The sequence below is a fragment of the Arvicanthis niloticus genome, chromosome 7 (assembly GCF_011762505.2).
Source record: "Arvicanthis niloticus isolate mArvNil1 chromosome 7, mArvNil1.pat.X, whole genome shotgun sequence".
Lineage (NCBI taxonomy): Eukaryota > Metazoa > Chordata > Mammalia > Rodentia > Muridae > Arvicanthis > Arvicanthis niloticus.
In genome coordinates this window covers 47,925,406-48,069,584 of record NC_047664.1, presented here as the reverse complement: position 1 = coordinate 48,069,584, position 144,179 = coordinate 47,925,406, and the positions used below count along the sequence as shown (strand labels likewise).

The 144,179-nt window shown below is 41.6% G+C and overlaps 2 protein-coding genes and 2 pseudogenes across 2 annotated transcripts; 2 read left to right on the top strand and 2 right to left on the bottom strand.

The window, feature by feature from the left end:
* Positions 1 to 4,671: 4,671 nt before the first annotated feature.
* On the bottom strand, positions 4,672 to 5,601 carry LOC117712393 (zinc finger CCHC domain-containing protein 9 pseudogene; annotated as a pseudogene).
* Positions 5,602 to 18,675: 13,074 nt separating this feature from the next.
* On the top strand, positions 18,676 to 25,117 carry LOC117712392 (ubiquitin-ribosomal protein eL40 fusion protein-like; annotated as a pseudogene).
* Positions 25,118 to 56,556: 31,439 nt separating this feature from the next.
* LOC143442924 (uncharacterized) lies at positions 56,557 to 92,645 on the bottom strand. The gene is made up of 2 exons (XM_076937705.1): positions 92,088 to 92,645; positions 56,557 to 57,690 (listed from the first exon to the last, which is right to left on the bottom strand). Exon 1 carries the CDS (start codon positions 92,643 to 92,645, stop codon positions 92,109 to 92,111), a length of 537 nt encoding a protein of 178 aa, XP_076793820.1. The 3' UTR covers positions 56,557 to 57,690; positions 92,088 to 92,108.
* Tapt1 (transmembrane anterior posterior transformation 1) lies at positions 92,608 to 143,251 on the top strand. The gene is made up of 14 exons (XM_034508740.2): positions 92,608 to 92,833; positions 100,924 to 101,054; positions 114,477 to 114,595; positions 123,820 to 123,982; positions 124,883 to 125,018; positions 125,762 to 125,859; positions 126,192 to 126,261; positions 129,626 to 129,706; positions 131,822 to 131,931; positions 133,221 to 133,280; positions 133,619 to 133,687; positions 135,540 to 135,616; positions 139,177 to 139,337; positions 141,198 to 143,251. The coding sequence occupies exons 1-14, from the start codon at positions 92,644 to 92,646 to the stop codon at positions 141,425 to 141,427; spliced, it is 1,695 nt and encodes a 564-aa protein (XP_034364631.1). The 5' UTR covers positions 92,608 to 92,643; the 3' UTR covers positions 141,428 to 143,251.
* Positions 143,252 to 144,179: the final 928 nt, after the last annotated feature.

Here is a 144,179-nt window from a genome sequence, read left to right as displayed (position 1 = left end):
TAGATGGTCCCTGAGCCCTGCATACCAACTGCTTGCCAACAGCTCAAAGGCAGCAGCGTGAGCTGCCTGCACACCATAATCTGCCTTTCTCCTGAGTCCCAAGCCTTCCCACATGGCTTGAGCCAGGAAGACTTATGTCAGATTAACAAGAAGCAAAGACCATCACATCACCCCAGTCAACTCTCATGTTTCTAAAGTCTGCGTGATTAAGACATTAAGTCCTACCAATATCATATCCAAGTATGAGTGAGTACAGGTTAATTCTGCATGGCAAAAACACGATTCACTTTTGGTGGAGAGATGGCTCAGCGATTAAGAATCACCAGTTGCTCTTCCGGTGCACCCCATTTGATTCCAGCACCTGTGTTGTGGCTCGCAACCATCTGGAACCTAGTTCTAGGGGATCAGATGCCCTCTTCTGGCCTCCACAGGCACTGCACCAGATTGTGTGCAGACATCAGTGCAGGCAAAACACCCATGCACTCAAAACAAAAATAAAGGTTTAAGACGTTTTTAAGTATTCACTTCGTACATACAGAAGCAAGCATCCTTTAGGTTTGTGAGCCCTGGCAGTGACTAAGACACCGATAGGGAGATGGGGAGTAAATATGTGAGTCAATCAGGAAGGCAAGGCAACTCAGGCACATGATGTAGAAAGGCCTCTCTGGGGAGGTAGCTTTTAAACTACAGACTTGAAGATGAACCAGAATTTTAAAGCATAGGGTGCGACAATACAAGAGAAAGGACTGTGAGGGCAAATCCTTCACATGAATGGATTCAATGAAGTGGCCAAAGGATGAAGAAGAGTTTCTATTTCATTGTAAGAAATGTCACCGATGTCAAGCCAACCTATCATCTTGTGCAGACGTGAAGACTGAGGCAAAGGTAAGTTGAAGGCATTTTGCCAGCCCACCTGGCTTTACCGACATGATTGAAGATGGTCTCCATAAACATAAATTAACCAGTTTACAGTCACCATGGCATCATTTATAAGCTTCCATGTGTCCAACGTGAAACTTCCATAGATGTTTAAAATCTATACAATGAATTCAAGAAGGAAGTTGAGCAAATGATTCATTTAGAGGGTTAAAGGTTACAGAAAAAAAGCACTCAAATACACATTAAACCTCTTCCTTTGGAGAAGTACCAAGGAAGTCAAAGATCTTAACATCATAAAAACAATCCTAAAAAAAAAAAAAAATTAAGTTCCATTTTTAAAAATCCCAAATGACTGGTAGAAAGTGAAATGATACATAATATATATGATGGGTGTAGAATGACTGGTTGATTGAACTTTATCAAAGGCAGGCTGGATTTTAAGAGGGGCTGCATATTTACATAATTAAAAACTATGTGGAAGGCTACTCCAATGCCCAGCACAATCAGGGTGACCAGCTGGTGTGGTCCATTAACAAAAAGTACAAGACTCCCTGGCAGCTGGAGAGAGGCCAGCTGTGGCAGGACCTTACTGTTTCCAGTCGGTAGATTTTTCCATCCGCATGCACTCAAGGCTCAGGCACACTGACCATTGCTCCTCTACTTTGGAACTTGCTTTCCTGGACTCTCCGATCTTCCTGTGTCTTTTCTCTACCCAACCTAATCAATTCCCTCCTCAGAGCCCCAGGCTCACACTGAGAGTGGTCAAAGCCAAGCCCTACTGTCAGAGGCAGTGGCATGATGCCTAAGGTCACCCAGAGCGTTTGGAGCATCTTTTTTAAGAAAAACAAGACATATTTGGGGGATATTTTTATTCTAATCCTCCATGAAATATCTTGAATGTATTGTTCTGTTAGAAGGCATTCTCTCCTCTCCTTGTACAGTGGGAGCTATAAAGAAGGAAATCTGAGAAGGGAATGACAAGCAACCCCAGTGTGCCCTGTGCCCATCCCACCCTCTGAGGGGGCAACAGAAAGTTGCACCATGAGGCCTTTATTCTTCAGCTCCATCCATTGCTGCAACTTCCGTTTCGCTCCGAGATTTTCTTTCAGCCTGTGGATCTGATGGAGGCATAATGCTCAGGATTCAGCTGCCATGGATCAACTCGTTACCGGGCCTTGGGAGAAATGAGATTGTGCCAGAATTCAAGATGGCTAACCTCAGGCAATTCTCAGAAATTGGTACCCCCATTTTGTATGGAACCAGCCTTTTACTCCACATAGGACAAGTTCAACAATGAGAGAGAGACAGAGAGAGAAACAGAGATGCTGTAGTCAGAAATTGTAGAGTCTGTTTTAAGCCACATCCTACCTACCCTTTAGGAATAAAATTTCTCATTTTTTAGATTCTTAATTATTCCAGTTCTGCCCTTGTCATTTCAATGGTGGCCTTGCGCTCTAAAGCTGTGACCTTGAAAGGAAACCATTTGCCTAGTAAATGTGCTGCCAGCATGAAGATTGTTCATTGCAGAGTAGCTGACTGGAGCCTAGTTCAAAAGCAGTCTTTCCCTTTCTTCTGAGAGGCCTAATCCTCAGGCCTTTCCCAGTGACAAAAATCAGACTCTTAACAGTAATTATGAGTGGGTGCTTGCATAAAATCTGAAAGTTCATGTGAGCAGTTCTATTGTGGGATTATTCCACTGATCCTCGGGGAGAGGAGAAGCTGTGCGCATCGCACAGGCTATTCAGAGAGCAAACTAGACAGAAGATGCCTCCAAGGTTGTTTCTTCTACCTGAACACACCACTGCAGGCTGTGACAGGTACATACATGCTCCGGAACCCACTGCTTTGGATGTGGAGAAAAAAGTCGGCATTCATTTTGCATCTGTAAAGTCAGCCTCCTAGGCCAACCTCAATACACTCTCAAGGGTTCCAGAGTCAAGCTGGAATAGAGAAGTGCTGGCTGCAGTGCCCCTGGTGGGCTGTCAGGTAGAAGCACTTGCTTCATTCTGAGCAGCAGTTAAAGAGGAAAGAAAGGAAGAAAAAAAGGAAGAAAGAAAGGAAAGAAGGAAGGAAGGAGAAAGGAAGGAAGGGAGAGAAAGAAAGAGAGAGAGAGAGAAGGAAGGAAGGAAGGAAGGAGAGAGAGAGAGAGAAGGAAGGAAGGAAAGAGAGAGAGAGAGAGAGAAGGAAGGAAGGAAAGAGAGAAGGAAGGAAGGAGAGAGAGAGAGAGAGAGAGAAAAGGAAGGAAGGAAGGAAGGAAGGAAGGAAGGAAGGAAAGAAAGAAAGAAAGAAAGAAAGAAAGAAAGAAAGAAAGAAAGATCTTAAAACTTGCATGGGGCACCTCATCAAGTCATTAGGGCTGCTGATGCTAGAATGAGCCAGGCCCCAGTGGCATGATGGAGTTGTTGCTAAAGATGGCTAAGAAGCATATGCACAGCCAACATGGAAGTGGGAAGAGTCCCTTGTAAGGGCAGACGGAGTGCATGCTGGTTTGCCACACTCGAGGAGTTTGAGAAACGGGCTGCAGGAGAGGATGGAGATACAGAGCTCATCTCTCTGGAGTCTCTGACGTCTTCGGAACTTCCCCTGTGCGCCATGACTGTTCCAAATGCTTTCACTTTATTAACTCACCAGTGTTAACTCACTGGAGCTGGTGTGCAGCCCCACAGTGAAGAAACTGATGTTCTTATCCCAGCCTTACAGATGAGGAGGATGAGGGACAGAAGATCCCTGGCAAGTGTGAGGGAAAGAAACCTTGGCTGCCCATCACCACTACCCACCTTCTTAAATTCTGCAGCACGCTGCCTCAGAACATCGTTCTCAGGAGGGTAGATGTCTTTCCTGTGGTTCCTCTCCATGCCTTCTTTACCAGGATCTATTCACTGATAAATCAGACTCTTCAGCTACCCATTGGTTAACTTGAACACCCCCCTTCCTTTCTCTACCTAGACAATGAGAGCCCCAGCTGTGGTTTTTGCTGATGATAGGCCTTGAGGTCATTTTCTTTTTCAAATGTCCCTCCCACCATACTCTCTGTATCCACCGTCATAGGATACTCAAGGCTGACAAAAGAAGTTGATACCAGCAAACACTCGCTTGATAACAGTGCGTTTGCAATGGGTACAATCAAACCAGCAGGGAAAGCAAACATACAGAATGCATAGCTTTTGCTCCTTCGAATTTTATAAGTAATTCTAGACACAGTCTGAAAACAAAGACACTATTACCAAGTTAATAGCCGCTACTTGCACAGTGTTATGTGCCAGCATCCCTCTTTTTAACAGCTGATACAATTTTATTCAATACTAAAAAATGACAAATTTTATGACAGCATATAAATAAATTTTTATTACAATAAATTGATACTCTGAATTAAGAGCATATAACAAAATATTTATTCACAAGATGAAAGGCACATGCTTTGTTTAGGGGTCAATTTTGATTCTTAATTTACATTTGTAGCAATGACTGCTGCAATCAGGTATAGAGGCACTTAGTTATTTCTAAGTTCCATCTGTGACAATATGCTCTTAGGCACATTGCCTGTAATCCCAGTTCTCTGGACACTGAAGCAGGGTTATTAGTTTGAATCCAACCTGGGCTACACAGAATCTGTTTCAAATTCAGACAGACACACGGGCACAGAGAGACAAGCAGACAGACAGAGAACACACACACACACACACACACACATCTAGAGAGTATAATTAATCATCCTGTATTCCTTGATAGACAGATTGTAGGCAACCTGCCCCCATCAAGGTCAGAGTGGTGTCTATAATACAGGCTTGCCTCCACAGGTGCCCCGCTTTAATCTCTAAAGGCTTACATTGGAAAGTAACCTTGAGGTGGTAATTAACAACTGTACCAATTCTTATCAAAGACTAACAACTTTCGGTACTTTGGTTTTAGGTTTCTGCAGTTTGGGCACATTCAGAACATCTTCATAGTCTGCACTCATTCTCTTTGCCCAGCAACCGACTGTGATGATCCAATCTGAGTTCTGATTTTCAGGGCAATCTTTCTTAAAACATACCACGGAGCCACAGAGTTTACAGCCAGCACCATCAACATAGATTCCTTTGGTATTATTGGGGCAGGATCTGAACAGGTGTCCCATTTCTCCACAGATAAAACATTTTTCCAAAGGAAATTCACCAAGCATAGGGTCTACATTAGTTCTGCACTTTGTCGTCTTGTGCTCCATGGACCCGCAGCGGTAACAAATGCGGGTGCCCATGTCCTGACTCTCTAGTACAGCTGGGCAGTCAGCAATCCCGTGGCCAGGTTATCGACAACGGAAACATATCATTGCACTCTTCTTTGCCTCCTGTCTCTCTAGCCGCCGTCCTTCCCGTCGACTGTCCTTCTTTAAGGTCACTGCAGTGTCTTCCTTGCTTCCCAGCTGTCAGCTGCTATCAGCTCTCCATTGTGAAGCACCTGTGAGCTCTGTTTCAGGTACTCCATGAATCCATTCACATCTTCATTCAAGTACTCTTTTCTCTTTTTGTTCTTTTTGTGTTTTGCTTGAGGTGCATCATTTCTAAGGACAGCCCACTGCTTTGACATTGCTTATGATTTAAAAGGTTTTGGTTTGCTCTCTTCTCAGACCCCTTCTTCATGTTCTCCCATGATGCTGCTGACAAGGATCTCTTACTATTTGAAGTAGTAACTCTAGCCCACCTGCTCATGGTTGGGTCAGAGGTACTTTACTAATCCCATCTAAATCCGCCAGAACAGCTGAGACAATGAGGCTGCCAGGCTCCCTCTGAAACTCTGTCCTCATGGTAACAAATTTAATCTTCATGGAAAATCCCATGTTAGTGCCTCATTTTATCCCTATTTTAGAAAGGAGAAAAACAGGGCACAAAGAACTTAAGGTTCACTGCCTGAACTAGTAAGCCAACGTATGTAGTGTGAGGAAAGAAACCTTCACCAAAATGTCTGGAAGAGGCTCAAGGAAGCATAGTAATCCAATAGTCAACACAGGAGTGGGAAGCAAATGATCAGATAGAACCAAAGACAGCTACTGGATTTCCAGGTAGCTTATTGGTTAAAAGATGGGAGAAGAGCTGGAGATATGTCTCATTAAGAGCTCTTCCTGCATTTCCAGGACCCTCGTAGAGTTCCCAGCACCCATGTGGGGTAGCTTACAACCAAACACCTGTAACTCCTACTCCAGGAAATCTAAAGCCCTGTCTGGTCTCTGCAATGCACATGCACACATGAATGCATGCACACATGCACGCACATGCACACACACCCCATACACACATCCATACAAACATGCATATATGCACATACATATACATTGCATACACAGAGGCTATATACAAACACAGCATACACAGACATACATACACATTTGAAAAAAACACTGGAAAAATACCTCCACGTTAAAAACATTTGTTTATTCGTGCTGAGGAGCTGAGTTCAAATCCAAGCATCCTTAGGAAGACTGAAAATCACCTGTAATTCCATTTCCAGGGACCTAAAACCCTCTTCTGGTCTATGCAGGAAGAAGGCACATGCGTGGTGCACATACTTGCATGCAGGCAAACATTTGTATACATAAATTGAAAAATTAATAATAAATCTTTTAAAGATGGAAGGATCTCACCTGTGTCCATTTGTTCCACCTGATCCTTTTATTTGTAAAGCCTTCTGGTGCTCTTCTATGGTGTCTCAGCCGTGAAAGCCTTTTCTTCTTGGCACTTGTCCCCATTCTGACACTGTTTCTGTGGATTTCTGCCTGTTGCATAAGGTTCTTGATCCCCAGCCATCTTCTGCCCTGTGCTGGACTTCTTATGGGCAAAGACAGAATAATGAAGAGCAGAGGGCACTACACTACTTACTTAGCATCACTTCGTGAGTCCTGTGAAAGCCTTGTCTTAGTTTCCTCTCTCTCCCTCACCCTCTCCCTCTCCCTCTTTCCTCTCTGTATGTCTGTCTCTCTGTCTTTGTGTGTGTGTGTGTGTGTGTGTGTGTGTGTGTGTGTGTGTGTGGAGCCCACACATGTGGAGGCACTTATGATTGATTCACTTGTGAACACATTCATGCAGAAACCAGAGAATGTCTCATATGTCACTCCTCAGAAGCACCATTCACCTTGTGTTTTGAAGCAGGGTTTCCCACTGGGCTATAACTCCCCTCAGCAGCTAGACTGACTAACTAGCCAGAAGCTCAGGGACTTCCTCTTTCTTCCTCCCAAGTACTGGGATTACAAGTGTCCACCACCTTCACCTACTTTTCTCCAGTGGATTTTGGAGACTAAAGGTAGGTTTGAAAAGAAGCCCTTTACCAAGTTGTTTCCCCAGCCTCCTGAATTACTTTTAACCTAATATTCTTGATATCTTGTTATAAGGGAATTAAAGAGTTAGTTACAGAATTTTATAGAGATGATACAAAAATCACCCATATGCCTCAAATCTAATTTCCCTGTTATTAATATCTTACATAGATATAGGTATGGTATTTTGTCATAATTAACAAACCAATGTTGATGTGCCATTATCAATTGGATGTTATAAATTTATTCCATCTTCCTTAATCTTTAGCAATATCCTATTTTCTATGCCATGAATCTAGCTAGAATCTGACACAGCATCTGGGCTTCTTGTTTCCCTAGATTCCCCTTGGTTGCGATGTTTCAGACTTTCTTATTATAAACCCAACACTTTTGAGGAATGCTGATGAGATATTCAAAAAATGCCCTTCAGTTAAGATTTGCTGACTCGCAGAATGAAGCTTCATGGAGGAAAGAAGAATAATTTGCATTGCATCATATCAAGGCCACATGCCATTCACATGAAGGTGTCTTTTGATGTTGACTTCTACATGCCTTACTTCCTCTGTTGCTGTGATCAATACTGTGACAAAAGTAATGAGGAGGAGCATGCTTGCTTGAGCTCACAGCCTGGGGACACAGTCCATTGCAGCAGGGAAGTCACAGCAGCCAGAGCTTGCAGTGGCTGGTCATACTGTGTCTGCAGTGAGGAAGCCTGGAGAGATGCACTCTGGTGCTCAGAGAACTCTCCACTCCACTCAGTCCTCACCTTCAGCCTATGGAATGGGGCCATGCACAGTTAAAGATTAACCTAATCTAAATAATCCCCCAGAGGCTTGTTTCCTAAATGACTATAGTGGCTCACAACCACTTGTAACTTTAATTCTACAGGATCTGATAACTCCAGGTTTCTAGAGCACCTAAATGTACATACACACACACACACACACACACACACACTTAAAAATAATAAAACTAAATCTCATTCAAACGCCATAAATACCTCAAGTAAAGCTTAGAATCTATCTGAAGACCTTAGGAAAGCAAAATCAACCCAAGTCCAGAAAACAACGACAAATAACAAAGATAAAGGCATAAATTAAAGAAATAGAGATTAAAAGAAAGGAGCAAAGAGTTGGTTCTTTGAAATAATAAATAAGATTAACAAACAGTGAGGCAAACTAAATTTTTAAAAAGGATCCAAAGTAACAAAATTAGGGATTAAAATGTTACTATGAATTTTAATAAGTTACAGAGAATCATTTAGGAGTTCTTTGAAAACTTACATTTTAAAAAACTGAGAAATCTAAAAGAAATTGATAAGTTCCTAAACATGTATAACCTAAAAGAGTTAAATGTGAAATATATAAATAACTTAACAGAAACATAACAATCAATAAAATTCAATTAATAACAGTAACAAATCTTCCAACTTAAAAAAAAAAAAAAAAACAGGGCTGGATAGATCTACTGATGAATTATATGAAACCCTTAAGATGAGCTAACAATATCCCCATTCTATAAAACCAGCAAATTCTTTTACACCAAAACCAGAGAAGGACCCAACAAAGAAAGAAAAATATAGACCAATTTCCTTAATAAACATAGACAAAAAAAAAAAAAAAGTTCTCAATAAAATTCTTGCCAACCCAACTACAGAACACCTAAACCAACCAACTTAGTTTCATTCCAATGATACAAGGCTGGCTCAACACATGTAAATCAGCCAGTGCAAATCAGCCCATAAGTCAGAAATGAGACATGGGTGCCCAGTCTCTGCACTCCCACCCAATATTGTACTCAAATTCTTAGCTACAGCAATAAGACAAGAAAAAGAAAAAAAGGAGGGGACACACATAAGAAAGGAAAAATTCAAATTAATACTATTTGCTGATGATATATGACCCTATGCTTCAAAAACACAAAATACCTAGAAATAAGCCTGACCAAGGAAATGAGAAATCGCCTTCCTGTATGGGCCCTAGCACTGAGCAGACCCTGGGCAGCAGATCTTCTCCCAATCTCACAGAACTCAAAAGAAGCAGGCCTCCCAGGAGCTCTAACCCAGGTAGTATCTCAGGTAAGGAGACAGCAATACCCACCCCAAACAGGGACTAACTGGGACCCACTAGGACCCAGGAAGTCACTCCTGGCCTGGAGCACTGGTTCCTTCCTGTCTGCCCCTGAGCACTGAGCAGATCTTGGGCCCCACCTCTAACACCAGTAGTAACACCCACCACACACAGTTCTAATACAACCAAGATAATAGGAAAGACAGGCTCCAGTCAGAGACAGGGCAGGTAGCACTAAGGAGATCCAGATAGCAAAAGGCAAGTGCAAGAACATAAGCGTCAGCAGCCCAGGGTACTTGGCATCATTAGAACCTAGTTCTCCCACACAAGAAAGTCCTGAATTCCTCATATCACTAGGAAAGCAAGATTCAGATTTAAAATCACTTCTAATGATGATGATAGAGGACTTTAAGAAGGACATAAATAACACTCTCAAAGAATTTGAGGAGAACACAGATAAACAGGTAGAAACCCTTAAAAAGGAAACACAAAAATCCCTTAAAGAATTACAAGAAAACACAACCAAACAGGTGAAGGAATTGAACAAACCCATCCAGGACATAAAAATGGAAGTAGAAACAATAAAGAAATCACAAAGGGAGACTAGGAAAGAAATCAGGAGTCAGAATACAAGAGATAATAGAGAGAATCTCAGGTGCAGAAGATACCATAGAAAATATTGACACAACTGTCAAAGAATAAGCAAAATGCAAAAAGTTCTTAACACAATATATCCAGGAAATCCAAGACACAATGAGAAGACCAAACCTAAGGATAATGGGTATAGATGAGAGTGAAGATTCCCAACTTAAAGGGCAAATAAATATCTTCAACAAAATTATAGAAGAAAGCTTCCATAATCTAAAGAACGAGATACCCATAAACATAAAGAAGCCTATAGAACGCCAAATAGACTAGACCAGAAAAGAAATACCTCCCATCACATAATAATCAAAACACCAAGTGCACAAAACAAAGAAAGAAAATTAAATGCAGTAAGGGAAAAGGGCCAAGTAACATATAAAGACAAACTTATCAGAATTATACCAAACTTCTCACCAGATACTATAAAAGCTAGAAGATGCTGGACAGATGTCATACAGACACTAAGAGATCACAAATGCCAACCCAGGCTACTATACCCAACAAAACCCTCAATTACCATAGACGGAGAAACCAAGATATTCCACGACAAAACCAAATTTACACAGTATCTTTCCACAAACCCAGCATTACCAAGGATAATAGCAGGAAAGCTCCAATACAAGGAGGGAAATTATACCCCAGAAAGAGCAAGAAAGTAATCCTCTTCCAACAAATCCAAAAGAAGATAGCCACACAAAGATAGTAATAATTTAAAAAAAAAAAAAAAAAAAAAAAAAAAAAAAAAACCTCTAATAACAAAAATAACAAGAAGCAACAATCACTGTTCCTTAACATCTCTTAACATCAATGGACTCAATTCCCCAATTAAAAGACATAGGCTAACAGACTGAATACATAAACAGGACCCAGCATTTTGCTGCATACAGGAAACCCACCTCAGTGACAAAGACAGACTAGACTCTACCTTAGAGTCAAAGGCTGGAAAACAATTTTTCAAGCAAATGGTCCTAAGAAACAAGCTGGAGTAGCTATTCTAAAATCTCCAGCCCAAGAACACAAAGGGAGGGACTCATGGCTCCACCTGTATAGGTAGTTGAGGGTGGCCTTGTCAGGCATCAGTGGAAATGGACTGCCTTGGTGCCTTAAAGTTTGGATTCCCCAGTGTTGGGGAATTTTGAGAGCAGGGAGGTGGGAATGGGAGGATGGTGGGAGCACACCCTCATAGAAACTCCCAGAATTATATGGAATAGACATGACAGAGGCAGGCTACCAGAACACTAGATTGTATATTGCAGAATACACAGCCTTGATGTATCTACTCATCAAGCAAGCTGAGCAGACCTGCTCGAACCTCTGATGTCCTGGAATTCCAGCTGGATGCAGTGAAGACATCAGAGGCTTGTCAATTTACTCTTCCCCCTGCCCCTCTTCTAATATCTCAATGCCCATAATAGCTTGAAGAAGTTAGTGAAGAGTTGGCACCCCTATTCCCTGGGCTTGGGGACTGAGGTGGTTAATATTGGGCTGTCTTTCTAGGGAAAAGTAGTGTTTTTGTTGGAATAGGAAGGATTAGCTAGGATTTATTGCATATCCATAACCTATTGGTAGAAATATGTATAACTGTTATTAAGATGAAGTTATAATTTCTTAAATGGTACAAAATTTACTTTGATTTTGAACTTCAGGTTTTCATTGGTACGAGCTTCTTATTGATATAAAAGTGAGATTAATATTGTTACTCTCATAGGCATTGTGCCTATATAACACATTTAGGAATACAAGGCTTAGACTCAGTCCTTCTTTAACTTTTTAAACTGATTTGAGATGGTTAGGCTATGAGTTAAGGGCCTATAGCAAATTCATGGTTCTGAGTTTATTGTTAGGGTGTTTTCTATATTTTATTTAGAAATAACTGACAGGAGTTAACAGACAACAGTCCAGATTGCCTTACATGGATAGTTGGTTTTCAAAACAGCAGAAGTCCACAGAATTGATGATACAAACATTTCTGTATTCATGTCCAGTTTGATTAGAGACCTGTCTGCTCCTGACAGCTTCCTGTCTTGGATTCTAAAAAGAAATTGAGCATCTTTGGAGTTACTCCAGTTGTGGTTAGACAGCCACTAGGCAAGAATTGCCTCTTTTTATCTACAGACAAATTACTGTCCAGAAAAGGACACACTTGCAGAAGAGTCAACTGATTATATCTGCCAAGACAGAGTAATCAGCCCTTAATAAGTCTGCATCACTAGGTCTGTCAGATGATCCTGGGCCAGAAGGTTGAAAATCAGATGCTCCAACATTTTGTAGTATAGGGACTGTCCAGGTGTTCAGTGGTCTCTATAAATTGGCTAAGTTTTAGAAGCTATGCTTTGTGCTTTCCATAATTTCAGTTAACTCATTCATTCTGGATTTCTGACAGGGTTGAAGACTTATAGTCTCATAGCCAATCCTGGCTATTTACTTTGAGAGAAAAGATTTGAGTGGATGGTTTTCAGCTGATGTTCATTCTAAAGCCAAGAAAAAAGCTAGGTTCAGAACTAAGTCTTTTAGTTAGGAGAGATGACAGAGGTTCTGGTTGGTCAACAAAATGATGGACTGGGTATTAGGTCTATCTTGTACCTTATTGATACAAACTGGTATAGTTATGCTCTAATTGTATTTTGAGAGAAAAGTTTTATTTTAACAGGAAGGGTGATATGTAGGAGGAGCTAAGGTAGGAGGAGTAAAGAGAGGAAGAGGAGGAGTAAGGAGAGGAGGAGGAGAAGGAGAGGAGGAGCTAGGTGATGAGAGAAGGGGGGAACATGGAGGTGGATGTTCGAGTGTCTCTGCCAGTCAAACATAGTTGATATATCTAGGTTGGGTATTGGGTTACACCTCTGATTGTACGGGCATCTTGTTATTGAGCATTAACCAAACTTATAAAGCCTTTGGTTAACTTTAATAAAAAGCTTTATAAAAGCAAAAAGGAGAAGGGGGGATGGAATAGGGGTTTTCTAGGGAGGGGAAATGGGGAAAGGGGATGGCATCTGAAATGTAAATAAAATATCCAATAAAAAATAAATTTAAAAAAAAGGAAATGAGAAACCACTTAAATATGAACTTGAGATGCTAAGAGAAGAAACTGAAGAAGACAGTAGACAATCCAAAGACTTCACAAGTCATCGGTTGACCAAATGACTCAGATCTCACCCAAAGTATCTACAGAGTCAATGTGATCCTCATAAAACCCCACTGTCACTGCTCTCAACCCCCTTTCCCTGTTCTCTCCACCCCTACATAGTTCTAATGCAAGGAGTCTGCTGTGATCCTCATAGTTCTACTCTTGTAGGTTAGGTGTATTTTGTTTTATTTTAGTTGGTAGAAAATAGTACTTATTGGTGGTTACCATCTGGTATTCCCATGCTAGTATGTCTTCTAGGATTCATCTCTACATCTTGCTTTTCTGAGTCTGAGAATGGTATATATACTTAGGTATAATCTCTGGGATCCTTGCTACTTGGTAGTCTCTGAGTTTTGGAGCTCTAATTTGATGTCTGTATTAATTTGGGGAAGTTTTGGGCCCTCACTATTTAAATATTGTTTTCTAGTACATCTCTTCTCTTTCCCTTTGTGTTTTTCCAGCACATGAACTCATGCCTTCATTGCCCCTCAGCCTTTTGTAGCTGAAGATGCTGAAGCCTCCCTGCCTTCGGTGCCTTCTTTGCTTGTTAACTCTGAGCCACTGTGTTAGACTGTGGTCCTTATTGGTGTGTTGGCAAAGTAGTATCAATGGGAGAGGGTATTCTCTTATGCTCCAAGGAACACTAGGCTTTTTAGCACGTATCTGGTCTCTTGGGGCTGTGATGCCATACATGCTGTTTTGGGGTTTTGTTTTGGTTTGGTTTTGGTTTTGGTTTTGGTTTGTTTGGGGGGTTTTTTCTTTGTCTTTTCAGTGGTTTAAACCACCCCCCATCCCTGCATCCCTCCCTTAGTGCAACATCTCCAATCTAATTCTTGAAACTGTGACTCTACCCTGGTTTAGACTGCCTCTAGGGCCAGCCATAATATTCTTTCTGGCCTGTAGAACTTCTAGGTACATAGTTCTTTTTTTGTGTGTTATACTTCTCCCTGAAAATGCCTTCTTCTTGCTGACCTATTAATACTCAGCAGAAGAATTTCTTCTTTGAGGAAAGTGCCATCCATCCTTCAGGATTACTGCAGGTTCCACTCTATGTACACACTCCCAGAACTTCAGGATTACTGCAGGCTCCCTCTCTATGTGCACACTTATAGTTCACCAGGATTACTGCAGGCTCTCCTCTATGTGCACACTCACTGATCTTCAGGGTTACTGCACTCCCGTCTCTCTGTACTCACGGATCTGTTTCCTGTGTCATCTCACACCCTCTCAAATTTTTGGTTTGTTTCCATGTGTTTCTTCTCTACTAAACTGTAATCTTGGATAAATTGGAAATATCTCTCCCCTATAGCATTGGGCCATAGTCCTTGAAACCTATTCTTATACATAGTAGATGCAGATAAACACTGAACAAAAGCATGAACACTCCCAGTATGATGGAAACCATCTAAGGCACAGCCGGCCACCTCACACTAAGGCTACTTATTATGGCATTTTAGCAAAAGCTGCTATAGTCCAAAGAAATGAATTCTCTGGTTATAAATTTTTTTAAAGCTCACATGCAATTGTGCCTCTATTTTATGGTATAAAACCCTCAAAATGAGGAAATGTCTGTGAGATCCATGTTTAAGGCCCTTTCATTCCCTCGCCATTATTTCTGTGCGTGGTGACCTTTAAATTTAGCCTGAGTATAAGTGAGGTTGTCAGAACATCGGGTTACATTATGCAGTTCAACTATTTGTACCTTGTAAAGACAATGTATATTCCAACAGGGAGCACACAGTGGAGGAGGTGCCCTGGTGATGTTCTGGAACCATCAGAGCGAAGAGGAATCCAGAAGTCGGTCAGTGCTTAGGAAGATTCTGCCTTCTTGGAAAGCAGCTTGCTGAAAACAGGTTTTCATTTATTCTCCCAGAAGATAAGACAACTTGTGACTGCTGTGTGGCCTTGCTGCCCTGGCATCTTGGAGAGAAACTTGCCTTTGAAGGAGACATGAGGGAGTTGGCGGGGGCGGGGTGGGGGGAAGACTGAGTTGGCCTGCAGGGCTGGTTTTTCCTTTAGAGGAGAGTGTGTTGGGCTATATGCTGGGTGGGGCCCGTGAAGCATTGAGGAAGCTTTGATTACTGAACTGAATCTAAGTTTCAGAGGCTTCCCAAGCTGGTGCTAGCACTAAAGGACCTTTCGTAGGCATGGGGCATCTCCCAACTTCTTTCGTAGCTATTTTATTAGCTGCCCTCGCCTTCTCACTGATAAATAGCCCAGACATGACGGCTGAATCCTGTAGCCAATTTCTTCGAGGCAGTTTCAGAGGCTGAGCAGGAAGGGCAAGAAGCACAGGGAGGAGGGGAGGAGGACCCAACCTTTGTGCCTTGAAAAAGACTTTATTTTGTGCTGGAGTTCCAAGGAACATGCTATGAGCTGATATCTAAGAAAAAAGAAGAGAAAGAAATCGTTCAGGTACATTGAAACTGGATTGGTCCTTGGAAAACTGCAGCAAAGCACTAGATAAAGATGCCCTCCTAGAACGAGCCAGCTCAAGGTCAAATGCCAACCGTAATAATGACCTGCCCACGTTTACAAATCCTGAAGCTCATGGCAGGAAGGTCATCAAATGAGAGACACACATACTGTTGGGCATGTGACTAAGTTCCAGACACTATTAGGTGGAGTCATCTGCAACTGCCATTTTACCCAAAATGCTTCTATCTGAGATTAACTCTGTTGATTCACTATATATATGTACATGTACATGTATATGTATATATGCATACATATACACATATACATACACACACACATATATGTATATATATATATATATATATATATATATATATATATATATATGTATCTTCCAAGCACTGCTGTTTTCTGTTTTGTTCTTGGTAGGGATTTCTATTCAGCAGGCCCCAGTGACCTGCCTCCTTACCTTAGACAGTGGTCCACTTGCTTCAAAGAGGTGAGGGTTAACCTTGATCTTCAATGTGATTGTGTTGAGAAGCACAGTAGAAAACATCTCTGCTGCTGATAAGGAGTGGAGTAGGATAAGGCCATTTCCAAAGATGATTAACCAAGGAAGGAGTAGCGTCCCTGAACGTAGATAGCACCATCCACTCGGCTGAAGGCCTAAGTGGAATTAAAGAGAAAGAAGGGCTGGGCTCAGTGATAAAATACCTGCCCCGCATGCATGAGACCTTGGGTTTGATCCCCAACATAGACAAAAAGGATAAGGTAGATGAAGCCCCCTGACATCTTTCTGTTTTATCTTTCTCTGCCTCTCCCTGCACCATCTCCCCTTTCTCTCCCCTTTCTCTGACCACCATGGTCTGAACAGCTCTGCTTCTCCACACTCTTCCACCATGATTCTCTGTACCATCACAGCCCAAATCCAATGGAGCCAGATCCCCATGGAGTGAACGCTCTAAAACTTTGAGACAAAAATCTTTTCTCCTTTTAAATTGTTCTCTTAAGTATTGGTTACATCAATACAATAATAGTGATGATATTCATGATATTAAAAAAAATCTAACAAGCTGTGGCTCTAAGGAGAGCCAAATGAAGAAATGAAACAGTGTCTGGCATATAGTGTCCTAAAGTACAACCAACAAAGATGGTCTGTCTGCTCTGCCTCAAGCACGGTTCCAGATTTCCTTCATCTGAGGAACTTCCTCTTCCCTAGGCAAAACTTATGGATGAGTATTTGAATCTTTTTAGGGCTGGCAATAAAATTCTAAAATAACACTCTAATTTTCTCCTCAGATAATTTTATCTTCCCTGACAAGGATTATGAGCCAAGGGTACCCATTTTTCCTGGCTGTATGGACCCAAGGTGGGTCTATAAGAATCTCCAACATTTCCCAAGGCACATTATGCTTTGCTCTGGTACTGCAGCTATGCTGTGCTCTTCAATTGTTTTCCCAACAAAGACAATGGACATTTGTTGGGATCAGGAAAATAATTTATCAGATTGTTATCGGTTCCATTAAAAATTAACTTTTGTTGTTGCAACCAAAGACTCAACAGTATTAAAAGAAGGTACTGTAACTCACTTTTATGAAATAACTAGGCTGGCCAACATTTACTGACTGTCTAGAGTTTGGCTGTGTGGTAATGTTGGCGGTGGGTTCTTGACCTCGTCTTGCAGATAAGGCCTTATTCTGTAGCCTTCAACATTTCTGAACGGCTGCTCTTCACCTCTGGCTCCACTCTTCCAAATCCAATTCTCCTGTCTCATCTATAGCTCGATTGCAGACACCCTGCTGCAGCCTCCCTCCCCGCTGCCCTCCCACCCCATCTTCAGTAGATCACACAGACTTTTCCCTCCAAACTGCCTCCCACCTATTGCTTTATCCCAACCCCCTGACTCTAGCAGGTATTCCCTGGGAACCTGCAGGCCACTCATGCCAGGGAAGCAGGTAGGCTAACTACTTATCTTCACCACCACCCCCTCCTCTCCAAATCCAATTCCTCAGTCTCACTCCATCTCTACATCAAATCTCCTGCTGCAGCTCCTCCCATTCCTCTCCACTCCGATATCCAGTGGATCATGAAAATCTTCTCCACTAACTTTTTTCTCTACTGGTCCTGTTATCCCAGCCCCCAACACCAGCAGGCATTGTCTGGGATCCTCCCTGACAAGTTTAACAGAGACGCAAGTAGGTCATCAAATCAGGCCGGCAGGCTTAAGTTCTTCACTCTCCCTCCTCCCCTCCACATCCAGTTCCCCAGATTCATCCCCAGCTCTGTAGCAGACCACCTGGTGTGGCATCTCCTCACTCAGTTGCCCTTATTCCCAAGGAACCAAAGGGAACCTGATAGAATGTCTTGCTTTCCTCCCTCCTGTGGACCCCCTCAGGCATCACCCCAGCCTGTTCCCTTCTGTAAGGGTCCACTCCCAATACCTAGAAACACATTTTACCCAGAACACCAAAAGAGATTGACCTTGGAATTTCATACCAGGCAATAAATACACAGACAACACACTCTCCTAGGAACCAGAGGACAACAGAAACCAAAGATCAAAACAACAAAACAAGACGAGCTCAGCTCCTAGAGTTACAATGTTTCCAAATCCAGATGCCTAGATGCTGTGGGGTGGTGGACTGTGAGAAGCAGCTGGGTGCTTGGTCGAGCATAAGCCTGGAACCCCAGACCCTTATTGGACTGCAGGAGTTTGGCTCTGCTCCAGGGCCCTGGTTCTTTTCATTTAGCTTCAGCCCTCCACAGCCCCTCCCACAGAGAGGTCAATCACTAGGAATAGGCCTCAGGCCCTAGAGAGATTTACATGCTAAAGAGATGCCTTGACGGCCAGAGGGCGGAGCCAATTAAACATTCTTCCCCAGCCTCTCCCCCTCTCTCTCCTTCTTTAACTCAGGTCTGCCCTGAGTTTCACAGGGGTGCACATCCAAATTCAACCATCATCCATCATTTCAACAAAGCCGTTTTAGAAGCCCACAGACTTTCTCACGTCATTGGGGCCGTGCTGTGAGGAACCATAGAGAAGGCCTTCAATGCACCACTGTAGCCACAGCCACCATGCCTAACTTCCAGCCTGAAGAAACTTTCAGTGTTCCCAGCCACAATACCCGCAAGATGCCACAGTAAAAACATAATTGATAAGAGCCAGGACAATGTCTCCAATAAAACCCAGCAACCCTGAGTATTGCAGCATAGCTGAAGTACAAGACAAAGACTTTTGAAGAGCCTTTATGGGCATGATAGAGGTTCTTAAAAAGGAAATGGATAAATCTGGTAAAGAAATCTATGAAAACACAACAATGGAAGCAACTGAAAGAGACTAATAGAGAGGATACAAACACAGAATTTATTCTTCTACTGCACCTAAGAAACACACCTAAACATCAAGTCAAGAATTGACATCACCTCAGGGTAAAAGGGTAGAAAAAGTATTCCAAGCAAATGGATCAAAGAAGCAAGTCCGTATAGACATTTTAAAATCTGACAAAACATACTTTAAACAAAAATTAATCAAGATAGGAAAGTATACTACATATTCATCAAAAGCAAAAGGACACTGAAATTCTTTAATTTATTTTTTATTGAATATTTTATTTATATTTCAGATGCCATCCCCTTTCCCCATTTCCCCTCCCTAAAAAAAAAACCCTATTCCATATCCTTTTTGCTTTTATATAATTTTTAATGTTAATCAAAGGCTTTGTAAGTTTGGTCATGCTCAATAACAAGATGCCCATACAACCAGAAGTGTAACCCAATACCCAACCTAGATACATCAACTATGTTTGATTGGTGGAGACACTCGAACATCTGCCTTCATGTTTCTCTCTCTCTCTCTTTCTCTCTCTCTTTCTCTCTCTCGCTTTCTTTCTCATCACCTAGCTACTCCTCTCCTCTTCCTCTCCTTACTCCTCCTCTTCCTCTCCTTCTCTCACCTTAGCTCCTCCTACATATCACTCTTCCTGTTAAAATAAAACTTTTCTCTCAAAATACAATTAGAGCATAACTACACCAATTTGTATCAGTAAGATACAAGATAGACCTAATACCCAGTCCATCATTTTGTTGACCAGCCAGAACCTCTATCATCTCTCCTAACTAAAAGACTTAGTTCTGAACCTGGCTTTTTTCTTGGCTTTAGAATGAACATCAACTGAAAACCATCCACTCAAATCTTTTCTCTCAAAGCAAATAGCCAGAATTGGCTATGGGACTATAAGTTTTCAACCCTGTCAGAAATCCAGAATGACTGAGTTAACTGAAATTATGGAAAGCACAAAGCATAGCTTCTAAAACTTAGCCAATTAATAGAGACTGCTGAACACCTGGACAGTCCCTATACTACAAAGTGTTGGAGTATCTGATCTTCAGCCTTCTGGCCCAGGATCATCTGACAGACCTATTGATGCAGAATTATTATGGGCTGATTACTCTGTCTTGGCATATATAATCAGTTGACTATTCCACAAGTGTGTCCTTTTCTGGACAGTAATTTGTCTGTAGATGAAAAGAGGCAATTCTTGCCTAGTGGCTGTCTAACCACAACTGGAGTAACTCCAAAGATGCTCAATTTCTTTTTAGAATCCAAGACAGGAAGCTGTCAGGAGCAGACAGGTCTCTAATCAAACTGGACATGAATACAGAAATGTTTGTATCATCAATTCTGTGGACTTCTGCTGTTTTGAAAACCAACTATCCATGTAAGGCAATCTGGACTGTTGTCTGTTAACTCCTCTCAGCTATTTCTAAATAAAATATAGAAAATACCCTAACAATAAACTCAGAACCATGAATTTGCTATAGGCCCTTAACTCATAGCCTAACCATCTCAAATCAGTTTAAAAAGTTAAAGAAGGACTGGGTTTAAGCCTTGTATTCCTAAATGTGTTATATAGGCACAATGCCTATGAGAGTAACAATATTAATCTCACTTTTATATCAATAAGAAGCTCGTACCAATGAAAACCTGAAGTTTGAAATCAAAGTAAATTTTGTATCATTTAAGAAATTATAATTCCATCTTAATAACAATTACACATGTTTCTACCAATAGGTTGTGGATATGCAATATATTCTAGCTAATCCTTCCTGTTCCAACAAAAACACTACTTTTCCTTAGAAAGACAGCCCAATATTAACCACCTCAGTCCCCAAGCCCAGGGAATAGGGGTGCTGACTCTTCATTAACTTCTTCAAGCTATTATGGGCATTGAGATATTAGAAGAGGGGCAGGGGAAGAGTAAATTAACAAGCCTCTGACACTGTGTCTTCACTGCATCCAGCTGAAATTCCAAGACATCAGAGGTTTGAGCAGGTCTGCTCAGCTTGCTTGATGAGTAGATACACTAAAGGCTGTGTATTCTGCAATATACAATTCTCAAAACAAATTTTAATATGAAGATAATTTTTTGTTTGAATTCTGAAATCTAGTCTTCTGGTGGCCTGCCTCTGTCATGTCTAATCCATATAATTCTGGGAGTTTCTATGAGGGTGTGCTCTCATCATCCTCCCATTCCTGCTTCCCTGCTCTCAAATTCCCCAACACTAGGGAATCCAAACTTTCAGGCACCAAGGCTGTCCATTTCCACTGATACCTGACAAGGCCACCCTCAATTGCCTATACAGGTGGAGCCATGAGTCCCTCCCTTTGTTTTCTTGTGCTGCAGATTTTAGAATAGCTACTCCAGCTTGTTTCTTAGGACCATTTGCTTGAAAATTGTTTTTCCAGCCTTTTAGTCTAAGGTAGAATGCTGTGGCCCAAGCTGCCCCACTGTTGGGCACCAGAAATGTTGAGAACTGCACTATCAATGTTGGAACCGGCACAGCCAAAAGCCTTGGGGGCTAAACTGTTAGAGCCCACACTACCCCAAGCTGCTCCAGTCTGCAGGTCAGGGTTCAGCAAGAGAGAGAGTGAGGAAGGACTGGAGGAATTGAGACCAGACAGAGTGTGATTCAATCCGGTTTATTCTTCAGGCTCTCTTCCTAGTCCAAGTCCCAAGTCTTGAGTTCCTAGTCCCTAGTGCCTCCAAGTTCCAAGTTTCTCTTCTTGAGTCTCATGTGCCTACTCCAAGTGCCTAATACTTAATAATAATTTCTTCTGTCTGCCCCTAGCCTTTTGTATGTCTCACTTCTAAGCCACGCCTTTAAGTCACACCTTTAAGTCATGCCCTTAGGTCTTGTCTCTAAATCTGATCTTTAAGTCACGCCCTTAAGTCACACACCTTTAAGTCTCACACACCCAAGGGAAGATCTAAAGGGTATCTAAAACCAGATGTTATCAGAGTGTGCTCAGCTGTTGTAGGCTATTGTAATCAAGTCTCTTGTCACGGTATATGGCTCAAGATGGCTTCAAGGATGATAGCCGCCTTCTGTTGGCTCCCCACAGTAGACTCTGTCTTTGTCACTGAGGTGGGTTTCCTGTATGCAGCAAAATGCTGGGTCCTGTTTATGTATCCAGTCTGTTAGCCTATGTCTTTTAATTGGGGAATTGAGTCCATTGATGTTAAGAGATATTAAGGAATAGTGATTGTTGCTTCCTGTTATTTTTGTTATTAGAGGTTTTTTTATTATCTTTGTGTGGCTATCTTCTTTTGGATTTGTTGGAAGAGGATTACTTTCTTGCTCTTTCTGGGGTATAATTTCCCTCCTTGTATTGGAGTTTCCCGCTATTATCCTTTGTAATGCTGGGTTTGTGGAAAGATACTGTGTAAATTTGGTTTTGTCCTGGAATATCTTGATTTCTCCATCTATGGTAATTGAGAGTTTTGTTGGGTATAGTAGCCTGGGTTGGCATTTGTGTTCTCTTGAGGTCTATATGACATCTGTTCAGCATCTTCTAGCTTTTATAGTATCTAGTGAGAAGTCTGGTATAATTCTGATAGGTCTGCCTTTATATGTTACTTGGCTTTTTTCCCTTACTGCATTTACTTTTCTTTCTTTGTTTTGTGCACTTGGTGTTTTGATTATTATGTGATGGGAGGTATTTCTTTTCTGGTCTACTCTATTTGTTGTTCTATAGGCTTCTTGTATGTTTATGGGCATCTTTATCTTTAGATTAGGGAAGTTTTCTTCTATAATTTTGTTGAAGATATTTATTGGCCCTTTATGTTGGGAATCTTCACTCTCATCTATACCTATTATCCTTAGGTTTGGTCTTCTCATTGTGTCCTGGATTTCCTGGATATTTTGTGTTAAGAACTTTTTGCATTTTGCATATTCTTTGGCAGTTATGTCAATATTTTCTATGGTATCTTCTGCACCTGAGATTCTCTCTTCTATCTCTTGTATTCTGATAGTGATGCTTGTGTCTATGACTCCTGATTTCTTTCCTAGGTTTTCTATCTTGAGGGTAGTCTCCCTTTGTGATTTCTTTATTGTTTCTACTTCCATTTTTATGTCCTGGATGGGTTTGTTCAATTCCTTCACCTGTTTGGTTGTGTTCTCTTGTAATTTTTTAAGGGATTTTTGTGTTTCCTTTTTAAGGGCTTCTACCTGTTTATCTGTGTTCTCTTCAAATTCTTTGAGAGTGTTATTTATGTCCTTCTTAAAGTCCTCTATCATCATCATTAGAAGTGATTTTAAATCTGAGTCTTGCTTTCCTAGTGATATGAGGAATTCAGGACTTTCTTGTGTGGGAGAACTAGGTTCTAATGATGCCAAGTACCCTGGGCTGCTGACGCTTATGTTCTTGCACTTGCCTTTTGCTATCTGGATCTCCTTAGTGCTACCTGCCCTGTCTCTGACTGGAGCCTGTCTTTCCTATTATCTTGGTTGTATCAGAACTGTGTGGGGTGGGTGTTACTACTGGGGTTAGAGCTTGGTCCCAAGATCTGCTCAGTGCTCAGGGGCAGACAGGAAGGAACCAGTGCTCCAGGCCAAGAGTGACTTCCTGGGTCCTAGTGGGTCCCAGTTACTCCCTGTTTGGGGCAGGTATTGCTGTCTCCTTACCTAAGTTACTGCTCGGGTTAGAGCTCCTTGGAGGCCTGTTTCCTCTGGGTTCTGTGAAATTGGGGGCAGAGCTGCTCAGTGCTCAGATCCAGACCAAAAAGTTGACACTGAAATTCTTAACATTTATTTGTCAAACACAAGATCATCAAAGTTCTTTCTAAACCACTACTTTAGCTTAAATCACATTTTGACCCTTACACACTGATATACCCTTGTCTTGGTTAGAGTTTTACTGTTGTGAACAGACACCATGACCAAGACAACTCTTAGAAGGACAACATTTATTTGGGGCTTGCTTACAGGTTGGAGGTTTAGTTCATTTTCATCCAGGCAGGAGCATGGCAGAGTCTAGGCAGACATGGAGCTGGAAAAGCTGAGAGTTCCACCTCTTGTTTCAAAAGCATCTAGCAGGAGACTGACTTCCAGGCAGTTGGGATGACGGTTTCAAAGCCCACGCCCACAATGACACACTTATTCCAACAAGGTTACACTTCTTAATAGTGCCAGTCCCTGAGCTGAGCATAAACAAACCATCACAACCCTACTCGAAACAATAGATGGGCCATCAAGACAAAGACTAAACAGAAAAGAGTTGACATCATAAACCAAAAGACCTAACAGATATTTATGGAAAACTGCATGAAAACCCCAAAGAATATACTTTTTTCTAAGCACTTCATGGAATTTTCTCCAAAGTAAACCACAGTTTTGGACACAAGCAAGTCTCAACAGATACAAAATAAATGAACTAGCATACAGAATCCTAGTTTATTATCTGAGGATAAATCTGGATATCAACAATAGTAGAAAGCTTGCAAATTCATAGAATTCACTGTTGAATGAAAACTGAGTCAAATCAGAAATAAAGAAAAAAAAATAAAGACTTTTAAGAATTGAATGAAAATGAATACAACATATACCTCAACTTACTGGATACAATGAAGGCTTTTCTAAGAGGGAAGTTCATAGCACTAGATGTCTACAGAAAAAAAAAAGTTAAGTGATCTCATATTAATACCCTAACAGCACATCTGAAATCTCTAGAACAAAAAAAAAAAAAAAAAAAAAAAAAAAAAAAAAAAAAAAAAAAACCACCCAAAAGGAGCAGATAGCAATGAATAATCAAGTTCAGGGCTGAAATCAATAAAATATGAACAAAAATATTACAATCAACAAAGCAAAGTGTTGGTTCTTTGAGACAATTAGTAAAATTGACAAACCCTCCCTTATACAAAACATCCAAAGTAACAAAATCAGAAATCAAAAAGGGGGACATAACAACAGACACTGAACAAATCCAAGGACTCTTAAGGACATACTTTAAAAGCTATTCTCTCTTCAACAAGGTAGCCAAGTGGCAGATGCTAACAGGCAGACCTTTGTGAAGACCCTGACTGGCAAGGCCATCACTCTTGAGACCAAGCCCAATGACACCATCAAGAATGTGATGGCCACCATCCAAGACAAAGAAGGCATCCCAACTTCCCAGCACCATCTGATATTCCCTGGCAAGAAGCTGGTGAATGGCCACAACCTGTCTAACTACAACATCCAGCAACACCTGGTTCTGGGCCTGCGTGGTAGAGCCATCCCTTTTCAACTTGCCCAGAAGTATAGCTGTGGCAAGATGATCTGTCACAAGTGCTAGGCATGTTTACATCCCCTGCAGTCACCTGCTGCAAGAAGTATGGACACACCACCAACCTGTACCCCAATAAGAAGGTCAAATAAAGCTGGAGCTATATTTGGCCCATGACCAGGGAACAAGTAAAGTTCCCTTGCATTGACTGGAAAGAAACAAAAACTAACCAACAAACTAACAACAACAAAAAACCTGTACAGTACCAAATTGGAAAATCTAAAAAAAACAAAATGGATAATTTTCTCTATAAATTTTCTCTATATGTACCATTTACCAAAGTTAAATCAAGACCAGATATACAGTTTAAATGGAACTATAACCCCTAGTGAAATAGAAGTAGTCATTAAAATCTCCCAATTAAAAATGCCCAGGGCCAGATGGTATTAGCACAGAATTCTACTAGACTTTCAAAGAATTGATGCTAATACACCATAAATTATTCCACAAAATAAAAATACAAGGAACACTACCCAATTTGTTTTACAAGGCCACAGTTGTTACCCTGATACTCAAACCACATAAAGACCTAACAAAGAAAGACAATTATAGGCCAATTTCCCTTACAAGCATAGATGTAAAAATTCTCAATAAAATACATGCAAACTAAATTCAAGAACACATCAAAAAAGATAGTTCATCATGATCAAGTAGGCTTCATCCCAGAGACGCAGGCATAGTTTAACAGATGTAAACTGATAAATGTAATCCACCATATAAACAAACTGAAACACACAAAAAAATACATGATCATCTCATTAAATACAGAAAAGGCCTTTGACAAAATCCAACATCCCTTCATGATAAAAGTATTGGAGAGAGTAGGGATACAAAAGACATACCTCAACATAATAAGGTAGTTTATAGCAGCAGAAGGAGATCAAGTGGATACAAATTGGAAGGGAATAAGTCAAAGTATCTTTGCAGGTAATATAATAGTACACAAAAGTGAGCCTAAAATTTCTACCCGGAAACTCCTACAGCTGATAAACACTTTCAGCAAAGTAGCTGTATAAAAAAATAGAACTCACAATGCCAAATGCACTGGGAAAGAAAACAGGGAAACAACGCCTTTCACAATAACCTCACACAATATAAAATATCCTGGGATAACTCTAACCAAGCAGGTGAGAGACTTAGACAACAAAATGTTCAAGTCTTTGAAGAAGGTATCAGAAAATAGAAAGATCTTTCATAATCATGGATGGATAGAATTAATATAGTAAAAATGGACATACTACCAAAATTAATCTACAGACCGCAGACCTCTACTCTCCTGCCACCTCTCTGTCCACCTTTATCAGACCTGCAAATCAGGAAACATACAGACCTGTGGATCCCAAAACTGACAGATCTGCTGATCCAGAACCATACAGTCAAGAAAACCCATCAGAGACTTGCCATACTAGGTCCATCAAGGTTAACCCCCTCCAGATACCTACTACAACAAGAACATCCAGAGACCAAAACCATCCAGATGGCTAAAGATCCTCAGAAGAACACAATCAACAAAAGCCAGGGCAACATGACAGATACCCCCACTACACTAAGCCCTGGATATCCTAACAAACTGAAACACAAGAAAATAACATTAACTCCAATCTTATAAAGATGATAAAGGCAATAAAGAAGAAATTAATAAATCCCTTAAAGAAATACAGGAAAATAAAATCAAACATATAGAGGTCTTTAAAGAGCAACCAAATAAGTCCCTTGAAGACATACAGGAAAATACAATTAAACAGGTAAAGGGAATAAATAGAACTATGTTAGACCTGAAAGTGAAAATAGAAGCAACAAAGAAAACACAAACTGAGGAAATCCTGGAGATGAAAATCCTAGGTAAGAGAACAGAAACAACAGATGCAAGCATCACCAACAGATTACAGGAGATGGAAGAGACAATCTCAGGCATAGAAGATACAATAGAAGAAATAGACATATCAGTCAAAAAAATTAAATCTAGAAAATTCCTGACACAAAACATCCAGGAAATCTGGGACACCATGAAGACCTAACCGAAGAATAATAAGAATAGAAGAAAGTAAAGAGTTCCAGCTCCAAGGCTCAAAAAATATTCTCAACAAAATCATAGAAAAAAAACTTTCCCAAGCTAAAGAAAGAGATGCTTATAAATATACAAGAAGCTTATAGAACATCAATTAAACTGGACCGGAAAAGAAAATTCTCTCACCATATAATAATCAAAACACAAAAATCAAAACACAATGAAAGAATATTAAAAGCCACAAAGTAAAAAGGCCAGGTAATCTACAATGGTAGACCTATCAGAACTAAATCCGACTTCTCAACAGAGACTCTAAAATCTAGAAAGGCCTAGAAAGATATCTTACAACCTCTAAAAAAAAAAAAAAAAAAAAAAATCACAGATGTTAACCTAGACTACTATACTCAGCAAAACTTTCAATCACCATAAATGGAAAAAAACAATGTATTTCAAGACAAATTCAAATTAAACAATATCTATTCACAAATCCAGCCCTACAAAAAATAGTAGAAGGAAAACACCAAGCCAAGGAAAAAAAACTACATCCAAGAAAACACAAGAAATAAGTAACTCTGTACCAGCAAAAACAAGGAAAGCATACACAAACACACACACACACAAACACACACACACCACCAACAACAACAACAAACAACAAAATAGGAATTAACAATCACTGATCATTAATATCTCTCAACATCAATGAACTCACTTCTCCAATAAAAAGACACAGGCCAACAGAATGGATGTGAAAACAGGATTCATCATTCTGTTGAATACAAGAAACATTCTTCAGCAATAATGATAGATGTTACCTCAGAGTAAAGGGCTAGAAAAAAGTTTTCCAAGCAAACAGACTCAAGGAACAAGCTGGAGTAGCCATCTCATATCTAACGAAATATACGTTCAGCCAAAATTAATCAAAAGTAACAGGGAAGGACACTTCATACTCATCAAAGGAAAAATCTACCAAGATGATATCTTAGTTCTAAACATCTGTGCCCCAAACAGAAAGGGCACCCACATTTGTAAAAGAAACATTGCTAAAGTTTAAATCACACATTGAACACCACATTAATAGTGGGAGACTTCAACACCCCACTCTCACCAATTGACAGGTCACCAAGACAAAAACTAAACAGAGAAATAATAAAGTTAAAAGACATTGTAAATCAAATGGATCTAACAGACATCTGTAGAGTATTTAACCCAAGCACAAAAGAATATACCTTCTTTTCAGTACCTCATGGATCCTTCTCTAAAACTGACCATATAGTCAGTCATTCACAAAGCAAGCCTCAACAGATACAAGAAAATTGAAATAATGCCTTGTGTCTTACCAGACAACTATGGATTAAAGCTGAACTTCAACAACAACAGAAACACTTGAAACCCTACACACTCTTGAAGCCTGTTTGCTTTCTTTTTTGTTTGTTTCATAATTTTAATTACATTTTGCAATAGGATATAGATAGCAGTTGGACAAGTAAGCACACTCTCGCAATATGTCTGCAGCCTGATTTGCCTGTTTGCTTGCTTGCTTGCTTGCTTGCTTGCTTGCTTGCCTGCTTCCTTTTTTTGTGGAGCATGTTTTAAATCCATGTATATTTGCAGTTTTCTTTATTGTGTGTCTTTGCTGGTTTTGATAGTAGAACGTGTCTTAGTTACTTTTCTATTGCTGTGAAGAGACACCATGACGATGGCAACTTATAAAAAGAGGTGGCTAATTGAAGGCTTGCTTACACTTTCAGAGGTTGAAGCCATGACCATCATTGCAGTGAGAAAGGCAGCAGACAGGCAGGTGTGGTGCTGGAGCAGCAGCTGAGAGCTCCTGTCTGATTAGAATAGCCTGTCTGACATGTGGGCTTTTGAAATTTCAGATCCCACTCCTAGAGACACACCTCCTCCAACAAGGCCGCATCTCCTAAACTTTCCCAAAACAGTTTTACCAACTAGGGACCAAGCATACAAATACCTGAGCCTGCAGAGGCCATTCTCATTTAAACCACCACAGAGTAATACTGACTTCATAGAAGGGGTTTTCTGTGTTCTTTTGAGTTGTCTAAGAAGAATTGGCTGTAGATCTTTGAATGTCTGTTAGAATTCTGTTTTGAATTCATTTGGCTCTGGACTTTAAAAAAAAAAATTTACACTGGGAGAATTTTTATTATAATTTCAATCTCATTTGTTATGGGTCTATTTAGGTTGTTTAATTCTTCTTGGTTTAATTTTGATAGCTTGTGTAAATCTAGAAATTCAACCATTTCTTTTAGGTTTTCCAGCTTAATGGAGTACGGTTTTTTTGGTTTTTTTTTTTTTTATTATTATTATTCCCTTATACGGGAGACAGATCTAGATAGGAAAGGAGGTGGGGAGGACCTGGGAGGAATGGGGGAGGGGAAACTGCAATCAGGATATATTATATGAGAAAAAAATCAATTTTGTTTTGTTGTTGTTGTTTTTCTTTTTTGGCTTTGAAGCAGGGTTTCTCTGTGTAGCCCTGGCTGTCCTGGGACTCACTCTGTAGACTAAGATGGTCTCATACTTCTAAGATGATCTCCTACCTCTGCCTCCCAAGTACTGGAATTAAGGATGCCCGCCAGCACTACCACGCCTAGATTTAAAACAATCTATTTTTAATAAAAGGGTGGGGGAAAGAGAAGAGCTGTAAAGGACGTAATCAAATTCATAACAGCCTTGTGAATATCTCCCTGTAACTCCTGCCTGAGTGCTGCCACTTTACAACAAAAGCAGCTAGCTCTTTCCCCACAGGGAGGAGTGAAGGAATAACCTTTCAGTTTCCCAGCTCAGCCTCACACACATGATCACTATGCCTCTGAGGTCAGCAGCCTGAGATTCTGCTACTCTTTTCTAGTGTGTGTTTTCAGAAGACACATGATAGAGGAAAACAAGAAGGAGGAGGAAAGGGGGAGGTAGAGGGAGGGGTAGCCTCCTGTCTGCTACACCAGGAATCAGCTTTCTGTTTCTCCTCCACATTGCTACCTGACCTGTCTACTCCCTGGGGAGGTTTGTTTGGTTTTTGGGTTTTTGGTTTTTGGTTGTTTGTTTGTTTTTTTTATTCACATTCCCAGACCTGCTGCTTTCCCTCTTGCTTCTGTGCCATTTGAAAGGCAGCTTGCACAGACCTAGTCTCTGTTAATTTAATAACTGGTTCGAATCATCCTTTGCCTCAGAGTTATTTTCTGAGCACATTGGTCTTCAGCCTGGCGTTCATCAGCCATTTCTCATTTAGGAAGAAGAGAAAGGATGCTCACCGTCCCCACGATAAAGGTACCCACATAGGCAATTAAAGCTGAAAGCAAAGTTTTATAATATGTTTTAAAGTTAAAGAATTTTTTTGCTCAAGAAAACTAAGCATCTATAGAAAAAGTTAGGACGTTGATAAATGATGGTTTCTAGACATGGATTATTGTTCAAAACAAAAGGATGTTAGTTTAAAAGCCGTGAATCCATTCATTTTTCATTTTAGTGATTTCAATGAGTCTTCTGTGACGGCTCTTTCTTGTATTATAGGTATTTTGAATATATGCACGGCATGGGAAGCCTCTCCTGGGTGACAGTCAAGCACTCTAAGAGCCTGTGTAGCCTTGACCATTCAGCAGATGACCTTGGGCAGGCCACTGTGCTTAACTGTTGTTCTGTTGAAAGGAAGCAAACCGCCACGTGCTGCCGAAATCTGTGCCAAATCTAATATACCATAAAATTACATTTGCGTGTTACAGACTAAAAGATGAGTGCATCTTGCATTTGTCTTTGTTTGAAAAGAGCTAAATATCCTTGAGCGTTCATTGTATTTATTTCTGTGTCTGTTTTGCTTGTAGATAGAAGGGATGATACATCTGGACTGGATCTGAGGTTGAGATGCTGATGTTATGAGACTTCACCCTGTTGTCTAAGGTTTTAATGGAATTTAAAAAAAAAAAAAAAAAAAAAAAGTCAATACATTCTGAGATGGAGACAACACTTTGGCCATGTTCTTGCACTATAAAAATGATGAGGTTTCCAATGAATATGTCATCTTCTGAGGTATCCAGGGATGAAACCCAGAACCAGCCACAACAAGGGACCTTAAGGCTTCAAGCCTATCCTGCCCCAGCCAGATAGCCAGCCCCATTAGAGTGTGATCACTACCGTAAGTTTTCAAGAGTCAGGATTTTATAGTGAAGGTAAGTAACTGCTCCAGAATGGAAGGAGGGGGTAATACTGGTTCCCAGAAACTGTTCTCATCTCAGTTACTGCTTTCCCTCCAGGGGAGGGAGAATGCCTGGACCCGGATCAGTGGAATGTATTTAGGAATTTCATGATGGAGAAGTACAGAAACCTATCATTTTTGGGTCAGTAAAAGTTTGGGTTTCCTATTAAAATAATGCTTCAATGAACAGTGGTAACCAATACACGTTCAAAGCTCCCTAGCACCTGGTGTTATGAATGCCTTGCCCACAATGGAATACCTGTAAACAACACACACACACACACAGGGATACACACATACCAGAGACCTCCTTGTAAAGCAAACACCTGGCACACCCTATATCATCTATATATTAGATAAACATAAAGTGTTACAAAAGGCAAAGGAATGTAGTGACGAGATTGTTAGCATAGCCTCTATTTCTTTTTTCATTAGAATGAAAAATAAGATCTGTTTCCCTGCTCCACTGTTCACCCCTAAATTGGACATATATCTTTTCGAGTGAGGTAGCTCAGCTGTGAGTCCTGGCAGCTCTTGTACAGTGTACTCAACAAGTAAAGCATATGCTACCAAGTAGTAGACTGGGATCTTTGAGAGAAAGTGGAAAAGTATCTCTTCCAGTCTTAGCAATCCTGGAGCCTCAGACACCAAAGGCTTAGGGGTTAGAATGACAGACAGAGGCTTATTGCTCCAACTCCTGAGAACGAGAGGCTATAAAAACCTTGGACATGCACCTCTAGGTGCACAATGTGGCAGTTTATTGTCAGGGCCTTGGTTGCCAGAGGCTCAGTACCTGGAACTATTGTAAATCTTCAACTCTTCTGACTCCAACCCCCATCCCCACCCAAGACAGGGTTTCTATGTGTAGCCCTGGCTGTCCTGGAACTTGCTTTGTAGACCAGGCTTGTCTCGAACTCAGAGATCTGCCTTCCTATTCCAGCCTCCACCTCTGCTTTCACCACTTCTGCCTCTCTGCCTCTCTGCCTCTCTGCCTCTCTGCCTCTCTGCCTCTCTGCCTCTCTGCCTCTCTGCCTCTCTGCCTCTCTGCCTCTCTGCCTCTCTGCCTCTCTGCCTCTCTGCCTCTCTGCCTCTCTGCCTCTCTGCCTCTCTGCCTCTCTGCCTCTCTGCCTCTCTGCCTCTCTGCCTCTCTGCCTCTCTGCCTCTCTGCCTCTCTGCCTCTCTGCCGCCTGCCTCCTGCCTTTGAGTACTGGAATTACAGATCTGCATCCTTCCACTCTTACAAGGAGCTAGTACCTGCGTCAATCGGTGCCAGCTAATATCACAGCTTCCAAGCCCTGCGTGTTATAATCCTTACCCTTTAAACAGTGAATACAGCTACATGCTACAGCTCCAGATCCTTAGGTGTTGGGACTTTTGACCCTTATGTCTTCAGATCTCTGGAGCTCTTCCAGCAACTGGGTACTGCAGTCCCTGGCTTTGGGTCACATCCTTGTCAGATGACACTGATTCTAGACATTCTGGGTGCGTCTTGCCTCCAACAATAAATCAAACATAACCATCTCTATTACTCTAAGTCTTTAAACTCTCAGCTGAGACGTTTTCAATATCTGCACTTCATGTGACCTCAATGGTTGCATTAGGTTTTGAGTTCAAAGCAATGATTATTACTTGCTTACTGCAATGAATGCACCTCACCCCTGTGTCCCAATGTTCCCTCTCTGCGGGTGGTATATAATAAGAGCCACACCTGCGCACGCAGAGAGTTCCTGGTGCCACTGGAGAGGATCCCCCAAAATATGAATCTGGGGCCTTAAATCCATGTTGCTTCTTCTGCTCAACCCTTCAAGTCAGGGAGGGAAATCTAACCTGCTATAGGTGCCCGAATTTGCTTTGGGATGAAACAAGAAGGGTTCTAGATTCTTGTCCTTTGGTGTGCAAATGAATATCTCCTTTCTTAAGACAAACTGGAGTTAATAACCCAGAGCTCTATCCTTGCCTCTGTAACATAGTTGCAGCGACCCAGTGAGGCCTCCTGACTTTAAACCTCCCTTTAGCACTTGTCTAGTCGTGCAAGCTGATTTTTGCTCTGAAAGCCTTAACCATGCAGAAACATAAAAATATTGTTATTTCATGCCTCTGCCTCACACTCCCCTCTAGGTGAAGACAAGAATGGGTCAAATTAATAACTTAAAGATTAACTTAACAAGAGTTAAATAAGAAATATATTTGGCTATCTCTAGTCTCTGCAGGTTGTTGTTGTTGCTGTTGTCATCAGAAACATCAATATTGTGTTTCTACCAAAAGACCTTCAAGTCTACAACAAAGGAGTAATTTCAGACAGGAATCTAAATTTTAGACTAGAACAAGGAAGTAGGCTTCAGACATGAAAATGACTTTGGGCTAGGACAGGGAAGTAGGCTCAGATACTTTGGTCATCCTAATAAGCCCTTAGAAACAGTGATCACAGGAGTGTTCACGTAACTGGGTTTAATGCCTTGCTTGTTCCTTGACTATTTGCATCTATTGTATTGCTAGACCCTCAACCTGGAACTGATCTTAATGCATGCATGTAATTTTAAAATGGTATGAAAGCAAAAAGGAGGAATGGGGATGGGATGGGGGTTCTAGAGAGGGGAAATGGGGGAAGGGGATGACATCTGAAATGTAAATAAAATATCCAATAAAACAAAAAAACCTGATCCACTGGGCTTTTAAGAACAGTGGTTGGTGTCATGAGCAGAAACCAGTAACAGATGCAGCTTCTCCAGGAAGAGGATCTTCTTCTGCAGGTTTACCTGGCTGTGTAGGGGTGGGTGTAGCCTCAGAGTGTAAATATAAAGCATTCTCACGTTCTGATTTTACAAAAAAACATATAACTGCATCTCTAACACCAGGACCCACTGCAGACCTCCTGAATTGGCATTTCTAAGATCCTGTTGCACCCAAATCCATATCTTTAGAGCCTCAGCTCGTGAACTAAGAGGCATCCAAGTTTGACTGCAATTCCGCCAACATCTCTCATGATGCAGAAAATCCAGTTCCAGAAAGGGTTCTGGCGCCACCTAGACACGGTTCTTGGTTTTGCAACATCTCAATACCACTTACAGCTAAGCAGGTAGTGCCACGCTAATGGTGTATGTAAACATAATAACCAGAAGCATTTGCTTTTCAGTAACCACTGCCTTAACTTAGGCTCTTTAGGAAGTCTTTAAATGTCATCTTTGGTAGGTCTCATAACTTTCCAAACATTCGATCCAAAGTCCTGATCCATTCAAAACCTGAGATGTAAAACACCAATACTCATTTACGGGGCCGCACCTCATCGACACTGCCCAAGTGGTTACGTCAAGGATTGGGATGGAAGTTCAGAACATGAGTTCCTCCTCAGCCATCTACCTCTGACCTTTTCCATTTGGCAGGAGAGGTGTAGTCTGCCAGGAATTACAACTTTTGATCTCTGTGGTCCCCCGACTCTCCTAGGGCTGCTGAAGTGGGAATAGAGAAATTTTCTGGGAAGGTGGTGCATGAGGGATACTTTCCTTTCACCTTGTGGCAGGATAAGGATATCCTGCTTGTACAGAGCTGATTTTTCTAAGGATTCCATCTTGATACTCTCCATCAAGGAAGGCATCACTAGCGAGTACCCATAGTTCCTTTGGGCTCTGTCAGTGGACTTCTCATCCCCCGACTTTCTAAGAAGGGTGTTTCTGACTTCAACAGACACTTAGTGAAGCCCCTCCACTCCTGCCTCCTCCTCTTCTCTCTTATACTTCCTCGTGGGCTATGGATCCCTTTTCTGCATCTTCTGTGCCATTCCCTTAGAAACGTAGGTTCCTTCACCTTCTCAAAGATGTAGAGAACTGAAAAACAGACCTTTCCTGATAGCACAAAAGGCTCCAGCTGACCTCTCACCTATAGAAATGTAGAGGCCAAGACACTGGGAGTCTGTGTGATCTGTGATGTGCCCCTCCAGAGACATATCATGTTCTTCCAGTGACTTCCAACCACTGTGCACTCTACCCAGTGCAGTATCAGACACCTGTGGGTTCTGTGATACCTCAGCAAGGAGTGAGCTGGCAGGCTCTCTCCTGCAGCCAGTTCTAGCCTTGGGTGTATTTTCATCTACCTCCTTTTACACCCATTGCAATTGATGGACAGTAAATATGTTTCTAATGTCTCTTGTAGCTTAGTACAGTCATGTGACAATGTTCAGGCATGTGTGCTGGAGTCTTCTAGACTTGGAAGGGGACTCCAGTTAATGTTTTTCTTTACCCAATGACAATTTCTTTAAAAAGACAAATAATTTTTCAGCCATGCTTTCTTCCTAGTCCAGACATGGTGGCAGAAGTAGCTGTAGTAGCTATTCTTCAACCATGAAGAAAACTCCAAAAATATCTTTGCAGATGTTAGCTCTGAAGCTGTAGAGCATGTCAGTCAATACCCAGTTGTGTGATAAAATTCTAATCTCTACTAGTTTGCCCATTTTTATCAGTTTCTCAAGGTTTGGTAGTTATGAGCACAGGTAAGTGAAATAAACAATTTCATATTTACAAAATTAGAGTAAAATTCATAAGGATATTGAAAGAAAGAACCTAATAAGATACAGTATGTCTTAATTTGGATTCATTCTTGTGAAGAGACACCATGACCAAGGCAACTCTTATAAGGGACAACATTTAATTGGGGCTGGCTTACAGTTTAGAGGTTCGGTCCATTATCATCATAGTGGGAAGCATGGTGGCATGCAGGCAGACGTGGTGCTGGAGGAACTGAGAGCTCTGCATCTGGATCCACAGGCAGCGGGAAGAGACAGTGAGCCACTAGGTCTGTTTTTGAGTTTCTGAGACCTCAAAACCCACCCTCAGTGACATACTTCCTCCAACAAGGCCACACCTACTCAACAAGGCCACCCCTGTTAATAGTGCCTCTCCTAAAGAACCTATGGGGGGGCATTGTTATTCAAACCACTACATAATATATAGATCACTTTAAAGCTAATAAATATATAATGAATTTTAGGCATACAAAAGAAAAATTGATTGTCTTTCTGTGAACCCCTTGAATTTGGTAAGCTGTGTCTTAGTCAACAATTGCCTCAGCCACCCTAACTGTCTACTCTTTTTGTTATTTCTCATTAGAAGTTCCAACATCAGTAAGTGACAGGCACATAAATCCTACACTTGGGCAAGTATGTCTGTTTATGTGGTGGTTTGAATGGGAATGGCCCCTTTAGGCTCATTTATTTGAATACTAAGCTCCAAGTTAGTGGACTGCTTAGGACAGATTAAAAGGAGTGGCTTTGTTGGAAGAGGGGTGTCACTGGAGGGGTGGGCTTGGGAATTTCAAAAACCTACACCAGGCCCTGTTTTGTTCTCTGTCTCCGTCTTGTGGTAAGATGAACTCTCTTAGCTACTACTGTTCCAGTGCCCTGCCTGCCTGCCTGCCTGCCTGCCTGCTGTTCGCCTGTTTGCCTGCCTGCTGTTTGACTGCCTGCCTGCTGTTTGCCTGCCTGCCTGCCTGCCTGCCTCCATGCTTACTGTCATGACGATCACGGACTAACCCCCTGAAACATTAAGCAAGCCCCCAACCAAATGCTTTAATTTATAAACAGCATGGTCATGGTATCTCTTCACATCCATAGAACTGTGACTAAAACAATCTGTCTTACTGTGTTCAATACACAAATGACTCTCACTCTCTATACTGTTTTATTTTCTCTTTATTTCTTGTCTCGCCCTCTTTACTGCAGTGTCAGGGGCATCTCTGTCTATACACTAAAGGCCTGGAATCAGCCATAGGTCTGAAGACAGCGGTAGGCCTAACATGCACGCCTGCTAGCACAAAGTCTTGGTCTCTGTGGAAAAACACTAGAACAGATGGCTAGAAGCTATTGTAAACAAACAGCTTTGGTGGATAGTTGCCAGGCTCTAGTCATAGACCTTGTAGATAGGTGACCTTGGTAGATAGTACCAACTTAGATTAGGACAAGTGAATCATAGGCGGAGTCATAGTGGCCTGTCCCCTGAACCTTCACCCAGCTGACACACTGTACTGGAAGATATCTGTACTCCCCCTGAACACCTACGTCCTGCATCATCCCCTTCCCCACATCCTGCCTTTTTGTGTATATAACCTGTGTGTGAAAAAGTAAAAATTGCGATCTGATCAGCCTATAGACAGGTCGCCATTCTTTGCGTCTTTGCCTGCTACTCCCCCTCCCCCACTCTCTTTCAGGTGATCTCCCCGGACCCCTGTTTAATGTCCTGCTGGACAAGACACTACAGGATAAACAATAGCGATGGAAATGATATATATTTAAATAGTTTCCCATGAAAAGACTTTTTCAGTTCCTATATCTAGCATCTTTGAGTATGATCTTATTTGAAAAGGCAATGTAATCAAGTGCAGAATTGGTCATATTCAAGTAGGATGGGTCAACTTCCAACCAAACTGATGTCCTTATAAAAAGAAAAACCGAAGAGGCTGGAGAGATGACTTTGTGGTTATGAACATGTACTGTTCTTCCATGCCCCCAAATACCCATATCAGGAGACTAACACCTGTCTATAACTCCAGCTCCAGGGAGATCTGACACCTCGACCTTCCAAGAGCACCTGCATTCATGTACACAGACTCACACTGAAACACATACATAATTTTAAAGTTTTTTTAAAGCATTTTTTTAAAGAAAAAATTGGATGAGAGCCCTAATGCAACCAAAACACCCAGAAATGAAAAGTAAATATTGGCCTTGTGACAAAGCAGGCAGACATCAGAGTGATACAGGGCTACAACTATAAGCCAAAGAACCCCTGAAACCACTAGACCCAAGCAGAGGCAAAAAAAAAAAAAAAAAAAAAAAAAAAAAAAAAGAAGAAGCCTTCTCTGTATGCTTCAGGGAGTGTGTGGCCATGAAAATGCCTTGATTTTAGATTGGTGGCCTCCAGATCTATGATAGGCTAAATTTCTACTGCTTAAAGTCACTCAGATTGCAGAATTTATATAGCAGCCCTGGGAAATTAATGTAGACCAGATGGCAGAAGTCAAGAAACAAGACAGAGAGGATTGTGACCATGCATAGGGGGAGACTATTAGCACAGATGCTGATGGGGATGGGTATTGCAGGAGCACCATCAGTTTGATTGACGCTTACAAGTTTGGAGAGGGATAAGGAAGGAAAGATGGTTGCATATTTCTGGGCTGAGGAACTGAGTCAGTTACAGAAGTAAGGAACATCAAGGGGACGCAGGTTTAGAAGAAGACAGTACTCTAAGGTTGGGAACTTGCCTGAATAAAGAGCACCATTGCACAGATGGGTACAGGAATTGGTGGATCAGAAGAATGATGTATCTTAGAAATACAGGTGATCACTAATGGCTGGGGGAGAGAAACTGTCATCGGCCTAGGTTCTGAGTAAGATGAGGACTCTCGCTGTGTAAACAAAGGGTAAAGGGAACCAGGAAAGAGGGGATGGAAAGAGGAAAGCAGAGAGACAGAACATCAGAAGAAGGTAGTGTCTTGAATTGCCCAGGTAGTCTGTGATTGTGGTAGTTGTATTACATAGAAGTTGTATCATTTATTCTGTTTAGATTCCATCTCAGAGTAAGGCCTCAAACTTCAGTCAATTTAGATAAGAAGAAAATTTCCATGGAAGCCCCTGTTCAGGCAAACTTCTGAAGGCTCTGTGCTATCATTAGGACCAGAAATCTAGGAATATTGCCATTCTTCACATTTTATCTAAGTTTCCCATCTGCACAACCCCGCCCCTGAGTGTGTGTGTGTGTGTGTGTGTGTGTGTGTGTGTGTGTGTGTGTGTGCTGGTTTGACACTACCAATCTTTCTCACAGAAGTCACCTCTCCTGACCAAAATAATTTGTCCAGAATTGTGCTGTAGCCTGAATGGCATTATTGAGAGTTGAGGTGTGTGTACATTAGCAGTGTATTCTCACTGCTGTGTTCAAATACGGAAAAAAGAAACTACTTACTGGAAGACATCACATTTCAGTTCACAGTTCAAAGGGCTACAACTCATCATCGTGGAGAAGGCGTGGCTACAAGACAATGAGAAGATGGATACATTGTATCTGCAGCCAGAAAGAGAGAGGGGAAGGGAGGGGAAGGGAGGGGAAGGGAGGGGAGGGGAGGGGAGGGGAGGGGAGGGGAAGGGAGGGGAGGGGAGGGGAGGAGGAGGAGAGGAGAAGGAGGAGGAGGAGGAGGAGGAGGAGGAGGAGGAGGAGGAGGAGGAGGAGGAGGAGGAGGAGGAGGAGGAGAGGAGAGGAGGAGGAGGAGGAGGAGAGGAGAGGAGAGGAGAGGAGAGGAGAGGAGAGGACAGGACAGGACAGGACAGGACAGGACAGGACAGGACAGGACAGGAGAGGACAGGAGAGGAGAGAGGGAGATGTGTCGCAGGTACCATCAATGTCCTACCTCCTCCAGCTGGACCCCATTTCTAGGCCCATCTTCAGTTGGGAACCAAGTGTTCAAACACCTAAGCATTGAGGGAATATTGTGTTTTCAAACCACAACCTGGCCCAATTGCAGTATTGTTGTCTTGTAAGCACCCTAAAGAGTATAATTAAGAGGAATGATTTATGTCTTACTTTCCTAGGAGGTTTGAAAACATCATTGGGCTCAGTTGATTCTAACATATAGAAATGATCACATTTGAGAAGGTGGGCTTGTGATCTAGATGAAATCGCCTATATGGATGATGAAATTTTTGGTAATATGGTTTGTGTTTTGATGGCCTTCAAATGCCTTATGAGGTAAAGCTTTTATAATTATCACTCCTTGGTTATTTAAAATATTTTACATTTTTTAAAGTGCATTTCCTCTATTTCAACTGTCTTGCTCAATGTCAAAATGTGTTCATTTGGGGAGAAAGGATGCCAGCTGATAGTTCTATTAAAAAATAAGAATATGGTACTGGGAAGAAAAACTTGAACTATACATGCCTAGATATTCAACATTGCGATATTAATCCTTCAATAAAAGACTTCAGAAATGTTCTAAGTTACTTTATAGCGGGATGTATAGTTTAGAGATGCAAAGAGTAAATGTTTACATCGATTTATGTTGAATGTCACAGAATTTCACAGGAAGGAAAGGCAGTTTGATATTTAAACAGGATTCGAGCAACAGCATCCGTGTGGAAACATATTGACACTGAGCTCGGTGCACTCGAGGATAATATCAAATATCCTTCCCTATGAAATTACAGGAGCTTTAAAATGTCATTGTACAATCAATCAGAAGATCTTTTTATATAAAAGGTTTAACATCAGTCATTCATTTAAATATTCACTACAATGATTAATTGCTCTGGATACATTTTATATTTGAAAGGTTTTATAAAATATTTGTATTTTAAAATATGTTTATGGATTCTTTGGGAATTTCATAAGTTGCATTTTGATTGTATTCACCCCAAGTCCTCCCTGTAACTCGACACAGATCTACCCTCACCTCCCACCCCATCCCCAATTTTATGTCCTCTGGGGTTGGGGAGCTTTGTTTTGTTTTAAATAATCTGTTCCCATCAATTTGTGCTTTCCATATAATTCTGAGTGTGGGGACATGCACTAGAGCATGGTGGACCTACTAAGAGTCACACCCGTAAAGAAAACTGACTCTTCTTTCCCCAGAAGCCTGTAGTTCCTCAGTTAGGTGTGAGGGCTCATGAACCATTTTCTACTTCCTTCTTGCATCCTGGAGTGCTGACGGGCTTGCTTAGTGCAGGCAGCGGCACACAGTGTGAGTACAGCCGTCCTGGCGTGTCCAGAAAGCAGGATCTTGTTTTGCTCCAGTTCTCTCTCTCCAAATTCGGTCTGCAACAATCTTTTTCACTCTCTGTCTTCCGTGATAATTCCTGCACCTTTGAGAAGGGCTGTGATACAGGTGTCTCCCTGTGGCGGAGCATGCGCCTTTGGGAAGGGCTGTGATTCAGATGGCCCATTGGGTCTGAGCATGCGCCTTTGGGAGGGGCTGTGATGCAGATGTCCATTTCTCACTGTGACTGTGCTGCACCTTTAAGAGGGGCTATGATGCAGATGTGTCACTGTGGCTGAGCCTGAACCTTTGGGAGGGGTTGTGATACAGATGTCTTATTGAGGCTGAGCACTTCTCTGTGACTTCTGCACCTCAACCAGTGTGACTTTCTTCACCAGCCAGCATCCACTGCACAAAGAAACTTCTATGGGGAGGTTTGAGAGTTACGTGAATCTACAGATAGAGAGATGTTCGCTTAGGGTGCAATTTGACTCTATGTCCATTTAGTAGAATAATAGTAGCAGGTTCACCCTTGGGACCTGTAAGCTTTTCCACCACCCACTGTTGGGCCATATTTGCAGTCCCAGTCATGTCTTTCCTCTTGTTGATCTTCAGTTCAATTGAAAGCAGTTAGTTTCCCCCATAACATCCACGCCACCATGATACCTGTGGGAAAATTGTTTATGCTATATTGAAAGACATCTCAAGAATCAAGTTATTTACAGTAGTTATAGGGCCAAATAAAAAGCATCTTTTTCAAAAATGTGGTCTTGTGTGCCTTGCTTTATCAAATATCCAACTTCTCTAGAGGAAAGCCCTGTAATTCACAACTTTAGACACATGGGCAAATTAGAATATATTATATTTAGAATTAGAATATTATATTTCAAGAATATAACTATAATTCTCTATTTTGGTTGTTCCAATATTTGTTCTTCAAACACACTGTCTAAAAAAAAAAAAAAAACTAAAACAAATGTACTATAAAAGCACTAGTGAATAGATTGGCTTGCTGCTAGATGCAGATAACCAGAGAAAATTATTATATTCTTCCTGATGCTTATCTTCACTGTAATACTATGCTCGAGGGGTAATAGGGAGGCAAAGTTTAGCTTTGCTAAGCATAACAGTTTAAAGTAATATGTGTTCAAGTTAATACCTGAAAATCTATGTGCCTGAATAACCCAGAATCTATTCTTCTCATCACTGGGCCTTAGATGTGAACCTGAATGAAAGGGGGAAAAATGTGATTTAGAGGTCCACTCCCTGCATCTTCTAAATGGGGTGCGTCACGGAGAGTTCTGGGAGAGGGGGAAGAGGAAAAGAAATCATCCGTGTTACAGTACCCAGACATCTCAGGGAGAAGCAAGACAGACAATCAGGCTGCGGCTGGCATGGGAAAAGATGTATGCTGAAAACGGGGGTGGGGGTCGGGTCCCAGGTGAAAAAAAACAACAGTGTCATTTACATTTGGCGATCTGAGAGACAATCACCTTTCAGACATCCTTCCACTGCCGTTACGGAAATCATTTCCGAGTGTCTTGTTATGAAAGGCACCAACTCAAGACACCAGAGAACAAGGCTACCATACTTCTTGTGGGTATGAGTGTTTTGCCAGCATGTCTGTATGTGCGCTCCAAGCATGCCTGGTTGTAGGACCCCGAAGGGCTGCTATGCCCTGGCTGAGACGTTCCCTGTGCTGCTGTCTACTAAGTAACATTCTGCGGTTCCTCTAAGATCAAAACCATCCTGACTAGGGCATAGTGCCCCAGGAAGGGAATTTACACTTGACATCCTATGGCCCCCCCAGCTGAGTTCCTGTTTTTTCCTGAGTTTGTGTTTTTCCTTCCCTGACTTGGTGTATATATTGAACCTGCCTAGTAAAGGCATTGGTATTCTCTCATAAGGAATGACCCGGAGTCTGAGTCTTTCTTTAATCCCCCAGGCCTATGCGCAAGCTCAGGAGCTCGCAAGCTCAGGAGCTCATGAGCTCCTGTACTGTGAGCTGCACCAGAGCTGTCACCTGGTGCCCACAGGGCTCAGAAGAGGGAATCCTATCCACTGGGACTGGAGTTACAGATGAGCCACCATGTGAGTGCTGAGGATTAGACCCGGGTCCTCTGCAAGAGATACACACGCTCTTAACTGCTGAGCATCCTTCCAGCCCCTACGCCATCTATTTTAAAATGTTGATTTTGCTGAGTCAGCCTTTCTGATGAAAATCACAGACACTAAATAATTTTAAATAAATAATACATCATGTTGAAGTTTTAAAAAAAATCTTGTAAAATAAAGGTCTGCGACTGTTTGCTTTGGTTTTCTTCTCAACAGACTTTTTTATACTGTTTGTGTTGTATGTAACAACGGGGCTACATATGCAAACACATGTGTCTCAATTTCTCTGAAAGCCTGGAATTGCTTTCAGGTTTACTTTATCAGCTCAGAGGAGGAAAAGAAACGAAAGTAAGGAGGAGAACAAAGTGAGTAATTTGCACTGTTGAAGGTTTTTCTTTCGTGTATACTTGTGTATGGTGTGCATGGGTGTTCACATACGTGTGGTTGCATATATGCGTGCATGTGTGTAGAGACCAGACATTGAGATTAATGAGTGCTTTCCTTAATTGCTTTGCAACTAATTCACTGAGGCAGTGCCTGTCAATTGAATCCAGAGTTTGATGACAAGTTTAGCTAGCCTGCTTGCTGTCTCTGGCTTTCTAGGCTAGAATTACTACAGAAGGGCATCCTGCCCATTGTCTTAGTTAAGGCTGTGATGGCAGTAACCAAAGTAACTTGCAGGGGAAAAGGTTTACTTGGTATAGGCTTCCATATTACTGTTTATCATCAAAGAAAGTCAGGTCAGGAACTCAAACTGGGCATGAACTGGCTTGTTATGTTAGTCGGTTTTATGTCAACTTGACACAAGCCAGAGTTGTCAGACAGGAAGGAGCCTCAATCGAAAAACTACTTCTAGAAGATCCAGCTGTAAGGCATCTTACTTAGTGATTAATGTGGGAGGGCCCAGACCATTGATGGTGGTGCCATCCCTGGACTGATGGTCCTGGGTTGTATAAGAAGTCAGGCTGAGAAGCCATGTGAAGCAAGTCAGTAAGCAGCATTCCCCCCTGACTATGGCAGCCCTGACCATGTTTGGGAGAGAACTTTGGAGCTTTGGCCTAGGAAAGCCACTGAGTGTTAGTGGGATGTTCAACAGTATGGAGAGGATGGAGGCTTGTGATGTTTCAGAGGGAAGTTTAAAGACTCAATCCGGGCCATTTGCTATTTTGAATTGAGATTCTGTTGTTCTGGTCAGCCATAATTAACAAGAGACCACCAACATTGAAGTGAAACCTTTACATTACTGGGACAATTGATGCTGGTTAGCCACAGCTTAGAAGTTGGCAGTGATTGAGAAGACACTAACATCACTGAGGTGAAATATGGGAAATGTTTTCTCAGGATCAACACACACAAATTGTCCTAGAAGTCAAACTTAGTAGTGTAAGAATCACCCAGGTGATACTGGTTTTGAAGATATCAAGGGGTCATGGAGAGTATCTGAGGCTTGACACTGGGAGAGGCCAGAAAAGGCAACCAGTAAAGGTGCAGCCTCAGTGGCAGTTGAGCACCCAGGATTGAAGGGGTCATACAAAGAACTTGAGGCTTGGCACCATGAAGAAAGCCTATGAGAGGCTCTATTGGTGAAAGCACAAACTAATCAATTGCAGTACAGGACCCCAACGGTTTTGGAGATGCCAGGACCATAGGATGAGCAGCAAGAACAGCAGCAGCAGTTCAGTGCAGCTTGCTGGAGCCTGGAAGATGAGCTGTGTGCTGCACAGGGTGAAGCTGGAGAAGTGACCCAAGCCCTTCGGAGGAGTCTAGAAGATTGTGACTGGATCCCCAACACTGAACTCAACTCAACTGAACTCAACACTGGAGTTGAGTTTTGCTTTAACTGTGTCCTGATTTTTCTCTCTTGAAATAATAAAGTTTTTGTTTGTTTGTTTTACTGGGCCCCACAGTTGAGAAACTTTGAATTTTTAAAGAGATTGGCAGGGCTGGAGAGATGGCGCAGCCATCCAGAGCACTGACTGCTCTTCCAGAGGTCCTAAGTTCAATTCCCAGCAATCAAATGGTGGATCACAATCATCTGTAGTGATATCTAATGGCCTCTTCTGGTGTGTCTGAAGACAGCAACAGTTTACTTACATATATATAAAAAAAAAATCTTTAAAAAAGAGAGAGATTGGCTATTTTAAAGGGACTCAAAGTTATTGTTGTTGTTATTATTATTATTATTATTATTATTATTATTATTATTATTATTAATCATTATTTTACTTATTCACTTTACACTGCTCACTGCCCCACTCCTGGTCACCCCTCCCACAATGCTTCACCCATTCCTCCTCCCCTTCTCCTCTGAGGGGGTGGATGCCCCCCTGGGTATCCCCTAACCCTGGCACATCAAATATCTGTGAGGCTAGGCACATTCTCTTCCACTGAGGCCAGACAAGGCAGCCCAGCTAGAAGAACATATCCCACATGCAGGCAACAGTTTTTGGATAGCCCCTGCTCCAGGGGCTATCCAATCTCTTGTTTAGGACCCACATGAAGATCAAGCTGCACATCTGCTACGTATGAGCAGGGAGGTCTAGGTCCAGCTGGTATATGTATTTTGGTTGATGGGAATCCCAAGGGTCCAGGCTAATTGATTCTGTTGATCTTCCTGTGGAGTTCCTATCCCCTTAGAGGCTACAGTTCTTCCTCCTATTCTTCCATCAGAGTCCCCAGGCTCCATCCACTGTTTTGCTGTGAATCTCAGCGTCTGTCTGAGTCAGCTGGTGGGTGAAGCCTCTTGGGGCAGCCATGCTAGACTCCTGTCTGCAAGCATAATAGTATCATTAACAGTGTCAAGGACCGGTGCTTGCCCATGGGATGAGTCTCAAGGTGGTTCAGTTATTGGTTGGCCATTCCCTCAGACTCTGTTCCATTACTTGTCCCTACATTTCTTGTAAACAGGATACATTTTGAGTCAAAAGTTTTGTGGGTGGGTTGGTGAGGAACTCAAATTTTAATGTGTTTGAATTTGTAAAGACTGAGACTTTTAAAGCTGTTTTAATGTGAGAACTTGGGGATGAATAAGAAAGTAACGGTTACGGCTCAATAGTGCTGTGTTTGTGTGTTAAGTTGACAAAGAGTCAGTTGTACTGGCTGGTTGTGTGTCAACTTGACACAAGCTAGATTCATCAGACAAAAAGAAGCCTCAATTGAGGGCATGCTTCCGTAAGATCTAGCTGTAAGGAATTTTTTTAATTAGTGATCAATGGGAGAGGGCCCAGCCCATTGAAAGTAGTACCATTCCTGAGTTGGTAGTCCTGGGTTCTATAAGAAACCACGCTAAGCAAGCCATATGAAGCAAGTCAGTAAGCAGCACTCCTCCCTGCCCTCTCTATTAGCTCCTGCCTCCAGGTTTGTGCCGTGCTTGAGTTCCTGTCCTGACTTCCTTTGGTGATGAACAGTGATGTGTGAAAGTGTAAACTGAATAAACCTTTTGGTCCCTAGCTTGCTCGCTTTTTGGTCATGGTTTTTCATTTCAACAACAGAAACATTAAGACACTTGCTCAGTCTGCTTTCTTATACAACCCAGAACCACCAGCCCGGGGGGTACCACCCACAATGGGTGGACCTTTGCACATTAATCACTAACTAAGAAAATGCCCTAGAGTCTTGCCTACAACCTAAGCTTTTGCAATCCTTTTCTCAATTTAGGCTCCCCCCTATTGATGACCCTAGCTTGTGCCATGGTGACATAAAACTATCCAAACACCCACTCAGAATTTAAGTGAGTGCTGGGTATCCAAACCTGCCCAAGAGCCCTTTATCCACTGTGCCATCGCCCCTCACATTTTAAAATACAATTTCCCTAGGCAAGACACATCTGGTATTTGGATCAGTTTCATGATACATCAATGGTTTAGAAAAGCAAAGAACATCAGAAGTTGACAAATGAACTGGACCATTGGTTTCAGAACTACATTGAAAACACATTCAGTAGAAGTGCAGACCCTACTTCCCTAACACTGCCATCTGGCAAAGTTTTCTGGTGATTAATGAACAACCCCTGTATAATATTACCAGAATGCAAACAATGCCAATTACCAGTACAGCTAAGCCATAATTACCATGCAAATGATTTTAATAATGTAATAAGATGCAATATCCGGTCATTCTAGAGTAGAAAAAAATCACAATTTTAATTAGGATTAGTCCATTTTCAAAGAGTAAATAATATTAACACTATAATAAATTCAAGCTAATATGAGGTTTGGTTTTGTTTAGGGTCAAAAAGAATGGTTTGCTTCTGAAATTATGTTCCCATTATAAAACACAACCCATGCTTGCCTCAGCCTCTATCAGAAATAAAATGATTTGGATTAAAAATACTGGGAACCAGGAAATTGGAGATATGGCTCAGTGGTTAAGAGCACTTGATTGCTCTTCCAGAGGTCCCTGGTTGTCCTGGAACTCTCTTTGTAGACCAGGCTAGCCTTGAACTCACAGAGATCTCCACCTGCCTCTGCCTCCTGAGTGCTGGGCCCCTGAGTTCAATTGTTAGCAACCAGATGGTGACTTGCAACCATCTGTAATGGGATCTGATGCCTTCTTCAAGTGTGCATAAAGACAAAGCACTCATTTACAGAAAATGAATTTTAAAAACTTCTTAAAAAAAAAAAAAAAGAAAGAAAGAAAATGCTGGGAACCAAACTATGTAAAGATACAATTTAGGTCTTAAGAGCAGAGTCAGTGGTCGAAGACAGGTAAGGGAATAGACAGCTTTGATTCCCAGAGCAGACCGAATGAACCCGAGCAGGAAATAATGCTAAAAACCTAAAAGATAAAAGAGGGCAAAGAGAAAGGAAATTGCCAATCATTGACTCTTTAAGACCCACATCCCTCCTCATTCTCCTCCCTTACCCCAGCTTGAATCTCCATCACCACCTGTCTGATCTGCTTTAGCAATGAGCAAGTCAACTTCCTTCTCCCCTGTTTCTTTTCCCTGTTCATACCCACCCCTCCCCACTCCGCCACACCAAAAGTAGACTAGTAGCTCTTCCAAGCCACCGCCAAGTTTCTGCTACTTCACCCCATGGTCAGAATTCCCAGGAGCTTTTTCCAACAGAATCTGCCTCCTCAGCCTTCTGTGAAGCCTCAGGGCAAACAGGCCACTCGGACTCAACCCCCCCATATGTGTTGACTACCTCAGGAGCACAGCCTGGAATTTTGAAGTTTCTGGTGCTTATGTACACACAGCTAGCTCATTTCTGTACTGACTCTCCCCATCCTTTTATAAGCCAAGTTTTCAACAGTCCCTCCATTCACCCATCCACTCAGCATCCTTCCAACAAATCCCCTTCTCTCTGACTTTGGAACAACTCACTTTACTGGCTATCCAGTGAACAGCCCAAACCCAGGCATTTCCCCTGAGGAATGGAAGCTAGCTCTAGCTTTATGTGGGAAACATGCGAAACACACTGGGTATCTGGTGAATGGGGACTGTTTCTGATGAGCCTCCCTTCTTGAGTTTTAAGAATCTCCTTCTAGGATAGGTTTTGATTAGGAGGAAACTGCTGCACAGCAACCAGCATGCTGGGATTCCATTTCTTTAATAGGACTTTTTAGATTTTTCTATGTTCTCATAACTTCTTTTGTTCTTTATATATTTATGCAAACTTAATAAACTATTTCCAAATTTAGGGACACAGAACAGTTTATATCTTTAGATAGTATCTTTCATCTCTGCTTCTGGGATTTCTTCTATTCTACTACTAATAATTCTCATCTACCATTATTACTAATACTAATAACCATTGCTAGAAGCTTCCACTCATCTTCACCAAGGCTAGTTTTAATGTTTGTTTCTTTTTATTTTCTCTTTGGTTCATTTCTGCTTTGTATTACTGCCTTCTCTTATTTTAAGCTTATTCTACCATTGTTTTCCTAACCTCAGAGACAGTGTAGGGTGGGTTGTCTGGGTTTGGAAATTTAAGATGTTTTTGTATTAAGATCATGAATTTTAAAGTATTGTGGCAGCTGAATTCTATTAGCAATTGTTTTGTAGTGTTAGCTTGATACTTCATAAATTTTATTTCAATTTCTTCTTGGGTTATATATTAGTAATTAAAACTGTTAATTTCTTAAGTTGTAAAAGTGTGAATATTCTTTTTATCATTTCCAGTTTCATTTGTCAGACAACTTCGTCTGTGGTGTGTTTGTTTTCAGACTGTTGCTCAGACCTGTTCTGTGGTCATTGTCTCTTCATTCTCTAGTGAGTAAATCAGAGTTCCATTATGCTTATATGATTGTATTGTAAAAATAAAAATAAAGGAGAAGGGGGGTGTGTCCAGAGGGAGTAAGAGAGAAGGCCGAGCTAAGGGATAATGACCAAATAAATATGACCAGATACATTATAAAAATTCTCAAATAATAAAAATATTATGTTAAAGCACATTTTCTAATTTCTTTAAAATATTCACTTCATCAAAATTGGAAAAAGTTAGTTAAATTCTGTCGTCATTGAAGAGAATGTTTCAATGTCTCCTTGAAATCTTTTAAGTGTTGGCTTACACATTATATAAGATATAAATACTAAATACCAGTACAAATCCAGAGCTATTTTAGTTTCTTATTTATTTTATATAGTGACTCCATTCACTCCCAACATTGCTTGTACTGCTATAAAAAGCTAACATTTGACTGATATTAATAGTTAATCATAAACAGTAATAATTAAGCTGATATGAAAAATGATATTATAGTTCTGGGTCACAGGGCTTAGTTGTGATTTGAATGTTGAATATCCTCTATAGGGTCTCATGTTTGGACACTTGTCCTCCAGCTGAAGACACTGTTTGAGAAAGTTCTGGAACCTTTAGGAGATGGAGCCACTTTAGAAGAAATGGGTCACTTGAGGTATGGTACGCCTTAAGCTCTTGCAGCACAATCTTAATTCTAGTTCATATGGTGCAGATGCAATGTGACCAGTCAGCCTCTACTTCCTGCCACCATGCCTTCTCAGACACAATGGAAAGATCCCTAAAACGGTAATACATTGCCTCCTCTTTGTGACAAGGCTAGGTGGATAAGACTTTGTTGATGGACACATCTTCATTGGCTATGGACCACTCTAGATGCTGCTGAGAGATGGCATCCACTGCATCTTCCTCCTGAAGAATTGTATCTCCTATCCACCCCAGTTCATGCTTCTCAAGCTCTCCAAACCAGGATAAGGACATAGCCTAGTGCCTGGAGCCTCTACAACCACGAAGACACTTAAGCTTAATCTCAGCTCTGAAACAGAGACCACCACAAGGCCTGGCTAGGTGTGTGTGTGGTGTGTGTGTGTGTGTGTGTGTGTGTGTGTGTGTGTGTGTGTATGAGTGAGTCTCTGTAAGTGTTTCTTCTATGATGTGAAGGAAGTTCATCTTTTTTAATTCTGGGGTCATGTAATAGCTGAGTAATGCCTGGGATCCATGACCTGCTTGTGACTCTACTTTTCATGAGTGGGAATTTCAAACCATAAGACATTTCTGACAAATTACATAAACCTCCAGAATTAGACAGTCAGAGATGGGGTGATTGGCAGTAAATACTCACTGGGGACCTGGGGGAGAAGTAGTATAAATGATGAGTATTTTTCCCCTGTTTTTCTGAATGTCCACCTCATCTGAGAGAATGATAACAAGTTTCACAGCAGAGAAAGTTATATAGAAGGAAGCAATATCTTCAAAACTTAACATGCATTCAAATTTTCTAAAAATCTAAAAACAGAGCTTTCTATATGCTAATAGCATTAAAAACACATACACTATAGGACTTATGTCTTCTGTTGCCCAGAAAAATCTTAAATATACGTGCTTTTGCCCTAAACTATTGCTTTATTTGAAGGACTCATAGATTATAGCAAAAGTCATGCACAGATTCACAAATGTACAATCGGCAGCATCGCTCCTCTTCCCGCCACGCCCATGGCTCTCACTAGATGGCAGCATGCAACAGCTTATGAGGAGACTGGCAATCTGTCGTCAAAAGCTCCGAGAGCAACTGTCAACCTGCTGACGGTGCTGGCCCAATCAAAGGAGATTCAGCTTTTCTTTGGCTTCAGTTAAAAAGACAACTAGTCTTGAGGAGGGAGAGAGAGCTGAGATAAAGTCTTGTATATCCCGGTTAGCCTTGAAGTCCTTTTTAAAAGTTTATTTATTTGTATGTATGTGCATTGGTTTTCTGTCTGTCTATGTAAGGATATTGGATCCCCTGGAACTGGAGTTGCAGGTAGCTGTGATCTACCATGATGGTGCTGGGAATTGAATTCAGATCCTCTGGAAACAGAGCTGATGCTCCTAACCACTGAGCCATCTCTCCAGCCCCGGCCTTGAATTCTTTCTGTAGCCAAGGATGACTTTGAGTTCCTGATCCCCCTGTCTTCATTTCCTGAGTGCTGGATTACAGATCTATACTGTAAAACCAAGATTTTAGCTATAGAGGCATCTTACCAAATAGCTAAGAAATTTACGATCATGGGTAGGAAGCTGGCACTCTACACTAAGGTAATAGATCTATTTTATTTTGCTTGAAGATGTATGTTTAGTTTTTAAAGCACTGCCCATGCTTAAATTAAAACTGTTTTATTCAAAAACAAATTAAAGAGAATGCCATTTGCCTACTGCGTAAAGTGGTGCTATGAAGACATCAACTCTATCTAATCAGAATCCCAGCAGGAGTTTTGTAAAGATTCACAAATACAAGAGATTCAACAGACAAAACATGTAAAGATTCACAATATATCCAGAAAACAAAATTTAAAAAAACAAAGTTGTATAATTTTCTTGATATTTAGTATAAATATCTTGTTTTTTAAACATACTTTAAAGCTGCCCACAACCAAGACAGTGTAATATGGCTACAAAGACAGATACACATCAAGGCCGCAGAGTAGGGAGTTTAGACAAAGATTAAAAACATATATGGTTCATTAACTGTGCTGGGGAAAAAATGCCAAGATTTTGGAAATAGCCATTTTAGTGAATGGATTTGGCACCAAAAGTATCCATCCCCAGAAAACTTTACCTGCATTTTTAGTTCATATCATACAATAAAAGTAGTTCACACTATGAGACATAAAGACAAGACTGTCAACAGTTTTTAAGCTTACTATAAATAAAGTCTTTTAATATCTTTTTTTCTAAGAAAGCATTAAACGGGTTCTTATAGCCTTGAAGCTAGTCAAAGATTTCTTAGGTTGGTACACAAAAGACACACTGTGAAACAAAAAAAAAATGGGCTAGTTTGATTTTCATCAAAATTTAATACTTGTTCTTTAAAGGCATCATAATATAATATAAAGACAAGCCAATGCAGGCTGGGAGACAGCTCAGTGAGCTTGCCTCACACTCATGAGAACCAGAGTTTGGATCCCCAGCACCCACATAAGGATTGGGTGGGTAAGTCAACGGTATGTAATCCCATAACTAGGGAAGCAGAGACTGGATCGGACCGCAAGCTGGTTGGCTAAACTAACCAAATGGATGAGTTCTGGTTTTAAGTGAGAGACTTTGCTTTAATATGTGAGATGGAGAGGACACTCAACCATGCACACAACCAGGCACACACAACCAGGCACACACACATATGAGACCATAAATATATGAACATACATGCACACATGCAGGTACACCATACACATGCACATGAACTAGAAACTTGAAAAAATATTCTCAACATATATAGCTGACATAGTATTTTTCTTCAAAACACAAGAAGAACTCTATAACTCAACAACAAGATGGTAAGTACACATTTAAAATGTGTCCAAAGATTTTAATACTTCACAGTGAAGATACATGAACAGGTAACTAACTCATAAAATGTCAATTAAAACCACAACCAAACATAATTCTACATTTAATAGAATAGATAAAATTAAGTAGGCTTGCAATATTGCATATTGGTGAAGCCACAAAGCGACATTGCACAGCGATCTCGTAAATTCACATTCCACCTCACTCTTCAGCAAAGAAGTATAGGTACAATAAAAATAAATTAAAATAAGTTTATATGCCTGAATTTTCATAACAATTTTATACATAATAATCAACTGTTGAAAACAACCCACTGTGTTGTTAGATAAACAGGTTGTGGCATACAGTTTTCTTGCAATGGGTATACACATGTAAATGTCCAGTGTAAATAAGGGTGAAATGTCCTTAGTGTTTTCTTGGTTGTTTCCTTTGTTGTTAGAATTAGATAGTACAAGGTCTACCATTGGGGAACAAATTCCTGGTGTATGGAACACAATGAATGGATCTCAAAGTTACTGTATTGAGGGAAAGAAGCTAGAAATGAAATCTCAGCTACCACGTGAAAACATTCAAATAAACAGCGTGTGACTTCACAGCAGAACATTCCGTATTAGTCTACACCAGGAGGAAGTAGAGCTATAGATTCCTGAGATTGAAGATTGAAGACATTAAATGCCAAGAGGCAAGAGAGAATGTTTTAAGTGATGGAATCAAAATATGCCATAATTGTGCTACTTGTTACATACGCAAGAGTCTCGTATAAAACTCCAATAGTAAAAATGCACAAGTCAGTATGCCTAGCAGTGGGGCAAGAGGATGCCAAAGGAAAACCTCATCATCACACTGGTGTGGATGCTGTCTGCCATGTGCCTTTCATAGAGAATGACTGTGTGTTTCTGGTTGCACTGGACAACTACAATATATGCATATATGGAAGTCAATATCCTTTTTTTAATCAATAAATAGTCTGCAGCTTGTGCACTTGATTTCTTTCTGTCATTGTGGCTACTTTAACAGTGCATATGTGCCAGTGTGAGATTTTACACACACACACACACACACACACACACACGTGCGCGCGCACACACACAAGCACACACAAGCACACACATGTGCACATGCAATTGTTTTTTTAAATTTTGCCTGACTTACAAAATCATAGCAATAATCAGACTTAACAGGCATGAATCTAACATGGCAGTCATGGAGACTCTAATGTCTAACTTCTCAAATATATTTAATTCAGATACTATGACTTCTATAGAGATGGAAAAATAGAAAAGACAGAACTAAGTACGAAAGCAGGGGAGCTGGCCTTGGTAAGGTCCAGAAACCAACTCAGCGCAATAGGAATAAAGAAAGAATGCACGTGCAGAAGTTTGGAAGGTAATGCTACAGATCTGGAGGACTGTATCTCTCCATTCTGGTAGGTAAGGCAGACTAAGCAAAGCTGGGGCTGCAGGGAAATGAAAGAAATGCATGGCAAACATTGTGGAGAACTGGGAATCGTGACAGAAAAGAGGCTGGGTCTGCTCTGGATCAGCTGTGGTCAGAAGACAACAAGCCACAGTGGTGCCAGTCGCTCTGCAGTTCACTGTGTCTCGCATGAAAGGCCCGATTCTGCCTTCTTCCTTTACATATAGGCTATTTGAACATTCTGGAGGGAGAGGGAAAAGAGATGATTGAGTTTGTACCCTCAGTTATTCAGTTATCTTAGGCACTTTCTCTCAGACATAAATAATAGCATCAACGACCACTACCATGATGTTTCACGTAACTTTATACAATGGTTAATAAAGTGTCCATCTGGCCACTGTGCCCAAATGGTCCATCAAACGTTATCCCATATGTTTCCATGAAGCTGCTTTCTGGATGAGATTAATGTTTGCATTAATAGAGTTTGGAGACAGTAGTTGCTGCCTGTAATATGACTGCTGAGCCTCACCCGATCAGGTGGAGATCAGTCTGATCTTCGACAAACAGAACTCTGTTAGCAGATGGCCTCTGAACTCAAGGCAACTCCCTTGGCTTCCAATCTGGTGGACTATATTATATTTGGCCTGTACAGTTGTGGTTGCTAATCCTCCACAAGCATCCCACAAAAGAAACTAAACAGATAAATGACTGATGAGACAGGCAGGCGGGCAAGCATGCAGGCCGACAGGCAGGTGTGTGATAGATAATATCTGTAAAATCATAGACATTGGTATCTATAGCTCTACAATCCTGGTTTTCTGGAGAACTCTGACTAATGCACTGTTGTTGTTTGAATGTGTACTCCCAGAATCTGAGCATTGGAAACGTAATCCCTAATGTGACTGAGCTGGGAGGCGGTGCTTAATGAAAAGTATCTCAACCTCAAGGGCTGGATTCTCTTGAGCAGATCCATGTCAGCATAAACCATCTCACAAGGGTGAGCTTTGCCACTGGTGTGGCACAAAAGTCCTTGCTAGAAGCTAGTACTTTGATAGTGGGCTACTCAATCTCCAGAACTATGAGCCAATACATTTCTGTTCTTTATAAATTACCCAGCCCAAGGTATTCTGTTATAGTAGCATAAAATGTACTAGAACACAGACTTTTTTTTTTCTTGGATATTTTATTTATTTACATTTCAGGTGTTATCTCTTTTCCCAGTTTCCCCTCCAGAAACCTATCACATCCCCCCTCCCCCTGCTTCTATGAAGGTGTTACCCTACTCACCCACCCACCCACTCCCTTCTCCCCACCATGGCATTCCCTTACACTGGGGCATCGAGCCTTCGCAAGACTAAGGGTCTGTCCTCCTGTCAGTTGATGCCTGACAAGGCCATCCTGTGCTATGTATGTGGCTGGAGCCATGGGTCGCTCCATGTGTACTCTTTGGTTGGTGGTTTAGTCCCTGAGAGCTCGGGGGGGGGGGGGGGGGGGTGCTGGTTGGTTGATATTGTTGTTCTTCCTATAGGGTTGCAAACCCCTTCAGCTCCTTCAGTCCTTTCTCTAACTCCTCCATTGGGAATCCCATGCTCAGCCTGATGATTGGCTGGGAGCATCTGCCTTTGTATTTGTCAGGCTCTAGCAGAGCCTCTCAAGAAACAGATATATCAGGCTTCGGTCAGCAAGCACTTCTTGGCATCTGCAACAGTGTCTGGGTTTAGTGTCTGTATATGGAATGGATCCCCAGGTGGGGCAATCAAAATTCCAACTCAATTCTTCATAGAGTTAGAAAGAGCAGTATGCAAATTCATTTGGAATAACAGAAAAAAAATCTCAGGATAGCGAAAACTATTCTCAACAATAAAAGAGCTTCTGGGGAAATCACCATCCCTGACCTCAAGCTGTACTACAGAGCAATAGTGATAAAAACTGCATGGTATTGGTACAGAGACAGGCAGGTAGATCAGTGGAATAGAACACAGACTTAATGGAAAGGTTTTCACTTAAACTACCCAGGAAATGGATCACAGACACTGTTCATACCAGTTAATTCCTACTGCCTGCTTAGTCTTCTTTCCCTTGGAAAGAGCATACATTTATGAAATCTTCAGATAGTATCTAAATTTCTTGACCTATAGCGGCTACTGTGATATATCAGCAAGAAACCTCAAAGAGTTATGCAGTGGTAAGTTAAGCTCCAATTTATTATCAGCCATTTTAAAGCTAACTAGTAAACAACAATTAATTCATGCTTGTTCTGGTGTGCTTCTCTGTCACTTTGATAAAAACATTTTGACCACAAGCAGCTTGGGGGAGAAAAGATTTATTTCAGTTTTCAGGTTACAGTCCATTATTGAAGGAAGCTGGAGGAGGGGCTCAAGCAGGAATTGGAGGCAAGAACTAAAACAGAGCATCACAGAATAGTGCCTACCACATTGTTCCTAGGCACGCTCTGTTAGCTTTTTTACACAGCTAGGTCCACCTTGTCTAGGAATGGTACTGCTCACAGTGGCCTGGGCCCTCCCCTACAGCAATTGTTAATCAAGAAAACACTCCCACAGACATGCCCAAAGGCCAATCTAACAGAGGCAATTCTTTAACTTTACATTTCTTCTTCCCAGGTATGTCAAGAAGGCAACCAAGATTAGCCATCAGAATTCATGACCAGAAACTAGTTTATTCTGAAACTTACCCACTGATCCATCTTTCAGTGAGTTATTTCAACAGTACAGGGCTTCTAATATACCATAATTACTACAAAGTGGATTTGAGAATGCTATGCAGTCTGCTGGAATCAAGATGACTAATTGTGTATTGTCAAGAACAATAATAGCTAAGCTGATGCAATTGACAACTCACCCACACGCTGCCAAAAACAGCCTGTGCCTTTTATAGATCCATGATGTCACACTGGCCACATTCTCTTCATTCTGAGTTGCCAGGGTCTTTTCTATGATGCAGTTCATTGGCAGGTTGACACTTTTTCTATTACAAACTATTCCTTATCAGTGTGTTCAGGAGGCACTGGCAAGAGGATATATATTGTTCTCTTTCCTTACATCTCTGGTTATATAGGATCTCGTTTTGTGGGGAGACATCTCCAGATACTAAGAAACAATACAAGTAGCCCATTTAGTGCAATACCTTTTGGGAAATGGCTGATACAGCTATGTAAATCCTTCCGTTCACATTTGTCTGGCTCTGCTCTTTTTTCATCATAGGGATCTGCCTTAGTTTGATTCTATTGTTGTGACAAAGACCATGACCAAAGGCAACTTGAGAAGGCAAAGGTTTATCTTAACTTCCAGATAGTGGTCCATCATGAAGGGAAGTCAGGGCAGAATCCAAAGGCAGGAACTAAAGCAAGGGCAAATGCTGCTTACTGGCTTGCTCTCCATGACTTGCTCAGCATGCTTTCTTATACAACCCAGGACCACTTGCCTATAGAAAAAAATAAAAAATAGAAAGATAAAAACTAATCAGCACAGGATTCCTCCAAGACCTACAAACAATTTCTAACTAAAGAGAGATGTATTGTTACTGCTAGCATCCATCCATTTTGTTTGGTTAGCACTGGGTATCATCAATAGCTAAAGATTGACACCATAAATATTGATCTAGAAAGTCTGGAACATCCTTACTTACAACACAGACTCTTTTCATCAAGTTGAAAATTGCTAGTAAAATAAGAGGCAGAGGTGTTTTATAGCAAGATACACCTTGTACTCATCAATAATTATTTAAACTCTACAATGTTTTAAGTGCCCTCCCTCCCCCTCCGTGTGTGTGTGTGTGTGTGTGTGTGTGTGTGTGTGTGTGTGTGTGTGTGTGTGTCTGCTCCAGTCTATTTGTGCTTCTGTAACAAAATACTACAAGCTGGGTAATTTATCAACAATGCACATTTATTTATCATGCCTCTGGAGGGCAGGATGATCAAGGCCACGGTGACAGTAAAGTGGTGTCTGTGAGGGCTGCCCTCTGCATCCTCCAGGAGAAGCAGATGCTATGTCCTCACATGAAAGAACAGAATGGCAAGAAAGTGACTCCTTTCACCTAAAGTCCTTGGATTAGGAAAGGGTGCTGATCACCTCCCACAGACAGACCACAACTTTTAATGTCATTGAGTGTGGATTAACTTTCAACATGGGTTGTGAAGGAAACACAAGCATTCCTAACTCTTACACATGTAAACATACGCATTGTTTATTCCTCATGACAATATTGTGCCTTAGATGATACATAGCCAGTTTTATCAATAATCACATAGTTATTAACTAATATTAGTCTGTACCCTAGATGATAGAGGACTTTTCAGTGGCTGATTCAATCTATAATGCCATAAGATATGGGCTTTTGTCTCCAACAGAAAGGGCGGGAAATGGTGGTACTGGAGGAGGTGACAGTGAAGTCAGAGCTAGGAGCAGCAGGGCAGGAGTGTTTGATCCAGTTTTTCTAACTCCTGCATTCCCAGTGCTTGCCCCATTGTCCGCATTCTCCTGGGCTGGAAAGCAGGCTTTGGCACAGGGTTGGATAACTGGCCTGCTGCAATTTCTAAATGGAAAAATGTTCCTTGGGCTCTTGGCATTGGCATCTTACATCTTGCACGTCAGAAACTCACACTGAAAACCCACTGATTGATGATGGGAGATGTGCTCTGATTTCTCTTTGGTAATTCTCCTCTTTAAAGGAAGGACACTCTGATACCCACGAAGATGTTTTCTGTGTTCTCTTTACAGATTGTTTTTAATGTTTAAATATTGAGATGTCACCTTTCTGGGACTATTTCAGAGTTGGCTGGAAACTTGCCCTGATCATCTCCCCGCTCGACCATTCTCTGTTCTTGTTCAGTGGAGAAAAGTAGACACGAAGGTTTGAGCTCAGAGACTATGTATTCTTTATTGTGTCCCTGATCCTGACTACTCCTACCTAACGCGGAAGATAATAATGAATATGTTTTGAGGGATGGCAAAATGGTTTGTCAAGAAATGCTTGCCACCAAGCTTGACAACTCAAGTAGAAAAGTTGCCCATGCCATGACATGCTCTCCCAAACACATACCACAAACAAATAAGTAAATAGAGTTAAATTTTTAAATAAATTGTTTGAATATGGGAATAGGTATGGTTGAGGGATTATTCTAGTTTATTTTCTCTACTGCTGTGATAAAACACTCTGATCAAAAGAAATTTAGGGGAGGAAAGAGTTTATTTGGCTTACACTTCCAGGTCAGAATCCATCACCAAAAGAAGTCAGGGCAGACATTCAATCAGAACCTGAAGCAGAAACCATAGGGAAATGCTGCTTACTGGTTTGCTTCCGGGGTCACACTCAGGTACCTTTCTTATATAGCTTTGACCTGTTTTCCCGGTAATGGTACCAATCCACAGTAGGCTGAACCTTCATTGATCAATTAGAAATCAAGAAAATGTTTTTACAGGCACACCCACAGGTCAATCTGATGGTGGCAATTACTGAGTTGGAGTTCCCTCCTCCCAAGTTTTGTCAAGTTGACAACTGAGATTGGGTATTATTGGAATGGTTCTCTTCAGTCAGTTTTTTCTCCTGAAATGCTTATTTTAGGCTATTTTTACTCTCTATCTGTATTCTATTATATTATCCACATATGATGTATTTCACCCACTCATGCAATTCAATTGTTTATAATATATCCATAGTCATTCAACTATCAGAACACTTGGCATTAGATTTTCATGGACCTCTGAGACACTTTGTGCCAAATGAGAAGTGAGTGCTGTTTAACCCCCTTTCCTAAATCTGATAAGTATGTACTGTAATTCCCACAGCATGCTTCTCCCAGGTTAACAACCCCCACATCCAGTGCATGCTCCCTGACCTTTGGGTCTCTCTTTACACTTTCAAACAGCAAACTCTTACTAGAATAGCTTGTTCCCCTATTTCCTGGTATTCACCAAGCACCTGCAATATGCTAGACTCGGGCACCACTGTGGAAAACAAGGAGGCAAGAAGTCTCCTCCTCAGAAACCTTACATCCTAGATGTAGAAAGGCAAGGAAGGAATGAATCAAATAAGCAAAATAGGAACAATTACCAACCGTGGGAAGTACAAAACTAAACACAGAAAGGGGGCATGATGTTAGAGTCTCTCGATAGAGGCTTATGCCCTAGGTGATTCTAGATCCCATCACAATGGCAAACCATCTATGAACACATTTTGTTGGTCAAGGTATTCTGGAGAGAGACCCATATAGCCTATTGTAAATGGAGGACAAACAGATGCTAGAATTGCCTTACCCTCCAACTCAGAATGGTGAAAGAGAACTAGGACACAAACAAGCATGTCATTTACACCTCTTTCCTGTTTTTCTCTTCTAAAGAAAGGAAGGAGGGAGGAGAAGACTGTTTCTTCAATGGGGAAAAAAAATACCTTAAACATGAAGTTCAGAAAGATCACCGCAAAGTAGAAAATCTCAGAACTGGACAGATGACTCTCACCTGAAGTCACAACACTCAGGAGATGGAGACAAGGACCATGGGTTCAAGGCTAGCTTTAGCTATATTTACCCTTTCTCAAATGATCAAGAAATCGAGAAAGCCAGGGATGGTAGCTTTATGTCCATTGCATGTACATGAAGGGATGCAGGAAACATCAATTATGGAAAGAACATTCATGGAGTACAGAAGGGGGATGCCGTGAATGCTTCAAGAAAAGTAAGTGGGCCATGGGTTTGATGGATAATTGAGGGTTCTGATGGGGGGACAGTGGAGGCAGTGAAGAGGCAGCCAAGTTAAAGAGGGTCTCCGATGCAAGCCAAGGAGTTTGTGAACTATTCAGTCAGAACTTGGAAGGCAGTTAATGTTTTGTTTTTGTTTTGTTTTTTTTTTTTTTTTTTAGAAAGGTAGCATAATTGCTGCAATGCGTTAAGATTAAATGTGTATCAGAGTGCAGAATTTATTATCTAGAGAGATTCTGGAAGCATGAAGATTATTTGGAGGCTCCCATTGGAACTGAGCATAGACGCAACCTTAATTAGTGTCATTGTGCTGGGAGGCAAGTGACATCTGTGTGGTGCCTTAAAGCTTACAGAGCTCATGCTGTCTCACTTATCTGGTTGGGTACAACACTTGTGGGAAGTAACAGCCCAGTGATAAACACACTGTAAGACAGTTTGCACTCGGTAAATGATAATTGAATAAACACAAAGCAGACCCCAGAGGGCTTGGTGACTCCACAGAAGAGGCTTTAACTGTGTAGTCAAGAGTGAATCATCACTTTCAGTACTGAGATTAATTTATTCACTTAGCAAATATTCAAAAATATTTACTATATTCCAGGAACTATTCCAGATGTTGTCATTATAGAGGAGGGGAGACCATGATGAACAAAATCTTGATCTCAGGGAGTTTATATACTAAGGTGAAGAGATGACTGATAAATGCATACAGATGTTAAGACTCATGCAGCTAAAGGAACACAAATCATGGGACTTGGGCGGGGATTCATTCAGGAATTGTTTATACAATGTTATAGTTACATCTCCAGTTGATGTGATAAAATATTCCTACAAAAAGCAACTTAAAGGAGGAGTTTATTTGGGCTCATGGTTCCAAGGCTCATGGTTCAAGAGTACAGTCCATCAAGGCAAGCAATCATGACAGCAGGAGCTTGAGGAATCTGGTCTTTATTGCACCCACAGTCAGAGAGAAAGCAGAGAGCACTGGATGCATCTCAGCTTCCCTGTTTTATATAGTCTAGGATCCAACCCCAGAGAATGGTGTCCCAACCCCACAGTGGGTGGGTCTTCCCACCTTAGTGAACCTAATACAAATAAGACCCACAGCCATGCCCAGAGATGGGTCTCCCAGAAGATTCTACATCTCATCAAGTTGCCATGGCGATTAACTACCACAGACAGTATGAGTGATGGAATCTTCTTTCCAGGAGTGACTACTTTGAAGAGGTTGGAAGGAAGTAATACAATGATCATAGAAATTTCCAGAAGTAGAGTGATCAGAGTAGGCAGAACAGTCAATGAAAGCCCTACCAAAGTGCCTCTCTGGTGAATGCAGAAAGTGAGACTGCATAGACAGGGTTCAGTCATGAGGGAAGATGATAGAAAATGTGCAGAGAAACTGCCAAAGGCCTAGTTCTGAAGGCTGTGGAGAGTTTGATTAGAGACTTGGGCTCTGTGGAGGGACTGTCCAGGGGTGGGCAAGGAGGGCATGCAACAGTCAAAGAGAAAACATGCAGGAATCTAGTGAGAACGGACAGTGACTTGGCTCAATATGGATTGACAGCGAAAGATAGAAAATAGCCGGGTTTCAAACACATAATAAGGTGAAGCTTTTAGCATACTTCTACTCAGTTTGGTGTGTGTGGTGGTTTAAATAGGAATGCCCCCAGAGACTCATATATTTGAATGCTTGGTCACTAGGGAGTGGCAGTGCTTGACAAGGGTTTTAGGAAGTGTGCCCTTGTTAGAATAGATGCTTTGGAGAGCTTTGGAATTTCAAGTGCTCAAGCCAGGCCTGATGTCTCTCCCTGCCTGCTGCTTGTTGGTCCTAATATAGAGCTCTCAGTACTCTCCAGCGCCATGTCTGCCTACATGCTACCATGCTTCCTGCCACGACAAAGGGCTAAACTTCTGAATGACAAGCAAGCCACAATTAAACGCTTTATTTTCTAAGAGTCTCTGTGGCCATGTGTCTCTTCACAGCAATAGACACTGTAACCAAAACAATGTGGAGTATAATAAAAAGAGAAACCAAGGATACTCCTATCTTTGTACTGTGTGTGGATGGATGGTGGAACCCTGAGGTAGAGAATGGCAAGCCAAAGAATTCCAGACCCCTGCTTAGAACATTTACCTGAACTAAGCCTTATAATCATACATGATACTGTGAAGGGAAGACAGGAATCTGGAGGTAAGAGAAGTTGGGCTTAGGCAAATAAAATTGATAATGGTTTCACCCTCGGTAAAAACAAAAACAAAAGCAATACAACCTGAAGTGTCTGACAAGATGGGGCAGCAAGTAAGCATTCTTCTCAAGCCTGAGGACCTGAGTTTGATCCCCAGGACCCATGTGATGAGAACCAACTTGCCCTCTGGCCTCCAAATACACACACACACACACACACACACACACACACACACACACGTGTATATTACACATGCATGGACATGCACACACACAAACTAAACATTAAAAGTTTTCCACTGAACATTTTTAAATGAGTGGATATTAAACCATCTGCACGTCTTAGTTAGGGTTTCATTGCTGTGAAGAGACACTATGACCACAGAAATTCTTATAAAAGAAAATATTTATTTAGGGCTGGCTTACAGCTTCAGAGATTTAGTCTATTATCATGGTGTCAGCATGTCAGCACACAGGCAGACACGGTGCTGAAGAAGCTCTACAATTTAATCCGAGGCAGAAGGAAGATTGTGTCATTGGGCGTAACTTGGGCACACATATGAATTCAAAGCCTGCCTCCAGTGACACATTTCTTTTACTAAGGTCACACCTACAACAATAAAGCTGCACTTCCTAATAGTGCCACTCTCCTTGGGCCAAGCATTCAAACAAAAGGGTCTCTGGGGGTCCACACCTATGCAAATCACCACAGCAGCCACTAAAATGTTGAGGCAGGAAAATTCTTCAACCCAGGAGTTTGAGGCCAGCTTTAGTAGTACAGCAAAACTAAGTCTTTGAGTAGAAAAGACAAAATAAGCCAAAAGAAGAAGAAGAAGAAGAAGAAGAAGAAGAAGAGGAGGAGGAGGAGGAGGAGGAGGAGGAGGAGGAGGAGGAGGAGGAGGAGGAGGAGGAAGAAAAATCAGTCTGGTACTTATTCAGAACTTACTGTGTGAGAGCACTTTGCTAATCCTTGTGAGGCAGGCAAGCATCGGAGAGTCTTCTAGGGACCCCAGTGAGTTTGAGGTTATACACACACTATCCTTGCAATAATGCACGTGACAACCCAAGTCCTCCACCTGCAGGCACATCCCTCAGCAAAGGATGCTCTTACCAATCTCAGAATCCTCTCAATTACTGTGCACATAAAGCTACATACTCCTATCTCTAAACAGTATTATATGCCTCCTCACTCCTGGTAACAATAAAATTTAGACAGTGTCTATTCCAGTGTATTCCCAACATTTCCAGTTATGAAGAGCTGATCTAGCCTAAACTAGTTTTTTGGAATACAATGTTTTAGGAGAAATCTCCCATGGACCATCTTATAACTATGCATAATTGGGTATGCAAAAGATTAAGATCAGATACATTATGGGAAGGAACGTGTGCTGTAGAAAAACGATCATATAACCTCATCTGTCTATCACAACAGAGACCCACTCAAGCCTCCTAACCTTTCTTCTTCACTTGAACCCCACAAAAGGAAGCCCCAAACAAGATAAATAATTGGGAGCCTTGAATATTTACACAGTGTGGCCCCTTGTCAATCCCCATGACTTGTACTGTCTACTTGCTGCTTTTCCATAGCTCTGTGGGCCTGGTTTCAACTCTTCAGATAAGAGGTCAAAGCCTATGCACCTGTAATGCTTGGGGGTACGGAGACCAAAACATAGTCCTTCTCTTCTGGAAATTCACAATTCAGATGTGGAATACAAACCAGTTATCTACAAAATAATGAGTTCTGTGACAGCGTGTCTAAGAAGCATCAGAGGAGAACCAGACACAGCTTAAAGAAGACTTCTGAATGAAAGCCACGCTGAAGATAAGTTTTGAAGCATGGAGTGAAAATGATCTCTGTGAGGCAGAGAGAATCTAGGTCCCAAACGAAAGACTCAGGGGAAGAGAGTACGGTTTTTACTAATGTAGAGACCTGTGATATCAAGTAGTAGACAGTACAGTCACTTTTATACGGGGAGCAGAGATTGAAAGGACAAGAATGGAACATATCTGGAAAGCGCTCCTTAGAGAGTTAAGGAGATTGATGGGAAGAAGGGGAGCTCCACTTTAGTAATGCCATGTATGTTGGCTACTTTTCTTGCTGTTGGGAGAAAGGGTTTATTTTAGTTCGTAGCTTGAAGGTCGTCATCACGGCAGGGAAGGCAGGAGTGTGAGGTAACTAGTCACACTGCACTCCAAGTCTGGAAGCAGAGATGAATGTAGACGCTCAGTGTTTTCTCCTCTCTTCTCTTTGTATTCAGTCCAAGTCCAAGCCCTCAGTCCACAGAATGGTGTTGGCCACTTTCAGACTGGATCTTCTGTTTTTCTGAAAGCAGCTCATAGACACGGAGAGGTGTGTTTTCAGGTGAGCTGACAATTGAACAATTGCCAATTTGCACTGAATTTGAAGCACAAACAGGACAAATCTAGTAGGTAGTAGGGACTGAATGATCAAAACCAAAGTGAAAGCTGGGGCCAGAGTCATATACTTGTTTGTGTCTCTAAACATCAATAGTATTTCAAAGTTTCCCTCCTAATGATCACTGTTAACATCCTAAAAGCAAATCAAGTATCCAAAAACCAGAAAGTGCAGAGCAAAGAAGAACAAGAGAAAAACAGAGTCATTGGCAATAATGTCTACAATTAACTGGAGGAGCCAGTGTAGAACTCAGAACAAGAACCATCAGGGACATTCAAGAACTAGTGTGCATTAACAGCCAGCATCACATCACGAAGAAGGCTCGTGACAGAGACTGGCAGGCAATGCCAGACACCAAAAGCCAGTGCAGACAGTAGAATAAAGAGAAGCCATGAAATGGCATACAACGTAGTCTCCTGTTGTACTGGTAAGTTTTTTGTTGGCTTGACGTGTGCTAGAGTCATTTGGAAAGGGAGAGCCTCAATTGAGAAAAATGTCTCCATCAGATTGGCACAGGAGCAAGCCTGTTGAGCATTTCGATTGCCCTGATTGATGTGAAAGGGCTCACCCACTGGGGGCAGTGCTGCTCCTGGGCTGGTTGTTTGGGGTCCTATATAAGGAAAAAGTCTGAGCTAGCCAGAAGGAACAAGCCAGTAAGCATCACTCTCCCCGTGGCTTCTGCTTCAGTTTCTGCCTCTAGGTTCCTTCCTTTAGTTTCTGCTTTGGCTTCCTTTGATGGAATATGGAAGTGGAGGTGAAATAAACCCTTTCCTCCCCAAGGCACCTTTGGGTCACAGTGTTTATTACAGCAACAGAAACCCTGACTAAGATGCCTGGTAATCTTTGAAAGAAAGAGTCAATAGGGGTTAGGACAAAAAGGGAGAGCATGAAAACCTAAGAGCAGAGAGAGTAGACTACCAAGCATGTACCTATTCTTTGTTGCCAACACTTCCCATCTTCCTGGCTAGTATCTGCCTTCACTGCCCACTCTACATGCTCCTAGAATTCTGTCCTGTCTTGTTGTGATGGTGGTTGTGTAGAGTGAAAAATTATAAAGGCCATTTTATGAAATATGTGTAGATTTTTCGCCTTAGACCTGAGCAGAAAAGTGTAGATTCCAGAACGAGGAACTGAAAATAAGATTTCAGGCCTTCACTTCCCCGGAGCACATTCCGGATGGGAGGACATTATTCCCTGAATCAAGCCTCAAACAATAGGCCCACCTATGGGTGAGAGAGGCCCAAGGCAGGAAGACACATTCCTGACTACAGATAAAGATGCTGCCACCTAGGTGGGGCTATAGCCGGAAAAAGTAAAGATAGTTAATCTGAAATGGCAGGATAGGACACAATGACATGGTAAAATACCACATTTTTTGAGAAGAATGAGTGTGCAGAGTGATTTTCACATGACTCTAGATCATTTGAGCTGGATTCCTCTGAAATGTTCCACTGTTCTTGGTTACCCCTCCCTCCCTTGGTCTTCCGAGTGCTATGTTCAAAATTTGTAGAACAACCAATCATGTATAGCTGCTCGAAAGTGCAACCAATCATATGTAACCGTGCCAAATTTTCCCTCTCTCCCCAACCCCTACCCACAAATATCCCAAGTTTCCTGGGTTCTGGGTTGGAACCTCTATCTACTGCGTGAGATATGTTCCGGCCCGAGGGCCCTCGTCATTAAACCTCCTCTGCAATTGCATCGAGAAGGTCTCTCGTGTGTCCTTGGGGCGTGCAGGTCCGGACTTGGGTGAGGGTCCCCTTTTGGGGGTCTTTCAGTTGTTGCTGCTGCTGCTGCTGTTATTGTTATTGCTACTGTTTGCTGTCTCAGTGTGACTATATCTCTTGCCAACCACAATTCTAGTATTTAACCAACTGGTAAGCTAGGTACTAAGTTATCAAGTAGGCATCATGAGATATGGAACAGAAGCTGATAAGATGTGATGTCACATATTCCATACTATGAACAAGATCTCTTTAATGGGACCATTTTGGCAAAATTCTCACCAATCTGCTAACAGTGGTCTCTGATAGGGTGCTGCCTAGTGAGAGGTGACAACTGGAGCCATCATCTGCTGTTACCATGTAGGTAAATGTTATTGCAATGGATGGTATAAATGGTTTACTTAACGTTTTCTTCTAATGTTGAATGTTCTAGTTTAAAAGCAAAACAAAGAGAGATGCCCTCTATTCTTGTAATCTAAAGATATATTATTTGGCTAAGACTATCTTTACTTCTTATTTTTTTTAATGTCTCCTCCCTGCACCCCTCCATGATTCTTTGGCAGTCAGAATTAACTCAATGGAAATCTTGGCAAACTCTCAGTCAGACATTTGTTCTTTTTAATGTCATGGCCATGTCTAGATAATTGTTTTCCTATACCAATTGCTATCTAGCTTTTAATGTAATTGGATCTTTGCATAGCCAAAAGCCACTTAATGCAAATTGAAACAATGACTCCCCTTGACTAACTCAGAATGATAACCATGGTCCTTCTGAGAGTCAGTGCAGCTAACCGGGGCTCCATCTTCATAATTCTCTTTGTAGAGACCAACAGCTGAAACAAGTGGCACTAAGGAGTAATAATTGGCTATCTCATCTAACCTTTGCCATTTATGACAGTAATCAACAACACCAATAGCAAACAAATTAACCACTGCTCCCCAGAGCTGATCAATAACCAAGTTATGATAAGTTCACTTCCTACTTGAACCTCCATCCCTCCTGCATCCAGCCTTCTTCTCTTCTTCTCTTAACCATAACAACATCTTCTCCACCTCTCTGTTTGTTCCTCCTACTTATGTCCTCTATGTCAGCCATTATAATGAATCTAAACCATAGGATGATTAAGCTCTTCACTGTATTAAGAATAATGGTTCGTTTCTGATATAGTGTTTATGAGTCTTAGGATTTCAGGCTCAAGTGTACCAAATTCAATTTATTTGTCTGGAGCTGAGGTTGTTACACAGAGTTCAGATCACTGCCAGACTTTGTTCTTTTTGGGTGAATTTCTCTTTGGGATCTTCATGCTGTTTTCTGTCCCTGCCCCATTGATCTGGACCACCATTTTCCTTTGTGTCAAGATTTCTAGTATTAACCATTTGTCCCTTTGTGGAGACTGTAGGACCTCCACAGATAGACTGATAGAATATGCAGTGGGGGAGGAGGGTGTTGGTGTGCTTGGGTTGGAGATATACATGTACAGGACAGAAGTCAACTTCTTGCATTGTATCTCAGATGCCTTTTGCCTTGTTTTTTGAGATAGGATCTCTCTCTTGGATCTGGTGTTTGCCAAATCTTCTCAGGCTGGATGGCCAGGCAGTCAAATATATCTGTCTCTGCCTTTGCAGCACTGGGATTACAAATTACATCACCTGGCCTTTCTACACCAGTGCTGGACATGAACTCAGGTCCCTGTGCTTCTGCAGCAAATGCTTTACATAAGTGCGCTGCTTTCCAACCCTGAAAAGCAGAATTTCTTCTTCAAAGTTAATTGTATATTTTCTTTTTAAAGATTTATTTATTTATTTATTTCATGTATGTGAGTACACTGTGGCTGTCTTCAGACACACCAGAAGAATGCATCAGATCCCATAATAGATGGTTATGAGACACCCAAGTTGTTCCTGGGAATTGAACTCAGGACCAGGACCTCTGGAAGAGCAGTCAGTGTTCTTAACCACTGAGCCATCTCTCCAGCCCTCATTGTATCTTTTCTTATGTCTCTTAGAAAATTCTACTCCAATCTGATTTTCTATGTTCAGTGCTTTTAAAGAGGGGATTTCTGGTCATTACTATTACATTTACTTATTTGACTCTTGTGTGTATGTGGTGAGAAGGGGCTTCCCATGCCACAGCACACATATGAAAGTCAGGAGAAAATGTGTTGGAGTCAGTTCTCTCCTTCCATCACATGGGATCTCTGATTAAACTCATGTTATCAGGCTTGGGTGTCAGGTGCCTTTTGTACTGAGCCATCCCACAAGTCCTTTGTGTTTATCTCTTGATAAAAATTTCTACCCAGCAGGCATTCTATTACACCCACGTAATTGGGTTTGTATAAAATTCCAACTCACTATGAGCACAAATATATCTGAAGCTTCACATCTCTGCTAAGAAAATTACTTTCCTGTCCATCCCCTTTAATAATGGCATTGCTGTTTCATAAAGGGCCTTCCAGGTCTTTCTGTCAGGTAATAGCACTGAGATCAGGACCTTATCTGCCTTTTTAACCAGAACTCAAGCATATGAGACCATAAACTAACTGATTATTGTTTCTTCTGCAGCAGATTCCTAGCAGAAGGGAGGGAAACCCTTCCTGATAGATTTGTCAGAGACTGTTTACATGGTCTACTGAAACAGCATCCACAGACCTCTGTCTCACACACCAAGACATTTCTACAGTTCTCAGGTCCTACCCATCATCTATAGGACAAGATTGTCAAACTCAGTCAAGCCCTTTCATCATGTGTAACATTACTTCTGGAAGATTTTACCCAGGCATCCCAAATACAATAGGTTCAGAGATACTAATCTCCCCGAAGAGACAGAAGAAAACTTCTGGTCTACGTACTCAAATAGCAAGGCAGTAAGCATTCTCAATTAGCAAGGTAGACCTCCCCAGAGGCCTGTAACATGGGGAGATATTACCTAGTATATGTTGTCAAGTCCTCTGATTTTATGAGATGTCTAGTCTGAAAAAGTTCAAGCTGAAGCAGACAAGGAGTTTATATGAGGACATTAGGAGGGTCTAGAATCTCTGAGAGGGTCAGAGAGTCATATTTGGATGCTCTCTAGCTGAGTTCAGTGAAACCCATGGTGAGTGGTTCTTCCCATTTGTTCTGAAATTGTTTAGAGAGACTAAGAACACTTCAGTGGCTAGAGAGATGGCTCAGCAATTCAGTGCTTACTGCTCTTGTAGTGGACCCTAGTTTGGTTCCCAGCACCCATGTAGGATGGCTCACAACTGTCGACTGCCACTAACCCAAGATCCAGGGTATATGCCTTCTTCTGTCTTCTACTGACACTAATTCATGAGCACAACCACCCCCACCACCCCCACACACACAATTAAAAATAAAAACAATAACAAAAAGAAAGCTTCGGGTTCTTCACCTTAGACTTTCCTTTGTCAAATAAGAACCTTGTAAGCCAGTGTTTAGCACTGTTTGCTTTCACTGCCTGAGAAATTGGTCTTCAAGGGAGCATTAGCAATATCTACTTCAAGTATCACCTTCTTTATATGTTACAAAGCCAGGAGGAAATTCTAAATGAGTAAATTAAGAACAAAGTATATCCAAGCATGGTGGCACATGCCTTTAGTTCCAGCACTTGGGAGGCAGAAGCAGGCAGATCTCTGTGAGTTTGAGGCCTGCCTGGTCTACAAAGCTGTGGGGCTGTGGATCGTGCATAGGTGTGGGTCCTGTTGGGCAGAGTTGTGGATCCTGCGTGTCTGCTGCAGCTCAAGGAGGCAGAAGTGCGGGAATTTGACTGAGTTCCCTCCACGTGGCCCACCAGGCTGGGCTGAGAAGCTGCCGGGGCTCCGCCCGGGCGTGGAGAGGTCTCAGCCTGAAGTCTCGTGGGGGCAGGGCTCTTGAGTAGGGGTCTCTGGGCTGATGCGGCTGACCTGGGAGACCGGTGGTCTCTGTCTTTGGGCCCCCAGACACTGCTGGGAGCCTTGGAAGAACTGAGATGCCAGGGCATACCGGCTGAACCATCCAGCAGCTGAGAGAGACAAGAGGGAGAGAAGCCCGGCAGCACCCCGCAGGTGGAGACTCTTGGTTACAGTGGGAATGTAGAGAAGTCTTCTAGTGGGAGATTAAGCAGAGGCTAGGTAGGCAAAGACCTTCTCCATGGTTCCTCACTGGGGAGGAGGGGGGGGGGCAAAGACACAAGGAAGTCCATGGTTTTAAAGAGTTTACTGTCATGGTGGAAAGTGAATCTGGTTGTACACCGCCCCCCCACCCCCAACACACACACACACACACACACTCAGGGCAGACCTGAGTTAAATAGGGAGAGATGAGGGTCTGGGAAGGAATGCTTAATTGGCTACACCCTCTGGCCTTCAGGTATCTCATTAATATGGAGATCTCTTGAGGCTGAGGCCTGTAGTCACACCCTCTACCTGTGCTGGGGTGATACAAACCTCTCTTTGGTAGGGGCTGTGGAGGGCTGAAACTAAGTGAAAGAAACCAGGGGCCCAGGAGCAAAGCCGAACACCTTCTGTCCCATTAGGGTCCAGAGTTCGAGGTGTGTGCTCAACCAGGTGCCCAGCTGCCTCTCACAGCCCACCGCCCCACACAAAGCAAGTTCTAGGACAACTAGGACCATTATATAAAGAAACCTTGTCTTGAAAAACCTAATAAGTAAATATACAAGTAAATAAATAAGAAAGAAAAATTTATATTAAACAATTAACAGCTTCTGAAACATTAAAAAAAAAAAAAGGCATAAAATTGCCAGTGACTACTAAGTACAATCTAGAAGATCCAAAAACTAAGGGTTTGCTGTTTTTCCCTTAGTAGAGCACCTGTCCTCTCAAGTCATCATCCTTTAAGTACCTCAAGAAAAGGCAGCAGCAGCAGCTGTGCATCCAACCACAGGGCAAACAGTCCTCTTCTCTATCTGAGAATTTATAACCCAAGAAGAAAGTGTATGTACTTAATGTTCAGGGCCAATGACCACTTTTGTCTTAACACCCTCCCAGAAATGGAAGCAAAACCAAAAAGCAAATAGCAATCCTTGGTGTAGGAATCTCCCAGAGTCTGACACTTCCACTGGAGCCTCCGAAGGCTGTTGAGATACACAGGACAGGAACAAGCTAATTCCACTCTTACAGCCTCCCCGACTCCATAACATCCCTCTTGCTCATTTTCAAACACTCTTAGAAGCTAAGTAAGCATCTGGACTTTGGTCATCTCTTGGATTGTACAAAGAGTTCTCAAGAGGTTATATGATGTCGTGTGGGGAGGAGAGGAAGGGGTCTGAACACAAGAAAGTCCTATGGGAGGGAGTCACATTCCAAGCAAGCATGGTGACTTTCCATCTATGGAGTGTGGGTGAAGGGAGTATCTGCACATGCTGCCTGTGACATGGGAGGTGGCTAAGTGTGGAACAGATACCAAAAACATAACAGTAAAAGGCACAAAGGGCAGGCTTGGGGATGAGGAGGACACGCTTGGAAAAGTTTCCACTAAGCATAGCACATCTCATCTGTGAACAAGAACAGATGGCTTGCCAAGCCATTTTACTTTGCTTTCTGCTGCTGTGATAAAACACTGACCACAGCGCACTGGGGATGAAATTGTTTATTTCCATTCCCTCTTCTGTGCCTCTCCCCCTGGCTCTCCCCACACCGATTGTCCTCCCCATCCTCTCTCCTAACCAGTTCCCTCCTTCCATCTGTCTCTGATGACTATTTTATTTCCCCTTCTGAGTGAGATTCAAGAATCCTCCCTTGAGCCCTCCTTGTTATTTAGCTCCTTTGGGTCTGTGGATTGTAGCATGAATATTCTGTATTTTATGGCTAACATCCATTTACCAGTGAGTACATATTATATATGTCCTTTTGGATCTGGGTTACCTCAGTCAGGATGATATTTTCTAGTTCTATCCACTTGCCTACAAATTTCATAATGTCCTCGTTTTTAACAGCTGAGTAATATTCGATTGTGTAATAAACCACATTTTCTTTATCCACTCTTCGGTTGAGGGACATCTGGGTTATTGCCAATTTCTGCCTACCTATTACAAATAAAGCTGCTATGAACATAGTAGAACATGTATCCTGGACCTGACCCTGCCTCCCACCTTCTGTAGGACTGATGAACTGTTAAGAGGAACTGTAAGATGAACACTTTCTTTTTTTTTCCTTCTCCATTAATTAACTTATTCATTTTACATCCTGATCCCAGCTGCTCCTCTCCTCCCAGATGTGTAGATTTGCAACTTGGTCTTCATGCAGGTCTCCCAACAACTGGAGCTGACACTGAATCTGTTGCCTGCCTGTGGATCCTGTTCCCCTAACTGGGCTGCCTTGTCTGGCCTCAGTAAGAAAGGATGTGCCTGGTATTGCAGTGACTTGATGTGCCAGGGTAATCTGGTACCCAAGGGGAGTCTCCCCCTTTTGGGAGAAGAGAAGAAGTGGGGAGGGGCTATGAGAGGGGTAGGGGAGGCTGGGAGGAGAGGGGCCTCCCCTGCCCCCTCCCTCCCTCTCCCCGGTATTTCTCTGTGTAGCCCTAGCTGTCATGGAACTCCCTCTGTAGACCTGAGTGGCCTCGAACTCAGAGATCCACTTGCTTCTGCCTCTGTGAGTGCTGGGATTAAAGGTGTACACCACCACTGCCTAGCTCAGTCTCTTTCTTATACAACTCAGGACTTGCCCAGGAATGGCACTGCCCCCTAATGGATTGGGCGTTCTCTCATCAAACATTAATCAAGAAAACGCCCCATAGACTTGCCTAGTGGCCAATGTGATTGGAAGCATTTTCTCAATAAAGGTTCACCTCTTCCCAGATAACCCTGGTTTGTGTCAAGTTGATAAAGTAGCTGGCACTCAAGGAGAAAAGGCAAAAAGAGATAGCAAAGGCAAGAAGCCCAGAAGCCCAGAGTTGCCCATGTACATTACTAAACATGGGAGTACCAGGAACGCACAGATTGACTGCAGGGAGGAGAGACTAGGAAAATAGCCGTGGCCCACTCAAGAAAGTGCAGAGGATCATGGAAACTGTTTCAGCAGGATGTTCTTTGTTAACATGTATTACAAAGACCTGTCTTCTGTGTGAGAGGCAATTTAGGCAATTTAGGCCTTGCTGAGAAGGCAGCAAGACCAGTTAGGAGGCTTTCCAATGGCGCCTGCAGCTTACTGTGCTCTCCGTGCATACCAGGCGCTCTTCCAAGCACATTACACAGTTTATTTTACTTAATCTTCACTGTAATGTACTAAATGCTCTTGCACACAGCCACTGATGGGAGAAAACCGATGCACAGGAAACTTCGCTGTAGGATATCCAAGTTATGAGTACCGAGCAATGGATTTAACCTGGGAGTCTGGCTCAGCAGCCTACAGACTTTTCTCCTTTTCCAAAATCAGAGGCATGTTGCGGGTCATAAGAGAGCAGTAGTAACTGCCACAGAGGAAGGGAGCAAAACTAACTGCACTTTCAAGGTGCAGTTAAAGCAAGAGATAACAAGTTCTAGTTCCCTTAGGACTAGGGAAGGGATTAGAACCCGTGACAGAGAGAGCAGCGACGTCACATCAACTGAAGCATTCTAACTGTGACAGGCATTCTTATGAAATTTCTAGAAATGCTTTCCTGGACTCTCGGACTTGCGCTCCTTCCTCTCCATCATGTGCAGCTCAGTGACAGCCCTTTGATGGATCAATATCAGTTCTAAAGCAAGGGTTTGATACAGATTTTCACACAGTAATGCCACTGAGTGCTCTTGTAATGGATGGCTCTCATATTAAGCAAGAGGTTTGGTGCCTTGCCAAAGGAATTAGTGAAAAATTAAAAGGTAATATGATGGAGGGGCTGGAGGAATGCTCAGTAGTTAAGGGCATTCACTGCTCTTGGAGAGGACCAAAATTTAGTTCCTAGAACCCACATCACACAGCTCAGAGAGCTAGCTGTAACTCTAGCTCCAGGGGATCTGATAGCCTTTAGCCTGTAAGGACACACACACACACACACACACACACACACACACACCCTAAGGGCATGATGTAAAGAAGCTTTCTGGAACCCATAAAGATCCTACCTGTTTAATTAACAAGGTAGGCATCCCACATCCCCAGATAAATCCCCACAGTTAATGAGATCACCAGATCAGGCAGGTCTTCCGAGAAACCAATAGCTGTGGGCTGGATTAGGGCAGCTCTCTAAGCCCTCCCACACAGCACAAAAGCTGTAGGCAACAGAGAACCCTGAGAACAGCCACTAGCTCCCCCACAGCATTCAGGTCTTCTTTCAAAAGTGTTGAAGTGTTGTTGTCCAAAGGATTTATCTTCCCCCAACCCCTCCCAGTCCCTCCAGCCTTCACATCTAAGTTGTTCCGAATATAAACAGAGGCACAGTTTAAACTGTTGAAGAATTTATTTGAGCAAGCAACGATTCACAGATTCCAAAGCACAAAATCAGAAGAGGCTTGGGGCTCCATCAGAGAAGCCCTGGGACAAGCTTCTACAGAGTGAGCATGGAAAGAAAGAACGTATCTGACTGTAACAGTCACACGGCTGCTTTATTTTGTCCATCCCAGTGCAGAGTCCCTAGAGTGTTAAGGTTATGTCAGGTGGATGCTTCAGACTTGTAGAGCTTAAAATCTGTTTCTATATCATAACACTTACAAATAATAAGCCAAAGTTTTGATCAGCAAGCTTATTTCCAAGGTGGAACTGGACTGTTAGCTAGGGAAAATTTCAGGCCAGGTCTGCATTTCAATTTGCTTAAGCAATTCCCCACTTGGCTATATCCTCAGCTGGCTGGAAGGGAAACTGAATACTACAGTGTGACTCTTATTCACCACCTTTGGAAAATCTCACTAGTCACTGGCACAAAGGGTCGTGTGGACATTATCATCACAGACAATTACACTGAGACAGAGGACACTGTCGTTCTCACTGATAGTAATTGAGTTCAAGCTTTTGATCCTGGTGGCCTTAATTTGCTCATTGGATGAATGTCACCATTAAAAAGCTTTTGGAATCTCAGGGATGCCAGGACTATAGGGGGAGCAATAAGAAGGGACTGGATGTAAACAAGTCCATGAAAGCAGGATCTCCTGTTAGATGGGAACTTTGAATAAAAATTTAAGATATTTAGCATTTTTTTAATCAAATTTTTCTTCCTTCCTTCCTTTCTTTCTTTTTTTAAACTCCGGATTTTATTCCCCTCCAACTGTTCCTTATCCCTTACCTCCTCCCCATCACCCTGTCTCCACGAGGATGTCCCCACCCCTCACTCTACCCCACCAGACTTCTAAACTCCCTGGGGCCTCCAGTCTTTTGAGGGTTAGGAACATCTCTGACGGAACCCAGACCAGGCAGTCCTCTGCTGTGTATGTGTTAGGGGCCTCATATCAGCTGGTGTATACTGCCTGGTTGGTGGTCCAGTGTCTGAGAGATCTCAGAGGTCCAGGTTAATTGAGACTGCTGGTTCTCCTACAGGGTCCTCGTCCTCCTCAGCTTCTTCCAGCTTTTCCCTAACTCAGCCTCAGGGGTCAGCAGCTTTTGTCCATTGGTTGGGTGCAAATATCTGCATCTGACTCTTTCAGCTGCAGATATTTAGCATTTTTGGCAACCCCTGACTTGTGCACATACACCTAACTCCTGCCACCTCTCGTGAGCACGCAGGCGCTAAGGCTCACCTGCAAACGTGCAATGTAAGGCAGAAGGCCACATGATGAAGTTTGTAGAAAAGCATGAAGCCTCTCAAGCTTTCCTTCTGAAAGGCATGTTTAACTGTCTCTGCTAATCCTGCAACACCCAGGGGGGAGAATCAGTGTTCCAACAACCAAGAAAAAAGTGGAAAAAAACATAGAGCTGCCTGTAGCCAGCAGGTTGGCACTCCCTGGAGTTAATAGACAAATGGTTCTTAATCAACTATCCGTTATCAAAGGGGGGTCTTCTGAAACTACACCTGAGCATGAGAAGGGACCAGTCCTAATCCATGGCACCTGTGCTGATCTAGCCACTCATGGACAAGACTGGGCTGCTTACCTTATATGTGTACATCTAATTTTTGACATTCTTCATTAAGACAAATGTTGGATCTACTGACCAGTTTCCCTAAGAATTACAGAGCAAGCAGATCTCCTGCCTCCTGAATTCAGGTAGAGTTTGTTGTAGGGCTTGGGATGGGAGAAGAGTTAGTTTGAAAACATTCATCAGGATGTCAACACAAAACACAGCTCTTGCTCCAAAGGTGGGAAGAGACAGTTTATTTTGAACCAAATATAAGTGCCCATGGCCCAGGAGCTAAGATGTGAGCTGTCCCTAATGATGAGTCAGATCATAGAGCCTTTCAGAGTTGAACAAAAGGCCTTTCAGAGTAGAACAAAAGAAGGCTATTAATAAATGTACTGAATCAATCAGGTAGGCAGATTACAGCAAAGCAAGGAAATCTCTGCTGTAAGCACCAAATGATATCTGATGACAATCTTAGCTGTGGGGTTGGTGGAAATTCATGGTCTAAGTTAACACATTATAACACCTGATGTCGAAAGGATCTTAGGTCAGATACAAGGTAGGTGATAAATGGTTATCAAGAGAAATAAGGCTAGCTCAAGAGAGCTGGATCAGCAGGGAAAGATGCTTGCTGTCAAGTGTGAGGATCTGTGTTCAATTCCTAGGTCCCACATAGAAGAAAGAGACATAATTATTGGCAATTAACTCCTGACATAATTATTGGCAAAGTTCCAATTCCCCACCACAGACATTTTTCTAACCAGTCAACTAGCCAATCAGAATCTTCAACCAAGTTGTGGCTGTTTCTAGACCTGTCAGTTCACACTGATAGCAGTTACAAGCACGGGGGCTGGGGGAGGTGTATGGTTGCATTTTGAACACCTAATTCCAATACTTTTAATACATCATTGATGAACAGACAACAAAAACATAAGATCTTATGAGCTTGATCACTAAGAATAGAGAGGTGTCTGGTTTCTTTGGAGGTGGTGAGAAAGTACCATGGGAGAGATCTGATTAGTTCGGTGTTAGGGATGTGTCCATATCCCGATGAAGAACCTGATGTTTCCATGGCTGCCATGGAAACCAGTAAGAGTCTGGATTTCCAAATCTGTACGGGCAGAAGCCCAGCATTCTTCTTGATCAGTCTCTCTCTCCTCCTCCTCTCCCTTTCCTTCTCTCTCTCCCTCTCCCCTCTCTCTGAAAAGCCTACAAAAAATGTAAACGGGGTTGGGGATTTAGCTCAGTGGTAGAGCGCTTGCCTAACAAGTGCAAGGCCCTGGGTTCGGTCCTCAGCTCTGAAAAAAAAAAATGTAAACAACTTGTAAAAAAAACTTAATAAGAGATACATGATCAAATGCCTACTGTGAATTTAGAGTTTGAATGTGGTGTGGCTCTCAGAGAAAGAATCCAAAACAGAAATCTTGTAGTGCAGCCCCATCCCTGAGTGCCATTCTACGTGTGGGTGTAAAAGGGAAAGAAGTGTGAGAACGTTCCCTCACTCCTCCTCTCCTGGGACCAGTGAATCTATTACCTTAGTAGGACCCTTGCTTCCACCAACCCGGAAACTCTGAACGTCATTACATAGTATCTGACCACCTATAGAAAGGGATCCCCCATCTTGCTGTAACTCTCTCTGATATATCTACCAATGTATTTTAAATAGCCTTGATTTGTGACTTTCTTTGTTATGTAAACTATAAAACTTCATGAAACTACTTCTACATTGAACGATGGAATTGGGGGAAACCTAAATCTGTGTTCCCAGGCCCTGGTCACTCAGAACGGCTCCAAAATAAATTAGCCCTTATTCCATATAAGAGACCAGTGGTTTTGTTTTTTTGTTTGTTTGTTTTTTGTTTGTTTGTTTTTGGTTTTCTATTGACAAGTACCAATGGTAAAACTGAGAAACAGGGGCAGGTCAGGACTGAGGTTACTTCAGAGCCAGCAAAAACAGAAGCCTGGGAACTTGACAGGGAAAAAGGCAGATGGTGGTGGCAGGTCATTCCGCTTTTTGTGTGTGTGTGTGTTAAATCCTCAGGCAGGGAACTCAGGTTGGCAGGAGTCAAGTCAGCATGCTAGTGTCAAGATCAGCCAACAGAACTGTCCTGCCCTTTGTCCTGAAAGCAATACGACAAGAACAAAAACAGTGTCAGACAGGATGGAAGGGGAATGCTAGCTGAAAATACAAAGGGACTCAAACAGAATGCCCTTTCTTCAATGTCCTGGAGATTCAGCAACCAATCTTGACTGCTATATAAGCAGACAAGTTTCCTTTAAGGTCTATGAGAATCCTGGAACCTGTCCAGCCTTGGGGACAAAGTTAACCTTTGAGGTTGTGTAATCTGGCAGGAGAGTTAGTGTGCAGTAAGAAGAGTACATTTCATGTTTGACTGGACCCATCGGTTTGTTAATAGATTCTGTGAGGGGGAGACAGAGGGAGAAAGAGAGAGCAAGAGAGGGGGAGGGAAGAAAGAGAGAGCAGAGAGAAAGGAAGAAGGGTTAGGAGAACAAGGATGAGGAAAGAAAGAACAATTTACTAGCACTGGTTAACCTAGATGGGCTAGGTCTTTACCAGCACTGCTTAATCTAGACAGACTGGGTCTTTCCTACCTTTTCACATAGCACATGGGAAAAAAAGGCAGACTGAGTTATCTGTGAAGACAGGAAGCTCCCCGAGGGCTAGACTTGTGTTTCTTCATGGTATGAACTCCCTGACTCACTAAAGTGCCTGGTACTAGAACATGCCCAATAATCAGTGAAGATTATTGCTCCATAAACACAAATGTGCATGTGTTGACCACTGGCCAGTGTGTGTGAGGTGACATACATTTTGCTGTGGTTTGCACAGCTGTGGGACAAATGAAAAGAGCCACGGTAGTAAGGTCACAGAAGAGGGTTGAATTTGGTTTTACCTGACCAGTAAGTGTTGGGCCTCCTTACATGTGGAAGTTATACACTCAGCTCATAGACAGCATACTCAGCAAAGCATATCTGATGTGAAGGGCACAGTGGGACAGGAGTATTTCTTAAGGGTAATAATAGGCTGCGTGACCGATGACAGGATTGTGGATTAGGAATCGATTCCTTTCACTAAGATGGGTGTATGTTATTTGTGTGCATATAACTGTGTGCCCAGATTTCACATTTTAATGTAGGTGCTAGGGATCTGAACTCAGATCCTCATGCTTGTACAACAAACATTTTATGTACCAAGTCAACTCTCCAACCTGGTGAATATTTTATGGGCTAAACAACTAGTCTAGCTAATACTTGGCCTGCAGAAAGAATCAGAGGCAGGAGAGAAAACCAAAGTAGAAGAATGGTGGATAATGTTGGAAACAGGGTCCCAGATATGGAGATGCTGGCAGATGAACAAGTGTAAGCCCACCGTACAGAGGGGACTAGGTGCTTCCTAGGATCATCAGGGGATCCAGCTCTCATCTAAATTCATCCTCTCCCCTTCAACCCGTCAAGACCTCACTATGCTCAAAGTCTCTTTCATATTAATGGGAAATAAATAAGCATACTCCCCTTCTTGAAGCAATCATTACCAGTTTATAATCCCCACCCACACAACTCGTGTACAAGCTGCAGTATGGATCTTTCTCCACTCATGAGCTGGCTCTCTGTGAGGACACCTGCATCCTCATTGTTGTATTGCTGTTGCTAAGTCTGAAAAGCACACTTCTGTAAGCATCCTCTTCCCAGCAGCTACTCTCCTTGACCACTTCCTCTTCCTTAGCTGGATTCCCTCCTCCTGTGACTTTCTGTATAGCCTTTTCTCTTTGTATCATCACCCTCTCTCCTTTCTCTTAGTCTTCCCCTGTGCTTTCCTCCCCTATCTCATGCTACAACAGTACTGGTCCTACTAGGTTTGGAGGGTAATCTTCTCCCATGTTTCCCCTGTTCTGAGATGTCATTCATTTGCTTGGATCTTACAGATGAAAATGACACCAGGCCCAGATCCACTTCACAGATCTTTCAGCAAGTCTCCATTCTTGTGTCCATACATCTGTGTCCAAAGACAATCTCCCTAGATATGTGGTTATCTCATACAGCATATGAGGATGCTGGGGATGGTTTTGATCTTAAGACCTAACATGAAACTGTTAAGGGCTAAACTATTCCTAATAAGGCCTCCTAAAAATGGAAAGGTGGTTTGAAATCACCTATGATAGGCCAGAAAGATGACAGAGGCTAAAGGCACTTGCAGCCAAGCCTAACCACCTGACATGGGCTCCACCCCCAAGTCCCACATGGTACAAAAAGAAAGCCCACTTCTACATGGTATTTATCCTCTGACTTCCATGTACATTCACAAATAAATAAATAAATTCAATTAAAGAAAAAATAGAAAAAAGACAGGAAGGAGAAAAGGAAGAAAAAAGAAGCCCTTGCCATGGGCAAATTCCAACACTGAAATAATTATCTGAAGAAAATATTATGCCTTGTTTTTTTTTTTAAGGTAAATACAGCTGAGAATGGCAAAAATAAATAAATAAATAAATAAAAAACAATATTGCCTGAAACGTAATTAAAAGTCAAAATGATCTGATGTCTATAAAGTTTAGATGTTTAAAGTTTATATGTCTAAAATTCAATGCTGCAAATTTGATATCATAAAAACAGTCATGTTCAAATGAGATTTAAGCTTGGGAAAAGGTTCAACTACAAATACCTGAAAGACAAGGACAGGGAAGTTGATATACTAAGCCTTCATTGTAAAACACACATGAGAAAGACTACGCCCTGGTGCGAATAATGTTGGTACAATAAAAGTCCCAGAGGAAAGAATTTAAATCTGCGGCATAGAAAATGGGATGAAGATTTTGAATGGTGTATTGGAGGAGTTCTCCCAGAACAAAGTCTATCAGTGCTTGACAAGCCATATCATGATGGAGTCTTCGTGTGTAGTAACAATTGAATGAGGGAGCTCAAAATAATGAAGTCAAAATGCCCTATTTTCCCCAAGGGGTACCTCGAATCCTAATTTCTATATCAGACTCATTTTATATCCTCCTTACTCTTAGTTTCTTTTTCTGCTGCCACAACAGGAAACCACAGACTGGATAAATTAAAAACAACAGAAATTTGTTTGGCTGTGGTTGGAAGGCTGGTGTATTAGGTACTTTCTCATTGTTACAAAATACCTGATAAAAGGCAACATAAAGAATGAAGGGTATTCTAGTCTGTTTCTATTGCTTTGATAAAATAACCTAACCAACCAACCAACTAACCAACCAACCAAATAAACAAAATCTTAGGGAAAAGGGGATTATTTTAGCTTCCAATACCAGGTTACAGTCCATTATTGTGAGAAAGTCAAAGTGGCAGAACTTGAAGCAGCTAGTCACATAACAAGAGCAGAGATAAACGTGTACATGCTTGCTTGTGCTCAACTCAAACTCTACACCCTTACTAAATTCAGGTTCTCCTTCTTAGGGAATAGTACCACCCACAGTGGGATAGCTCTTCCTGTGTCAATTAACTTAAGACAATCTCCACAAATATGTCTACAGGCCAACCCAATGTAGACAACCCCTCCCTAAGGCTATCTTCCCAGGTGGCTCTACGTTGTGTTAACAAAGATAACCATTAAAGAGGGTTTATTGTGGCTCACAGTTCCAGAGTATTATTTATCATGGCAGAGGATGCATGGTACCAAGAGTGTGAAGTAGCTGTTCATATTACATCAGCAAAGAACCAGAAAGCAGTGCTTGCTCATGTTCTGCTTATTTTCCCATTTTTATTCATCCCAGCACTTCAATCCAGGGAATGGTGAGGCCTATATTTGAGGATGTTTGGGAAGGGGTCTTCCCATATAGACAAGTCTAGAGCTTTTTCTCCTAGATAATTCAAGGTCCTGTCAAGCGGATGGCCAATATTAACCATCAGAGCTCAGAAGGCTTTCAACTGAATCATAACATGGTGAGAAAGCACGTTCATGCATGTGCACATTCTCATGAGAGATGGAGAGAGACAGAGAGGAGAAGAAGGTCGAACATCTACAATTCAGAGCACACTCCCTAGGTAGATGCATGACCCCAGACGTGAGAGCATAACCCTAATATCCTAATCACTACATAAAGGCCCAGTTCTTATGTCTGTTACTATGGCAATAAAATTCCAGCATGACTTCTTGGAGGGGACAGTTAAAACATAACAACCAACTGTAGCTTATGAATTGTCCATCTTTTATTTCCTGCATCACACAATGGGCCACCTACCCAAGGCAAAATTCTAGAATTTTACTTAAAGTTCCTCCTCCTTCCTTCCTTTCTCTGAGCCATGCCCACTTGCTTTTCTGGCTTCTCTAAGTTTCCCTGTTCCTACTGCTGCCCAGGTCATCTTTACTTTGTTCTAACTGCAGTCTCCTAACTGGTCATACTGGTTCACTGAACTCTTTCAAACCACTCCATACCTTGGGAAGGAAAGAGATCTTCCTAAAACACAAATAGGCTCCTGGACCTTCACAGGCTCCCTGACATTCACAGCTCCTGGCTTGCAAGGCCCCTCCTGGTATTTACAGCTCCATCCTAAGTCACACACACCACCACAGAGAAGCTGCAGCTCTGTGTTTCAAATGTGAGCCTGCCCTGACTCTGACATCATCTGCATACTTCATACTCAACTCCCCTTCCTGACACTCTCACTTCAATGCCTGGAACCCTATCCTCACAATGCCTGCTCGTTCATCAAAACTTATTTTACAGTTGCCTAGCCCTCCTTTAAAGTCTTTAGGACATGGTCATGGCTTATTCACCTTCATGTTCTCTGTAGCAAGTACAGTAAATAATACTTATAATTACCAACAAGCAATAGGACTCTGTATACATGCAGAGTTGATGAATGGAAGTTATTTAATCTTGACCACAAGCCTACATAACAGGTATTATTATCCTCATTTAAAGAACCTCAATGAAGTTTAATTGATTCCAATCCCCAGGGCAGGTAAGGAGAAAGATTCATCCTCTTTTAGAGCAACTAGGATGAGCATCTTCTTTCTATTCCATTGCTCTGTACCTTTTAACTGAACGTAATTTAAAGAACAAGAACAAAACAAAACAAAACAAACCCCAAAAACCAGATATGGGGACAGGGCTCCTAAGAAGGTGGCATTGAGAGATGCATTAGTTAATTTTCTTGTTGATGTGGCAAGGCATCAGAGAGACAAACTTTATTGGAAGGGTTAACTTTGCTCCCAGTTTGAGGGTGGCAAGGGCATGGCTTCAGGAGTTTGAGGCAACTGCTCGCATTACATCAGCAAACAACAAGCAGAGAGAGGTGAGTGCTGGTATTCAGCTTGCTTTCTCCTTTTCAGGCCAGGCTCCAGGCCATGGAAAGATGCTACCATATACAGAATGGATCTTCTGCATGAATCAATCCAATCTAGAACCCCCCTCGAAGACATGCTCCAAAGTTTTTCTCCTAGGTGACTCTAGGTCCTGTCAAGTTGACAATGTTAGAAGAGTCAATAGTGAAGAAAATCACTTTTGACAAAATGCCACGTCGCAAGTTGCAGGAGGTGGAAAGTAGTTACAAACAGAAGCAAGAGGAAGCGATAGGAGGAATGCTGGTAAAAGATGGCTGTGAGGGGCTTAATGACTTAGGAAGAAATGGAGGCCAAGCTTGGAGGAGCATCCTGGCAAGATACAGAAAATACGTTGTTTCTTTATACATCGGCCACTTAATCAAAATAATAAAGAAATTAGTATTCTCAATGTAGCATAGATGACAACCCTGCTTATGCCAATATTTTGACATCTGAAAACACTGAGATGATTAATGTACAAGAGCATAAATGCCAGCCAGGCTGAGTTCTCAGAAGCCCTGTGCAGAACATTCAGAGTGTCTTTTTGGATGATGCCAGAGTCCTCAAGACAGGCCATTATGAATGTATTTCTTCATGTCTTGTGCTTCATCAACACATTCTATTGTGTTCCAAGTGCTAATTAAAATTGCACACTGATTTCCAAAGTAAAAGCAAGGGCACTTACGTTATAACAAGTGTCTAAATTAAATGGATCAAAACAGAGACTCTCATTCCAAGCTGACTTACGTCCCTCGACCTACCTGTGTAACTGTGGGGAAAGAGCCGACACGAAGACTAAAAATGGTTTACCATATCCTTCACAACTTGGAATTTATAATCATTCAGAATCTTCTAGAATTTCAAAACTTATAAAAGCAGCTTAGTGAGCCATTACCCTGTTCTGTGACTAAAATGCTTTGATTTGGAACTCAAGGAAGGGTGATGCTGTGATGTCACAAACATACAACAGTTAGCAAAATGTCTCTCTCAGTCCCTCTCAAAAAATCTTATTCCTAGTTTGTGGTTACCTTCCAGCCATATAAAGAGAGTCTTTAAAATACCCCACAAATGTTACCCTAACTTCTCACGAAGAAAAAAGAAGCCAGAGGCTGGCAAATTTTCCTAACTAGATATTAGACTTGATATTGAGAGTAAGACTCAGAACACCAGAGACCCTTAATAAAAACAAGTTAATGCTCTGCTTGAAATGCTTGGCTGTTGTGCACAAAATTGCAAGCAAATCCCAGACATACCAGTTTCAGAGCATCCTGGGAATATTCTTCAGCCTGTAAAGGTCAGGCAGTATTCACTGCTTTTAACCTCCAGTTCCTCATCCTGTTTCTTGACATTCTTCTACCTACCCAGAGCACTGCTTCACAACATCCTTTAGGATTATCTCTGCACAGAAACTTTGTCAAGTTCGACTCAAAGAGTGTTACGTCTTCCTTTCCATCTTCCTCTGCCCAATTGCCTACATCTTCTGTAGGTCCTTGGATGCCTTCCTCAGCCCCATTTTCTGCTTGGCAAGCTCATCTTTGCAAATCCAGTCAGCAACCATTTCCCTTAAGTCATTCTGGCTCCTCTCAAAGTACAGTTAGTTAGTCTCTCCTTTGCACTATAGTGACACCTCATCCACTGCTCTCTGTCAGCAACCTCCACTGTCTTTGTCTGTGTGTGTGTGTGTGTGTGTGTGTGTGTGTGTGTGTGTGTGTGTCTGTGTGCATCTGGCTGTGCTCTCTACATCCATTTATAGTATATACTTAATGGGTACGAAGTGCCTCTCATTGGTTTTACCAGGTTAAGGCTTTGTACAATACCTCCTCATAAAAGAACATCAACACTGTTCACTGGAAAAGAGCACTCCAGTCTGATGACTGAAAGTAGGTCATTCAAGATAAACATTACAACTGACAATGGTCTAACAGAAGAAAAATAATATTAAAAGTGAATGCAAAGTTACCATTTAGGGACAGCCTAAAATAATGCAGGTAGTAGCTAAAGCCACACAGTTCTATAATAGAAGGAAATTCCATGAGAATCTACTTTGTCCGTTCCTACCTGACTTAGGATAATACAGCCAGCAAGCATGTGGCATGTCTCATGACCTCCCACCAGGTCTCCCAAGCCCACCAGGAGCTTGCTCTGCCATATCCCATCAGCATTCTGAAGAACACTTCTTGCTATCACTGGAAATCCCAGCCTCTGTTCTAGTGTCAATTATTTTACCCACTTACACACACGCGCACCCTGGGGAATGTTTTGAGAAAACCATCTGTCAGCTAAAACACATGCTTTGCATGGGTGAGTCCACCTGTGTTTACTCGCATCCCTGAGGACTGCTGGATGCTGCTTCCATAAAACACTTGTGGTTAACTACTTGTGATTAGCTACTTAAAAACAAAAAAACAAAAGCCAGGCGGTGGTGGCGCACGCCTTTAATCCCAGCACTTGGGAGGCAGAGGCAGGTGGATTTCTGAGTTCGAGGCCAGCCTGGTCTATAGAGTGAGTTCCAGGACAGCCAGGGCTACACAGAGAAACCTTGTCTCGAAAAACCAAAAAAAAAAAAAAAAAAAAAAAAAAAAAAAAAAAAAAACCCAAAACCAAGCAAACAAACAAAACTCTCCTAATACAAAGTTTACAAGGTGGAAGATAATTTTACAACCTACAGGACACCACTGTTAGTCACAGTGGGCTCTTTCCATGAGGCATGATTAGATGTTAGAAATGAATGCAGATCAATGGAAAACATCAAGTTCCATTCCATTCCAAAGCCAATGGAATCACTCTATTTTAGTGCCTTTAACTCCATATGTGACTGACTTTTAGGGCCACAGTAAGATAAACCAAACATGTTTCTATCAAGCTTATAAAAGTAAAAACCAATATTCATAAAACAGTATTCAGCCTGTCAGCTCATACATACCAGCACCATAATAAACATCAAAATTAGGTATTTAAAAATGGTTTGCAGCGCTATATATTTCTACTCACACATTTAGTGATGCTATATACTTATCTAAATATGTAGATGAAGGTCAGACTGAGCACCCAGATGATGAATAATAATCTATGTCTGGCTTCACCTTCATTTTCTTAGCAATCAGAAATTTATGTATGAATTATATATGCCACACTTTTAACCAAGCATGCATCTGTCACCCACCAGAGGACACGTGCTCAAGAGAACAGGAATTAATGTTTGTATCACCCTAGGCAGAGCATAGTAAAGAATAAGAACTATCCTTAAACACTGTTTGGCTGAAGCCACAATACATGTTTTGTTTTCATTGCTACTTTAGAACTTAACCACTACACTGTTCTCTTCTGTGAGACCACATTCCTAGGTTATAGTGTGAAAGCCAAGTAAGGAGAACAGAACGAGAAATGTCAGGAGCAGAAGTATTTTACCAATTTAAGGTCAATCTTGGGAACAGAGAACTAGAACTGAAAATTCTAACCTTTGTTCTAGTCTCAAACAAGTATTTTACCCACTTATACACACACACACACACACACACACACACACACACACACACACACACAAACCAGGGATTGTTTTGAGAAAAACATTTGCAAGCTAGATCACATGTTTGTAAAAGAACAATTGGAGATCAGATGGATCTCTAAATCCAGGAAGGAACAAACCAAAGAGATTGTTTTGAAAATTTGTAATTTTATTATATATTTCTAATGATTTGTGATAATTAAGGAAAAGTGGTAAATAAATAGTTGGGTTGCCATAAAAATAGGTGACGTTGCCTAGAGTCTTATAAGAACTAGAGAGCACAGTCCCTTTCAGTATCTCAGAAGCCAGGGGAAATGAACAGACAGTATACAGGACAAACCAATGAGCAGAACAGGAGACCCAGTTACAGGTGCAGGATCACAGCCCAGAGAACTTTAAAAGGTTGAGAAGAAAACAAATACTTAGTTACCAAACCCATGATGCTTCAATTAGAAACACAATTAGAAACACTAGGAAAAGGTAAAATATTTATCCAAGTAGTCTATAGAAAGCTCACTAGTTACCAACTACTGTGTGATGAGCAACCCTGCACAACCATAAATAGCTCACCACTGAGGAACAAAGACGCACCCAAAAGGCCAGCAACAGGGACTGGGAGACATTAAGCTCTCTCTGCCTTCTGAATCTTAACATATGCTTGGTAGAAATAAAAAGAATGTTAAGAAATAGCAATAAATATAAGGGAAGATATGAGTCTCTCCCATAAGCAGAATGTTAAGTGATTAAAACAGTTCTAAATGTGACATAAGGATTTTTTTTTCAATTGTGATGAGAAATACTTTTTCATGTCAAAGAGAAAAACCTGGAATGAGGAACTTGATAAGTCATTTCCCTTTCATCAGTATTTTAGAATTTTCCAGAAATTTAAATGCCTATATAGAACAAATATATCTGATCATATTGTAAACTTAAAACACTGTTGACTAACAGATTATGTTCACACTTTGGTCACATAAATAGAGCCTGCCATGCAGTGATGGTGATACATGCCTTAAATCCCAGCACTCAAGGAGGGCAGGCAGCTGAGTTCAAGGCCAGCCTAGTCTACAGAAAAAGTTCCAAGACAGCCAGGGCTATACAGAGAAACCCTGTCTCACGTAAGTAAACAAACAAACAAACAAACAAACAAAGCCTACCTTTTAGAACTCAGTATCTTTGTCCAAATACTCCTTTTAGCAAAGGATTATTAGAACAGAATGTTTTGTATAATTTTCAGAGTTTGAATTACTGTGATCTTGGTCAAATATCCTCATGCTAAACAAATACATAGGAATAAAATTTTGCTGGTTACTGTTAAGTTGTAATGGGTACATTGCAATTAAAGGCATATTCAGGGTGGTTATTTCTTCTAAAAATAAACAAAGTTAATTTCTACAGAGCAAACCCAGAGAGGGTAAAACATCATGAGACTCAGTCATGATCAGAAAAGATTGCCAAAGATAGAAGACACTACTGAAACCCAGAGATACAATGAATCCCTATCAATTTCACTGCAAGACTTACTGTAGTATATTTTTATTTATATTTATATTTATAAAATATATTTTATATATATTGTAGTATATTTTTATTACTAGTATATTTTTATTTCCAACCTCACAGCAAAGCTGATTAGATTTTTTTAAAAATTCTCAACTCTTAAGCTGGGGATATCTGTAATACCAGCACTTGGACGGTTGAGGTTGAAGGATCATTAATTTGAAGGCCAATCTGGCCTAGGTGAAACTTTACCTCCACAACACTCAGAAGCAGGAGAGATGGCTCAGCTATTAAGAACTCTTGCTCTTGCAGAATACCTGGGTTCAGTTCCTAGCACCCACATAATGGTTTACAACCATCTGTTAATCCTAGTTTTAGGGGATCCAATGCCCTCTTCTGGGCTCCAAGCACACACAACACATATATGCACACAGACAAAAAACCCATACACACATAAATCTAAAAAAAAAAAAAAAAAAAAAGTAACACCACCACCAAAAAATGTACAACTCTTTCTCTCTGAAGATAAAATAGCAAATGAAATAAATTCAGGGCTATAACTTCAGAACTAAATATTGACTTTCATGGTCCCAGAAATAGAAGCCATGTGTTCTCAAAGCAATTTCTTGTGAAATCACACAGGCATCACTATCCATGTAAATTCTGTCTTTGCAGCTACATGACTGAAATGCACTCAAGTAATCATTTCCAGTACTATTTCAGCCACCCTCAAATGCCACCTGGGAGCCATGTCCTTTGGAACACTCACTGGAATAATCTTAGAAGCTTGTTCCTGGTGTTCCTTGGGAAAGTCTGAGAATCTGAGGCTGGAGAAGCAAACCACAGCTTAGAGCCTAGAAGACTGGCCTGCATCCATCAGTTAGTTCTCCCAGATCAAAGAATAAGGAAGGAGTGCAGAGAAAATAAAGAAGGCAAACAGAGATACGGGAATCTTTGATGTGTTATCAGTATAGTTACTGTACTTTAATTTCTTTAAGTTTTAGACCGGGTCCAAAGTTAAGGATTTCACACTTTCCTATAAATCTTGATAATATCAACAGGCCAATCTAGCTTTTTAAAATTAAATTGCACAAGGATCTAAAGTGGGGGATACATAGACTTTGGTATAGTTTTGATGTTTTAAGAGGTCATTGCAGTCTGGCCCAAGTGTGATTTCACAGTAGGGGAAATGAAGCAGAGAGAGGCTCACCTGTGCTCATTTGTCAAACACTGAGTTAAAGTCAGAGAGAGTCTAGGTCTATCCACGATTAGGGAAGTTTTCATTAGCATTCTTCTTTGTTTATTTTGTTTTAACTCAAGAAAAGTGTGAGGAACTCATTTCAAACAACACAGGGGCAATAGATACGCTTTCACGATACTTTATGATGCTTTCAGTTTTCTACTATAAATAGTAGAAAAACTTATCACAAAAGGGAAATAGTACCCTTTTGCCCTACATATCAATGCCAAGGTCACACAACTAAATGCTCTGTGCTATGTAAGTTGTTTGTATCTGAAGGTTATTTGTAACCTAATTTCAAGGTTTCTGAATGCTTACTTATTATTTTGGGGTTTGATAGTATAGAACCAAGAAAATCTCTGAGGAACATATAAATAGCAACTAAACATAATCTTTATAAAGGAAAGACATAGACTTAGGTTTCCAGCAGTATCATTTTAAAACAAGGGTTTTAAAATAGCAACCCTGACAGGTCCTCTCTGCCCTCTTTGACTGTTTAAGATTAGGAGCATAGATAATAAAATTTAGGTGGGAAGGAACCTTACATTGTATAAAACTCTGTGTCTTTTGATTTTCATGATGCTGAAGATTTGTCAAGGGCATTGTTTTTAAGATTCAATTTTGACCAAATAAAACCAAACTGACTTTAAAAAATATTCTCTGCATTGTTTGGTTTTCCACAATGTAAAGTTTACACTGAATTGGTATTTCTTGGAATTTGCAAGTTCCTCTTTAACCCTTCCTATCCCTTCATCCCGCCCTGCTGTCAGCCTTGCTGCAGCACAGTACTGAAAAGTTGAGTTTACAATCGGGTATCTGGCTATCCCTAAGGTTCTCCTGGATGTTCTAGGACCTGTTCCTTCCGTTCTCGGCTTAAGGTGTAGGGCAGATTAGAGCGTGGAGAGGTATTTGCTATGCTTCCGCTCATTTAAAAAAAGTTGCAACGATACAGGTAATTCCGAAGAGGGCAAGAAAGCAATGGAGTGGTCACCGTGTGCGTTACAGGAGCGCATAGCAATACTGTAGGAAGCCCAGGTGAAGGTATCCCAAGCCTGAGCCGGATTCATTTGCACCCGGCGACCATCCGGTGGTCTCAGTGCCGCTACCAGTGAGGGGGTAGGGGTCACAGTCTCATGGCAAGCGGTGACCGGGTGACAGAACCAGGCTACCTTGGCTGCCCACCCGCAGTCACATAACCCTAATTCCCGAAAGGCAGCCCAGAATGTCCCCGGCGCTTTAGGAGCATCGAGCACACTGCCCGTCGGGCCGAGTCCCCCACCTGTTGGCACGCTCCCCCGAGCTAGGCTTTGGACACTGTCCACGGACAGGGAATGTGACAGACGATCATAAATATGCAGGAGAGATGCAGCCAAGACAGCAGAGCCACCGGGTCGGCGCCGGCGGGAGCTACAGAGCTGGAGCCCGGCCCCAGCCGCCGAGCAGCCAAGGCCAGGCGGGTCGCGCCGGCGCACTCCGGCCACCGCACGGGCACAAGGGGCTCAGGCCGCGCGGACAGCCACGCCGAGCCCCGCCGCCGCCCGCCATCCCCCATCGCGCAAGCCGGCGGCATGGAGCAGGGCGCGGCGCCCCGGCCCGCAGAGCCCGCCGCGCGCCACGGCGACGGCAGGAAGAAGATGGCGGCGGCCGTGGCGGCGGCCACCGCGGCCTCCCACGCGCCGCTGACGCCAATGGCGCGCGCCGGCCGGCGGGCTACGGATGGCGGCTGCCCGGGCTCGGGCGAGGGGCGGGGCGAGGCGGCGAGGGGGCCGGCGGGAGGCGGAGGCCGGGCGGGCGGCTGGAGGGAGGTGGCGGGGACAGTGTGTGGCTCTCGGAACATGGCGGGCGTCTGCGACGCGGCCGCCCCGGGAGAAGGCGGCGGTGGCGGCGCGGACGGCCCCGAGCGGACCGGCCGCGGCGAGGCAGAGCAGCCGGGCGGTGGCGGCCATGGGCCCGCGCCCCAGCACACCGAGACGCTGGGTTTCTACGAGAGCGACCGGCGGCGGGAGAAGCGCCGCGGCCGCGCAGGTGAGGCGAGCGGCGGGCGAGCGAGCGAGCGAGCGAGCGGGCGGGCGGGCGGCACTAGGCCGCGGCGGGCTACCGTGGGGTCGACCGGGCTGTGGTGGCGGGGACGCCAGCTTCTTCTCTCTGCGCGCGGAGCGGCCGCGGCTCCTGTGGCTCCCATGTCCCCGCGGCCGGTGACAGCTACCCTGGCGGCTAGTGCGCGCGGCCCGACGCTCCCGCAGCCATCCCCGAGCCAGGTGCGCCCGGGAGATCGTCGGTCCCCGGTCACCGAGTGTACGCTACCGGCCTCAACATTGACAGGCATCTCCCACATCCGAAGGGGGGGTCAAAAATGGGAAACGCGGGGCTTTCTAAATGATGTCAATGCCAAGGTGACTTTTCCCCCTGTGTTTTATGCGAAGTTGAGTCTCGGAAACCTGTTAACTTGCCGGCCGAATGCATTTTTCATAGACTCAGCTGACGGTGTGGTCGTCGACAGTGAAGTTCAGTAGTTTTCTCCGGCACAGAAATGTGTGGCACCCCTTAAAATGTTACATGTGGAGTTTTCCTGAACTAAAACTTAAACTTAAGCCAGAAGAAGCAGATTTGTCACACAAGAATGTACGTACCACTTTCAAAGCCCTGCTGTCCATAAGCTCTGAAGCGTACTGGTAAAATATAATCCCCGGGTATACAAGAATTTTATTATTTTAAGAATTTTTAATAGCGTTGGTATTTATACTGAAGCTTTATATTAAGCCCAGAAGCAAAAGGGAAAGTTTTGGCATGGCCATCTCATTGGGTATAATAGTGACTGCATTTTAATTCTACCTTGTAGGTCCAAGATCTTGGACAGCAACTTGATGATATTTCTTCCAACTTATTCCGAGCTAACGCAGTTGAATAAGGCCCTGCGGCTTATATAAATACACGTCCAAGTTATTTCGTTGACTCCATTCACTATGGGTATTGAAGCTATAGGAGTCCTAAAAGTTTGTAAGACTGGTCGGTAGATCCTGATAGATTTGCTAATTTTCAGAACTGGACATGGAGTTTTGCATCAGTCTCCATATCTTTGAAAACTCTGGCACTAGCTGTGTGCCTTGTTTGGTCTTTTTTTGTCTAGCCACTTAACATTTTTCCCAGTATTCTCTATTTGGTTTAGTTGTCGGTTAAACACTTGCTTGCAAGAATGTTTGCTTTCTAAATTGGCAAGACCTAACTAAGACAAAGTCTTCAATCTCTCAGCCTCTTGTTCACTTAGACTTGACAAGGGCAATCAAAAATGATGTGACCAGGTTTCACGACCGTTTCCTTGAAGTCTTTTTGAGCTTCGGAAAAGCTGTTAACTGTTGAGACCGTTATGTTGTTTGCATGAAGACAGACAATGAAGCTGTGAAGAGCCTTTGGTGAACACAGACCTTGAACTTCTGAAGTGACGTGAATTTATTCTTCCCTGGCACTAACGTAGATCTTGAACTTTTGAAGTGAGTGTTCCTGGGCTGAGCTAGATACTTGGACTTATATAAATTTAACATCATATCACACACTCATTCCTCACAGAGGTGGCACACTGAGCATCATACACTTAACAGGTTGAAAGCTGGGTTTTTCAACCTGCAGTGGCAGAAAGTCCTCACTAGGGAGACAGCATCAGTCCTCCACTAGTGGGGTGGCCCTTCTTGTTCACATCAGTCTTGTATAAGGGAAAAGAGAGTGGTTACTCCTGCTGTGGTAGATGGCATTAGGGAGGTACGCAAGCATCCCAGGAGCATTTCAGTTAGAAGTACCAGCTAGTGGTTTTCCTGTGTGGACTCTGTATGAACCACCCTCTTCTGACCCCTGGTGTCTGTTCTAAGAGCCAGGCAGCTCTCGCTGTTGCTGATTCGTGTCCACCTGTGTGACTGGGTCTGCCGTTGGCCATGGCATCCCCACTAGCATAGAAATCCAGGCGTTCTTTTTGTTCACCTCCAAGTGCTTCTTTCTTCTGCTCTGTTTGCTTTCTTTGCCTCCTTACCAAGAGATAGGAACCGGTTGCCTGGGCCAGAGGGCACCACCTAGTGTCAGACTGGAAACATCTCTCTGAGTCATTTAGTGTGGGGGCTCACACTGAAGTATTAATTGTCCATTCTGTGTAAAGGCTCCCGTGGACTTGCCCTGTCCTCCCCTCTGCAACTAAGGCAGTATGTGCTGTTCCTTTTGAAAGTCATAATCTTAGTGTCTTGATGGCCTTAACAGTCACTTAGTTCCAATGTCCCTTTTATCACTTTCCCCAAGGCATTCCGGGCTCCTTTATCAGATGTTTATTGGTTGGTCCTAGCAGTCTAGTATTCTCTTTAAATGAGCATACGGTTAAGGTGCTTATCTATACTTTGAGTAAAATAAAATGGTTTAGTATTTAAGGTTCATCTTAATTTATCTGTTGAGGAATATATATATATATATATATATATATATTTAACATGCATTCATCTATATGTTATGTTTCTTTCTGCTGCTTTGCAGACTGCTATCATTTGATTCTCAGCGGGTTTTTTTTTGTTTTTGTTTGTTTTTGTTTTTTGTTTTTTTTAGCACATGAGTTGTCTGACAAATGCTAGTACTTACACCTTAACACAGATTCCCACATGTGGTGAGGCTCAAACTCTGGAAATAGTGCTCACCAAGAACCATGCTCTCACCTTGTTCTTAACATTATTGCCGTTTCCCATTTCATTTTTCAACATAGACTAGATTAAGTAATGTCTATCATCCGGTTCCTGTGTTTTTCCCTTCTTGACTGTCTGCAAAGTTCTAGGTGAGAGAGATTCTATATAGCCATGTTTAGCTTGGGGAATCAATGCCGAACAAGTCAATGTTGGACTAAGAATTAGGCAATCTGCCTTCTTAACTTGGTTCAGTTGTTGAACTTCGGCGTAGACTGCTTGCTTAATCCACTTGGCTCTGCATCATCGAGCCACTACTAAATAGTGTCAAACTTAGTTGTCTTACTCTCCATGGGGACTTAACAGAGGCTTGGTGTAAGATAAACATGAGTGTGAAACTGTTCCCTGTAAGGCAAGTGCAGGAGGTGAGCAGATAAGCATTGCTTGTAAAATGAGAGGCCTGATGTCAGGTGTGGCAACAGTGTTGTTTGTGATGGAACAATGCTGAGACTATTGTTCTCTTTGTAATGGTGACTTGACTTCTGGAACTCAACTCTTGTCTGATTTGTTTCTCTCCTTGCCTTTACACATCTCTCTGTATCTCCAGGAAAAGGAAGAAAAACTGAAACCCAGAAAAGCCAACTGGTTTCCTGTTAGCAGTTCCCAAAGAGGTTGTCAATGGGATTCAGACAATTCCTATTCCTTGCATTCTATTGTCTGTGGACTGGAAATTTTAAGCTGTCTGGAGGATTATTGACACCTCACACTTTTAATCCTTTGCTTTGTTAGCATTAAGATGTCACATTCATTTTTGTACCTTCTGTCTCTAAGCATATGACTGCTCTGCTCTTTACTGTCCTAAAGGAGACTGTAAATTTGTTTTAAAGAGTGGGAGGCAGAGGTAAGAAGATCCTGAGTTCAAGTCTAGCCTAGGCTACATGGAGAGACCATGTCTTCAACGCAACCAAGCAAAAAAACCAACAAAAAGCTTCAAGAACCTGAATATAGTATGCAAAATGATTCTTTTTCTTACATTTGACTTAGGAAGGCAAACTCTTATTGTATTGTCTCCTAGAAAAGTTAATTCCTAGTTTCCCTGTGTAAAAGTGTGCCTGTGTAAAGTAGTGTGTAAGAAAGGCTTATTTACTATTTTAGATACCTTGTTAAACTTTGTAAACACTTCTTTTACTTAAGGCCAGAGACAAGCTTGTTTCATGGTTTCTTAACAGTCATCCAGTATTACTTTCCAATTTGCTTTTTTAATGTGTAGTGCTATTTTAAGAAAGATATATTTAGACATATTGCTGAATATGTAAATATATGTATGATTACTCACTACTTTTAATAAATACTTTTTGGTCCTAGCTTCTAATTTCTAAAATAAGCTGTCTTGGATGAGTAAGACTAATAGTTCTTATTTAAAGAGTAAAGGAAAAGAATTTATACTCTTATTTCTCAATTAAAGGTAAAGGATTACAGAATGTTTCTGTGATAGATGAATATTAATTAAAATATACTGGTGGAATTGATTTGGACTTATGACTGATATTATTTTATTTTACTTTTATTAATGTTCACAATCTTCTAATAGACACACTTATAATTAAATAGTATAATAGCTCTATTTTCAAAAGACTATACCCGAAGTCATAGGACAAATAAATTCTGATAAGTCTATAGAATGCTAGAGAAAGTTTAGCAAAGCCATCGTGCACTTGTGCACTGACTATCTCAGTAGGAAGTACAGACTTGTCCAGGGAGTAACAAGGAGGGGGGCAGGGCGTACCGTACAAACAGCAAGGGCAGCTTGACAGGTCAGGTCCAAGGCAGTGGAAGTCCCTTCATTTGGCATGATTGAAAAGCATATTCTGGCCAGGTCTTTTTCTCTAAAATAACAGTAGGTGGCTGGGTGTAATTATGGTGAGAGAAGAGAGCAAGCTGCATTTCGAAGGTCAGTTCTGGTCTTCACTCTGACATTTGTCCTTTTAAATGAGTTTCAACTGAGTCTGTTAATTTTTTCAGTTTCTTCGTTTGTATTATGTGACTATCTTTAAGTCTCCTTTTTAGTTGTAATTGTTATGAGAGTTATATGAAGTAATGAATACAAGACCTTTGTAAACTGCCTCAGAGTGGAGGGATTCCCATCCCTTAAACCTGGTTTTATCTCTATGAGTTGTTGATATGGAAGCAAGTTAAGGCCTTCAAGATAGTTTCTACTGTGAAGCTTGAGCTTTTAGTCATCCTTATTTTACTGTACCTTTAGAAACCATTCTGTGGTCTATTAGCATGCTGTTGGTTGTATGTAGAGACAATGTTATACTAGAACTTACTCAGAGATGGACATTGGAAAATTAAAGTACATAGTACTTGGTTCATGGTCTTATAACAGGGTCTGCTGTTAGGGTGTCTGCATAGAACCCAGGTTCAGTGGAAGTGCAGAGAGTGAGGGCTAATGATGTACTAGACTTTTCAGAAAAGGTGCAGGTATCTGTTTTTAAAAGTACTTAGTGCTGGACATGGTGTTTCATGGCTGTAATTCTGGTACTGTGGAAACAGAGGCAGGAGGATCACTGCAAACTTGAGGTCAGCCAGATCTATATAGGCCAACCAGCCAAGACTCCATAGCAAGTTCTTGTTTCAAGGAAGAACAGTAGTGGAATGTATAATCTAGTGATGAAAAGCATGCACTTGGCCAGAACTCTGAATCTGGTCTACTGCTTGCTTTTCGTGAACCTTGGAGATGATGCCCTTTGCCTCGCTTTGACTTGGAGACAGCCATAGCTATAGACTCAGTTTATAGTTTTGACTGTTTGTCCTTACAGAATACACTTTCATTGTTTAATGTTTTACCATTATAGAATCTAACGTGGTGGGGCGGACAAGATGGCTCAGCAGTTAAGAGTCTAACTTGCCTTTCTAAAGGTAGTTTTTTCACAGAATCCTCTTTTGTATTTATAATATTGCTGAAACATTTTGTTTATATCATAACCTATTTATGAAATCTAATTAGTTTAGGTTACATCCTTAGTTAAATGTACTTGTGATGGTTTCTACCATAGCACCAGGATGGCAGAAATTGCATTTATAGATTTAGGTAACAACCACACCAGAAATGGTTAATTTTACCATTAACATACAGAAAGGAACTGGAGTTCTTGACACCACATCATGCCCTGTGGTTTGCATCTTTTTCCACACAAACACTGTCAGGTGCCTCAAGGATCTGTGTGGAAGGCAAGACGGAAACAGGTGTTACAGAACCGGCAGAAAGTTCAGTTTTCCCTTTTGAGAACTTGAGATCTGTAACATGACCATCGTAGCACTAAAAGCTGAGAGAGCTGGTGGTGCTAAAGCCCCTTCCCCAGTTGACCCCACATTGTCTTTGTGGACCTGTGAACAAAACACTGATTACAGCAAAAAATGGCCTCAGCAGTCACCAAGGCAACACCACTAGTAAAGAGAATTTGCCCAATAAACAAGGTGCATCCAGGCCTTTTAGTTTCAGTTTGCTTTTTAAAATATAAAACTACTGTATAAGGACCTGTCTGTGTGTCTCTTTAACACAGAAGACAGACTCCTGGTCTGCTCAATCTCCTGTCTCTTGTTGGGGACAGGAAGCCCCCCATCCTTGCAGTGGCTGCTCTCAGGGGTTAGGCCCAGGCCCCTTGGGTTGTTGTTTTTAATCATGATCACTGAGGACCATAGGCCGAGGCCCAACAGCCTTCATTCCCGGCTAACTGCCCAGTCTCAGAAGAGCGCCAGCTCTCGCACCCAGCAGCTCTTCTCTTCTAGAATTCTAGTCTCTTTCAGCTGCTGAGCTGTCTTGTGAACGTGTATCCCCAGTCTTTATTACATAGTTCCACCAATGCTGAACGCTTGGATTGATCCTGCTTTTTATGTTCATATAGGTCATCGTTAAGTAAAGTCGGCATTAAATAAGATTGGATGGAAAGTGCCAAAAGTTGGCACTGAACTGAGAATAAGCCTAGCTTTCTCTAGTGTTAGCATTTCTCTTCTGCAGCGCAACATGCAGGGCTTCCTTTTTCTCTTCAGGTGGTGTTGTATGTAGTTCTAGAAAGCCCAAAGTTTTACTCTCTGTGGATGAGATTATATCATCACCTTTAGGACTGAGCATCTGTTAATATAAGCAGTAGCATTTGTAGCTTGGACCTATTTCACCCGTGACTTAACTGTAATCTGAGAAAGGAAGGCAGGCTCCCCATGGTGCACCGTGACCCTGTGTGCCCTGTGCCAAGCAACAATGGGGAAATGGTGGCATTTCTTTCCAGGGAGGGTTACTTCCCCCAGTTCACTCCCAGATACTTCTTAGTGTATCACCAATTCTACAAATGTATTATCAGTCTCATGTATAGAGGTTGTGTGTGTGTGTGTGTGTGTGTCTGTGTGTGTCTGTGTGTGTGTCTGTGTGTGTACTTATATAGAACATATCACTTAAGCAAAAATAAGCATGAGATGTGATGTGAAACTCCTGGAGCTAGGGGTCCATTCCAGTACTGACAAAGGTAAGCTCTTTAAGGTATGTTTACTGTCCGGACCCTTGGCTAAGCCTGCTTCTGCCTTCCTGAAGGCTTTTTGGGGTTCATTTTGACTATCCCCACTTGGTAGTACTTTGGTACATTTGTTAGAGAAATCACAGAATGAGCTCAGAAATTAGTTTGAAAACTTGCGATCCTGGAAAGAAGTTGAACCTCATGCAGAGTCAGAAGGTGTTGGTCAGGTAAGGGGTTGAAGAGATGGCTGAGACGATGGGGTAGGGAGAAGCATGGCATACCAGAAAGAACTGAGATCAGGCATCCCCACCCAAGCTTATTAACCTCAAGTCCTGCAGAGTGGAATACACATAAGCTACTTTTGCCTTGCCTTCCTCTACTGATATAAACTGTCGTGATGAATTACATCAGAGGAGCAGAGGCAACGTGGACAAGTGGACCTGCCCTAGGAAAGAAAGGTTCTGCTTTGTATAGCTAGTGACTTCATGGCATTGGGAAACTTTCACTTAGCAGGAATAAATTTTCACAGGGAGAAGTGCCACTGTAGGATCTCTGGGCTCACCCAAGCAGAAGGCAGCTGTTCTGTGTCTGAATGGCTGGCATAGTCATGGGCTGAAAGCAGTGCTTTCCAGGGCCCTGGGCTGCCTTTTGCGTATTCAGTGGAGTCTTCACAGCTGCTTCTCTCCCCTATCTCTGCAGTCCAGGCCTATAGCACCATGAGACTCAGGACTGGTCTAAAAGGTGTTCTTTGGCTCCTTCAGTTCTCAACAGCCATCCCCTTCCATACTCTGATGGTTCCCAACACCTCCCTCTAGTCTTTGGTTTCCCTTTCTTGTAGGCACAGACCTGTAGACTGTATGTTCCCCGTTTGTTTTCTATGTGTTTTACCTATGGCCCTAGCCTAAGAGTTCTTGATAAACACTTGTTTTTCTTTTGTGTCGTTTCTTTTTTTCTCTAGAACTGTCATTATTGAGGTTCCTCAGTGCTGAACTGACAAGAGGGTACTTCCTTGAACATAACGAAGCCAAGTATACAGAGCGAAGAGAAAGGGTGTACACTTGTATGCGAATACCAAGAGAATTGGAAAAGGTACTCCTTTTTTTTTTTCATTTTGAACATCATTTGAAAGTGTTAATTATGAAAACAATTGTGAACAGCTTCTGTTAACTTTTTAAAATATTGGAAATAACGTGGTAAGTGATTGACTGTGTTTGGGATATAAGATTGCTTTGTAGAAAGTGGCTTGTAGCAGCTGGTTTTAGTATGAGGGGAACAGTACTGAATCTCTTCATGCCTTCACTTTGGATACGTATTTGTGTCTTATCCAAACAGCTTTTATTTCCTTTCCATCTCTGAGCTTGCCTGCTCCCTTCAGTTATGTGTTTCTAGAATAGCACTTTCTCTCTCTTTTTTTTTCACTTAAGGTATTTAATTTCAACCTTTCTGAGGTTTCAGTTTCTTAGAATAGCTACATATTTGAAGACATACGTGACAGACCATCAGGGAAGAAGATGACTTGTTTAACTTTGTCACAGAAAGCCCCTCTATTAAAGATAAACATAGGAAAACCAACATCAGGTCCTCAGTATCTTGTTGCAGAATCAGGCAGGGGACAGGAAAGGCCTTTTCCCTCCAATGCTGCTGGAGTTAGGAGTCCTGTGAGAGTCTAGATCTTATTACAAGGAAGGATGTAGGGGCTAACTCATGGTTCTTTATGGTAGCTGCTTCCTCAGAACTGTGCTTCCTGTTAGAGTGGCTGTGGGCAGCCTCCCCAGCTTGTTTTCTCAGTGCATTGTGAAGCAAGAGGTGTGGCAAGCAGTGGGAAGCTGCCTCCCAGCCTCCATGGCTGAGAAGAAGTGACTTTACCTTATGTAGCTTCTTGGGAGTGCCACCTGCTGAAGTGTGAGGAAGTTTATACTAGGGTGAGACTTAGAAAACTGCTGAGGAGGAGGAGGCAAGGGTCCGGTGCCCACCTGTGATCCTCACTAAGGAGGATGAAGGTTCCCATAGAGGAACCTGGGGGACTGATGGCTGAGAGGCAGTGGAGGACCGAGGCTCTCAAGTGTTGCTTCCTCAACACCAGAGGAGCTGCATTTTCTCTTTGGAGATTCAGCTAACATTGTGTCTGGAGCTGGTCAGGTGAGACAGATGTTTGTAATGGGATGTAAGTAGAAAAAAGATGAAGCCAATTCTTATGTTGGGAAGCATGTTAGGTTGCTTTTTAGATTTATTTTTTTATTTTTTGGTGTGTGTGATAAACCATGGTGTAGAAGTGTTTAGACACAATGCAGAGTCAGGTACAACATCCCATATTAATTAGCATTCATTTCTCAGTTGTTTTGCCTTCCATGAAAAGGACTGCTGGCTATAGGTCTTTGAGGAACATTCAAAGTGCTTCAGAAGAGGGTGGTATTTTTCAGTTGACTTCACTTCTGGACTGCTAACATAGAAGCAGGACTTCATTTAAAACCTAGGAGACTGTTTGGCATCCAGGTTAATCTAAATTATTTTATTGTCTCCCTTTCAGTGAACATTGTCAATGCCAACATATAATACCTTATTGGCTGTTTTCTTGGTAAATGCTATATTTTTATATAACATCATCTGGAAGAGAGAGGTACTTGAAAATTAGAGAGCTCTGTGCTTTTCTAAAGTCTACAAGGACTACAAAACATTGATGTTCATACTTTCAGGTCAAGGAAAATCAGCTCAGTGTCTTTTACCAAACCTGTAGACTAATGTGGAACAGAGTAATAGCAGGCACTGCATAGTACGTCAGGATCAGCAGCCGTACACTTGACACTGTGCTCTGTGCTCCAGCAGTGCCTCCAGCTTTGCATTAGTGTTCCTTCTCAAACTTCTTCCCCTGGCATGAAGCCTGACATCTTAGAGTACTTCCTTGGTCTAGGTGGGGGTGAATTTCTTCTCTTTTTTTACACAAACCTCCCAGTCCTGCCGAGCTCTGGGCACTTCCACAGTCTGCTGCTGAGTGCTTATGGTCTACCTGTGGAGTGTTGTGCTGTCTCCCCGTAAAACTGAGGAGACCGGCTTCTCTGCTGATTACAGTAGGAGGCAGAGAGAAGTACAGTGGCTCTCTAGCAGGCTGCTGCTGCTGGCTTCAGATCCCAGCTCCAGTGCTTTTAGTGGTGACTCCTGGGTTGTTCCCTCTCCTTCCTGTGCTAGGGTCTCCTGCTTGTGGATCATTTACATTTGAACTCTGTAAAAATGTTTTAAACTCTTTAACAGCCTTAACTTTAGCACCTTTTGAGGAGTGTCCGGCCATGGGACAAGATGAATTTCTTCATCCACAGGTTTCATCCCTAAGCTTTCAGGACATAGCAGGAGATGCTTAGGAGAGACCTGGTTCCAAGGCTCCCCTGGGTCTCTTCTTTATCTCCTTCTTTGCTTTAATTAAACATGACTTTGCCAACCCTGCAAGAGATGACTGTCTGTCAGCCTTTCTCAGATTGCTAACCACATGTAGAAAGAGCCCCTAGGGAAAGTTTGTTTCCTCTTTCCTTTAACCAGGCTCTCTTGAGTTAAACTTGATCTTGTTCACGAAGGATTTACTATACTGGAACACTAGGTAACATAGCCTACAGTTGATTCATAGTCACAGCTTTTAGGGTTTATCTTGAGTGTGATGCAACTGGACACTAGTTGAGGATAGAGACCCATGTCTCCTGACCTGGGTGGCAGTTCCTATTGCTGACTTCGAAACTGAGTTCACTTCCCACCATATTTTGGTGGATGCAGGTACTGGGGAATGATTTACTATGTGTCAAATATGTAATTATCTCTTGTCCAAGGCTAATTTTGTTGACTTTGTGGATCTAATATTATAATTTTGCAAAACTTAAAATTTTGCAAAAGAGCTGGGCAATGGTGGCTCAGGCCTTTAATCTCAGCACTTGGGAGGCAGAGGCAGGCAGATTTCTGAGTTCGAGGCCAGCCTGGTCTACAGAGTGAGTTCCAGGACAGCCAGGACTATACAGAGAAACCCTGTCTTGAAAAACCAAAAAAAAAAAAAAAACAAAACAAAAACAAAAAACAAAAAACAAAAAAGATGCAAAACATAAAATTGAAAAAAAAACTGTCCATTATAACATTTTCTAAAACCCCTTGATTTATTTATATGCTAATTTAAGGAGGGGGATAAAGATCACATACATATTGACTCATCTATTCTGTCTTAAGTACTTAAGGTATATTCTAGGCATTTGTAGCATGGAAGTACATAGACTCGGATTTTAGCATGAAACTAAGATTTTAGCATAATGGGAAATTGAGTTATAATAGAAGATACAGAATGATAAGTGTCACTAAGCAAAATAAGTAAAATGCTGCTAGGAATTTCCAGAAGGGCCAGGTGCTGGCGGTGCATGCCTTGGGAGGCAAAGGCAGGTGGATTTCGGAGTTTGGGGTCCGCCTGGTCTACAGAGTGAATTCCAGGACAGCCAGAGTTACATAGAGAAACCCTGTCTTGAAAAAAAAGAAAAGAAAGAAAAGGAAAAAAAAGGAGCCGGGCGGGGGTTGGGGGCGGTTGTTTAGAAGGCGAGCTGCAGAAATAGTCAATCATCATAAGGCATGTGTGTGTGCATGCACCAGGTGGTATGGGTGAAGATACTGGAAAGATTCAGAGATGGGGGTTTGGGTGTGAACAAGGAGTCACAAGAACTGAAAGATGGGCCAGGTCTAGATTTGTCTCATGGTCAAGCTGAAGAGTTTAGAACTTAGGCTTCAGGATGAGACTACACAGGGTATATTCCTTAAGAATGCTCTAGCTGTGTAGAAAAAAAATCGAGGCTAGTAGAGGCTTGCTCAGGCAGTTTCCTGTTTTTTTGAACAAATGTAATCAAGGGAGGTCTGAGTTGGTCCAGCAGACTAGTGACCTTCCATGGCTCCAAGACCTTGTTTCACTCAGTCTTGGTCAGTCAGCTTTTGGTTCTTCTGCCTAATGATTTTAAATACAAAGTTGACAATTAGACATTATTGAATCTTCATTATAATCAGGAAAGACAAAAAAAAAAAAAAAAAAAAAAAAAGAGCGGTCAGTAGTGCCCCTCTTTGACTGACCTTCATATAGAATTAAAGCTTTCCTAGAACTCCCAGAACTCTCTCCATGTCTTACTGGCTAACTAAACACATGGTCAACCCCAACTGTAGCCCAGGAGACTAGATAGTAAACCCTGAGCTTTAACAAAGAGGAAAGGAGTAGGAGCAGTCACTGCGGTAGCCTCAGAGCCCTGCTTCTGAAAAACTGGAACAGCAGCAGCAGTCAGTGTGAAATGGAAATGAACAAGAAAGCTGGCAACCCTTCCTTAGGTTACATGCCTCTTTATAAGCGTCTTCTTGATTAGTTGCCTCTTTGTCCTTTATTCCTGGTGTTGGAGGTTATAGGTTACAACAAATATTATTTTATATTTATACATAAATGTAAAAGACTTGTTTACAAACCTTGCCTGTCACCAAAAGTTAAGCTACAATGAAAGTGTATCTTTACCTTGTAATTGCATGCTTTGGGCAGGCATTTATTTCATATTTATCATACTTTGTACATTATACTTTTAAAATACATTTTATGCAAACTAAGTTGTACTGTTTAGTCTTAAATGTAGATACTGCTTTTAAAGAATCTTATCAATTACTTATTTATTCATTATTTATTTTGTCATACTAAGGATTAAACATGGGGGTGTAATATGAGGTAAGTTTCGCAACTGAATCCTCAAGTCCTGTTCTTGTCACCTGAAAACAGATCTCACTAAATTGCCTACTTTGGCCTAGTCTAACCTCAAAATTGAGATTTTTTTTTTTTTTTTTTTTTTTTGCCTCTAGCAAATCTCACAAATTTTTATGAGATTTAAATTTATTAGGTTGAAGGTTATAAGGAATGATATGTATTTGTATTGGTCAGATTTTTGACACAGACATAAGCTACTAAGGGAAGACAACTTACATGCGCATTCATGCGCATATTTACACGCACATATTTCAGAAGTTCAAGTGCAGAGGCCTTGACCTAGTGATGGGAGTGGATGTCTGAGGCATAACCTAACTCCTCCCTAGATTTTGCCTCTAAAAGTCTCAGGGTCTCCCAAATTAGTGGCATCAACTAGGAACCAATTGCTCAACACATGAGCCTTTTAAATTCATCCACAAGATATGTGAAGTTGTGTTATTACTAAGCATGAACTGTTAACCAAAAGGGAGAGGGGCTTTCTGAACATTATAATCATGTGGTCCAGCATCAGCTGCCTGCTCATCTGAGTCTCCTTAGGTCTTTACTTACTTCATCTAAGATGAGAAGGTTGACAGAGTCATCTCAAGAGGCCTAATACAATATGAACCTAATTACTTTTCTACTGCTGTGAAGAAACTCTATAACTATGACCAAGACAACTTAATTGGGGGCTTGCTTACAGATTCAGAGGGTTAGCATGTGACCATCATGGTATGGGGGATGGTAGCAAGCAGGCAAGCATGGCCCTGGAGCAGTAGCTCAGACCTTATGTCTTACCTGCAAGTTGGAGGCAGACACAGGGACAGAGACTGGGCCTGGTGTGGACTTTTGAAACTTCAGATCTCACCTCCTCCAAAGACACATCTAAAACTTCCCAAAACAGTTTCACCAACCAGGGAACCAAGTATTCAAATACATGAGCCTATAGAGGCTATTCTCATTCTAATTACCACAGACAGTTTTATGAGTTTGGTTCTGAGGAACAGAGAAAATGGATGGTAACAGAAAAATTTCAAGAAAGGGAAGATTTCAGTATCTACTAGGAGAACTTAATTCTTTCCCCTTTTTTGAGGGTAAGCAGGGTCAGTGTTTAACAGAATGATTCCAAAGTTCACTTTATGGTAATGAACTTAATTTTCTATCATATAAAACTGGTTTTGTTTTATTACACGGTATGAAAAGAAAACATAGTTGTAGCTATCAGGTCACTTTCTTTCAGTGAAACAGTTCTTGATTTTATTGTCAAACTGACATTCTGCTTACTCAGACCACTGTGTCAGGGACTTCTCGGTCATCCTCTTAGTTTCTAATTCCATGAGAATACATTTATAGAAACATCCTTCTAAATCCATCTTGAGATGCAGACTTTCTTTGTCTGGGACTCAACCTTGTCCACATTCCCCAGTTACGGAGCTACTGGGAAAAAGGCGGGTCAGTGCGATCTGACTGAACTTGAGCACTTTGATGGACCTTCCTCCTCTCCAGGGCATATCCCTACCTGAGGCAATGATGACATCAGCAGCCCCCTCTAGAAATAAGGCTTGATGTGATGGGACAACAGCCAGTGAATTCCCAGCACCTTGCATTGTGAAATTGCTGTTACCTGCTGGGCACATAAGACTGTCCAACAAATTAAAAGATAACTGTTTGTAAACTTAGAACTTGAGAGCTGCTGGTTGGAAGCTCTTTCTGTCCTGCTGGCCTCGGATGTCTTATGTCATGCTATTAGGATCCCTTGCTCAGGCCATTTTGACCCTTAGTTGCCCTACTTAACTGCCAGCCTAGTGAGGCTGACCTCTTCCTGAAAATCAGATCTAAGCCTAAAAAGATGTCATCTTGCATTGTCTGCCTTTACCTGCAGAAGCTGTGTAGGCCTCAAGTATTAGGGTAACTGTCACCCTATTGCAGGGCTTTAAGGACACTCTTACTGTCCTATATCGGGCCAGCCTCTCAGTGGGATCCTCTACTGCTTTAAGATATTTGATCACACCATGAACCCCAAGATTGTGTTATTTACTGAAAATACCTGTTTCTAGTTGTGGTGTGGCTCAGTCCTTAGCACACACCTTTAATCCCTCTGGCTAGAATACAGACATGTCCTTAGTGCACACCATTAATCCAAAACAAGTTAGTAGGCAAAGTTAGAAGGTAAAGTTATTTTGTAGAAGGAAGTACCCATGTTTGAGAGTGATGTCTAATTGAAGGGCAGACAAAGTGATGAATCAGAGAAAGATTTGACAGAATAGGATATCCCCCAACTGTCATGAGATGAGAGTGGAAAGAGAAGCAACTTGAAGGGCAGAGAAAGAGAGGAGGAAACATTTTTACTGGGACATTTGTACAAAGACAAGTTGCAAAGAGAGAACAAGATAGACACAGTGAAGACGGACTGAGCCAGAGACCAAGAGGGAAGCCAGATTGAATCAGTTAGCTTGGAGAGGTGTTTGAGCCAGAATAGGTGAGTTGAACCAGCCAGTGAGAGATGAAAAAGAACTAGAAAGAGTGAGCTTATTCAGCAGTAAGTCTAAAAGTCAGAAAATCTTCTACGCCTGCACAAGATTGTACAGAAGCTAGAAGCTTCCAAGACTAGGCCTAGGTTAGCGGACTAAGGCAGTAAACCTAAGAGAGGATAATTACTTAAGATGAATAAAAGATACTTTACCCTCTGCCCTGTCTGTTCCATTAAGAGTAACAAGTAGTAATCTCACCTTGTATATTGTGAAGAGTCCTACCCCAAGTTAGCGTAAGTGGGTTACCTACAATTACGATTAAATAAGAGAGGCCAGAAAACAGTAGGATCATTCATTGTATATAATTGTTCTACAAATTAAAATTTTCAATTTATTTACCTTTCAAGAAATATGTCTACTGTTAAGTGTGGACATATGTAGATATAAATTATGTGCCAGATATAGATTCTGATGATCGTAATGCATTGACTAAGATTGTTCTGCTCTCTGTGGTTACAGATGTGTACATAAACTCACCCATCACAGAAGAACCTGACTCAGCAATCCCTTTGTTGACCATCTCCTAGAATATAGTCTTAGGGACATGAATTTCTGAGTTCAGGTACATAAAAAATACTTACTCTATAGAATGTGCAGCAATTGCTTTCCAAGTCAGCTTCCTACATGTGGGCTTCTTGAAAACTGCTGGGTAAGAGGCTAAGCTCCTTAGCTGTTAACCAAAGATGACCTTATCACTCTTACATAACTGTATTCACAGCTTACACCCCACAGTGCAACAAGTACATTTTTCTGTATAGAATTCTGAATCTCTTTTCTTTGACCTACAAGCTCTAGTCTGAGTGTTTTCTTTTCTATGAAGACAGCATTGTCTTGTCTGAGACAAGGCAGCTTTCTGGACTCTTGGGCATATGCCTCAATGCACTCCACAAACTCCCAACACTAACACTACACAAACCTGAGCTTTCCAAAATAAATAGTTACTTTAGAATTTAATTTGTAGAAATATTATACATAACGAGTGATTCCTAGGTTATCTGGCCTCTTTTACTGTTATGTTGAACATTGCTATATCCCAGGCTTTCATTATACCAACTTGCTTAAGACTCTGCCTTGGCTAACCACTTACTACCCCGCCACTCACTGCACTATTTTCTTCCAGTCCCCAAGATTCTTAACGCCCTGTGGAGCCTCGGTCCAGGGACCTCTTAACCCAAGTATAGGACCAGATCTTTATAGACAGTGGCGTTCGGGGCTGGAGATGGGTTCTTCTAGGCTCTTTACTCAGATTTCCCAGGAGCATTCCAGGCTGTGGTGCCTCGACACAGTACATGATGCTTGCTGGCCCCAGCAGAGGAGATAGTGCTCAGAATTTCAAATGAGTGTTGAAGAAATACATTCCACAACCATTTTTGCTGCTTTTTAGCCATGGAGTTTTATGTATTTTCAAATTTCAAGTGACATTAAGGAGAAGGCTCTGGAGATTTTTTTTTCAACTTAAAAACAAAATTCCCATGGCTAGAGGCTTACAGTATTTTTGTTTTGAGACAAGTATTTTTCAGCTAAAAGCAATTTGGTAGGTTCTGTGTAAATGCTTAAAAGCAAGTTAGACCTTTTCACAAGTGTTTGGTGTGTACTGCCCTACAGTGTTGCAAACACATTACCACTCTATAATATCCTCAACAGAGAATATCAGATGTTAAACGCCTACAGTGAATCTTCTTTTAGTATAGAAGACTAAGAATTCAGCAGTAAGTTTGAGTATCGAGCTAGTGCAGTTCTGGACAAACTGGCTAGTATCTTTACCATGTCTCTACTGCTCAACAATGTATCCTTAGTGTCACTGCAGAGTTAGGTGTGGTAGCCTGCCTGTTAGGTGGCAGTAAGAAAGAACTGCACATATAGAGGCCTCAAAATAAGATCTCCCAGAGTCAGACCAGCTGGTACCTCTGGCTTTTGACTGCTTTCACCTTGGGGATTGCAGGGGCTGCCCATTAATTAAGCCCATGAATGTTTTTGAAGTCATCATTTTTAGCACATTTGATGAATCTGTGTTCTGAGAATAACATTTAAGAGAATATTTTAGAACATAGTGTCTGCTGTTTGTTTTCTGTAACTCACCTTGCTCCAGCACTGCTCTAGCAAAGGCCCACTGTCTCCGTGCCTAAAGTTTCTGCTCAGGAGGGAGCCAGACTTTAACTTGCCCACCTCCATAGACTGAGTTTTACACTGGGAGTCAGCATGGCGTAGTGCCTCAGGGACTCATTGAGAACGCTGAGTTGGTGCTAACAATTGGAGGTGGCATGGTTCAAAGGAGGAAATAAAAACCATCATATTGTATATGCCTGGTACCTCTGGAGACCAGAAGAGGCGGCAGATCTCCTGGAACTGGAGTTAGAAATAATTGTGAACATCTTTGTGGGTGCTGGGAATGGAACTCAGAGTAGCCTGCTAACAACTGAGCTAGCTCTTCAAGCCCAACTTTGACCTTCTTAGTGCAGTAAATACTGTTTTGACCTTTTTGTTGTTTTGTTTGCTTTTTGGTTTTCTGCTTTGTTTTCTGAGGGAAGTATTTTGATTTAGTGGGCTTTCCTTTCCTTTTCTTTCCTTTCCTTTCCTTTCCTTTCCTTTTCCTTTTCCTTTTCCTTTCCTTTCCTTTCCTTTCCTTTCCTTTCCTTTCCTTTCCTTTTTTTTTCTTTTTAGTTAATATATAGTCCAAACTGACTTGGAATTCACCGTGTAGCTCAGGCTGGTTTTGTACCTCCTTTCTTACTCTCCTGAGTGTTGTCTGTAGGTGTGCACCACTGTGCCTGGCCATGAACATGTATTTTATTCAGTTGTCAAAATATCTGGACAAAGCTCTACAATGTTTGATTAAGGAAGGATGGCCCCTAAAGAGTGGCCTGGCTCAGGGAAAGTACTCACCTAAGACCCATGTCACCTTTCTTTGTCTTTCTTCCCTGGGAAAACACGAGTGCAGCTGAATTTAAAGAGGTACAACCCACAACTCCTGTGCATGGTTTCTTTTTGATAGATTGTCTTTACATTCTGCTTTTGGGGGTTATTTTTCTACAGTATTATTAGTTTCATCTTTTTATCTTTTATGCAAGTATAAGCAGATGGCATATTTGCCGTAAAGGCCTTCATGTGGAGATGAGAGATAGGTAGGTAAGAGTCCCTATTCTCTAAGATAGGCGAGGTGATGTGGGTGGGCAGCAGTGGGGCTGAAGAGGGAAATTGGGAAGAGAGTGATGGTGTCAAGGGTTTGATCTACATCTTGTGAGCATCTACTAGTCTGACAGACTGTGCCTTAGGGGCATGTTCAGAATCACGCTGCTTTAGTGGTCACAGCAGTGCATGTGTTCTGAAATTTGAAGTGAATGTTGAAGGAGGACAAGAGACTTTTGTGTGTCAGAAAAAAAGCAGTGTGTCACTGGTGTCGTTACTTTATAGTCACATCTTATGTGCTGGAGAAGAAATTTGAATTTCTAATTACTAATGGACAGCTAAATAATTTATAGTTATTTAGTCTAAATAAAAAGAAATAGAAATTACCTGCCTTTTCAAGATCCACACTAAGATTTGAAAGTATACATTATTCTTATTGATGGGTCCTCAAAAATTTTAATTTGTAACATATTTTAAAGCTAGAAGCCAGTCTAAATATTTGATTCATTAAATTCTTGCATTTTTTAAAAAAGATAGTAAGCAGATTGCAAGATAAATTAGCCAAAAGAAAAGCCACCGTCACTCATGAAGCACGTAGACATAGTGGAGGTGGTCTGCTAGACTACACTACAGATTGAGAACAGGACCTTCTGACAGACTTGCTAGCTTCTTTGTTCATGCACATCTATGGGCCAGCATTCATCCTTCACATCCACAGCTTCCTAATGTGTCAAGAGGTGATCATCTCCTCAAAGAGCTGCTAGGAGCATTAAGTGCTTATCACCTAGCACCTGCCTGGAACACTGCAGACACTGGCAAGAGACCTCAGCATCCTGAGTCACCATGTGCATGAAGGGGATGGTGGGCAGATTACATTCTGCACACGGCTAGGCTCACACTACATACATGTCTTTACTTTGTAAGACATTCAGAAGAATGGTGTTTAGGAGCCTGTAATGCCAGAATGGTAAGGACTGTCCTACTTCCATGGTTCCAAATTAACAGACTTCTCTGTTGCTTTTCATTTGCACTTTGTATTCTTACATTTCTGAGTATTTATACTCACTCAGCTGAAATGGCTTTAATTGCAGCCACACAATCTTTGTGGTGAGGTCTATTGCCACCTCCAGTGGTCCAGTTACAGGGCCTGCACAGTATAAGAAAGATTGCCCTTCTACTTGGTTCATTTGACAGACTTGAGATGTGAAAGGAAGGTCATTAGACATGCTATGTCTGTGCACCATGGAGGATACAAACAAAATCTGCTGAGTGGCAGGAGGAGTTTTATTCTTACCATCCTTACTGCCCATCTCTATGGTCTTGCCAGCACCTCACAGCTGTGGAGGCCTTTTCCCTATGCCCTGTGCCAGGCCATCTTCTGTGTGTGGCACATGCTCATCTCCTCAGAAGTTACTTAAGTGCTTATTCTACATCTCTCCACGGTAGTTTGGCCATCGGCCCTTCCCCATTTTGCTCACTCAGGTCTGCCATGGCAGCTGTTAGCCCTACATGGACATCACTGCTTCCCTCTCTGACAGTCACAAACTTCCTGACGGGAGTACCACATCCTGCTTCCTGATACCCTTGTACCTACTGGGATGAGCATGTTATATGCCCACATTTCTATTTCAAGGCTGTTGGCTAAAGGAATACAGTGTTCATCCCAGCATGAGCTCATGAAGAGATAGACACTCTCCTCAAGACATACCCAAGATTCTTCTTGGAATTTGCAGACAGGAAAGGGTTCTCAAGAACAGGGGAGCCATAAATAAGGACTACTACTCAGACTTTCGTGCTTCTTCGCATAACTCCAAAACATGGATGAAAACCAGCACTTCACACCAGCAGCATCAGGATGGCCGTCATAGAGGGAAGACTGAAAACTGTAGATGTTGACATCACTTAGGTTCACATTGTACTTTAATTGTTGTTCATGAGTCTAGAATGTTGAAAAAAGCTTTATATTCACATTAAGAAATCTGACATCTATAATTTATTTCTTAGATTTTTGTCAAAAATTAATAAAATATGGGCTTTCATTTTAATATGTATAGATGTGTTGGCTGACATACCACAATAAAGTATTCCACATTGGGCAGTTTAAGCAGCAGGAATGCAGGGGGGGGGAAGCCTGACATTAAGGAATCAACTTTCTCCTGAAGCCTTTCTCCTTGGCTCATGGACAGCCACCTTCTCCAGAGATCCTCACTGGTCATTTCTCTGCGTATCTGTGTCCTAATCCCCTCTCTTATAAGAAGACCAGTGTGGGCTAGAGAGCTGGCTCAACCATGGAAGACTGTGGCTCACGTCCAACATCTTCAGGGTAGCACGCATGTTGGATCAGGATCTATCTATCCCAATGACTGTTTTTACTCAAATCACCACTTTAAAAATTCATGTCCTGCAAATTAGAACTTTCTCGTGAGTTCTGTGAGAAAATGTTTTGCTTATAGCAGTGTGAATTTAGGTAATGCATGTGGGCGGTGTAGAGTATTATGGTGACAGCATATCCATCAAACCATGTTAGTATGCTAGGCATACAAGAAGTCTGCCTAAGTAGCAGAGTTTGGTAGAGGAGGTCCAGTTACTTGAAGCTGTGAAAAGGTCTATCTCATTCTCCTCTTAGGAGCTATACTGCTAAATTTAATGGTGAAAATGGAAATATAAATCAATAAGAAACAGGGGAGAGGTTAAAGAAAATAGTAGTTAGTTCTAAAACTAATCAGAATAAGGCCTTCCAAGTATGGCAGCTATGTAAAATTATATTAAACAATCAGTCGCAAAAATTGTTTTCAAACTAAAACTGTATATTCCAGTCTTCTGATGAACAGGAAATGGTAGGATGGGTTTAAAGGTAAGAAGCTTGTCTGACAGAGTTTACTTAGCCTCTCTGTTTTAAGAAGTAACAGAAAGTCACATCAGTTGAGTCTGAACAACCATCTTTTGAAGAGTTGACTTCTGGGGATGGGAAACAGAAAACTCTGGGAAGAGCAGTAAAAGACTAATGTCCTAGTTCTTAGACTTAAGGAGTCAGGAAGGAATTTCTCATGAAGTTTAGAACTCCTGGGTGTCTGACGTTTTGTCTACAACTACTTAAAGAATCTCTCGTTTTCTCGTTCTCTCCCAATGTAGCTCATGTTCTTTGGAATATTTTTGTGCCTCGATGCCTTTCTGTATGTGTTCACCCTGCTTCCTTTAAGAGTCTTTCTGGCGCTGTTCAGGCTCTTCACTCTGCCCTGCTATGGCTTAAGGTAAGTTTAGATCTTTGACTATTTCAGTGTTTTAGCGTCGAAACAGTTTCGTTATTTTTATAACTTGTAGAGTTATTAGAATAAAGCTGATGCTTATAATTTCATTCATACTTTGGTTTTTAATGCTTATACTGCGTATCTGTTCAATTTATATTATATAATATGCATTTTATATATGCATTTTTTCCAGAGAAGTTTTGAACCAAAACTTCTTTAGCCAGTAACCTGACACTGTTGTAGAGCCATGTGGCTGAGTAGAAGAGAACAGGACTAGAAGTAGAAACTGATAGACCGTGTTCTTAACCCGCTTGTATGCGGGCTGTGAGGCCTCCTGGCTTGCTTCAACTGTGAGAAGTCCAGGTTCTAATCTCCTAACAAGCCCTTACTGCAGGCTTCCTCCTCCAGTTCATTTGTTTTGGTGGCCTATGAAGCTGTAGGTACAGACTTCTGGTTGGTGGCTGTAGATAACTCTGTAATGGCATCATTCTGATAGAAAGTATCAGTCAGCCCAAACCAACTTGGAGAGCTAGTGTATTGTGAGCGTCTGCCTCCCCTAAGCTTGTTTCCTATCTGCAAAAGATGATGTCGAGAGCTCAGTACCTGTCCCCCAAAACCTGCAGATATAAAAAGCATGTCAGTGGAATGCATGGCCACAGCACTCCTTAATGCTGGCAGAGTGCCTGCAGACAGCATCCCGCAGGGCCGGAAGAGTGCCTGCCTATGACACCGAGTAATAAATACCAGTTTCTTGCACTTCTGTTCTACCAAAACAGAAAGATGGAATGTGGCACTTAGTGTGCATTTGTCCTTTGGGTGAGCAGGAAGTTTGACTTTAGGGTTTTCTTTCTTGACAGTCATGTCAGCATGCCTCTGCTCTACATGGTCACCTTTTAGAAATTACTGCTTAGATTTAACATAGTAGTTTGAGTTACAATTCTAAAATGTGTGGCTTTTGTAAATATTTTTAAAACATTCTTTTCCATTTTGAAAATTCAAAATGCTGAAATGGGCACTAATTTGTGAAATTCCATTTAAATATAGTGAACATTCAATGGAATATAACACTTGGAATTATAGTTTCATCAGTGAAGTTGAGCTAAAAAATTACCCGTCCATATTCAAAACTGTAAGTTCTGTTTAAAAGACTAAAGTCACAAAGACATTTTTTTTGAAGTAGAAAATGAGCCATTTATACTTAATAATAATAAACAGTTCTTTCAAATGAGCCTTAATCCATTTTGATAAGAAATGCCTCTAATGTAAATAGAAACAATAACTGATCTAGTGATAAGGTTGTGAAAGAAATAAAGGTTACACTTAGCAAGACTGCAGAGAATAAACAGTTGTGAGAATTCAGCCTGCCTCGGGGCTAGAAAAGTCATTACTTGTGTCTGACATCTTTCTCCTCTTCCAGAATGATAGGAATTGTGGCACGGTTAGTTAATCATAAGTTAACCAGGTGGAGGGATCTTTTTAGCCATTTAAGCACCAACTTTAGGATCTGCCACGTATTTTATTTTACTTTGAGGAGGGTTTTTAAGAAGGCTTGTTCTCATTAGTCAGGATTTTCAAAGACATTTGTGGTGCTTTAATACTAAAGTTGGTTTCTATACTGAGGGCTCAGTGATATTTTAGTTACGTTTTCAGAAGATGGGGGAACGTCTATGAAAATGTTTGTGTGTGGCTGCATAAAGAGGGTGGATACAGGGAAATCAGGTTAATTCAATGCAGCAGCCTGACATAAAGAATTAAGGTCTTGCAGAGATTTTCACACATACGTTGTGAGCTAGGTTACTTTTTAGTTATTCCTGGATCAGCAATGTCAAACAGGTTCATATTCTACTCATTGCATGTCCTGATCAGCTGTTGGCACCCTGGGTTAAAGCTTTAAAAGGGTTTGTAACCTGGCAACTCTTCCTTCTGGACTAGATTCTTCCTTTCTGTGTGGTTAACACACAGGTGACATACACTTCCTGATAATGGATAATGGTGTGTCAGTGTTCTCAAGATGAAAGTCATCTTATTTGACGACACGTCTTGTTCTTCAGACATCTAATACTGCTTTATGCTCAAAGTCATTTCTTTTTCTCTGTCGTCTGGGGAAGCAGGACATGTAAGCAGCGTATAGCATACCCTTCCATTCTGAGTATCAAGTATTGCAGAAAATAGGAATTCTTAAACCTTCTACTCCAGTTTGCTTCACATGATGATTGTTGCTTCCTAGAGAACATTTCTACAGTAATTTACATTTTAGCACAAAAAAGTCAATTGCTTTAAATTTTTAATTTGAAGCATTTTCAATCTAAATCAACTTCAGTGACATTTAAAAAGTGCTTCTATTTTCATGGTTTTATAGCTAAAAGGACTCTGGGGGGCAGCCTGTTATAAACAACTTCTAATCTATCTGCAATGTTAGTTAACTGAAGTTACATTTTATAATGTCATTTATATTTATATGATAAATGGAACATGAGGATGCAGTTAAAATTGTGCAGCCAAATTTCAACAATCTTGAATCCTCTGTATGAGATCAAGCAATATTACAAAAACTATGAAGTTCTGCTTTTAATGTCTTAGTACCTTCAGTGTTCTGTATCTAACTAACTTAAGCAATGTGTGTTACTGTGAGCCAGTTATTTTCTGTGAACCATGAGAACAATATTTCTGTAATTCTTATTTAAGCATAAAACTGAAAATATAGTAGTCTGTGAAAAATGACTGAACAAAAAATACTGTTAATATTATGCCCAAAGCCATTTAGGTATTTCTAGAATACCCAAGTACATTTTATCTTTATGGAATTATTTAGAAGTAGCCAAATCCTGCTATCTTACAGCTTCCCTTCCATGTTCTCTACTTCTATTAAAGATTATTTGATTCGTTTTGCTTATAGCTGCTTCAGGTATCTTTTTTCAGAAAGCAAGCAGAGGTGCTCTTTCCTTCAGTCTGACTTAAAACCTGCAAAGAAGTTAATTGTCTGCTTTTCCCAGCCGTTATCATTCTCATCTCTTCTGTTTCAATCTTTTGTCAATATATGTGTGTGTGTGTGTGTGTGTGTGTGTGTATTTGTAGTCTTTTTTTTTTTCTAAAAAGAGAAGAAAGTGTATTTTTAAATTAAGTCCTGACATGGAAACAGTATCACCCTACAGCAGGGTCAGGATCAGCAGCAGGACAGTGCTGCCTTTGTCATCCTTGCATGAGTATTTGTCTCCTCCTCTACCTGCCCCTCTCTTATGTGCAGCATCTCTGGGACACTTTTTAAAGCAAACCAAACTTTATGCTTTGAAGCTATTGCTAGATCTTTGGCTATCTTGATGTGTTTTTGGCTTTGGTTTGAGGTTTAAGTTGTGTTGCTACTGGTAGCAATTGGGTAAACCAAGACGTTGCCTTTAACGAAGGATGATAAGCAGGAAGATTTTGTAACCTGTTCAGTAACTCAGACCTCATCCTGACTGCGTAGTCCATAGACCATTTTGCCAATTTTCAAGCATCTAAGATTGTGTTCCTTTGGAGATGTTGATGGGTGCTACTGTGAGTCCATGGTGGGGTGCAGTGCTTGCAAAGGATGCCGTACTGCTCCTGTAGAAAGTTGACACCACTCACAATGATCTCAGAAAGACCTTCTTGAATCTGTTTCTGATAAATTAGCAGTCTCAACCCCTGCTGCCCAGTGTTTAATGAGGAAGGAAGGAAGGAAGGAAGGAAGGAAGGAAGGAAGGAAGGAAGGAAGGAAGGAAGGAAGGAAGGAAGGAAACAAGGCATCTAGGGTCCTGGAAAGCTGGTTCTTTCCTTTCCTAGATAAGGTAAGAGAGCTTCTAAATTTTAGAGAAAATTAGGATGATATTTTAGTTGAAGACAGAAACAGAATTCGGTTGTGATTCGTTATATGAATTATCTATGCTTGATATCAAATATCTTTCTAAGTTCATCTGTGAAATATATTAAAAATACCAAGTATGTGGTAGTTGAAGTTGTGTCAGTGTGAATACTGTCTCTTCCTAGAATTTCCACTATTCTGCGCTTTAGAATTCTGTCACACTTAAATTATACATTGAATGAGATTACAGAGGAAAATGGTAAAATCTAGGACCCAGAACTGACAGCTATTAGTAAAGACAGCACTTTGGAGCATTATATGGTGCTAAGGAAGCTGGCTCCATTTAAGAATGCTGAGGTATTTTTCTTTTGCTATTAGAGTAAATAAAATTCAGGCAAGCAAATTTCCGGATCCCTTGTCTTGGTTTTAGACATAACTTTCACTAAAGACTTCATTGGCTTTTTTTTTCTTGTTTAGGTTTGGAATATTTTTTCTTTTGACCCTGTAGGAAAATTCTTATCTCCCAAAGTACTATGAATTTCAAATTCGCAAGTTTCTTAACTTGTTGGCTTTCCTCCATGTGCCTTACCTCTTTAAAGTTAGATGTGTTCAAATTAACTTTATTTGTGCTGTATAAATAGTCTTTTCTCTTTCTACACCAAGTTAAGCATTTGATTCTGGCCTGAGTAACTAATGCCACCACAAGAACATGAGTGTAGGAGAGCTCTTAGTGTCTTTGTTGGGGAAACAAGTATGTCCATTCTTTCCTCTGACCAAGGCTCACACATGGTGCACCAGTGGACAGAGAGAGTACATTGTTATGTAGAAAGCCTTCATAGCATCATCAGGTTTTGTCATCCCATGTTCCCCACCATTCCGCTTGAAGTAGCAGCGTAGCAACATTCCAACCTTCTTTCTTTCTTTCTCTCTTGTAAATCAGACCGAAGGGAGGAGCACTTTCACTTCCTTTATAGAATGGAGTGTGGTGGCACAGGGACTCCTTGTGGTGAGTAAACCCTGATTTTTCCTTTTATACTCTTGGCCAGATTGACCTCAGTACCAGAGCAAAAGCACCAGCGTAGGCCACATAACCATTTGAGGATGGGAACACACGGAGGAAAATGTGGCTCCCAGCCTTCAGTAGCATCCTCACTTGGTCTTAAGACTTATCCATGTTTATTCCAGTGTTTGACCACACTGTCACCCATGAAAACCACCATGAAGTAATCTCTAATAACTTGTGGGTCTCTGTGTTAGCAGACACCTCAGTCCTCACCTTAGGGCTAAACCCAGCTCGCTTATTCCTAGAACCACCATTTATTTTGTGTTATTCCAAACACAAATGGTGCTTCATAAATCAGCCACCTCACTAATTAATTAATTTAATGTACAAAAAAAAAAAAGATGTTAGCCATCGAGTGTAAAGTGCTAAGTGATTATTTTTTTACAGTGTGTCAAACTTAAATGTTGAGTTTCCCAGTTCAGGAAAGCATCTTGATCCTAGTCCTTTATTCCAGTTCACTTTAAGACCATAAAGGAGGTTCTTTTAAGAATATGAACTACATGTAATACACATTTTTAAAATTTCAACAGTCCATGTCCCCTCTAGCCCTCAGATATACATCCTTTACACTGAAATGAGTCATGCACACCCCTGACCTCTGTCTATGGCTTAAAATGAACTGCCAGGAGGCTTCTGCTTGCCGTTTTTGTCACCTCTTTCTTCTTGATCTTGCCAGTCCTGGTTCTCTTTAACAGTAGAGTATCAAGGGATGGGGACGCCTCATAGTGAGCATCTCTCCCTGCTGCATAATTCTATGTCCATGAGTCTATGTGCACTGTAAACAGCTCAGAGGTGTGTAATAGTAAAATACATAACATGAAATTGTCATTTGTAATAACTGTGAAAATATAGTGAAAGTACTTGTAGGGGTTAAACGGTAAAATTGAGAGATGCAGAGAGTCTACTTTCTATATAGGTGTTTTTATCTTGAATATCTTTTAAGTTGTGTTAAATATCTTATTTTTATTGGAAGTTTTATTGAATATCTTATTTAATCTTGTCTGGCCATGGCATGTAATAAAAGCTTTAGTCTAAACTAAATTGGATTAATGTGGAGTTTTGTTTGTTTGGTTGGTTGGTTGGTTGGTTTGGTTTTTTTACTTTGCCCTACATTCTCTTGAGATCTCCAGCATTTGCTAAAGGAACTGCCATTAATTGCTCTTTAGCAGCCATCATAACGAGGATTTCAGCCTGAAAGATTATCTAGGTGCCCATTCTGGGTTGATTGGCAGCATTGTAGATAAGCTTCTTACGGAGTGTGTAATGATGACCTCTGGTCATCTAAAAATAGCCTGCCAGAATAGGAGCAAGTGCTGTGATTGGTTCATGTTGTTTTAATTAGTTAAACTCATTTGTACGGTTAGATCTTGGAGAAGCTGAGATGCATACAGGCATTGTGTAACATGCCACTGGTGAACGGTTTGTTGTTTTGTTTTTGCTGCTTTCCTTTTTTATTAGTAGGCACACGTGGAAAGGAAATCCTTGTTTATAGAGGTTGTGAAACAAGTTGTGTGTTGTATTGGAATAGTAGTCCTTCACTTTGAAAACCTGTAATTGCTGTAGCAGACAATTAGGATGTTAAGGCAGTGATAGATTGCTGAGGAACCAGTGCAAGTACATTTTGTCCTGTTTCTCATTGTGTATTTTAGAAATTAATAAAGTAGGAAGTATGTTTGTTTCTTAATACAATAATTTTTCCAAATGATAGACTATATAATGAAGTATGAGTTGCTGATCTCTGAGTTTGGAGGTTTTGACTGTCAGTGTTTGTGAAGAGCCATGCCTGCATTGGTGCCTCTCGCTGTGTCCCCTGTCCATCGGTGGGGCAGCACCCATCTATAGCCCATGGAGGCAGGACCGTCTAGCATGTCTCCTCTTGATATCTGAGTTAGAAATGTGTTTGCTCTTGACAGAAGAACCACTGCTCCCAGTCCCAGCCTCGTATGGAATAGGGTATGAAATCTCCTCAATCATCCGTTAGCCCTTGGCAGGGAAGTGTGCTCTCAGCTGGGTGTGAGGGAAGTGGAAGGTAAAATTTATCCTGCTTTCCATGGAAAGTCAGGATGAAAGTATTGATGGAGGTGGTGTACTGGGTGCACTTCTGCCCAGAGCTCTAACTTGAGCTGCAAAGAAAAAAGCAATCAGCATTCCATATCGGTTGGAGGACTTGTAACCTGACTAACAAAGCCAGGCCTGTCTCCATGTAAGCTCACTAGAATGGTTTCCCATCTATTATCACCCTTCGTGAATGTGTCTCTTTTCAGGCTTGCAGTATCCCATATTGAGTCCCAATAGATCAATCAAATGTACTGGTAACCTGTGGTAAGCAAGAAGGCAGTCCTGTGACAGCTACTCTCAGAGCTGGTACCCCAGCCTAGTTACTGAAACAGTTTAAAAGACTTTCACATTATGTTGACAAAGCCCTGCTCTTGTGGGCAGGCTGAGGAGCTGAACAGACTAGATAGCCCAGAAACTCCTAAGAGGCCAGAGGCACAGTAGCAAGTGAGTTCAGCCACACTGCAGCTTGGAGTAGTCACTGTTGGTAAAGATAAAGAAGCCACAGCTCCTGAAGGAAGCCCCTCGTCCTAACAGTTGAATGTGCTGCGGGTAACACCCTGCCAAAGCAACCTGAACATTGACCCCAAGGATTAAGCCTGCAGTAGACTCAAATGGACCCATTCTTGCCATGAAAATGGTATGTCCAGTAAAAGGGAATCCTAAATTTCTTCTTTGCTATTTGTTTTCTCCATCTTATTGCTTCCTTCCCTGACTTAGTCTAAACTTTTTATGCTCTACTCTCTCTCTCTCTTTCTCTCTCTCTCTCTCTCTCTCTCTCTCTCTCTCTCTCTCTCTCTCTTTTTTTTTTTTTTTTTTTTTTTTTTTTTGGTTTTTCGAGACAGGGTTTTTTTCTGTGTAGCCCTGGTTGTCCTGGAACTCACTCTGTAGCTGGCCTTGAACTCAGAAATCCACCTGCCTCTGCCTCCCAAGTGCTGGGATTAAAGGCATACGCCACCACCGTCCGGCTTATGCTCTACTCTCAGAAGGAAGAATCAACTAATTTTTTTAATTCGGAAAAATTCAAGTCATGTTACAAAGAACAAACTTCTACAGAAAAGGAGTTATCTGACAAACCACTAACCCGAAGGAAGGAAGGAAGGAAGGAAGGAAGGAAGGAAGGAAGGAAGGAAGGAAGGAAGGAAGGAAGGAAAGAAGGAAGGAAAGAAGGAAGGAAGGAAAGAAAGAAGGAAGGAAGGAAAGAAGGAAAGAAGGAAGGAAGGAGATATTGAGGAGAGGATTCATTGGAAATTTAAATAAATCTTGAATACATAAAAGAATCATTCAGAGTAAGAGCTGGTAGCACAGGCCTATGATCCAAGCTGTATGGGAGGCCAGGGCAGAGAGAGTGCAAGTCAGGGCCTTCTCAGAGCACGAATAAGACTTGGCTCAGTTTTTGTAATTATTTTAAGTGGAGGTATATTTCAGTGGCAGAGTGCTTGGCTAGCATTAGCAAGGCCCTAGGTAGTATTTTCACCAAGTACCAGCTCTACTCCTAAGGTAAGTTAATATCGAATTATACTGGGTTCTGTTTCTCACCAATGCAACTGGCAAAGATTCAGAAGTTGGTCATGTGTTATTTTGGTGCTTGTGACCACAAGCTTCTCAATATGCTGCTAGCAGAAGTGTAAGTTGACACAAACCCTTCAGAGGCCCATATGGGATGTTTTTACCAAAATGTCAAGTGAATGTAACTGTGCATCTAGAATTTTAGGATTTTACAATACAGATACATTTTTACTTATGAGACGTGTATGTGCTAGCTTATAGTTGGAAAAGACTAGAAATCTGTCGATATGGGTTGGAAAAATTATGGTATGTATTCATGGGGAAAACTACATAACCATAATGATGTGAGGGTCCTTCTAAACCACTGTGAAAGACCAGGAGCTAGGTCTGCCTGTAATCGCAGCAGTGGCCTGACTCTCTGTGGCCAGCAGGGCTGTTGGGAAATCCAGTGGACAAGGATGGTGTGCATAGAGCACCTATTGGGTGGGCAGGCTGACCCAGCGGCCATGGGGATAGTAAGGCCCCCACCACACACACACAAGCTGCTACCTGCACACATTCTTCAATTCTGATCCACTTTTAGTCTAACATCTTTATATTCTGTATGCAGCAGAAAAGGTTCAGTTATACAGTTGTCTTGGTGACCATCCTTGTTAAAGTTTTTAAAACATCAGCCTGATGTTCATCGTGACCTTGATAGCTATTGCGTGTCCAGTAAAGATGACTTGTTTTGAGAACACATAGCCTAAAATTTGTATCTCCATTACTTGTATGTTTCAGGGACAGACGTTTGCTTCAGCCCGCACAGGTGTGTGACATTTTGAAGGGTGTCATCTTGGTAATCTGCTATTTCATGATGCACTATGTTGACTACTCCATGATGTACCACCTGATCAGGGGGCAGTCTGTCATCAAGCTCTACATCATCTACAACATGCTAGAGGTAAGGCTGCCTGCTCCCCACATCTTGTCTGACCCTGCTGCCTGCAGTGCAGCTAGCACTCAGGACTCAGCTCCTACAGAGGGAGTGAGAGAAGGGTGTTGGCTGTGGCTTCTGGAAAGCCATTAATGACTGTGCTTCATTCATTGGAGGATCTTGATACAGTGCAAGTCAGATCTAGTGAGGATTGGAGGCTGAGTTTAATGGGGTACCACCTGAGCCATGGGTGCTGGGTCATGCTTGAAGGTAGAGTTCCTCAAACCCAGGTATGTCCTCCAATTAAAGCAGTGGTTCTCAGCATGTTGGTGGAGACCCCTTTGGGGGGTCAACAGACTCTTTCACAGGGGTCACATAGCAGATGTCCTGCATAGCACATATTTACATTATGATTCATACCAGTAGCAACATTGCAGTTATGAAGTTGGGGTCACCACAAGATGAGCAACTGTATTGCAGAGTCACAGCATTAGGGAGGCTGAGAACACTAAGTTAAAGTAAAGATCCCCACTGCTTGCACAGTTCTGAGAACATATGCTGTCAAATCGCAAACCTATGGAAACCCATATATACACTGTTTTTTGTTGTTATTTTTGCAATGAATTGTGAGGTTTCTAAGTAACTTAATTATATATGCTTAGAATACTAAATATAAGTGGCTTTGAACTTTTTACAGCAAATTTCCCAATTTTTTCCATTTTGTTTGTTTGTTTTGTTTTGTTTTCACAAATGGCTAATTCAACAAGTCCCATTCTGGTTCCATAAATGTATTGGGTCCTCAGCATGCACAGGAAGCACATGCAAGGAAGTGTAAGCAGCCTTCTTCAGCTTCCCTTCCAGGACTGCAAGCCTCGGGCCTGACAGCTAGTAAATTCTGAAATGTGTGCCCACTGTTTCTCTCTGCAGGTAGCCGATCGTCTGTTTTCCTCGTTTGGACAAGATATCTTAGATGCTCTCTACTGGACAGCCACAGAGCCGAAAGAAAGAAAAAGAGCACACATCGGCGTAATTCCTCACTTCTTCATGGCTGTTCTCTATGTCTGTATCCTTTGAGACTTAGAGGACATTCCAGCAACCTGTGCTGCTTTGTTCACCCACCCTGCACATAATGGGTGTGCATGTGAAGGTGACCTTAGTATTCCATATCACCAAAAACACCAACTCCACACTTACTTCTGGGTTCACTTTGAAAACCTTGAGTTGCTATAATACAGGTGTATATCTCTATAATACAGGTGTATATCTCTTAGTCTCTTCTTTCATCATTTGCCATAATTTCTTCCACTTTTAATTAACACCTTTTTTTAAGGGCCTTCTGTTTTTGTTTGGTTGGATTTTTGGTGATGGTGGTTTTGGGTTTTTTTTTATTTGTTTGGTTTTCGAGACAGGGTTTTTCTGTGTAGTTCTGACTGCCTTGGAACTCACTCTGTAGACCAAGCTGGCCTAGAACTCAAAGATCCACCTGCCTCTGCCTCCCAAGTGCTGAGATCAAAGACGTGAGCCACCACGGTCTGGTGAGGGCCTAACTGTGCCAACTACCAGAAGTACAGTTCTAATTAATAGATGTTCAGATTTTCACTCTGCTTCTGCTTCTTTCATATAGAGTACATATATCATTTCAAGTTTATATCAACTAGATAGTAAGGAAATTGTGACAATAAGAAAATATTTGTTAGGCAAATTTGATTTAGAAAATATGGTCATTTTCCCATTTTTTTGCCTTGTAAATTATATGATATTGTGTTAATAATTGTGAAACAGGTGTTTTCTTTGACTTGCTCTTAGTTCTACATGCAATTCTTATCATGGTTCAAGCGACAACTCTCAATGTAGCTTTTAACTCTCACAACAAGTCACTGCTTACGATCATGATGTCTAATAATGTAAGTATGAGGTCACACTTTGCACTGGAAGTTTAGGAAGGAATTCTTGGGTACCTGTTAGTCTAAGAAGCTTTGTGTGAAGAGAGTTGATTTTTACAACTGTTAAGGTGTTAAAGTGATAAAGATGGGGGCTGGAGAGATGAGCACCAACTGCTCTTCCAGAGGTCCTGAGTTCAGTTCTCAGCAACCATATGGTAGCTCGTAATCATCTGTAATGTTCTTATTCCCTCTTCTGGTGTGCATGAAAACAGAGTGTGTGTGTGTGTATAAAATGTTTATATTTAATCAATGTTTTTAAAGTGACAAAGATGGTGTTTCTGTTGCTATTTCAGTTTGTTGAAATTAAAGGAAGTGTATTCAAGAAGTTTGAAAAGAACAATCTTTTTCAGATGTCAAATAGTGGTAAGTTGTTCGATTCTGATTAAAGTTCTAGTTAATAGTCATTGAAAGTGACTCATTACCATAAACAAATGTTGAATAATAACATTTTAATTAAAAGTAATTGTATTTCAAAACAATTTTTAAAGGTTTAAAAATTGTGTCTTCTAAAACAGATTAGTAGTTAGTGAGATATTTTTTACCCTCTCCCTCAATCACGAAGATAGGGTGCAGATTAGACCAGATTAAACATAGATAAAGTCAGGTTTATTAGGAGGCAGCTCTCAGCGTGTTCACCTTTCTCACAGGTAGAGGTCAGTGAAGTCACACATCCAGGCTAAAGCAAGGAGTATTTATAAGTTTAGATGTGGAGTAATGATGTGCCAGCTAGAAGCTGGGATGGTGGCCATACATGGTCAAAAGCTGAGCCTCTGGGCGGGCATTCTTGGGTGGGTTGTCAGAAACAGGGGACAAGGAATGATGACGTGTTAGCCAGAGTTTTCTCTAAGCAGATGGGGAATTTTCTCTGTGCAGGTGGGGTTGAGGGAAGGAGGTCAGACATGGTTTCCAGCTTGTGCAGGAGATGAGCAGGGGTTCCAGTCTAACAGCTACATCCGGAATAAAGGTTAAATGAAAGACCTTTGGTCCCCGTCCTCCTCTGATAATGTTAATTTAAAGTAATTTATTGCTGTAAGTGTAAGTGCTACATCTTAAAATTTTTTTTAAAACTGATAATGTTAATTTAAAGTAATTTATTGCTGTAAGTGTAAGTGCTACATCTTAAAATTTTTTTAAAATAAAATATAGAAGAAAATATTCACAAGCTTTGTTTAAGGGAACATTTTTAGAGACTATACAAAATTACTAGCTATAAGAACAATATATAAATTGATTTTCAAAACTGTAAAAAAAAAATCTATGCTGGTTAAAAAGTAAATGAAAAGGCAGGGGCTGGAAAGGGGGCTCAGACTGCACAGAGAAACACTGTCTTGAAAACCAAACAAACAAAAAACCAAAACCACCACCACCATCAGAAGTTAAGAGCATTGGGCTCCTTCAGAGAACCCGTGTCTGCAACTCCAGTCCCAGGAGATCTAATGTCTCTTCTGCTCTCTGTGGGTACTACAGGGATACAGAGCACAGATATACTTAGAGGCAAAACACTCATACACATAAAATAAAAATGAAGAGAAAATATTTTTTTAAATGAAAAAGCAGATCATATATATGTCAAGAGAAAAAAGTTGAGTGTGTGTGTGTGTGTATAGATATAGATATATAGATATATACATACAAAGACACTACCATTCCTGAATACATATTGCAAAATTTGCCAGTTAATTATGAAAGTGACATGACGTAGAGTAGCAGAAGGATTGGATTTTGAAACTGAAAAATGTATTAAGTTCACATGCATCATTAGGGAAGTACAAAGGCAAGTCAATGGGACATCACTGCTGCATTACCTCCCGGAATGCTATTGTAGGCTGACAGTGCCAAGGAAGATGGGGGCTAACTGCTTCTCCATGCTGTGAGGGTGTGAACATTGCAACCACTCCAGAAAGCTTTGGGACAGCTTTCTTTGTGGCTGCATTATACGAAGAAGCCCACTTGGCTGATTTCAAATTATGTGCTCCATTTCCTTCTAAGAAGGATTGGCTTAAGAACCAAATTTGTCATATACAGCCATTCTTAGTAGGATTGTTGTGAGTACATTTCTTGTTAACTTTGTTCATGAAAATTAGAAAGCACACATACAGAGACAAATTTGTGAATAACTGTATAAAATATCAGTTAAACATTAGAAAAGCAATCCTGTGAATTAAGATCCATCTCTAAGTACAGAGAATATTTCCTCCCTTCAGTCTGACGTTGCTAGGACCTATGCAAGGACAGACTTTCAGTTACACCCCCTTTGAAATCATGCAAAAGAATGTACGCATATATTGTGGAGCTGGTTAGAATGGGAACTTGAAAACCTCACATTTGCTTTTCCCATTTTTTTATGCATTTCAGAGGAAGTGTTTCTGTGCTCTGTACCTTGAAATCAATTGTTGTATATACCTTACACATGGTATTGTGTAAGGATTCATGCTCTGGTTTCACAGATAGCATTTGTGCCCACTGAAAGTATAGTTCAGACCTGCTACAAGTGAGAAGCTTGGCAACTGTGAAGGCAAAGGAGCCAGCTCTGCATGGGAGAGTTCAAGATCGTAAGGAAGGCACAGACAGTAAAGGTAGCTCACCTAGACGGGATAATGAAAAGAAAGTCCAGTCATGCTCTAGAGCAGCAAGAACAGGAAGTGAAGAAGCAGAGTCAGTCCCACAGAGGACAGTGAGGTGAAATTGGGCTGCAGCGTGCTGACAGCTGTGCCACAGTCAGGTGGAATGCAAGCTGTGCTGTGTGAGTGGCAGCTCATATCCATAGCTCCCAGGCTCACACACATACACACACACACACACACACACACACACATGCACACAGTACACACTCACTGTCACACGTACTTAGTTCATGACTACATGGTATCTTGGACTCCTAGAAGAAAATAACAACTGAAAAAGTTGAAATACATAAACTGACTTTGACATGACTTCAGTTTTCTATTTTCACTAAATTCACTCCAATTAATCACACACACACACACACACAAAACCACACACAAAGAAATTCTCTACATACCACCAAGGAATGCTATTACAATGCCAGTATTCTCTTGGGTAAGAAATTACATGCTCCTTCCTTACCAGGTTAGATATTTCCTGGAAGCTCGTAAGTTTTATTTTACCCAGAGTCTTATATTTTATTCTCTCATTCTGTTTTTCTTTTATAAAATGAAAACAGTTGTCATATATTCCCAAAGAATGTTAGAGGCACTTAATGACCCAATTTGAACATCCTTAATTTTCTTAAGTTTCCATACTAGAAATATGTTGGAAAATTAAGTAATGGCTTACACACATGTGTATGTATGAATACATATGTACACACACACACTAGTCATCAGTTAGCCCTCTGTGTCTCTGCTTCCTGCCTACATGGTTATGTCTGTAGGAAATAGTCTAAGCAGGAACCACATCTGTATTGAACGTGGCCAAACATTTTCTAGTCACTGCTCCCTACGTAAAACAATTATATTGATTGTTTTTAAGTTATATTGACTATTATGAGAAATCTAGAAATGACTCAGCATATGACAGAAGGTGATAGGTTATATACAGATAGAGCAGTGTTTATATAAGACACTGTGAATTTTGGTACATAAAATGGAACCCCATGGATTCCAAAAATCACTATTGTTTTACAGATGTTTTAATATAATTATTTTAAGCATTTCCCTACTTAATACACAGTAGTACTTAATATTCAATCTCTCTCTCTTTTTAGATATTAAGGAACGATTTACAAATTACGTGCTTTTGCTAATAGTGTGCTTAAGAAACATGGAGCAATTTTCTTGGAATCCAGGTAACTCTCTCTGGAATCAAATATGGCATCCTGTTAATTTACTCTTGAGACAAATTAAGGCTGGCCATTGGTAGCACAAGTCTTTAATTCCAGTACTTGGAAGGCAGAGGCAGGAGTGAAGTCAGTGCTGAAATGACTATCTGTACCACGTACCACTGTTTGTGACTGGAAATGGCTCTTCCAGGGGAACGGATGCATCATCCCAGCAGGCTGGGATGCTGTCATTCTCAGAAGACCCACAACGTCTCTGCAGGTGTTCTGGTGAATAAGCACTGCAGCTCAGGGCTCTCTGTTGGAGCTGTATCTGATGCAGTTACTCTGGTTACCGTTAGGGTAGAGTCCTGCTCTTCATCACATTGACCATTTTTAAACGGAAGTGGATTAGAAATAGAGTGAAAACAGTAACCTTATCTCCACAGAGTTCCTTATCTCCACTCCTGAATCTGGACTGACAGGATGTTGTCAGATTCCACAAGTATTCACCTGTTCAGTTAGCAGTTGTGAGAAGTGCTAAGGAGTGTGCAAGACCTGTAAGCTGCTGAGGTAGAAGGCAAAGATGATCACAGTGCACAGTGAGGTGGGAGGCAACCGCTGCTTAGGTAGCTCTGATCATTGAAAAGCTCCATTTCTTGATGTACAGTTTTGTTCTTAATGGAACAGACAGTGTTTATACTTTTTGTGTTCCTGCCAGCATCGAGGATGCCCTTGACATCTGAAGCCTCTTGTTAACTTAGTGGTTTGTTTTTAGGAACATTTGAAGAATTAGGATCATATATAAAATGATAGTGAGTTTGGAAACTCATTTCCATAAGTTACCTTTTTACAAAACCTGTAAGGCCAAATCGTAGATCTTATCAGGTGTGAACTGAATAGACCCAAAGGCCACTTGACCTGTGGTGGGAAAGCTCCTAATGCCACACACCTGACTTTGTGTTATCTAGATGCTTTCAAAGCAAGTAGTTTTGTACTTACACATGTGTGTATGTGCACATGCGTGCTCACTTGCACACTCAAGCAAAGGTGGAAGAGCAACTTGTGACAGTTGCTTTACTCCTTTGACAGTGGCAGTTCTGGGGCATAAACTCAGTGGTCAGGCTTGGCAGCAAGTGCCTTTTACCCATTGAGCCATTTCTCTGACTGGATGCTTTTGGTGCATAGTTAACAAGATTAGCTAATAATTTTCCACAAAAGACAGAGTGGGCATGTATGACCCCAGGAGCCGAGATGGGATCAGTCCCACAGGAACAAAATTGCTATGCCAAAGGAGGACCTGAGCCTCCTGAGGACTGGATCTGTAATCCTATAACTGTACTTAAGTGTCCTTTATCACCACTGTGCAGTGACAAAGTGACATGCTTGGATGCTGTCACTGTTTTGAACATCACACTTCCCCATTGTACCCCGGGTAACTAACAACAAAAATACTATTTTGTATGAAAAGTACATTGTTGCATACCAGTACCTCAGTTAAATCTTAGAGTTATGAAATGTAGAGATTTGTATTATTCTTATTTTGTAGATGAGGAAACTGAAATTTAGATCTTAGGAAATTTGTGTAAGAACATTGCAGGCAATAGCAGCACTTGGTTTTAAGAGTTCCAGGAGTCTCATAGCTTCAGTGAGTTGCCAGACTCAGAAAAGCTCTGTATTGTAGGCAGCCCTGCCCTCTGGTTGTTCATGCAGAGTTGTAAGTCATGTCTGTGTGGCTGTGAAATAAATGAACCTCAGGTTCTTTAAGTCATAGTGAGCAAGGAGGAAAAAGCATGAGTCTAGCGGCCCGGTACTTACTGTCAGACTGAGGCAGTAATGGCTTTCTAAAAAAACTACTTACCCATGTCACCTCTCTGGTGTCTAGACTTCTCAGAGGCACAGGTTCTGCAGGACACTGGCCTGCAGATGAAATGGCACTAGGACAGTACTGAATAAATAGTATCCTTTAATGTGGTAAAGTGTGACGCAGACAGTGAAGATTATGATTGGTAGAATGCTACTTCTCCACTATGAATTGAAAATACTGGCGTGTACCCTGTTGGAGGTCCCAGGCTGCTGGGAGCTCGAGATGCAGGTTCTGCTTATGTAAAGAATTCTAATTATGTGTTTCTTCCATGCTTATAGATCATCTCTGGGTGTTGTTTCCTGACGTCTGTATGGTGATTGCATCAGAAATTGCTGTGGATATTGTAAAGCATGCCTTTATCACCAAATTCAATGACATCACTGCAGATGTATGTATTTCTAGTAATTCCTGTTCATTGTTTCCCTGATTGCTTATATCATAAAGATGTAGCCTTTGGTTTATTAAATTTATGAATTTTTAAAATCATACTGAGTATTTTTAAAATAGAACTATCAAAACCTTGACAAGTTTACAAGTTGACAAACTTTCATAGTTTAAAAGTTGGCTTTTTTTCCTTTTTATTTTTGGTGTTTAGAGACAGGGTTTCTCTGCATAGCCCTGACTGTCCTGGACCTCACTCTGTAAACCAGGCTGGCCTTGAACTCAGAGATTCAGAGATCTGCCTGCTTCTACCCCCCCGCCCCCCCAAGTGCTGGGATTAAATAAACAGATGCCTAAATTCCAGGAGATGAGCTGTACATTTTACTTGTGAACTCCCTTGCAGAAGCTATGAGGAATTTGCTTTATGTTGTACATTTTCTGTAGTATCTTTAGGAATAGGTCTGAGGCTGTACATCACTATACAGATCCAATGAAGGTAGGTGCCCTGTACAACCTCATCCTTAGTTCTGGAACGGAGAACTGGCCCAACAGCTTTCTTGATATTCTGGAGTTATATTTTTGACAACCATAAACTGGTTCTTATTTATTGTTTTGCTCAAAGATTTAAAATTGAGTGTGGCATCAGGTGGGAACTCTGTTTCTGGTTTGTTGAATGCTTGAAGCATCGTTTTCTGTCCCTTCAGTAAAGCAGGAATTGAAAATGAGTTCATCATTTTCTCTCTTGGCTTCCTCAATGAAAGATCATTCTCTTTTCATAGGGTCATTTTCTCAGTACCTGAAATTAAAATTAAAGGTTTGATTCAGGTAGCTCATGGTAATTTTAGTGGAAATACAGTTGTCAAAGCTCCCTAGTGGCTGTTATAAGTGCTCTAATGCGGTCCAGCCCCAGTTTCTGTCTCTCATTATCAGCATCCTTTTTGGGGAAGGTGTTATTGTTGTGGTTAAATACACAGTCATAATACTTATAATTGTGCAGTCAAAATTCCACAATTATTTTTCCTATATATCACTGCTTAAAGCAGCCCCTTCTCCCTAAATTCTAAATTATGGGAATGAGAGTCGTTGGCTATTATTTGTCTTTAAAGAAAATCCTTTATAAGCCCATGAATGTAGCAGCTCAGAGAAATTAGACTGTTTTCCTCAAGTGATGGGGTCTGGTGCTAATTAGCATCTGCCCTGTGTAATTAGGAAGCATTTCTCTCCACAGAGTCTAAGCCTATCCACTGCGTGCATTTGTTCTAGTCTACATCATCCTTTTTTCTTATTTTTCCTCAGGTCTACAGTGAATATAGAGCCAGCCTTGCTTTTGACCTTGTTAGTAGCCGACAAAAAAATGTAAGCATTTTATTAAAGGTGTTGTCTGAAGTTAACTCACCAATGGATAAATGTGCTACAGATAAAACTAAAGACTTGAACCTGCCTTCTTGTAGACAGTAAATACTTGGGCAGTAATCACAGTAAATAGAATGTGTTTCTGCAGCATTGTAGAAATGATAGAGCTTTTTACTCGAAGCTCATGTCCACCATTTTGGCTCCTGTATCCTTCTATTCAGTTACATGGCAGGTGCTGGTTCTCTTCTGTTCTTAAGGCACCTGTTCAGAGCATTTGCTGACAGTGAGTAGTGCTTTCTAGATGCTGATTAACTGAGTGGTCCATTTCTCCTTTGATGCAGGCATACACAGACTACAGTGACTCGGTAGCACGAAGAATGGGATTTATTCCTCTCCCGCTGGCTGTCTTAGTAAGTTCATGCTTTTCTGTTCTTGTCATGACATGGCCATCATCATAAAACATCAGTATATATTATCAGTAACTTTATTTCAACGGGACTTGCTTATTTTAAGAAATGATAAGTAACCTGAAAGAAAAGTTTGTCTTAAATTATAAATGCATCCTTCCTTTCAGTTTTGAGCTACCCAGAGGGAAAGTGACATCATGGGGCTGCTTGTCCAGGTAGCTTTCCTAGCAGTGAGGCTATTCTCTGGCCTATCCGTTGGGCAAACAATTGTTTTCTCTTATGGGTAACCCCAGAGGTGGACATTGTGCTGCGGCTACTGGAGCATGGAGGTGGCCGCATAACTGATGCTGTTTCTAGAGAGCACTTCAAGACTGACATGCTAGATGCCATCAGTCCAGTGCTGGGAATTGACACTGAGGAAGTAAATGCAGAAGGCACAGTGTGAGTGGTGAGCAGGACCAAGCGTTGCATTGTGCTTAAGGAGGGTCTGACTGCCCCTCTACACTACTGGGTTCAGCACCAAAACAAGTAGAGCTGTTTTTAGTAGAAGGCCTGAAAGCAGTTGTGTGCAGGTCAACTAACACATGTATAAGAAAGCTAGAAGTCATAACAAGTGTGTTTAGATTGGTTTGCCCAACAGTTTGAGATGGTGGACGATGATAGGCTTAATGTAAAATTTCAACAGCTTAATGGTTAACAAATCCTAAATGTTGCTATGGTTTTAGTTACTTACTATATAGCAATGCAAATTTCTTTTCTTTAGGAAAAGGCCATCTAAAATTTTGGAGAAACTTAGGTTTTAAAGGTTATCTAGTAAAAGTTAAACGAAAAAAATAGAATGTCAAATTTTTCTACTTGTTTTTCTGGTATTAGAAAGATGATCTAGTCAGTCATGAGGGTAAATCCAGACTACTCAAGTGATTTTTAATAGAAGGATTAGTTATGTGTAGTGGCTACTATGTAAGAGTAGCTTTCTGTGCTAGAGGCTGGGGTACAGGTAAGGTCTTTATGGTGTTTTTCTCATAGTGAAATTTGATTAAACATATGACAGTCCATTTCCATAGCTCACTTTTGTTGTTCTTTTTATTTGTAGCATTTAATTATATTTAAGGCACCACAATAGAGTTTTGATATTACTGGATGAAGCCAGTTACCTCTGCTTCATTTCTATGTAGCTGCTCGTGTAGCTGTAATGTGTAAATTATTCTCTCAGCTACTCCCACCAGATTCATCCAACTGGCTTCCTGGGATAATATTGCTATGTCTATATTTCTGTTACATAAGAAACGAGGTGTTAAAGGGAAAAAAAAGAAACAAGGTGTTAGCCATAGGTAACCAACAAGACAGAAGTTCGTGGCTTTTAAGTAATAATTGTATGCTTAATTTCTTAAAGAATGTAAGTCTTTCAAGATTCCCTTTGCTCTATGTGTCCTACAAGTTATTGAGGGCTCTTAAAGAATTTGAACAATGGACAGGAAAAAACAGGAAAGAGAAAAAAAATGCTCAACTGGTATTATCTCTGGCAAGACCTAGATGAGCTCCTTCGGCCCTTACAGAATGAGTTTGCACGTTACAAATGACAGCTGATGTGCACTCTGTGGGATGTAAGTGAAACAGGCTGTGTGGCCTTCCAGGAGTGGGCAGCAGCAGGCCTGGCCTGAGCAAACCCACACCACCACAGATGACTAAGGAAGCATATGTGTGAGGAAGTCTAGACCCAACCTCTTGGACTTAGGTGCAAATATGCTCTAAAATGTTAAAATAAGAGAGAAAAAACAATTTTTAAATATCAACTAATAACTCTGTGGTTCTGTTTTGTCGCTGTGTTTCTGTGTTTTGGTTTGTTTCTGGCTAGCTCATCAGAGTTGTAACAAGCTCAATTAAAGTGCAAGGAATCCTGTCCTATGCCTGTGTCATACTCTTCTATTTTGGGTAAGATCAACTATTCTTGATTATGTTTTGACTTTACAGTAAAGTATGTATTGACTGAAGATGTAATAGAAACTAATTGCGTCCAATGGTATTTTTCCTATTCTATGTACTTGAGTTTGAATCAAAAGTTTACAGTAAGGTCTTTTTGCTCGATACTTATATTTCATCCATACTTTATTCTTTTTAGGAAAAAGTCTTTCATTAGAGTCATGTTTTCATATTTTAAAACCCCTTTGATTTTCCCTTGTACTTGCCACGCTAATATTCAGCACACTGGGCTTGTTTCACATTAACCTAACTGATGCAAAAATGTACTTTTTGTGTCAATACCCAACTGAACCTTTTGCAAATTTGGTCCCAACTAGCTTACATACATATCTAGTTGAGAAATACAAACATTAAGTAAGCAGTCTAAGTAAGTTATAATAATCATAAATGATAACAAGAAAATGATGATGACAAATGTTATTTTGCTACTTTTGGAGTTTTCAAAAAGTGAACCAAAGTAAGGAGCTGACTTGAGTTCTAATGCCTTTGCCCAAAGGGCAATCAGTAACCCATGGCTGAGCTGGTTGAGGAGTGCTGGTCTGTGGGAGAATACAGCCCTGAGCACCTCCAGAAGAAAAGGCTGTAGAGCTCTAACTTCCTGTAGAGCCTGGTTTCCAAAGCCATCTGTTGTTCTAGTTTCTCATTTGAATGTTACATATACCTTCCTGGCACCCACATACTGCCGGGTATGTGGCAGGCACCCAAGACTCCTCTGTGCAAGTAACTCAGACATGGTCACTCCTGTGGGCTACACTTGATATCCCTTGGGTATTGCAAGTCATGAGTATTTCACAGTCACAGTGCCTGTCTCAGCCCTCCTCCAGAGCTGTGTTCAGGTGACATGACTGATTGAATGCTGAGCTTACAGGTGTGCACCACCATAAATAATGTGTGTGTAAACACAGCACCTGCTGTGCTGGGCATTGTCGTGGGACTCTGGGCATGCTAAGCAGACACTGAACTACTAACTGTCCGACTAACTGAACTACATCTCCAGCACACACTTTTGTTGTTTGTGAGACAGGATCTCACATAGCTCAGGCTGGCTTTGAGCTCACTATAGACCAAAGGCTGGTTTTGAACTCTTGATTCTCCTTCCTTGCCTCCTGAGTGCTGGGATTATGGCAGCATGCCACCATACACAGCTCTCTTAACATTTGTTTTTTACATTAAGTTATACAGTATTAGAAATTTTACTGTTTACTTTGTTTTCCAGGTAGGACTAAAAACTTCCATCCCAGAAAATTGACTTATTTTTATTTTCTGGACTCTTGCAGTCTTCTTGCATATTTTCCCTAAGCTGTTTCTTCCTTTGACTAGAATTACATTGGCCTTTTTTTTTTTCCCTTCTCTTTTTCTATTACTAATATGCCAAAGGTGTTCCAACTGCACACTGAAGACAATGTTAAAACTTTAAACTATGTGTTATTTTTGAGGGTTACTATTTAAGGAGATTTTTTTTGTACTTAGACTGCATAACGGTAGATATTAAAATATGTCTTAAAAACGAGAAAATGAATCCTGATGCTTCTTCTGTGGTGCAGGCTCCCACACCCTGCCGTTGGTATTCTCAGCATAGTTCCCTTTTTTTCTACTTGCTCCTGTTTTTGTTGAAAGTTATTTGTTCTCATAGTTTGAACATAAATCATGAAAGTGATGCTTGCATATAGCGTACTTGAAAACCTTTGTTTGTTACAATAGTTTCTGCATAGTTCTCCGGAGAGGACGTGTGCTGGTCAGCTGTGGGGGAAGGCGAGCCCACCTCTGCCCTTCCCCATCTAGTCAGCAGCCTTACCTGCCAGCTTTCAGGCTGCTCTAGGGATCGGCCAAAAAGAAAACAGACAAGTGTTGTCCCTTGGTATGGCTGAAATTATAGCATGAAATAGACAGACAGGAGATACATTCTGAAGGGACTGTTGGTAGTGAGCAGTGTGAAGAAAACGTAGAGGTGTCAGGAGATGGAAAGTGACAGACAGTGGCTTAAGTTGTGAGCACAGCAGAAAGCAAGCAGAGTTGACCCAGACAATACAGAGTGTAAGCCTAGACTGTGAAAAGGCCCCTGGTTGGGGAGGTAGCTCCAGAGTCTCACAAGAAGCCAGAGCCACTCAACTCCCGTGTGGAGGATGGGCTGAGGTGTGACAAGAGGAACAGTGAGTTAGAAAGCAGTGGGAGGACTAGCACGTGTGGTATCGGGTGGGTGCGCATTGCCTGTCCACCAAGTATAAAGGAGCGACTCACATATGGTTGCAGAATCTGGGCTCGAGCAGTGAAGGCAATAGAGTTGTCACCTACTTTAACAAAAGCAGCATTTACGGCGGGGAGAGCAGGTCCTGAGGTAGGGATGACTAGAATTGGGGATTGGTTTGCTAAGTTTGGAATTCTCTTAGGCAGAACCCCAGAAGTAGGGGAGGAGAAAAGGTTGGTGTGGGGAGATCTGGAACTGACAGCAAATTTGCGCTTGTGTTCCACGGGGCCATCTATGCTGTGCTCTGAGCCCTAGTGAAAGAAAGGCCCGAGGACCAGGCAGGCATCCTCATCTGTTTCCTGTATTGACTCACAGGTTGAGCCACTGATGCTTCTCACTGGCTTGTAATTCCATGTTACTGACAGTCTCATCTCAGGCACACACAAAAACAGCAACCTACTTGTTCTCTTGTGTTATAGCTGTCAGTCATGGCCCACGATGTGTGAGAAGATGGGACTGGCATGCTGTGCTCTTTAAACTGTATTGCCATAATTATAGCAGATGTTTTACAGTATTAGGTTTTGGCCTAAAATTTCCATGTCTGTAATTATAGGTGTTAGCAGTTTATTTTAATAAAGTACAAGATGAAGCTAACTTTTCTTAATTATAATCTTTTTAATAGAAGCAAAATGTTAGAAATAATCCATATGTCCAGAAATGGGAGCTATTAAATAGTTTTTGTTATATAGCCCATACCACAAAGCATTTGTACGATCACTTAGGAACAGTAGTGGACAAGAAAAAAATTGTCAACTCTGTAGTGTGTGTGTGTTATGTAGGAATCAGCTGTGAAGGATTTTGCCCAGGACCACAAAGAACTCTACTCATACACTGACACTATATCCCTCCTCTTGTTCCCACTTTGCCTCTACTAAACCTTGTAAATAGACCCCATTTCTGTGCAGGGGGAAGGTACAGATGATGTGTTCAGAGCAAATGGCTGATAATAAACTGGGTGCCACACAGGGAATTGTCTCTTATTTTTTGTCCATCTGAATCTGCCTATTTTATAGAAAAGAGTGTATGTTGGATTATCTGTATTAGGAAAAGCTGCTGGCTGGTAGAATTTGTTATGAATTAGAATGTATCAGAAGTCTTCCTTTGTGATAAAGAACTCAAGCTTTGTACCGGAACTCATCTTGCACAGCCCAGGTCCTCTGACTCCTGGGTCCATCCCTCAACCTGTCTCATATCTCAGAAGCCAGGCTAAGAGGTTGGCCTACACCATGACTTAGATCAATTCCAATAACTTCGTATCCTTTCATAGGTTGATCTCCTTAAAAATACTTAATAGCATTGTGCTATTGGGAAAGTCATGTCAATATGTGAAGGAAGCCAAAATGGAAGAGAAGCTATTTAATCCTCCCCCAGCCAGCACACCCGGAAAACCCTCCAATAAATCCCAGAGCAAGTGCAAGTCCTCTCAAGGTATGTTGGCTTCAGAGTTCATCATCTGAATTCTTCTTGGTAAATCGTTGCTCAGCCAAGGTTAAGTGCTGCTTAGAGATGTTTTCATTCTCCTTCACTGCTGGGTCCTTTAAAGTTACATCTGGAACAGATACACCTGACCCAGCACTGTTATTGCATTTGCTAGTCTATTGTTCTGTTGGTGATTAATGAGAACCTATTACATGTCAGGACCAGGGGCTATAGTAGGGGGAGGAAAAGGCCTTGTCCTGATCTGGTAAACTTGATCTGGGCTGTTGGGGAGAGGGGAAGAGCAGTAAGTAGAGCATGTGTCAGGCTGCAGTGAGGAAAGGGAAGATGAACTGGGCAGAGGCCTTTGGTGTTTGGAAGAATAGCAGCAGGTGGTGCTGTGGTAGGATAGGGCTGACTTGGTTTGAGGCCTAGAACTGTACCTCCCCATACCCCAGGGCCCGGTCACTCTTGCAAGGCTCTTGGCATAGAATTGAAAGGGAAAGGAGGCCAGTGCATCTAGACAGCACCCAGCTATGCTGGAGAATGCAAATCTTGTTCTGAACAGGGCAAAGGAACCAGCTGGTCCAGGGTCTAAACCAGGGCCAGACTCCTGTGTGTTTTCCCAGAAGCTAAAATGGAAGCTCAGGTGGTACTTCACTATAAGAACATGTAAGTGCTGTTAGTGATGCAAAGATTGCAAGTGTGTCACCATATATTCTATTACTTTAAGAAATTAGTAAATGCCCATCTTACTTTCAAGAAGGGGCAGTCTAATGGAGGATAGCCATTAGATCAAGTTGTCATGTCATATCAAGTACATTTAAGATGAGTAGCTTAAGGATGCCCTAGAGGTCAAAAGACTACAAGCTAGAGATGATTCAGAAGGGTGTTGAAAGCTGAGAACAGTGTTCGGCTCTTCACTTTCTCGGAGTCACAGAAGACCACTAGGTCTCAACAGGAGTGCACATGGCAGTTAATCTACAGCTCACTCTGGTTTAAAGCTTCCTAAAAGGATCAGATTGTGGGGAAGGGTACTGAATGAGGTTGAGGATGTTGGCTCAGTGGTTGAACACTTAACCTAGCAAGCATAAAGTGCTGGGTTCAGTCCCCAGCATCTGGGGGAAGGAAGGGGAAGGAGGGTGGATTTATATAATTCAGAGGTCAGTGGGTCTAGTGTCTTCAGCTGCCTCCACTGCTAGGCTCTTAGATTCCTGCGTAGGGGTGAGCAGGTCGGAGTTCCTTCAGATGTGGACTTCCTGCAGGTGATGATGCTAGTCTGAGTCTAGCCATTGTACAGACAAGAGGTGGTACACCATAGTCTGCTTACCTCTTCCTGGAGGCCAGGGTGAAGAGCCAGTGTTGTTTTCCACTCAGGCAGTAGTCCTGAGAGATTATGGTTACATGGGAGGGAGCTGCAAAATCACAGGCAGGCTCTTGCCAGAATTGGGTGGTAGTATTACCTATGGGGTGGATAATATTTTGATGAACAGAGTGTGACTAGCTTCTAAATTTTAACGTAAATTACAGCTTACAGGGGCTGGAGAGATGGCTCAACAGTTAAGAGCACTGGCTGCTCTTCCAAAGGTCATGAGTTCAATTCCCAGCAACCACATGGTGGCTCACAACCATCTGTAATTGGATCTGATTCCCTCTTCTGATGTTTCAAGGATAGTGTGCTTATATACATTAAATAAATAAATATTTTAAAAAATTACAGCTTAACAGTATACTTTTAGTTTTCATTTGGTGTATCTAAGAGGAAAGATTATAGATACTTTCCAGTACTCTGAAAACATAAGTGGTTTGATAAGTATTTACTGTGACTGAAGGGAAATCATCTCCTAATCCAGTGAATCTCCTTTTCCACAGGCCTTTCCACAGAAGAAAACCTGTCTGCTTCCATCACCAGCCAGCCTGTTCATCAGAAAGAAAATGTCATACCCTTGCTTGTAACCAGCAATTCTGATCAGTTTCTGACAACCCCAGATGGTGATGAGAAGGACATAACACAGGAGAATTCTGAGTTAAAACACAGATCCTCAAAGAAAGATTTGTTAGAGATAGACAGGTTCACAATCTGTGGGAACCGGATTGACTGAGTCTGTGGCTAGTGAGATGAAGACGCCAGGCCCCGGGCCACAAATGCTGGGTGCCAGGACACTTGCTAAAAATGGCACTTAAATATTTATTTAAAAACTTAAATTATTAATGGCAAGCAAATCTTAGTATCTTTCTTCCAGTAATGTGGCCTTGCAGAAGGGCAGATCACGGAACAGCGATGGCCTCTGGCCTTGACTCTGGATGCTGACGGCTGATGGACACTTCCTCCTGCTTGGCCAACAGCAGTGCCACTTCCAGCACTTGGTCAGAACACTGCAAAAGCTCCTTTCCTTTGTCGGCCTGGGCTTCCAGAATGTTGGGTTTTCCTCAAGGCCTCTTCAGTATAAGGACACACCTGGGAAACTGTGAAGCTTTTTACCATGAGTTACTTTTCCAGCCTCAAGACTGTTTCCACACACTCTTTCCAAACTTGACTCCATCTGCCAAAGCATTGACAAGTTATTACATATAAATCCATATAAATGTTCTTACCACCAGAGTCATCCTTGGCAATACATCTGAGCTAGTCAGAATAGAAGGCTGCTTAACTACAAGTGACGAATAGCAGCGTCCAATAAGGAACAAGGAGCTCTTGGCCCAGTCACTTACTTTATGAAGGTCATGTATCACTGAGAAATGCTTCCTGCTGCCTCAGTTACTCTCAGGGCAGAGTATGGGCTGTGTGGCACAGGCACAGTGACAGTAAAAGGCACAGAGCAATGTCAACTTTAAGGTGCAGTATAGCCTGGCTTTGCTTTATGGCTAATTGCTTTATCGGTTATTCCAAGTTCAAGGATTTGGTGTTGAGTTGGCTGAAGAGCTGATACTAGCAATACGCTAGTTTGTTGTTGCTCTTTGGTTGGTTTTGAGTAACAGTTTTAAAGTATTCCCAGCAGACTGAGCAGCATCGCCTTGCTAGGCTTGTAAAATGCCTTTGTCTGTCTGTCTGTCGGTGTGTTCTGTGTGGGGAGGAAATGGTAAGTGCTTGTGCTGGGAGAGACCCTCACATCACCGACTGTAAATGGGGTGTTTGGGACATGAGGGGCTACTACAGTGTGGACACTGTAACTAGCAACCAAAAGGTGCTCTGAGGTTTTTGTTTGAGAAAAAGATGCTACCCTGCTTCATTACTACCTATTGGCATCCAAGGACAAGTTCTCCATACCCCACTTTATCTTGATCTTTTCTGCACTTCTCTTAGAAAGTTGACCGTTTCTGATCTGAACTGTCTTGAAGATGGTACTCTTAACTTCATTTCCTATGCTATCTTCCGAAACTCAGCTCTTATGCAAACATTTTGGGCACAGATGGCAAAGTTTAAATGGTTTGCCTGTATCCTGGATAAGCATAAAACTAGTTTGGATGCTTTGGCGTATGCATTTGAGATACAAGAGGGTTTCTAATGTTTTGCACTAACAGAATCTAAAGATAGCTGTTGGAGATACTATATATTTATGCCTAGTAAAATCAGGAAGCAATTTTAAGTTTAAAATGAGCATTTTTATTTTGTGTATGTTTTAGTGGGGCCCCACTTTTAAACTATTCTTTTTTACCACAAGAAAGTGTCCATGGCAACCAGGAGCAGTGCAGAGAATTCTTTGCCAAACGCAGCCCTGGTCAGAACAAGAACACGGCCTAGATGTATCTTTCTGTTCAGCTTGAGTTTTCTGTTTCCGCGCTGTTCTCTGAAAATCGCATTTCCTTTGCAGATGCTCTTGGGAGTGTGGATGATACTCAGCTCTGTCATAATGGCATTCAGTACTAATTTTATAAGTGCATCTTGTGTGAAACAATAAATTCAATTTTATAATCTTTTTTAAAAAGGTCACTGAATTTCTTATAGCAATGATTACTATTTGATGGAATGGATATCTCTCACTGAGATACTTCTAGTTTAAGCAGAACTTATTTCTAGTTTACAAATAATAGGTCTGTTAATTATGTTTAGTTACTCTTGTCCTAAATGATAAAAAAAAAAAAAAAAAAAAAAGTTGCATGTTGGTCATAGACCATTTAGTATCTCTTACCACATGATGACATTTGCATTCTATGGTGCATCTTGATGTCACATATCATAGTATCCTCTTGTAATAATATGGGAGTCACAGTCAAGACAGTTTTTAAATAGTCTAGGTAAGGTGTAACATACATCAGACTCATTTTAGCTTTCCTACAGATCAAAGTACCATGCTATTGATGAATTTATCTTGGCTCCCTGTGGTCTTGTGCCAGCATTTGAAAAAAAGGTATGCTAGAATTAGCTCCTCAGCATCGGCCTGGCCACCTCTGCAGCATGCCCTGCCACCTCTGTTAGCTCAGCAGAGATGAGTTCACAAGATTGTCTTAAAGTACTTTATTTTCATATGCCTCAGCTCCGGGTGTTTTTTTCTCACAGTGATATGTTAGCTGTTTCCTCTGTCAGGAACTGCCTGGAGCAAGGGATAGGATAGCAAGAGACATCAAGGTCCCTGCCTGATGGGCACAACATCAAGTATGTGTGGCAAACCTAGGATAGCACAATTCACATTGTGGTGTCAAGCTGCTCTTTCCTGTTCTGTGTGCTTAAGGTCACCTGATAGTGATTTCCCAGAGCTTTCTAAAAAGGGGGAGGGGGGAGGAAAAGATTTTTTACCAAACATTGCTAGTTGCCTGCCTGACTCTGACCTTCCTGCATACTGTGTACAGGACCGCAGCCAAGCTTCATGGCCCCTCACTGTGTGAGTCAGGTGAGTATACCATTTTCTAGTCAAT

Coding starts and splice junctions, on each gene's coding strand:
- LOC143442924 (XM_076937705.1), bottom strand. CDS start 92,645: ATGTTCCGAGAGCCACACACTGTCCCCGCCACCTCCCTCCAGCCGCCC.
- Tapt1 (XM_034508740.2), top strand. CDS start 92,644: ATGGCGGGCGTCTGCGACGCGGCCGCCCCGGGAGAAGGCGGCGGTGGC. Junction 131,932..133,220: donor TCAATGACATCACTGCAGAT/GTATGTATTTCT, acceptor ATTTTTCCTCAG/GTCTACAGTGAATATAGAGC. Junction 133,688..135,539: donor CTCTCCCGCTGGCTGTCTTA/GTAAGTTCATGC, acceptor GTTTCTGGCTAG/CTCATCAGAGTTGTAACAAG.